General features: G+C 53.3%; 3 protein-coding genes across 18 annotated transcripts; 1 reads left to right on the forward strand and 2 right to left on the reverse strand.

The window, feature by feature from the left end:
• The first annotated feature begins 17069 nt into the window (after nt 1-17069).
• COMP (cartilage oligomeric matrix protein) lies at nt 17070-25130 on the forward strand. 2 transcript variants are annotated; one of them, XM_037142136.2, is made up of 19 exons: nt 17070-17991; nt 18231-18334; nt 18673-18724; nt 19147-19316; nt 19955-20092; nt 20359-20433; nt 20531-20689; nt 20775-20879; nt 20991-21098; nt 21300-21459; nt 21892-22010; nt 22181-22233; nt 22324-22505; nt 22670-22848; nt 22969-23017; nt 23269-23465; nt 24089-24261; nt 24732-24871; nt 24983-25130. In XM_037142136.2, exons 1-19 carry the CDS (start codon nt 17913-17915, stop codon nt 25027-25029), a joined length of 2289 nt encoding a protein of 762 aa, XP_036998031.2. In that variant the 5' UTR covers nt 17070-17912; the 3' UTR covers nt 25030-25130. The 2 variants fall into 2 exon arrangements, with proteins under 2 accessions (XP_036998031.2, XP_036998032.2); XM_037142137.2 differs by having other exon boundaries at nt 18255-18334.
• A 371-nt stretch (nt 25131-25501) lies between these two features.
• On the reverse strand, nt 25502-84819 carry CRTC1 (CREB regulated transcription coactivator 1). 9 transcript variants are annotated; one of them, XM_037142087.2, is made up of 18 exons: nt 84675-84762; nt 62639-62769; nt 61686-61861; nt 55300-55416; nt 54084-54131; nt 52521-52658; nt 51465-51526; nt 49474-49568; nt 47414-47499; nt 45655-45695; nt 44978-45198; nt 40161-40294; nt 37886-38038; nt 37727-37777; nt 35647-35751; nt 32351-32437; nt 31656-31836; nt 25502-30449 (listed from the first exon to the last, which is right to left on the reverse strand). In XM_037142087.2, the coding sequence occupies exons 3-18, from the start codon at nt 61833-61835 to the stop codon at nt 30238-30240; spliced, it is 1881 nt and encodes a 626-aa protein (XP_036997982.1). In that variant the 5' UTR covers nt 61836-61861; nt 62639-62769; nt 84675-84762; the 3' UTR covers nt 25502-30237. The 9 variants fall into 9 exon arrangements, with proteins under 9 accessions (XP_036997982.1, XP_036997983.1, XP_036997976.1 ...); XM_037142088.2 differs by lacking the exon at nt 37727-37777; XM_037142081.2 differs by having other exon boundaries at nt 37727-38038.
• Nucleotides 84820-90418: 5599 nt separating this feature from the next.
• Nucleotides 90419-119050, reverse strand: KLHL26 (kelch like family member 26). 7 transcript variants are annotated; one of them, XM_037142095.2, is made up of 4 exons: nt 111548-111648; nt 109375-109461; nt 98419-98601; nt 90419-96453 (listed from the first exon to the last, which is right to left on the reverse strand). In XM_037142095.2, the coding sequence occupies exons 3-4, from the start codon at nt 98598-98600 to the stop codon at nt 94872-94874; spliced, it is 1764 nt and encodes a 587-aa protein (XP_036997990.1). In that variant the 5' UTR covers nt 98601; nt 109375-109461; nt 111548-111648; the 3' UTR covers nt 90419-94871. The 7 variants fall into 7 exon arrangements, with proteins under 7 accessions (XP_036997990.1, XP_036997991.2, XP_036997986.2 ...); XM_037142096.2 differs by lacking the exons at nt 109375-109461; nt 111548-111648 and adding an exon at nt 118866-119050 and having other exon boundaries at nt 90419-96351; XM_037142091.2 differs by lacking the exons at nt 109375-109461; nt 111548-111648 and adding an exon at nt 118866-119050.
• Between the last annotated feature and the right edge of the window lie 2022 nt (nt 119051-121072).

Here is a 121072-nt window from a genome sequence, read left to right on the forward strand (position 1 = left end):
TGTACATCACTGATTCTCTCCCTCTCTCTCTTCCTCCCTTCCCCTCTCTCTAATAATAAATAAATAAAATATTTTTTAAAGGAAAAAAAGTGATAAAGGATCAAATAGAAAGTGGACCACATGACACCCACTAGGATGGCTATAATCCAAAATGGAAAATAACAAGTGTTGTCAAGGATGTGGGGGAATCAAAACCTCAGGCCTTGCCAGTGGGAATGTAAAGTGGTGCAGCCGCTGTGGAAAAAATCTAGCAGTTCCTCAAAAAGTTAAATATAGAGTGACCATGTGACCCAGAAATTCCACTTCTGAGTATATACCCCAAGTAATTGAAAGCAGGGATTCAAAGAGATACTGTACAGGCTTGTTCACAGCAGCGTCATTCATGATCGCTAAAAGATGGAGACAGCCCAAAGTGCCCATCAGCAGATGAATAGATAAACAGAAAGTGGTTAGGTTCTAGTTTCTTATTTTGAGAAACCTCCAGTTTTCTGTAGCGGCTGCACCATTTTACATTCCCACTGACAGCACCCAAGGGTTCTGACGGCATCCTCGCCAGCATTTGTTGTTTTCTGCAGGGTTTTTGATAGGAACCATCTTGATGGGTGTGAGGTGGTATTTCATTGTGGTTTAAAATATATATATATATTTTATTTATTTATTTATTTATTTTGAGAGAGAGGGAGAAGGGAGGGAGAAAGAGAGGGAGAGAAACATCAGTGTGTGGTTGCCTCTCATGTGGCTGCCACTGGGGACCTGGCCTACAACCCAGGCATGTGCCCTGACTGGGAATTGAACTGGCGACCCTTTAGTTTGCAGCCCATGCTCAATCCACTGAGCCACACCAGCCAGGGCTCATTGTGGTTTTGATTTGCATTTTCCTGATGACTAGTCAAGTGGAGCAGCAAAAAACTTTTAGCATAAGCATATCCGAAGTAATATTTGGGATATACTTATTCTAAAAAATTATTTGTTTATCTGAATTCAAATTCAGCTGGGCATCCTGTATTTTTTTATTTGTTTTTTGTTGTGGTGAAATATACATAACAAAATTACCATTTGAACCATTTTTAAGTGTACAAATTTATTGGCATGTAGTATAGTCACAGTGTGGTGCTACCGCATCTCTATCTAGTTCTAGAACTTTTCCATCATCCCCCCCAAACAGAAAGGACATCTGTATTTTGTCTGGCTATCCTAGCCCTGTGGAAAACAGTGAATGCATGTGCATCTCATGGGTACATGAATTGTTTCTGATCCTTCTTTCCAATCAAAATAGAAAAGGATTCAGTAGCCAAACCAATGGCAACACGCAACATACCTGAAGATTTGGGAGTACGCTCTGGTCTGACCTCCCTGTCCACCCAGTAGCTGGACGGGGTGTCCACTCCGTCAGGCCTGTGGCAGTCCATGACCATTCTCCAATGCTCATCTGGTGCCTGCATGGCCCACCAGAGGATTAAACAGAGAAGTCAGGGACCCCTCCCTGCAACTGGAGGCCTTTGACCGTGGCCTGATCTTCATGGATGGGATATTGTTTCCGTTCTACTGCTTGGGCTGGGGGTGGGGGCAGCGTCCAAGGATTCCTATTGCCCCTTCCACTCTTATATTCCCTAGGACGGTGACTCAAAGGTGGAAGTTTCTCTCACTTGTAAGCATATTCATTCTCATCACCTCTAATCACACAGTTGGGGATGGACGAGCTGGTTCACTGTGAGCTGGATTTTGCCCAGGACTCCATTCACTACCTGACTCCCCGCCTCTGTACTGTCAGCCTGCAGGCTGCTGCAGCGATTCCTTGCTCTGCAGGTATCCATGTCAGCTCATTCCACGTCTCTTAGTCCTTGAACTATCTGGGCACCCCCTTCTGCAGTAGACAGTCACTCAAGCAGAAGACCACAGGTCACTGTGGGGAGGGACAGAGTAGGGGGTTGTCATAGTAAAAACTCACCACTGAGTACTCCCTCCTGGCAGCTGACCAGCTCTTCAGTGGGGTTCAAGCCTGTTAACCAGCAAAAGGGTCACAGCTCTTTACGCCCACCCTCAGCGTCCCACTTTTCTGCTCTTGCCCTTTCAGATTGTGGGTGTTAATTAAGTGGCCATTCATCCATCCCACCTTGGCCTATACAGACTTGAAAAACACACTGAAAAGGTATTTTCACAGGCCACATCTCTAGGAAGGCTCCAACCCCTCTTAAAGGGCCTGCCTGAAGAAACTCAGGGATGCCCAAAGAACTGCCTGTTTGTTGCAGCTACACCTGAAGATGGGCCCCCACTCCCCGCCTCTGTGGAAGAGGAGCTGCTGAACTTCCCTAAGTGCCCCTTAGCAAGGCCAGATGGGTTCCATGTGGACCTGTCCCTCTTCCTGCTTTCTGTAATTTCTTACCTCCCTGATGCTGCAGAGTGCCCCTCTCAATCTCCACTCTGTTCCCCCATTCTCTCCTTAAAGTTGAGTTCACTCCGCACTGTACCCTTTTCCTATTGTTGCAGTATGTTACTGATTTAAATCTATCCTGACCACTTTAGTGTCCAGCATTGTTTCTCTCTGACAAGGTGGAGTTTCTTCTACCTTAGGAAAACCTAAATTTTATTCTTTTAATGCTTTTTAAAATAAAGATTTTATTTATTTCTTTTTAGAGAGGGGAAGGGAGGGAGAGAGGGAGAGAAACACTGATTTGTAGTTGACTCTCGAGCACCCCCTACTGGGGACCTGGCCTGCAAACCAGGTATGTGCCCTGACTGGGAATCAAAATGGCAACCCTTTGGTTCGCAGTCTGGCACTCAATCCACTGATGCACACCAGCCACAGCTCAGTTTTATTCTTAAGACCTTTCAGCTTACTGGTGAAGTCCACCCTGATTACTTAGGATCACCTGGTTGTGAATGTTACCATGGCAACACCTAAAACTCACCATCATGCTGTTTCAGGATAATTGAGGGCTCTGGTTCTTGGCCTACCCAGTACATCAGGACATGGACGAGCCCAGCTCTGTGACAGCCTGCAGAGGAGGCCACTGCCCGCCTTCTTTCTGCTGCCGGCACCACTCTCTGAATACCTTGGGAGATGGTGTGTCCTGTGGGCCCTCCCACAGAGCATGACCCCAGGGGTGTTTCCACATCCACTTTAGCACATTCACCGCCCTCTGTTTCTGCGAGGACAGCTTGCCTGGGTATTTTTCACTCTGTCCAGCCTGGGCTGGTGCTTTCTCCAGGCTTCTAACCAGAGGCACTAGCATTCCCTGGGGGCCCAGCCCAGATGTTAAATCCCATGTTCCAAGAAAGTAACCCCTACCCTGATGTGTTCTAGCTCACCTGGCCCACAGATAAAACACCTTCGGAAAGAATTGAAAGCAGAGACTCAAACAGATGGTCGCACACACGTGTTCACAGCAGCATCAATCACAATAGCTAAAACATGGAAGCAGTGTGGTAAGTGTCCATCGACAGATGAAATAGCACAGTCATACAATAGAATATTTTATTATTCAGCCATAAAGAGGAAGGGAATTCTGACCCATGCTACAGCGTGGATGAACCTTGAGACCATTATCCTGAGTGAACTGAGCCAGATACAAAAGGACAAATGCTGTGTGATTCTGCTTACGTGAGTCACAAAATCATTAAGTTCATGGAGACGGAATTATGGCTGTCAGGAGCTGGGGGAGGGGAGCGGGGATTAGTGTTCAGTGGGGACAGTTTCAGTTTTGCAAGATGAGAGAGTTCTATAGACAGAGGGTGGAGGCTGCACGACAATGCGAAGGTGCTTAATGCCACTGAACTGGACCCTTAGAAATGTTTAGGATGGTCAATTTTATGTTATTTTACCACAATTTTTTAAAAAGAGAGGGGGTCAAGAGAAACTTAAGGGACATGACTACCAAATGGGGACTTCAATTGGAACCCGATTCTAACACCAATGGTAAAGAGTCAACTTTTGAGACAGCTGAGGAAATTGGAATATAAATAACACATCATTACATATTAAATCCCCGTGGTTTTGGAGCTGTGTAAGTAGCAAAGAAATGGAGAAATGACTTCGGGCCTTGGGTTGCTTTAAAATGTCTCAGTAAATAAAATAAATAATAAATTAAAAATAGAATAACCTTGAAAACATGATGTTCAGTGAAAGTGGCTAGACAAAAAAGGCTACATATGTGATCCTTTTATTTCCATTTTATTGATTGATTGATTTGAGAGAGATATAAAGGGAGAGAGAAACATCAATTTGTTGTTCCATTTATTTATGCATTCATTTGATTCTTGTATGTGCCTTGACCAGGGATAGAACTCACAACCTTGATGTGTTGGGCTGATGCTCTAACCAATTGAGCACCTGGCCAGGGCTGTCTGATCTTTTTTTTTTAAGATCTTATTTATTTATTTTTAGAGAGAGGGAAAGGGTGGGAGAAAGAGAGTGAGAGAAACATCAATTGGTTTCCTCTAGCACCTGCCCCAGCCAGGACAGTGATGGAGCCCACTACCCAGGCATGTGCCCTAGCCCGGAATCAAACCAGAGACCTTTTGGTTTGCAGAACAACGCCCAACCAACCGAGCCACACCAGTCTGGGCTGTATGATCCTTTTTACATGAAATGTCTGGAACAGGCAAATCCATACGGACAAAAAGCAGATCAGTGGTTGTCAGGGGCTGGGGGAAGTGGGAAGGGGAGTGACTGCTGATGGAGACAGGGTCCCCTTGTGGGGTTTAGAAATGTTCTGGAACTAGATAGAGGTGCTGGTTGTACAACACGGTAAATGTGCTAAATGCCACTAAATTGTTCACTTCAAAATGGTGCATTTCACCACTTTGGAACTGCTCTGCTTGTCCTGGCACTATCTTGGGCAAGCTGCTGCCCTCCCTGGCCTCCGTTTTCAGCCCTGTGACTTGAGGGTAATGCAGAGCCCCCACCCACCCAATCTGGACCCTCACCTGAGGGCAGGACTGGTCCCAGTTATTCCTGCTGTGTCCCTAGCACCTGATGCACAGACCAGCTCATGGTGGGAGTGCAGCAAGTGTTTGTTGAGTGAATAAACAATGAAAAATGCATCATCTCTGGCCTGTAGCCCAACTCTCTGTGTTTCCAGGGGATTTCTCCCCAGTCAGGGCATAGGGGGATGGGGGACTTTGTCTAGCTAGAAAATCCCTGCAGAACCTGGGCATCTGAGGAGGGCAGGCCGGATCCTAGTGACTCTGCAGGAGGAACAGAGGCGTGGCAAGGCCTTTCCACTCTGCAGTTAGACTCCTGGCCCCAAATGCCATAAAACAGCCTGCTTGGACTGGAAACATTTTCCTTTATATGTTCCTGGAGATTTTTGGCAGGGCCTACAAGGAAAATTCCAGGGGAATAAGGAGAGAGGTCTTTGGCATTCACTGAGGGACAGCAGGAATTGGCCAGATACAGTGTCTTGGGGGTACACAGCCGTTCTGGGGGAGGCTGAGGGGCCCTGGAAGACCCAGGTGGCTGTCAGTAAGTTATCTGGGATGGTGGATCCCCCTGAGCCCTGTGGTGGTAGGGATGGCAGATGGCCTCACCATTTACTCCACAGGAAAAAGAAAGCTATTTTGACACGTTCCCAGCCAGCGTGAGCATGTTGAACCCACAGGCTGCTAAGGTCTGGGGAGGAAACCTTCCGGGGCCCAGTACAGGGTGATGGGGAACCGGTCTGATGTGCCCTCTGCTCACACACCTGTCATGGTTTCCCATCACCCTGGGACAGAGCCCAGGCTCTGTCACCCTGTCTCCCACCACACCCAGTTCCAGGAACGCTGCCTGGTTCTCCACCACCTCCCGGCCTTTACACGTGCTGTTCCCCTACCCTGAGCAACCTCTGTGGCCTCTGACCTGGCAGGTTCCTATTTCTCCTTCAGTTGGAACTTACAGGCCCCTCATCCTGGCCCCCTAGAGCAGCCTCTGAGACTCCCATCACAGCTCCAACCACCTTGGCATGTATTAAGAGCAAAGTTCTTGGTTATAAATCCCAGCATATTGCTGCGGGTGCTCAAGGGACCTTGGAGGGGTAGATGTTTTTTGAAATTTGGCATTGGGACTTGTATGTCCCCTTGTTCCCAAGAAGACACAACCCCACCAAATAAATACATGCTGGGCCAGGATGGTATGCACAATTTGTATTTGTATGAAAACACAAAGAAGACCATTTCAAAGCATGAATAGTATTTGGAAGAAAGTCAAGTGAAAGTATTTTTTGCTTAGGAGTTGGGGGAGGCCTCCTGAGTAGGTGATCCTTAAGCGGAGATCCAGGAAAGTATGTAAACATGGAGGATGTGCATTTCATAGAGATGGGACAGTTTGTGCAAAGGCCCTGGGGTAGGGAAAAGGGTTGGCTGTTGGAGGAGTAGCAAGGAGGCCAGTGTGGCTGGACAGAGTGGGTGAAGGAGGAAGAGATGGGCTGGGGCACAGGCTGAGGTCAGATCACATGGGGCTTTTCAGGCCATGGGGAGATGAGGTTTATTCTGAAAGTAATGGGAAGCTATGGAGGATTTGTGACCTGGAGAGTAAAGCAATCTGATTGATAATTTTGAGACATCCCCTATGGCTCCCCTGGGGATAGGCCAGGGCAGGGTCCAGGCAGGAGCCAGTAGGGTTAAGACCAGAGCAGGAAGGTGTTTGTACTTGTATGTTTTGAACCTGGAGGGAACAAGAGCCGCTGGTGTACTGGATGTGGAGGGTAGGGAGGGGTCTCAGTCACTGCCCAGCACTCAGGCCCAGCCCTGAGTGGATGGTAGGGCCATTGCCTAAGACCGGAAGCCTTGGAGAGGTGAGGTCGTGGACCAACAGCCCCACCTTGGCCATGTGCTATAGTGTCTGGTTGGACCCACATGTCTGGGTCAGAATCTTCCCACTCCATGGGCCTTGGGGACAAGGAGCAGCCTTTGACAGCCAAGCCTGGATGGGATCCACTTGGGAGAGGCAGGCGGGGGGCATGGGCCAAGCCTTTGACCCCCAACCTTTGGACAAGCAGGTGGGGCCCCTATTTTCCCCAACCCAGGTCCTTTTGCTCCAGCTGGAAACTAGTACCAAGTCGAAAGGTCCAGATGTGCAGTTGGACATAGTCCTGTGACCGTGCGGTTTGGGAAGGCTTAGCATCCAGAGAGTCAGGCCTCTGGGTGGCCTTGCTGGCCAGGCCTGGTGGGGGGTTGTGGGGGAGGATGGCTTCAGCTTTGAGTCTCTGGCTGCATAGGTTAAAATAATAATCACCAGCACTGACACCTTGCCCCTTCCAGGATCAACCCCAGCTCTGGGTAAAAAAACAGGCCCTGGGACCCCTGCCAGCCCACAGGCCTGAGACCCACTCCGGGGCCTGTCCAGGAAGAGGGGCAGGGGTCAGAAGTGGGATTTCAACATCTCTGACTCAGTTTCCCGTGTGGAACATGTGGCATTGATCTGAAACCACACACCTCAGCTTAGAGCACCAGGGACAAGACCCCAATGGTCCCAAATATGCCAGGCTGGGTTGCAGTTCAGCTGTTTGAACTCGGGTAGGTTAAATCACTTTCAGGTCTTCTGATCCCCGTTGTGAAGAGGAAGTAGTTGAAGTGTGAGTTGAGAAGATGGAGACTGGGGCCAGGGACTGGGGGCAGGGAAAGGGAGTTGTGTGATGGGGGCAGTTTCAGTTTTTCGGGGTGAAGAGTTGTGGAACGAGATGATGGTGGTGGGTGCACACTGAGTGCACTTAATGCACTGCAACTGCACACTTAAAATTAATAAGAGTAGATTTTATGTCATGTTTCTTCACAATAAAACATTTAAAAATATTTTATTTATCTTTAGAGGGGAAGGGAAGGAGAGAGGGAGAGAAATATCAATGTACGGTTGCCTCTCATGGGTCCCCTCCTGGGAACTGGCCTGCAACCCAGGCATGTGCCCTGACTGGGAATTGAACCAAGATCGACTGGTTTGCAGACCCATGTTCAATCCACTGAGCTACACCAGCCAGGGCTAAAACATTTTTTTTTTTTAAGGTGGAAATTGGAATCAGATCTGACTCATTTATTGTGTGGCCCTGAGCAAATGTCTTGCCCTCTCTGGATATGTTTGTTCCCTGATTCCCTCCCAGCCTCCTTCCAAGCTCTGGATCATGGTCACTGCCTTGATCATGATGATCCATACCATTCCACATCTCCCTATTTCAACCTTCAGGACCAGAAAAAGGGCTGAGAACAGCTTTGAAATCAGTGATAGGTTGAGGAGTCCCCTCCCACTGGCTCCTCCTCTGCTACCAGCCAGTCTTTTGGAAATGACAGACTGGCAGCTGTTCTGGGCCAACCCTGTTTCCTTGGGATGTTCAAGGTTGCCTGGTACCCAAGGGAGGTCCAGAGGCCAGCAGAGGAGGGAAGGGCCTCGGCTGGGCCTGGAATTGCCCTCAGCAGCAGCCTCCCAGGGAGGCCTGGGCTGGAGCTGGGACTGCCACCCTTTCCGAGGACAGAGGGCACAGCAAGAGGGGTCTCAAATGTAGCACATGAAGATGGAGGCAGAGGATAGAGGCTTGGCACACTACCAGGGCACTCCCATTAAAGAGGTAAGACTCAACAGCCTGTGATGCAGAAAGCTACCGAGGGAGGAATTGGAGTAAGGGACCCAAGCTTCACATGTTTAGCATCTGGTACTGTCCAGGACAGGCTGACCCTTCCTCTATCTGGAGAGGCTGACTCAGACTCTTGACCCGACCAATCAAAGTCTTCCATTCCTCTACCCCCTACAGTGACTGGTTCTGGGAGGGTGGTCCCCTGAGCTGGGCAAATGAGAGTCAGCCCTGAGATCTCTGCTGGGCCTATCAGGGGAAAGGTGCTCTGAGTCCTTTGGACCATGGGGCTGGAGAAATGTAAACCTCACCAACTTTTGCACACCAAGGGGCAGGAAGAGAGCTGACCAGCAGATGCAAATCAGAACTATCACTAGATACCACTTCACACTCACTAGGATGGCCATCATTAAAAACCTAAGAACAAGTGTTGGCAAGGATGTGGAGAAACTAGAACCTTTGTGCACTGCTAGTTGGAGTGTCCAGTGGTGCAGTTGCCATAAAAAAGTGTGGCGTTCCTCAGAAAGTTAAACATATAATTCATATGATCATAGTTATCATATGATCCAGCAACGTCACTCAGGTATATACAAAGAGCAACCAACCAAACTAAAAACAGGTGTTCAAAGAAAAACTTGCACACATGTGTTCATACATTCATTATACATAATAGCTAAAAGGTGGAACCAACTCAAGTGACACTCAACTGGTGAATGGGTAAACAAGATGTGGTCTGTGCATATATTGAAACACTACTCAGGCATAAAAAGGAATGAAGCAGCCCCGGCTGGTGTGGCTCAGTGGACTGAGCGCCAGCCTGCAAACCAAAGGGTTGCTGATTTGATTCTGATTCCCAGTCAGGGCACATGCCTGGGTTGCAGGCTAGTTCCCAGCAGGGGATGCACAAGAGGCAACCATACATTGATATTTCTTTCCCTCTCTCCTTCCCTTCCTCTCTAAAGATAAATAAAATCTTTAAAAAAAGAAGAACCAGGACTGATACACACTGCAACGTGGATGAAACTTGACATACTCAGTGAGAGAAGCCAGACACAAAAAGATGCATGTTTATAATTCAGTTTATATGAAATGCCCAGAAGAGGCAAATCTGTAGAAAGAGGAAGTAGATTAGTGGGTGTGACTTGGGGGGGCTGGGAAATGGAGAGTGACTACTAATGGGGATGAGGTTTCCTCTTGGAAGATGAAAATATTCTGGAAGTAGATAGAGGTGATGGTTGCATGACTGCGTGAATGTACCATTTCACTGCATTGTACACTTTAAAACACTGAAATGATGAATTGTATGTCATGTGTATTTTATCACCCCTTTTTTAAAGGCATCATTTAAAAAATGATCCAGAAGGCATCATTTGGGCTTCTGAGTCCAGCTATGCCTAAAAGCAGCCCAGCTGCTGGGGTAAGGCAGTGAGGGATGGGCTTTCTGTCCCTGCAACCTGGTTTCAGAGATCAGCTGCCTTTGTTCACTCCCATGTCCCCATCAGGATGAGAACAGTCCTTACTGAAGGTTCCGGGGCCTGAGAAGGGGGAGAACCCCACTCCCTGGCCCTCTGCTTTCCCATGTGTAAGGTGGGAGGGGGACAAGGTCCTCGCATGCCAGCAATACCAGGTCCCAGTGTGCACTCGTTATGATCGCATTTTGTCCCAACCTCAACCCTCGTGAGCAAGATGCTCTGAGTTCAGTGGAAGGGAAACTTCACTGGGCCTCATGCCCTGGCTTCCTTGCTGTGCCATGTCTGGAAGCAAATGACTAGGGCTCCCGGAGGAGGCAGGCTGGGGTCCCAAGAGGCAGTCTGGATGGGTGCCGATGAGCTCAAGCATAGCATCCGACAGTGCAGAGTTTGAGTCCTGCCTCCAGCCCTCTGTGATCCTGGGCCAGCAGTCTTCTCCTCCGGACCTCAGTTTCCCCTTTCCAAAACAGACTGATTGCTTAGGACATCAGAGGTGGGGTCTGCTGGGAAAAGTTGCTGTCCCAGGAGAGCTTATTAATACATGGATGTGTCTGGTGGAATATAGGCGGGGATGTGACTCCTGGCGTGGGCAGAAGTGAGAGCTGAGCTGGGGGTGGGGGAGGCGCGACTCAGCAGTCTACCACCGCCCAGAGCGGGCGTGCCAGAGTACAGTTTCCCCTCTATGCTATGTTGCTGTTGGCTTTTAAAGGGATGTGGATGTAGAAGTAACTTGTTGATTCTTTTTCCACTTGCTACTGAGCACTCAGTGTCCCGGTGTGCCTGGCTGGAGGTTGGCACTGTCTCCCGGCACCTGGGCAGCCTCTCTTGGCGCCGGGACTCACTGAGTGGTGGTTGGCTGGCTGCAGGAGTCAGTGATGGCGTGATCCTCCTCTCCTGTGGTCTCCCCAGACATGGGGGAGGAAGCACTTGGTAGCTCCCGTGGCCCCTGGGAGCTTCCTGGGACTGGAGACAAGTGAGGGTGTGGCTGAGAGAGTGGTTCTGTTGGGGTCAATTCTGAGATTCCGTCCTGTGGCACCTAAGGCTGAGGGATGCCCCAGTGTGGCGTCTCAGCCCTCCTGGGTCCTGTGGCTACCATCCTATAGCTCTGAGCTTCTGGTGGACATATCACCCTGATGCCTGGCTCTCTAACACGGGGGTCCCGGGGCTCTCAGATCCCAGTTTTGTGGCTTTGGCACTCTGTGGTCCTGTGGCTCCATCAACCCATGATGTTATGCATCTGTGATTTCTCAGTTCTGTGGCTCCTTGTTCTGTGTTCTCATGGCTCTTGGATTTGGAACTCCTTGGCTCTAGTAATTCTTTAACCTACTGGGAAACAAGGCCAGCAAGGCTGAACAGGTGGGTGCCTACTATGTGCTTCACCTTCACTCTTTTATTGAATTCTCATAGTGACCTCTGAATGGGGTTGCCACATAGCCAGAGAAGTCCTGAAGAGGGTCCATCTATACATCTACCCACAGACCCACCTGTCCATTCACCCTTCCGATCATCGGCTCACCCATCCGTCTGTCCAACCATCCACCCCCCCCAGCCATCCCATTCATTCATCCACCCATCCATCCATCCATTTACCCATCTGTACATCCATCCATCATTCATTTATTCCACCATGTGTGCATGACGCTGCAGACACGGTGGGGAACAAGATGGTGGGGCTCAGGTGACATAGACACACACCCCATATAACCCAGCAGTGCCACACAGTGTGGCCAAGCTGTGATGGAGGACACTGAGGGCAATTTGGAGGCCAGGAGAGGCCACTAACCCAGCTGGAACAAGAAAAAGTGAGCCATGTTAAAGGGAGTGGTGCACCAGAGAGCAGTCACAGCCCAGGTAAAGGGGCTCGAGGGAAGAAAGAGATGGGGCTGGAGAGGCCTGTGAAGCCCAAGCATGGCTCCCAGCTCATAGCTTTGTCTCTGCACAGGCCACCATCCCCCCACTCCTCCCTGTGGTCCGGCCCTTCTCCTCCTCCAGGGCCCCTCTGCTTTAGCTGTACTTGCCTCGTGGTTGGATGCATCAGGCACTTCCCACCATAGCCTTTGGCTGTGCCCTCTGCCTGGGGGGCTCGAAGTTAGCCAGAACCATTCCCCTGTTCAAGTCTTGGCACCGACATCCCCCCCTGCAGAGAGGCCTCCCTGACTGCCCCCCTCATTCCTCCAGCCCAGCCCTCCTCCTGAGTGGTGAGTGCTCCATGCAGCGTGTGCACTTGCCAGCCTTCGAGGCCACCCACCACAGGGCTGAGAGGTACCTCCTCCACCCCGCTCGATGTGTGGGGAGGGGTCCACACCTGCCCACCCCACTGATCAGTACTCACTTATTTGGCATATATTGTGTGCCAGACTTCCCGCTTTGCGGCTGGGGCTCCTCCCCACTTGGTAGCTCTCTCCCCTCCTGGCCTATGCCCCAGCCAGGCCCCTGACAGGCAGGCAACTAATGGGTAAACACACTCCACCCTCAGCCTCCATCCATCCATCACTGTGCTGAACAAGGGCCTCCTGTTAATGAGCTGGGATGGGGGCTGGAGAGAGGCTGGAGGAGGAGCTTGAGGAGGTAAGCTCTGTTTACCCACCCACCATCCCCAGACAGAGGACCAGAAAGCTGGGTCGAGGAACTCTGTTCCCACGGCCAGGCTATGTGCCTCCATGAGGAGGGGAGGGAGTGTGTGACTTCCTTCTCTGAGCATCCAGTGCCCACATCGAGCCAATGGGACGAACCTGCTTGCTGAGCCTCAGTTTGTCCATCTGGAAAGTGGGGATGTTACCAACTGAGGGCTCATCGCTTTCCACGGATTAATTCATTCAGTTCTCACAATGGCCGTAAGAAGTAGGTTTCCTGCGATCTCCATGTTCACCTTGATTTTGACTGCTCCTGTTACCATGTGAAAATCTTTAGGCATTTCCATTTTTCACTTCATCAGACAGAGAAGAGAGAGGAAGAGAGGGAGAGAAAAACGGGCCTGTAGTTAGTCCCGCAGGCTGTCTCTCTGTAACACAGACACAGTTGTTTTATTAAAAGTCTTGGCCCCGGCTAGTTGCTCAGTTGGTTAGAGTGTCATTTGATGCCAAGGTTGTGGGTTCAATCCCCGGACGGGGCACACACAAGAATCAACCAAAGAAGGCGTAAATAAGTGGAACAGCAAAATCGATGTTTCTCTCTCTCTCTCTCCCTTCCTCTCTAAAGGGAGGAAGAATCCTCTCTCTCTTTCTAAATTCAATAAATTAAAAAAATAAAAAGAAAAGAAAATTCTCATTAAACGTGAGAGCAAAGGGGGGAAGAGCAGGACATCAGCGCCCACTGAAGCTGTGCCTTTAAACTCCAGTGGGCCTCCTGTTCCTGGAGAGCTTCTCTCTCTTCTGAAGCAACTTTCCTTGCTATAAGTATAAAATGAAGTATACTTCATGTAAAATGTACATTATAAAATGTACATTATAATAGATTAAAATTTTTTTAATATGTTTATTGATTTTAGAAAGAGAGAAATATCGATTGGTTGTCTCCCATATGTGCCCCAACCAGGGATCGAACCCACAGCCTAGGTTTGTGTACTGACGGGGGTCGAATCCCCAGCCTTTGGTGTACGGAATGATGCTCCAACCAACTGAGCCATGCTGGCCAGGGCATCATAAGTTTTGAAGGCGATCCTCTCTACTACCAGAAAGAGTGAGAGAGAGAGAGAACAAAAGGAAAATACTGAGGCACAGAGAAGTCAAACAACTCGCCTCAGGTTCCACAGCAGAGCTGGAACATGAAACTCAGAGCCTGAATGCCAGAGACCAAGGCCTTCACTGCCCTGCCCTGCTGCCTCCACGACGCCCGTTCCTGCCTCCTGGGGCCGTAGAGGGGGCAGGAGAGCAGGACAGAAAAAAACCACAGAAGTGGTTGGCAAAGTTTCGAGTGTTTGGGACTTAATAAATAGAATGGTAGCCACTACATTTACTGTCTTCTTTCTTTATCATCACTCTTCAGGAAGCCTGGGATGGAATGAACGGTGGGAGAAAAGGCAGGGCTTTACTGAAGGTCACAGAGCAAGTCAGGGTGGGTCTATCAGCCTCATAGCTGGGTCAAGTGCCCAAATGGCAGCCTGTCCCCTGCCACTTGGTCCTTCTGGAGAGACGGGCCCAGTGGGGCTGTCAGAGGCAGGCTGGGTTAGGCTCCTCGGCTGTGGCCTCCATCTCCACCCTGATGAATTCCCCAGACTCTGAGCCTGTGGCCAGGCCCGCCCAGGGCAGGGCAGCTGCCTTCCCGACATATTTTCCCTCTGGATTCACCAGAGGAGGCAGCTGGGCATGCTGGGGGCGCCCACATGTCTCCTGGCCCAACAGACCTCTGCCAGGAGGGGCCCCAAGGGCCCCATCATGCAGGCCCCAGCCCCTCAGCCCCCGCCTGGCCAGGCTCCTGGAACCACTGGGTCTGGTGTGGTGGGAAGGGGAGCTAGCTGGCTGGGGCACTGGCCAAAGCCTCAGCCCATGAGGTCCCAGGCAATAAAAGCTTCACAGCTAACGAGGGGCCTGGGCCAGCATTTCTCGTCTGGATTCTGTGGCCAAGGGCAGGGAGGAGGGGTGTGTGAAAGCCTTAGGGGTCCTGCCTTCACCAGTTCTAATCCTGGCTGTGTGACCTTGAGGTGTCTCATCTTCTCTCCCAGGAAAATGTGAATAAAACCCCTCTATGGTGTAAGTGACATAGTGTATAATTCCCTTATTGTATAAGGGGGCTGATACTGGGACCAGATGCTGCATACAGGTTTGCTCATTCAGTCCTCTCAACAAGGATCACGCTTGTTTTACAGGCAAGGAAACTGAGGCACAGACAAGTCAAGCAACTTAACTAGGTCACTTAGCAAAGCTGTGCCTAGCTGAAGTTCCAACCCAGGCCAAGTGGCTCCCAAGTGTGTCCTAAAGAACAGGGCTGGCAAGGGTTACTGTTATCAATAGCAGTGATGCTGCATTAATTATAGGGAATAATAACAATGTTACATAAATGGTAGCAGGTGTCACAGATTACCAAACCCTCTAGCCTTCCTTCTCTACACCGGCCCCCAGGCTCCTGAGGAACCCCCAGACTGGGAGGGACAGAACTAAACACAGTCGCCAGGGTCAACCCATCCCTTCTCTGCCAGGAATCCTCTGCTGCAGGTCACACAAGCAGAAGCCCCTGAGCCCTGCCCAAGCAAAGAGGGCTTCCTGAAGGAGGCATCAGATCCAGGACTAGAAGGACAGAGGAAGGTATTTAGAGTGGCAGGGAACAGCAGGTACAAAGGCTGGGAAAGACTCCCAGAATGAGGAGGAAGGGGACACTGCCTAGAAAATATATTTCAGGGCTGGTAGGATCCAGGAGGCAAGAACATGAAACCAGAATGCCCATCTCTGGTCATCTGTTGTCTGATATGCAAACCGGGACATCCTTAGTTTGCTGTTCCCTCTGCCTGGAGTGCCCTTCCCCGCTGCTCCCCACGGCCTGAACAAGGCCACGTGTGTCCAAGCCCCAGCCTCGTGCCAAGCCTGTGGCAGGGGCCTGGCTTCCATGTGCTCTTGTCCCAGCTGCATGAGGCACACGCATGCCTGCTAGTCCTCCTGGAACCATAGTTTTCCCAAGAATTCAGCACCAGCCGGGATCGGCCCCCAGGTGTGCCAGATGCCAAGGAAAACAGGAGGTGAGCTCATGGCCCGGCCGCAGGCAGCAGGCAAGGCGGGTGCTTCACTGGAAATGACCAGGCTGGGGCTAGCTGTTCCCACCCAGCCTCGCCTCCAGGTCCACCCCTCCTCAATTACCCTCTGTGACTGCACATTGCCTTCAGAAGACAGCCTGAGCCCCACGCTGCTTCTCCTGAGCCCCAAGATCTCCCCACCCTAAGATCAATTGGTACATGAGGTTCATTTCTGCCTTGGGGGCTTTGTGTGCGATGTTCCTCTATCTGAAATGCTTTTCCATCATCTCTTGGCCTGGCCTTGTCCTCTTCATATTCCTGACTCCCCCTACCCCAGGCTGGGGCAGGAACCTCTTTGGAGCTCCCCCCTCACAGTCATGGCCCCTTTGAATAATTATGTAGCTGCCTCTCACCAACCTGGGCTTCCCAAGCTGGAGAGGCTGGGTTGGGTTTGTTCACCTTGTGAACCCAGCATCTAGCACAGGGCATGACACACAGTAGGTGCTCAGTGCAAACTGGTGGGGTAAATGAATGTGCCTGAAATTTCCCCACCTGCAAACTCCACATGCTTCCCTCTGCCAGAACTGTCTTCACCTTTTCCCTCTGCTGAACTGAGTCCTCCCTTAAAAAAACAAAAAACAACTCTATTTATTTATTTTTAGAGAGAGGGGAAGGAGAAAGAGAGGGAGAGAAACATCAGTGTGTGGTTGCCTCTTATGCACCCGCTACTGGCAACCTGGCCCACAACCCAGGCATGTGCCCTGACTGGGAATCAAACCAGTGACCCTTTGGTTCACAGGCCCACTCTCAATCACTGAGCTACACCAGCCAGGGTTGAGTCCTCCCTTTTGTTTAGGTTTCCTTGCCATCTCCTTCAGGAAGCCCTCTTTGATTTCTCTGCAGCTTTTCAGAATAGATCAGGCTGTGACCCTACCCTAGCTTCACTACTCCTCTCACAGTGGCCTTAAGCTAATCATTTCCACCATTTAGGCCTCAGTTTCCCCATCTTTAAAATAAAGGCTGTAAGCCTCCAGAGGGTAGGGGTGGAGAGGGTTAACTCCAGAAAACTGATGTGTTTTGTAGCTCAAGAGTGTGGCTGGGCTGACAGAGATGATTTTCCTAATTAGCAGTAATTTTTATTTTCATTACAGGCTGTTCCCAGAGTAGGTGGAGCAGAGTTCCGAAGGTGTGGTGAAGTCTCAGCAAACAGAAGTCTGGGGCCCCTCTCAGACCTCCAGCTGGAGCCCTTTAATTTGTGCAACCCCCATGGCAACTGACACATGAGCAACCCATTGCACAGACTAGGAAACTGAGTGGGCTCCAGCCGGTGGGCAACCAGGCTGCCTCCACCAGCACTCACAGAAAGGGGAGATCACAAAGTGGTGAGGGGGGTCACCTGCAGCTTTCTGGGGTGAAGGGCCCAGAAGCATGCCTCTGTGGTCCTGGATAGGCAGACTGAGAGTCCCTGCTTAAATCTGACCCCTCATTTCCTACAGTAATCATCACCATTAGTAATACTTACCATCAAGGTGCAGGGGGAAACTGAGGCACAGAGAGGGAAAGGAGGGTCAGTCAGCCTGACCTAAAGCAGGGAGGGAGGCAGAGGTTGGTACTAACCTTTAGCCTCTCTTTTTAAAAATCTTCTCTCAAGGATTTTTCACTGGCTTTAGAGAGAGGGAAGGAGAGAGAGAGAAATATCAATGCTAGAAAGGAGCATTGACTTGTTACTTCATGTATGATCATACGTGCCTGGACCCAGGATTGAACCTGCAACCTAGATATGTGCCCTGACCGAGAATCGAACCCATAGGGTCGACACTCCAACCAACTGAGCCACACCAGCCAGGTCGACCTTTAGCCACTCTCGACTCTGTCTCCCCAAGTGAGAGTTGAGCGGGACTTCCATGGGGTTTGTCGTGTTCTCAGCAGTGCGCCAGACCTGGCATACAGCAGGCACTCAGGAATAAGTGAATGAGACAGCTGGAGGGTGGTCCCATCTGACTCCCCGCCCCACCGACCCTGCACTGGCTCCCATGACTCAGTTTCCTCACCAGACCCCGGTTCAGTCAAGCTGGGTGGGGCCTTGAACGAAGAGGCCAGCGCCGGCTGTTTACGTTGCGGCTGGACGCTGGGCAGGGCGGCGGTGGGCCGTCCCTGGGGCCGGCCGTACCGCCCGGATAAATAGGCCCCGCGGGCCTGGTGGGCGGCAGAGAGCAAGCCGCTGTTCAGCTCCCGGTCGCTGCCATGGTTCTCTCAGCTGCCTGCGTTCTCCTGCTCTCCCTGGGCGCCCTTGGTGTGTTGGGTCAAGGCCAGATCCGGTTAGGTGAGCTGCGCCTTCCCCCACACCGTGCCCCCAATGCCCAAACTGACAGGAGGACCCATGGGAGGCCTGGGGTCGCGGCTTTCTGGGGCTTGGGACAGTAAAAGCGGGGGTATGCAGGATGTAGAAAGCAGGCAGCTGGGCAGAGAGGCTCAAGGAAAGGGGTGAGAGTCGGAGTCCCTGCGGCGGTGGCAGCGTGAGGAGCAGCGTGGGCGAGTCCTCATGCCCCGACACCCCACCAGCGCCCCCTGTTGGCTCGGGTGCAGACCTGGGCCCGCAGATGCTGCGCGAACTGCAGGAGACCAACGCGGCGCTACGGGACGTGCGGGAGCTGCTGCGTCAGCAGGTGCGGGCGGCGGGTGAAGGGTACAGGAGCGCGGGGGATGGGAGAGAGACCTGGAGGTGGGGGTCTGGGAGGCAGGGTCTGCATGGGGGCGGGAGACAGGTAAAAGGGGTCCCGGTAGTGGTGGAGAGGGTACCTGGTAAGAGGGCCCCCAAGAATAAGGGGTTCTGTGGAAGAGGGTAGGGGTCCCCCAGGAGAAGAGGGAGTCCCGAGGAGGGAGAGGAGTTGGGAGGGTAGGCGGTCCGAGGGGAGTGAGTGGGGGAGAGTGGAGAGGGGAGTCCCAGGGGAGGAGGAGAAGGACGGAACCCCGCTGACCACACACCGTCTCCCTTGCACCACAGGTCAAGGAAATCACGTTCCTGAAAAACACGGTGATGGAATGTGACGCGTGCGGTAAGTGGAGCTAAGGAGGCAGAGAAGGGACGGCGGGACAGCAAGAAGCGGTGTAAGACAGTAACAGAAACCGAGAGCAAAGGAGAGACGGGGAGGAAGAGAAGAGGAAAAGGACGAGGCTGACGGAGACGGAGAGAGTGGAGGAGAGGCCGACAGGGAGGGGAGACCGAGACGGAGGGAAGGGGATAGACAGAGAGGCAGAAGCCATGGGGGACCCGGTGCAGGGAGGTAGAGACGCGGAGGGAAAAGCTGAAAAAGGCCGGAGCGCAGAGCGGGAGACTGGAGAGACCCGAGGGCAGCGGGAGCCGGCCGGGGTGGGGTCCAGAAGGGCTCAACCCCCGGTAGGGGCAGGATGTTGCTAGGCTCCGCCCCTGGGCTTGGTAGGTCCTGACTGCCTAGGTCCTCACCCCACGCCTCGCCAGGGATGCAGCAGGTGAAAAACCCCGGGGTGAGCGTGCGGCCCCTACCCCAGTGCACGCCTGGCTACTGCTTCCCGGGCGTGGCCTGCACGGAAACGGCGAGCGGCGCGAGCTGCGGACCCTGCCCGGCGGGCTTCACAGGCAACGGCACGCAATGCACCGACATCAACGAGGTACGCCGGCCCCCACCGGCCCGGTGATCCCCCAACTCCCTACTGCCCTCAAGATCTCCTCTTCAGCTGCGGGTGCTCACCCCGAGGATCCCCTCATCATCAAGGGCGCACTTCCAGAGGACTACCCCACCGCCGGAGGCCACCCACCCCCACCACCTCCCTCGCCACCAGGGCCAACCCCCTCCACTGCCAGTGACGCCCGTCCCAACGACTCCCGACTCCCGTATCGCCAGGAATGGTCCGCCCCAAGAACCCCCCCCCCCCCCACCTCCGAGGCTCGGCAGCCTCAACAACCCTTCCACCACAGCCCGGAGCCCGCCCCGACGACTTCCCCACCCACGGGCACGCACGCAGGGACAACTTTCCCCCTCTGCTGGGGACACTCGTCCTTACAGTTTCTTCCCCTGTCCATGACCACCCATCCCGCCGGGGCCCAGCAGCAGACCCCCTCAGGCGCGCCCCTCTCCCCGCCTGATCCCGCCTCTGCCCCACGTGTCTCCCCCTGTTCGAGTGCTGGCTGATGACACTTGGACTTTCTAACTCCAAGCCTAAGGAACCATAAGGCGTCACTGGAGGGGTGGGGGCAGCTGGGGAAGAGCTCTGAGTCCTCTGACCTTCCATGGCCCTTTTCCTCCCAGTGTAACGCCCATCCCTGCTTCCCCCGGGTCCGCTGCATCAACACTAGCCCCGGCTTCCGCTGCGAAGCCTGTCCGCCGGGGTTCAGCGGCTCCACCCACGAGGGCGTGGGGCTAGCCTTCGCCAAGACCAACAAGCAGGTGAGGGCCCTGGGAAGTGGAGCCAGGAGTTGGGGAACGGCGCGTTTTGCTTAGTAAACTGGTTCTCCAGCCTCGCGGCCTTACCCTGCTCGCTCCAGCAAGAGGTGATAGGAACTGGGGTCTAGACGGAGTCGGTGGGAAAGGGTCCGCGTCAGGGACGGCCGCGGTATGAGGCGGATGGAGGGGAGAGGTAGCAGAGGAGACAGCGGACTAGGTCTGAGGGTGTCTGCGTCGGGGCGGTAACCTCTGCGCTCCCTCCCACCCAGGTTTGCACGGACGTTAATGAGTGTGAGACCGGGCAGCATAACTGCGTCCCCAACTCCGTGTGCGTCAACACCCGGGTAAGGCCCAGGAGGAGAGGAGAAGGACGCGGAGACTGGGCAGGGGGTGGGGTGGTGCGCGCAGCGGCAGCGGCCCGGGCTCACCTCCCGCACGCAGGGCTCCTTCCAGTGCGGCCAGTGCCAGCCCGGCTTCGTGGGCGACCAAGCTTCCGGCTGCCGGCCGCGCGCCCAGCGCTTCTGCCCGGACGGCACGCCCAGCACGTGCCACGAGAAGGCCGACTGCATCCTGGAGCGCGACGGCTCGCGGTCGTGTGTGGTGAGCGCAGCCGCGCGGGGAGGGGTGTGGGATGGGGAAATGGCGGTCGGTGACGCCGGAGCATTCGCTCACCCCTCGCCCGCAGTGTGCCATCGGCTGGGCTGGCAACGGGCTTCTCTGCGGCCGAGACACGGACCTTGACGGCTTCCCCGACGAGAAGCTGCGCTGCTCGGAGCGCCACTGCCGCAAGGTGGGCGGGGTCGGGGCGGGGTCAGGGGCGGGGCCAGCGCGAGCGGACGGTCCTCGCGGGGTGGGCGGGGCCCCAGACCACGCCCTTCAGGCCTGCCCTTGTGCCCCCCAGGACAACTGCGTGACTGTGCCCAACTCAGGGCAGGAGGACGTAGATCGCGACGGCATCGGAGACGCCTGTGACTCAGATGCCGACGGTGACAAGATCCTCAACGAGGAGGTGGGGCAAGGGCGGGGCCTAGGAGAGCTGGGGGGCGGAGCTTTGTCTTGGGCCTTGGCCTCAGAGGCGGACTCGCAGATACTGGAGGGGTGAGGGGCTCTGTAGAGGAAGTGGGTCCTCGGAGGTGGGCTAATCTTGGAGGTGACATTTGCTCCACTTGGCTTGACTTCCCCTCCCACCTTAACCGTTCCTGTCCCCCAGGACAACTGCCCTCTGGTACGGAACCCAGACCAGCGCAATTCGGACAACGACAAGTGGGGAGATGCCTGCGACAACTGCAGAACCCAAAAGAACGAAGACCAGAAAGACACAGACCAGGATGGCCGAGGGGATGCCTGCGACGATGACATCGACGGTGACGGTGAGCACGGTGGGGGGTGGGGGCTGGTATGGTGGGGGTCCGGACTCAGCAGGGGACAGGGCTCAGAAGCTGAGGGTCTGAGCTTAACTTGGCCGCCTGTTTGAACCATGGACCTTGCTCAGGGGAGCAGAAAAATGCCCGCTATGTTGGATGCTGCAGGGAGGAAAAGCAGGACATGGTCTGGGGTTTAGGGTCAGGAGGTGTCCTTTTTACACCTTGAGCATAGAATCTCAGGTGAGTGCATTCACAGGGCAAGAGAAGGGACAGTCTCCTCCCTGGCCATCTATTCATGAAGTTGGTATGAGTACTTGGGTTTAACTTTGCAGTAATTGAGCGCCAGGGGAGGGTAGGACTCTGGCCCAGGCTTGCCCTTGAAGTCAGCCTGGCCTCACCTAATCATGGGGTCCTGTCCGGTTCCCCTGCTTCCTGAAGGAATCAAAAATGCAGCAGACAACTGCCCCAGGGTGCCCAACTCAGACCAGAAGGACAGGGATGGCGACGGTGTAGGAGATGTCTGTGATAACTGCCCCCAGAAGAACAACCCAGACCAGGTGAGGGCAGGTCAGTTGGGTCAGACTCCCCGCATGAGCCCCAGGCTGTGTTAACAAGACCACAGCCCATTCAAAGCAGCCTGAGGGGTGTTCCTTTGCTCTGGAACTGGGCATGGGTTGGAGGATTTTGAGATCCTCTGCCCTGATCGTGGACCCCTGCACCTTCCTAGGGGGATGTGGACCATGACTTTGTGGGAGATGCTTGTGACAGTGACCAAGACCAGTAAGGAGACCTTCTGGGACAGGGGGTGGGTGGCCCCTACAGGGCCCTCTGGGTATCTCATTGTCTCTCTGCCCCACCCACCCACTCTAGGGATGGGGATGGGCACCAGGACTCTCGGGACAACTGCCCCACAGTGCCCAACAGCTCCCAGCAGGACTCAGACCATGATGGACAGGGTGATGCCTGTGATGACGATGATGACAACGATGGGGTCCCTGACAGTCGGGACAACTGCCGCCTGGTGCCCAACCCAAACCAGGCAGACTCAGATCGTAAGGCAGGGTTTGGGGCCTGTGGTGGGCATGGGACATGCAGAGGCACTGGGGCAGGTTTTGGAGTGGGCACGGTGGGGACAGTGAAGGTGTGAGCGGGGCTAGGCATGGAGTGGGCACCTGGCACTGACCTCACCGCCCCAGGGTCTCCCACCACCTCTCAGGGGATGGTGTAGGTGATGCGTGCCAGGGCGACTTCGACGCCGACAAGGTGGTGGACAAGATTGATGTCTGTCCGGAGAATGCCGAGGTCACCCTCACCGATTTTCGAGCCTTCCAGACCGTAGTGCTGGACCCCGAGGGTGATGCGCAAATAGACCCCAACTGGGTGGTGCTCAACCAGGTGGGGGCAGGGACCAGCAGGTGGGAGGAGCTCAGGACCCTCTCAGGATCCTAGCCTAGGGGCTGGGAAGTCGAGGGCTCCATGCCCAACCTGATGCCTTTCTTCCTTTGACCCCATTAGGGGATGGAGATCGTGCAGACGATGAACAGTGACCCTGGCCTGGCTGTGGGTGAGACATGGAGAAGGGGAAGGCTCTGCAGGGAGCCGCTCCGGCAGGGCCAGAGGGAGGGTGGGGTGAGGCCATAGCGTCTGGGTTGGGGCAGGGTGGTTGAAGGGAGATTTGAAGGTCCAGAGTCATGGCTGTGTCTAAATTTAGGGGGTGGGTCTACTGAGGGGAAATCTGGGCTCAGGGGCCAAGCTGGACCCTGCAAGGGGCGGTTCTGTGGTGTCTAGGACCCCATTTGCCTCCTACCTCCCCAGGTTACACAGCTTTCAATGGAGTGGACTTTGAAGGCACGTTCCACGTGAACACTGCCACAGACGATGACTATGCTGGCTTCATTTTTGGCTATCAGGACAGTTCAAGCTTCTACGTGGTCATGTGGAAGCAGATGGAGCAGACGTACTGGCAGGCTAACCCCTTCCGCGCTGTGGCTGAACCTGGCATCCAGCTCAAGGTGTGGAGAGCGGTGTGGTATGGCAGTGGTGGGGATACCAGTGTCCTGACCTCTAGCTCCATGTCCTCTACACGCCTCCAAAGCCTTCACGGTCCTCCAGCATCATTCCACAGACTTTGAATTCTTCCTCCCTGTTTCCAGCTCTCCTCCAGACTCCACAGGCCCTCAAACTCTCGCTCAGCATCTGCCAATCATCTTTTGGGCCCTGAAACCCTTTCACAGAGCCCTAAACTTTTCCTCAGTTTCCAAAACCTTTTGCAGAATCGCTGGACTCTATCACACAAACTTCCCAGCAAATTTCCCAAATCCTCTACACCCCAGTGTATCCCACAGACACCCAAAACTTTCTACAGGTCACTAAATCCTGCAGCCCCGCAAAGCTTCCCAGATTCCCAACCTATTCAGACTCTCAAATCCTCTCATGAGATTCCGGAACACTGCTGTCCCCAGGACCCACCTAGAAATCTCCATGTGGTGCCCAAGGTGTCCTTGTGGGTTTCCCATCCAGGCCCCCCAAAGCCCCCATCATTCTTCCGTGACCTAAAGCAACCACGAGGGTTCGGGGGGGTGTCCAGGGGCCCATGCAGTCTCTGACCCTGTGCCTGTGTCTCTGGGCATGTCAGGCTGTGAAGTCCTCCACAGGCCCTGGGGAGCACCTCCGGAATGCACTGTGGCACACGGGGGACACAGCATCACAAGTGCGGCTGCTCTGGAAGGACCCCCGCAATGTGGGCTGGAAGGACAAGACATCCTACCGCTGGTTCCTGCAGCACCGGCCCCAAGTGGGCTACATCAGGTGGGGACCCTGCCCTGCCTAGGGACTGGAGTCCTTGCTCCACCCTGGCTCCAGGACAGGTTCTGAGGGCCTCTGACCCCTCATCTGTAAAGCAGGAACAATGTAATGTGGCAGCTAGAATTAAGTGTGACTGGCCCAGGGCACAACACCCCTCCTGGGGCCCAGCACATGGTGGGGCCTCAGCGAGAAGGTGAGGCTCCACCCACTCCCCATTTCTCAACCCCTGCTCTGCGCAGGGAAGTCCAGGCGCTCCACTTAGCACCTCTTGCGTGCAGGACCCTGGATAGCTACTCTCTCACACAGAGTAGCTGAGGCACAGGTCAAGGGCCCTGCCTGCCCTGAGTATGGGCCAGACAGGAGGGATCTGTGGCCCCCACTCAGAGAGAGGAGGGGGCTCATCTTTCAGGGCAGACACCGAAGGTTTGAGGGGCTTCACAGTCCCCTGCCTCACTGTCCCCTGCCCCCCACAGAGTACGGTTCTACGAGGGCCCTGAGCTGGTGGCTGACAGCAATGTGGTCTTGGACACGACCATGAGGGGTGGCCGCCTAGGTGTCTTCTGCTTCTCCCAGGAGAACATCATCTGGGCCAACCTGCGCTACCGCTGTAACGGTGAGAAGAGGGAGTGAGGAGAGGGGATGAGGGCAAGGCAAGCCAGGGAGCGTGGAGTCTGCCCTGCTGGCCTCACCCTTTCTCACCCTCCTGCCCTCTCTCCCTCCACAGACACCATCCCGGAGGACTATGAGATCCAGCAGCTGCTGCAGGCCTAGGGACAGACAGGGACCTGCAATGAGATGGTGGCCACCTTCAGGGCGGAAGCACGGAGGGGTGGCCAGCCTGGGGGAGGAAGATCAGGGAGGACAAAATAAAGTGTGTTTGGCAGGATGGCGGCTGGGGCCTCTGCTTTGGGGAGATGGTGGGGTCTGGCCTCGGGGAGTGGGGCCTGCAGCTGACTCCCTTCCCAACTGACTAACAGTGTCCAGCCCTGACTCAGGAGGCCCCAGGCCTGGGGCTGCAGCCCACCCCCCCCCCCAGAGTGTCTGCTCCAGGAACGTGAGAGGTGGCTTGCTCCCCTTTCAAAACACAGGTCCAAGTAGCTGGCTATTAGGGGGAGGTGGTGAGGGGAGCAGGTCTGCGTGTCTGTATTCACACGTGCTTTGGTGTGGCTCCGTCAGATGTCCCTGTGACACCCACGTTTCATCTCTAGGGTGGAGAAAGGGGGCAGGAAAAAAGGGGAGGAGGCAGAGACGAAAACATTGGGTTTTTATTAGGTTTCATTACAAAGGATGCAAAGGTACAAAGACAAAAGCGTCCACGCCAGAGGACAGGCAGGGGCCGGCTGAGTGCACCCTGAGCCGCCCGCCCCAGCCCGCCATGGGCACCCACACGCACGGCCCATGGGACATCCACAGCAGAGTGTACATGCTGGGGGGGCAGAGCCAGCCTGGCAACAGAGGGACACAAGTGGGGTAGGGCTCAGACTGATGGGTTTGCATATATTAGAGGTGCCACCCAGCCCCTTGGGGGCAGTTTTCTGGGGGGGCAGATAGGGGGCAATGGACCTTGGCTGCCAAAACCTTCCCCCTGGACCTTGTGGGGGAGGCTATGGCAGTGTCCCCTGTTCCACTGGGCAAGAGGTCAGAAGTGACAGGCTAGGATGGACTGGGCATCATTTGCCCCAAATCCCAGAACCCTGTGAGATGGAGGCAACACACCTCTCCTGCCCCGGCACATGCCACATGTCCCTGGCTCCTTGGGATGGGCTGTTGGGGACTGGCCAGGAGTGTGGAAGGCAGAGGGAGCCATCTGCAGCCATCATCACCCTGATATCCCACCCCTGCCTCTCACTCCGACTGGGAGGGGCCATGAGACTCATGGGTCTGAGCCAGTGACAGGAGGGAAACCTAGGCCCCAGTCACGAGGGTCGTGTTTCTCTCCATGCCCTCAGGGGGAGTTAGCCCAGTGTCCAGCCTGGGGGAGCAGGTTGTCCTGCCTCCCTCTTCTTGAGAGTGGCCAGTTGCCGGTGGCAAGAGAAGGGTAATGAGGGGCCTGAGCCCCACTCAGCCAGTACCCCCGAAGGAATGTCACCAGAGCCCCTAGTTACATCTGTACTGTGAGACTCCAGGAGGTGGGCACCCAGGGTCTGAAGAGAATTGGGGGTAGAAATAGACCCAGCTGCCTACTTATTCCAGGCAAGCCTCTCAGGGTAGGTGAGACACTGAGTCTTCTGCCAGCTCTGCAGACCACATGCGGAGGACTCAGGTAGCCGCAGACCTCCTCACCTGGAATGCCACCTGCGGGAGCAATGGGCCAGGACCAGGGTGCCCAGTACCCTTGGTCTTGTGGCCCCTGTACCTCAGTCCTACACTGGGCTTCGTCAGAACCCAGGGGCTCCTTTGTTAGCACCCCAGTGCCTCCAGACTTTACACACACAGCCCACATCAGAGTGGGGGTTGCCTCCTGTGGAAATGCAGAAAGCTGAGTTTGGCGGACAGGGAGTTTGGAAGGATGTTTGGTTATGAACCAGCTCAGGGTCCCGGAGGCCCCTTAGTGAAAGTCATTAATGGGCACTCATCAGACCCAGGACGCCCAACAGACTGGAGGGTCCCCATACTGGACATCTATCCCTGGCAGGATGCGTGAGTGGACATGGGGCCCCTTGCCCTCCATGCAGCATCTCATTTGACAGAGGTGACCTCACCCACCCCACTGTGACACACGGGCCTTCCAACGAACCACCCTTCTGGGCATCCTTCCAGGAGCTCAGCAGATGAAAATTGGGTCAAACACACTAATCACTCAAAACCCTCCTTCATCCTGAAAACCCAAGAGCAGATAACAGCACAGAGAGGCGTCACCTGGAAAAGGGTCCGAAGCACACATCCCAGCCCCCAAAGGCTGGTCCCAGCAAGCCCTGTGACCTACAGTGGCAGAGCTGGACCCAGCCCAGTTAGGGCCACTTCTGTTGTGGCTTTTCCCCAGAGGGGAGCCTCGCCAGCTCTCCAATAGGTTGGCTGTAGGTTCCCAAATTTTGCTGAGGGGCTGACCTATACCCCCTGAGCTTTCCATTGAGGGTCTCAGGTCCCCCTGCACCAAGTGGCTGGCACTCACCCTTCCTGCCCAGAAGTGTCAAGGGAAGGGGGCTGCAGGATGCTCCAAACAGCGCTGCCTGTCTTCCCCCGTAAGGGCATGGAGGGGGAGGTCAGCATGGGCACCTGTGATGGGGGTGTGACCCCAGCGAGAGGCCGCCTTCTCCTCCAGTCAGCCCTGGGCACAACCCTCTTCTCTGGAGGACACAGAAAGGCGCTGGCCCTGGGCTCCATCCTCAGCCCACAAGCCGCGTGGGGGAGCAAACTTACAGCCCTCGGTTTGAAGGGTAGAGGGTAAACTGAAGCAATGGGGATAGGAGGCTGGGCAGCTCAAGCTCCCGGGGAAAGGTTTTTGCACAAGCTGAGGTGGCTCGGCTAAAGCTGGGAGCACTCAGTGGGGGTGTGGCAGGGGGACAGCCCGGCTGGCCTCTGAGCCTGTCCATGGGAACCCAGTGTCCAGGTTTGAAGTCCAGGCTTGCCCTGAGCTTGTGAGTAGGACACGGGTGGCAGGTCTATATACAGGACACAGGCCCAGGCCTGCCCCTCATGGCGCAGCTTGCCTGAAATCACAGTATTTTTCACATCACAAGTCAAAGGACTGATTCCCTTAGGCTGTCTTGACTCAGAAAGTCTTGGCAACTCAAGAATGGTTAGTAGAGAAGTAATATTTAATAAAAAACCAAAATTCCCTGTGGCAGACCCCGGGAGGCCTCCAAGGCCCAGGAAGACATGGGGACACCTGGCCTCTAGCTCCTGGCGGCCTCCCGCCCCCGGCCCAGGAGAGCTCTGCACCTGTGCCTCTCACAGGCAGAGGCCGCCGGTCTTCCCTGCCCATCTGCCTCCAGAACTGGCACGGAACAGATGGGGAGCGTGGGCTGACAAGGGTCCCTCACTGGATCCCCAATGCCTTGCTTGAAAATTGCATCCAGGAAGGTTGCTTGTAATTTTATTAAGGCCATTTTTAAAAAGTTCTACATACAAGTCTAATGGTAACCAAACTCTTATGTACATGTAGATGTTCTTAAATAAAAAAGTCCCCATCTCTTCCCCCAGTCCCCACCATGGTAAGAGGACAGGCCTGGACCTGGAGGGACTGACGAGGCACCCCCCCAGCTGACAGCAGAGGCAGGGCCAAGTGATGGAAGAGGGAGGACTTCCCACCCAGCTGCTTGGATACGTGCTAACAGCCTGCCCAAGGAGCAAGAGGGAAGGACAACCACTAGGATCGAACCCAGCTCCCATACAGAGGCGAGGGCTCCCGCGGCCCAGGCAGGAAGGTGGCGAAACACCACGGGGAGGCACGCCAGGCAGAAGTGTCGGCCCAACCGCAGGCGGAGGAGCAAGTCAAGATGCAACTTGGGGACTGAACCGGAGGCTCCTGCTAAAGCAGCTGACAGAAAATAAAGCCAGCCCGCTGCCCCTCGAAAGGCCTGGAGGGCAGAGGGAGGGTCACCTCTGCCTACCAAGGCACTCTGAGAAGCAAGCATCCAGAAGCCTACTGCTAAAAGCACACTGTTCTTTGCCTCCAAACCTAGCCCTCCCAGGAGGAGCTACACAAGAAGCGGCCGGAGGGGATGAGTGTCGGTTTTCTCAGGGTGGGGCGAGAGACAACCTCATCTGTGGCATCTGGGGGCAGAGGGGCCACAGCTGGGTTGGGGACACACCTTCACTGAGTACTGGTGGGCACCTTCAGCAGAACCAGGCAGAGCCAGGGTCTTCTCGAGACCCTTACTAAGAGCAGTGGCTTCTTCCCAAGAGTCCAGTATGTAGCCACAGGCAGAGGCACCTCCAGCCACCCCACCTGCTGCCAGAGTCCCCTGCCTGACACAACCCGCCCTCACTGGGCCAGGCAGCCACTCAGCCCTTCAGTTTTAAAATGACTTGAGGTGAAACTAACGAGGCCAGGGTCGCAGCTCAGATAGCAGACTGCTTCTAGTCAGCTTTAAACAATGTATAACAGGATTTCTGGAATAAAAAGACGCTGGCAGGCAAGTGTTGGCTTGAAGTAGTTAGCTACTTTTCTACTGCCAAAACAGAAATAACAAACCAGAAGAAACAACAAAAAAAATGTAACAAAAATGCCCTGGCCACCCTCGCCGGTAAATAACAGTAACAGTGGCCACAGTGCAGAGAAAGAAAGAGGAAAGCAAGTCCTAACACCTCCCAGAAATGACCTGACCCCCGTTATGTTCCCTGGCAGGCCCTGTCATCCTGGCCAGGGGCTCCCTAGCAGAGGCAGCCCCAGAGGGACCTGGAGTGGAGGGCGGGCAAGGCAGGAGGGGGCTGGGAAGATCTAGCTGTTCAGTTTATACCTTTGTATCCACCCCCATGGGAAGGGCTCTAGCATCCTGTGTGCTCAGAAATATAAAAGAAAGCAATCAAAATAGTGTTTATTTTGAGCTGGGTCTGTCCTTCTCTCTGGTGCCCTCTCCCTTTGGCGGGTGGGGTGGGGCTGGCTCTCTACCTAACCATGACCTGGGGGTGGCAGGTGTCAGCAGAACCCGGGACAAAGGAAGGCAGTGAGAGCTGGACAACAGTCGGAAATGCACACCCGCCCACTACAGCGTGGACCAGACCCTGGCGCCTGCAGGCCTGTGGCCCTGCCCAACACGCTTTCTGCATCTTGTAGGAACTGATGACTCAGGGTCTGGGGTGGGAGGAGAGAGTGCGCGCAGGGAGAGTCCGAGGAGGCAGCTCACAGCCTCCCGTGGGAGAGATGGACAGCCGAGGGGGCAGGGGGTGCTTGGCGGCATTGCAAGCTCAGAATCACAAGCTCGGCCGTTTGCAGGGACAGTGTGTGCAGTCCCTGGGCTCAGGGAGACTCCGTTGGGACCACTGACCGACGGGGTGACAGAGCCGGGGTTGGGTGACGGAGTGCTGGGACTGCACTCACAGACGGTCCATCCGGAAGGTGTCCTCGGTGGCTGGGTCGGCCAGGACCATGTCGGGGTCGTTGAGCATGTGCAGTCCATCCAGGGTCAGGGGGTCAATCTTGAGTTCGTCCAGGGGAAACTGGCTGTCAGAGTCGAAGCTGACATCGCCGACCCCAGCCAGTGTGCTGGTAAGTTCTTTAGAGAGGCTGGGAGGGGACTCTCCTGTCACTGGAGGGAGGGGTGACACACACGTCAGTTCATTCTTGGTTCCCCACCCTCATGCTCAGGGAAGAGGGCTTGGGCCACCCCAGGGATGCTCACTGGGGATCTGCTTTACAGGGGACACTGGCAGTGCCTGGGGGTGTTTTTAATCATCATGACTGGAGAAGAGGGTGCTACTGATGTCATGCGGGTGGAAACCAGAGACGCTGCTGAACACTCCACAGTGCACAGGATGGCCGCACCCAGAGAAAGATCCATCCAGCTCCAGACACCATGTCAGAGATGCAGGCTGGACGTGTGCATCAAGGTACCTCCCTTAGGCTTGGAGGAAGTCTGGTTCCTCTATAGAGAACCAGGTTCAAACCGGGACTCCCTCTTCTACTTGTGGGGAGTCCCTGAGCCTCGGTTTCCCCCTCTAAAACCACTATGAAAGTCCCCATCTTTCCGGACTGTTGGCGTCATCAGGGGCACCTGGTCCTCCTCAGGCATCTGAGGCACCCTCAGGGAGAGGAGGAAGTACTAGGTCTACATATGGGGTTTAGGGCTCAAGGGGCTCTAGGCATAGATCCCCTCCATCCCGGAGATGTGAGTGGGGACCACCAGGCGGTGTCCCCCTCAATCCCACAAATAGCCCTGGCTTATAAGGAAATTGTTTCCTTCTTCAGTAAAACCCAGAACCTTTGGGAAGAAGCCAGGGGTGGGGGGGTGGATGGGAGGGCCTCAGAGGTCTGGGCTCTGTGTTGCATGGAGCAGGACTCCCTCACACATGCTGTGCACACCCCATGCCCCCCCCCACCTGGGCACTGTGCTCAGGCCACTTGAAGCACTCCAGCGTGTGCAAGCTGTACGTGTCTATTGGCTGCGCAACAGTACCCTGCTCACCTACATCCCCAATACACTCAGCTAACAGGGCTCAGGTATCTGGGTGGCAGGCATGGGACTGGGTGACTGGCTCTGTCTAGTTTTTGCTTTGAGCACAGAGCACTGTATCCCTGGTGTAGGGTCCAGGTGTGTGCCTGCCTGGCCTGTCTACAGCTCACCAGTGAGTCAAGGTTGGGGGGTGGTCTGGCCTCCTTGGGGCCACACCAAAGGCAGGAATACCTCAGCCATGTCATGACTCACCCTGCAGGGCCGAGGCCTATGGCAACTGCCAGCTCTGCAGGAAAACCAGGACTGAGACCCCTGCCCAGGACGCCATGCATTGGGCCTCACCTGTGAGAATGATGTTGGGGATGCTGCTGTGGCTGGGATAGCCCAGCTGCTGTGCGTCTGGCAGGCTCCCGTGGCTGCCTGTCAAGCCCATCATGGCTGCCTGCGAGTAGTTGAGTGTAGAGCCTGGGCTGTACAGACTGCTGGAGCTGATGGCAGTCTCCATCATGTTGAACTGTTCCAGCTGGGAGGGGATACAGGGTGTGAGGCTGGCCACCGAGCACTGGGTGCTGTGAGCTGCCCTGCGTGAGGCTGCCAGGACCACGTCCTCTGCAGGACGCCTGGTGCTGTATTCAGGCCCACCCTCAGGGGCTGCCCACGTGAGTCCCTCTGCTCTGAGGTATCACCTTCTCCTAACTCTCAGGGCTTGCTGGATGAATGAATAAGTGGATGGATGGATAAATGAATGGATGGGTGAGTGACCAGATCCAGGCAGTGGCCAAGCCCTCCTGTGCCTGTACGCCTGATCCTGGCCTCCACACAAAGCCAGCATGACCTCCCATAAACCCACGTGCATGGACCACGCTGAGCGCCAATCTCTGCTGGCGTTCACTGCCACGCAAGGTGCAGAAGCCAGGGGAGGCAAAGATGGCCCCATGCTCCACTGCCTGAAGACCGGGGGTGGAATTCACGCCTGAGGGCGGGCAGGGTCCAGGCAAACATTTGCTGGGGGCGCTGTGGCCCGTGCGCCCGCTCACCTGGTGGGACAGAGCATTGGCCTGCCTGGCTGCCATCTGCTGCTCATAGTATGAGTCCCCAAACACGCTGCCCAGGTTGGAAGAGTGCTGCAGATAGAAGAGAGGCCTGCTGTCATCACAGTCCCCAAGACTGGGGTGGGGGATGGGGGCTGCTGTAGGGGGTCTTCCACAGGCTGGTTGAGCCCGCAGGGAGGCCCTGAGACCTCCTGGAGGATGCTCAAGGGAGGGGAGGCCTATGACAGCTATTCCAGGGCTCCCAGGAGAACCCACTCTGAGTTGGTGCTCCCCCATCTCAGGATGACAGCTTCTTTCCACTGCCTGCTCCGGGGTGGGGGGGGGAGGTAGGGGACTCTACACTGTTGACATCTCCCAAAGCACCAACCCCATCTCCTCTCCTTGAGTACACATGAGGGTGACCTCCTTTCTGTCAGACAGAAGAGGAGGGGGTTGGGGATGTGGGTATCAGGAACCCTGCCTGACAGGCCCCAGAGGAAAGTGTGTAACGGGCAAAGGCACGAGGTCTTTTAAGTGTTCGGGATTTGATGAGCTCTTGGTGACCTTTGTCAGGCTCTCAGGGAGATATGGGACTGGTCAGTAGGCCATGCACATGTGGGTAGCATGGGCACAAACACAGGACAGGCGCTCGGAAAACCCCTCCCCTGTTGGCCTCTGGTTGCCTGCCACTGAGACCCCAGGGACCGTGGGCAGGCATATGGCTCCATTACTGCTCGTTCAAGGCTGGCCAGGACAGGAGAGTGGGGGCTACCGCTGGGAATGGAGTGGGAGGACAGGGCCTCAGATGTGGTGGGGACACCAGAAAGAGCTTGGAGTCCTTGCCCACTCTGGAGATATGGCCCCAGATGGTGGGATGGATGGAGCCTGACGGGATGTGGAAGGGATAAGGGGGGCAGCTGGTATGTGGCCAGGCTGCACCCGAAACACCAGGCCTGGAGAGAGACACCCCCAGCCTGGATCCCAAGTGTCTTTTCTGCAGGACAGGGTGTCTCATGGAAGCTGCTGCACTATGGCCATTCCCAGATGTCCCAAGTGATGTATTTAGCATGCATCCTCTCAAATGTCTCCACAGACCAAAGGCCCTGGAACCCTCCCTCTGAGCTCCCTGTTCTAGAAAGGTCCCCATGTGCTCTGATGATGACCAAGGATTGAGTCTCAGGCCTCCATCCCAGCCAGAGCTTGGCCACAAATCCACTGGCTGCTCCAGGTGGTTGGTGGGCTGAGAACAGAAAGGAACAAATAGCTACCTCAGTGGGCAGGGAGGGTCCTCAAAATGAATGTTCTATTTCCAGAGAAGACTTAAAAATCACCAGCTTCAGGCTGAAGGTTTTGGCTGCGTTTGCCCATAAAGGAAGTGGCAGGTTTGTTCCAGGGCACTTGTCCCTTTCCTCATGGCTTTGGCCTCAGAAAGGCCCAGCACGCACAGGGGACCCCAGGCCATGGTTTCTCTTGTGAGGAGGCCATAAAGGTGTGCCAAAAAGGTTTGCTCAGAATTAAACAGGGAGGCAGCACACACACCAGTACAACCCTAGCTGCCTGATACCCAGTGTGTCTGCTCGAGGCTGGGTGGCACTGCCCTCCCCAGGCCTCTGTGTCCAGGAGAGATGCTCTCTGGGCCATGGAGGCATGGGGGACCAATGCATCCTGGAGGACCAAACCTGCAGAGGGTAGTCAGGTCTGCCCTCTGCCCAGTACTTGTTGCCCCTCTAAGCTACGGTCTCTGGTTGGGGTCAGACAGCCTGATGGCTCCATCCTCACACCTGAGTGAGCAGCCTGCATCCCTCATGAGCACATGATGGATGGACAGAGGGACCAACACACAGACCGGGGCTTGACGTGACAGGAACACGCTCTCTGCCCAGGATGGACCACTTTGGTTCAGGCAAATCTCTCCTGAAAGAAATCCTCTTGACCCTTAAATTCCTGTCCTGCTTCAAATTAGAGGGATGTTATTCAGGGACTGGCCCTGGGAAGGACTGCCCATCTGGGACAGGCCCCAGCTGCTTGCCCTGCCAGGATCAGCTTCTCTAGCCTGCTGTGTCCCACAGCACCACACAACGAGACCACCTTCACGGAGCTACAAGAGCTTAGAGCTAGCATGGATGGACTGAGTGTGCAGGTACTAGGCTGGGCCCTGGTGTGTCCCAAGCTTACTGCCACCTTCCCTGCATGCCTATGGAGCAGGAGGCTGCACCCCAATGGGTCGAAGCAGGATCCCTAGCGGCTGTGGGTGGCAGAGGAAGCACCTGGGGAGGGCCTCTTCTGTAGCAGATGGAGCCTTGAGTCCTTTCTGAGCAGATGCTCACCGTCCCAACACAAAGAACCAGGCTTGGGGTGCATGTCTGAGAGTTGGGGAGGTGGGGACAAGGGAGCCCAATGTCTTTCCTGTCAGGTCCTATCTGGAGCTCTTCTCCATGCTCTATGTAGGAAGTAGAATCCTCTTTCCTCTTGGTCAAAAATGAGGCCTCAGAGCCTGGGGCACTGCAGGGGACCCTAGCGGTTTCTTAGCTTGGTGACCTTTTGGAGACTGAGAGCCTCTGCTGCTAGAATAAGATGTTTCAGGCCCAGATGTCAGTATTTTGGGCACCCCTTCTCCTCTGATGGAACTTTCCATCCTGAATGGAATGTGGCTATGACCAAGCTGGGTATGCAAAGTCAGAGACTGGGGCCCAGATGTGCTGGGTATGGGGAGGAAACCTGCATCTGATGGGCGCTGTCAAGCCCTGCCTGTGGCCTAGGGCCTGGGGTCAGCCTCAGTCTCATCTGTGGGAGGGGGACAAAGACCCAACAGGCTGCTGTGCTGTTCAGAGAAGCTTCCTAGGGGACACACCTTCCAATGGGATATAGGAGACTGAAGGAGGCTGAAGAGTCAGTGCCCCCACCACAGTGGGCTGCCACCTCAGCTGTGCCCCAAAGCAAGGGAAACACCCCCCACTTTCAAAACCCTTAAGGCACCAGGCCTCAGGGTGGGCAGATGCAGGCGGGGACATGTGCACAGGCTGTTGGATGCATATTTGGGGCACATTCAGGGCTGTTCCCAGCCACTGGATGAGGAGCGGGGGGATGGCTGACACTAAGATCATTAATAGGAGTAAGGTGCCCACCCCCCCAGCCGGGGCCTTGCACAGATCAGAGAAGCAGCGGGAACGAGGGGCAGCGCGTTATCCTCCCAGCCCTGTGGAGCGGACAAGATGAGATGAAGTGAGGCACATGGCACAAATGGTGGGCAGGGGCACAGGGGTGCAAGGCAAGGCTGGGGTATGGGTGGCAGCATCCCTTACTTGTGGGGAGCTCCCAGGGGAGAAGCCTTGATTGGAGACAGGTGAGGTGGGAGACTGGTTGACTGGGGTGCCGGCACTAGTGCGGTACTGCTGCAGAGCCGGGGCCTGCAATGACAGATGGGTCAGGATGCAGAGGACCCAGCCCAGGTCCCCACTGAACCCCCACAAGTTCCCACCCCTCAGTGAGCAGGGGACCTGGGCCCAGAGCCCGGGGCCCCATGGAGACCTGCCTCCACACCCAGCTCCCAGGTGTGGGGGCTGTAGCCAGAGAACCTGCAAATCGGCCTCATGGAGTTGTTCTAGAGGGCTGTGGAGGAGTAAGGGAGGGGTCTACTTCAACTCAGCAGGCTTCAAAGCACCCACGCCCCATACATATGCACACACCCACATACATGCATACCCATGCACTCACAGGCAGGGATGGCCCAGGGCTGGGCAGGCAGGCACTGCTTTTTGCTTCTGACTCCAGGTGGGCCCCAGGCATGTCCCGCACACCTCAAGGTGGTAGCACTGACAGCAGGGCTCTCAGCACCAAGGAGTCACTATCACTGGCCTGGCTCAGAACGAGCCAGATGAGGCCATGCTATTCAGAGACCTCAGAAAAGTAGCCACTTCCTTGTTCAAAGGCAGAGGGCCCTGGTTTCTCACCAGACCCTGGATTTAAACCCTGCCTGACCTCTCTAAGTCTGCTGTTCACTGAGGTCCAGGCAGCCAGCCCAGGGCCCCATAAGTGCTCAGTCTTCTCTGTTTCCTCAGGGGCCTGTTCTGAGCAGTGTGAGAAGGGTCCTGATCCTGGAAGGGGCATGGGAACTCAATGAACAGGGTGTGGGTGGCACCAGTGTGGTCACTTGCTGAAGATGCTCTCCCTGCCTGGGATAGTCTGCAGAAACTCTGGAGGCGGCTGCCTGTGCCCTAAGGGAGTCAGAGACAGCAGTCCCTGGATGGTGCTGGGCAATGTACTTCCTGCTCTGGGAGCCTGGGGAGGAGCTATGTGTATACCTGGCTCAGATACCTAGGCCCCCAGTGTCCACCCAGCTTCAAAGTTATGCCCTGTGACAGGAGCCTGTTAGGGAACTGGGTGCCCAGGCTAACCCTAGCATCAAAGCTGCCCCTACACCTGCTGTGTTAATGCTGAAGGAAAGGCTTGGGCACTTTCCTGTGTGTGGGTGTGCCTGCCCACCCAGGGGCTGGAACAGCTTGGAAACGTGGGTCTCTACTGTTAGGACACTGCCTGCCCCATCAGCTCAGGGGGTCTATTCTTTGCATAGCACATGCTATTCTGAAAGCATTTGTCCTGTGGCTGGTAGCTGAGGTTGAGTGGAGAGGGCACTGTGTTCCACACATGGGTCTCTGCTCCACTGGATGTGACTAAAGGTAGCAATGACCATGCCCTTCCCACCAGAGTCTGAACAGTCAGAAGGGTTTAGGATTGCAGGGGAAAAACCTAGCACTTGTTACCCTGAGACCAGCTCACGTAAGTCTGAGCTGCAGTCCCTGGCCTGGGTAGGGGGTCCCATGGTTTGAGCCACAGCACTCCCTGGCCCAGCCAGGAAAGTGGGTCCCACAGTCTGAGCCCTGGACCTCAGGTACAGGGTCCTGTTCTATAATGGAGCTACAGCCACCAGCCCAGGCAGGGATCGGGGGTGGGTCTCAGGGACCAAGGTCAGGCACTGTGCTGTATCTCTTTCTCCCCTCCAAATTCACCTCTATCTCCTCTGGCTCCCAGATGTCCTTTCCCCAGGCCCTGACTTGGCAGCCACACATGACTAGCCCATCTTGGGTAAAGTTCAGGGCACTGACCCTTGCCTGTGCCTTAGTTCCCCCCATATGTACTTGGGGTGAAAACCTTGGCTTGAGAATTCCAGGCAGAAACTCCAATGGGCACCCAGTCCCCAGTAATGTCTGTCTGCTTCAGTCCCAAATCCTGCTAAACTGGCCTCCAAGTGGAGCCTTGAAACAGCTGCAGATATAGCTGGGTGCCTAACTATCCTTGGGCCCTGGGCACCCAACTCTCCCATAGTCCCAGGCTCCTCCTGCATGACCCCAGAGCCAGGCCCCTAGGACCCTGTCCCAGGCTTACCGAGGCAATGTCGATCCCCATTGGCGGCTGGCCTGGGTTGTCTGGGGGGGGCTGGGGGAGAGAGGACGGTACCGTGACCGTGAGCGGAGGCAGCTGGGGCCCCCGTGTCAGGCTGGCGCTTGGCATCAGAGGACTGCCTGGGGGGAGGCCAACAGGCACCTGGGGAGGCGGTGGAGGTGGCTGCTGCTGAGATGCAGGTGGTGGGGGTGGCGGGGGCTGGGGCTGCGGTGGAGTCGACTGCTGGGAGCCTGCCTGGGTGAAGAAGGCGTAGGGCAGCTGCTGCTCCAGAGACAGGGCGTCCATGGCCATGGCCTGTGGAAAGAGTAGGGCATCAGGCTCAGGGGTCAGCAGTGGGCCCCAGGGGGCTCCCACAGCCTGGCAAGCTCAGCGATATGATGGATGAACAAAGGGATGTCCATATACTGGATCTGGGATGCACAAGCCTAGAGAGGGCCTGGCCCAGGGTCATGAAGGTCAGGCTACAGCGGGAGAGGACTTGGGCATCCAATGCAGCTGGCTACACCCTGCGCCTAACCAGCCTTTCTTTCACCCTCACCAACCCAAGAAGTGACACAACCTTCTGCACTCACTCAGTCTCAGAAAGTGCTGGCCTCTTTGAGCTGAAGTTTCCCCACTGCAGCCAGGCACAAGGTATGACACTCCAATAGCTTTGTGCGTGGCTAGTACTAGCTCCCTGGTGGGGGAAGGGACCCCCCCCCACCACCACCCTGCAGCCTGGCCCACCTGGGGAGGTCAGACAGGGTACTGGTGAGGAAGGCACTGGTGTAGCCACTTGGTGATGACCAGCTCAAACCTCCTCAGAGTTGGAAAAAGGAAAACAAGCAGAAGAAGTTTCCAACCATTATGAGTCTGTGAGGAGAGTCCCTGGAACAAGCGGGACTTCTGACCTGTGTTGGAGGCAGTACAGGTCTCAGAGCTTAGCAGATGCCTAACCTCTAACAAGCAGTTAATTAATAATCACAAAGTACTTTCCAGAAAGGGAAAGCAAGCCTAAGAGATTGGGGGTGGGGAGAAGAGGCAGGGGTCACAGATAGAGTGATGACACAGCTGCCAGAAACCACCATGGCTCTGTCTGCATCCTGATCTGAATGAGACCACTGTGCAAGCAGACACGGAGGGGAACCTGGCCCAGAACGGGCATTGAAACATGTGAAGGAATGACCTGATTTCATTATAAGTCAATGATTCCATCAAGGTTATGTTAAAAAAAAGAGGTAAAATATTATCTATCAGGGATTTAAAAAAAAAAGATAAAATGGACAAATTCCTAGAAACACCAATTACCAAAACTCACCCAAGAAAAAACAGAAAATCTGAGTAGACCTATATCAAGTAAGGATGTTGAATTAGTAATCACAAACCTCCCAGTAAATATGAAAGCCTGGACCTGGGTGGCTTCACTCACGAATTCTACCAAACATTAGAAGAATTAATACCACCCTGACTGGGGTAGCTCAGTGGGCTGTGTGTCTCCCCACAACCTGAAAGGTCGATGGTTTAATTCCCTGTCAGGGCACATGTCTGGGTTGTGAGCCAGGTCTCTGGCTGCAAGCGTGCAAACTGATTGATGTTTCTCTCACACGTCGATGTTTTTCTCCCTCTCCCTTCCCTCTCTCTAAAAGCAAATAAATAAAATCTTTAACAACAAAAAGAATGAACACCAATACTTCTCAAACTCTTCCAAAAAACAGAGGAGAGAAGGCTTCCTAACTCATTCTTTGAGCCTCAGTTGACTAAGTGGACAAGAGAAGAATCAAATTACTGAAATCAAAATTGAAAGTGGGGACATTACTACCACCTTTACAGAAATAAAGGATTATGAGAGAGCGCTATTACTATGAACAGTTGTATACCAGCTCACTGCATGACCTAGGTGAAACAGACCAATTCCCAGGCACACACAACCACAAAAAAAAGCAGACGAAGCAAAATTACAGTCAATTGAAAAAGAAAACTGGCTAAAATTTATCTTGGCCCTGACCAGGTAGTTCAGTTAGCTAGAGCGTCATCCCCATACGCCAAGGCTAAGGATTCAATCCCAGGTCAGGGCACATGAAAGAATCAACCAATGAATGCATAAATAGAACACCAAGTCGGTGTTTCTCTCTCTCTCAAAATCAATCAATAATTTTTTTAAAGTAAAAATAAATAAAATTTTGTTTTGGAAAATTTCTATTAGACCCTAAAGAACAGAATAACAAAGCATGCTCACTCATACCGAAAGAGCTAACGTTGGAACAGCCCATGATGGCAGAGGGGGTTCCAAACCACTGATCAATGCATTTCCCATGTGTTTGAAAAGCTGACAAAAAGCCAAAAATGCTGGACTGTTTCTACGGTCCCTCTGGAAGGAACAGGAGGCCACCTAGAGAGGCAGAGCCGAGATACCCCCCACCCCACTGTGCCCTCGAACCTGAGTGATGGGTGACAGGGGGGAGAGGGTGGGCGACACCTGCTGGGCCTGTTGCCGCCGTGCTTCTGAGCTCAGGGACAGTGGGCTGACACCAGCCGGACGGTGCTGTGGTGAGGAGCCTGGAGTACTCATCCCTGGAAGAAAGGAAGGGTGAGCATGACTCCAGCCTCCAAAAGGCCACTCACACACTCACAAGTCACTGCTGGGGACAGTGCAATCGCTAAGATAGAAGCCAGTGGGCATGTCCTGATTGTCAAACTCAGGGTACCTTCCTCCTTCAAGGTCCTGCTACCCTGACCTTTGGGCCCCCAGCTCTGTGTGGTCTCTATTCTCCTTCTAGAATCCCATGAGGACCAACACTGTCCATGCTGATCCTGTCATCCCTTCAGGAGGGGTGTGCACTGCAGGCCCTGCCAGGGAGAACTCTGCCTCTAGGCTGCCACATGATTGGCCCCTGGATGGATATGTCACCAGGCTGGTCTAATGAGACCCTGCCCTGGGACTTTTGATGGAACTTCAAGAAGAGAACCCAGAGCTGTATGTGTGTGTACACGTGTGTGTATAAGAGGGGATCCTTTGGCTGGAACAGGATCAGTAGAAGAATGAGGTGGGAGAGGCAGCACCTAAGCCCTGGATGTAGCTACATGGGCATTTCTTCTCTTCTGGAGACAACTGGTCTTTTTCTCCTAAACTGGCTTGGGTTTTGGTTAACTTCAAGCAAGTCAGTCCTGCCTGACATTGTTTCCCCTTGACCTTCATTCAATGCACATGTCCCTTTCTATAACTGCTCCTTTGGCCAGATCTCCTCTCAGCCCTGGACCTGTGTAGCCGGAAGCTGCTCTATCCCCCATCTCACTTCCATGTCCTTTTCCCCCCACCTGTGTATTCTCCATGCTAAAGTATCAACCTTGCTGGGATGCCTAACCTAGAAACTCAGTTATTTTTTTATCTTCTTCCCAAACCCTCACTTGTGATGAAGCTCCTGCCAGGGACTCTACATTGTCCCTTCCCTCCCCTTGGGCTCCTCCCCCAGCAATCTGATCCCTGGATACATCTGCTGTGAAGGAGCTGAATGAGGTCAGGTTCAGTGTGGCAGCAGTTGGGGCCTGTTGGGTTATCCTGGGGCACTGTGCCAGGGAGGCAACAGGCCTCCTGATGCCAGGAAGAGCCCTGAGGGCCTGGCTAATCCCCCAGACTCTGTTTCCTTGTCTTTGAGGTGGAGATGATATCAGCCACCCTTGCCAGTTAACTGTGAGGCCCTAATGAGGTTGTGAGCCAGCTCTGGAGAGTCTGGCCCATAAGTAAGACCACTGAAGGTGCCTAACTCACCCAGGAGAGCTGGCCTATCCTGCTAAGGGCACCAGATCAACCTTGTTCCAGCAGGTACAATGACAGGTTCATAGGCTAGGGGGGCTACACCCAGCATGCACTGAGGGGGATGACGGGCAGCCTTCTCTCTGCCCAGGGCAGCTGCTCGCTGCGTCATCCATGTGAGGCAAGCCCGGTCACGCCTGCACTTCCCCTTGGATGCCCTGGTGGCTCATCTTGGCAGAGCACTGCAGGGCGGGGGGGCCTGTTGCTGTTGACTGCTCCCAAGGCACAGCCCAGGGATCCAATTTCCGCACAGACTGTGGGCCCCAGAATCAGGCTGCTTTTGACAGAGCGATGCCAAGGGAGGCATAGTCAAGAGGCCTGGACAGGAGTCCAGGAGACACCTGGACACTTGGAGTGGGTGCCCTGGGCTGTTCCCTCTTCTTCTCTAAGCATTCAATACTTTATAGGTCCAGCAGACTGAGGAACATGTGACATCCAGAGAGCCGATGTCAGGGTTGAGTAAGTAGCACAGCCAAATGCCAGGAGTGAGAGGAACAGTGGGGCGACAGGGACAGGTGGGACTGTGGCAAATAGGAGTGCTCTGGCCCACCTTGAGCATAGGACCTTGACCCACTGCTGTTAGGCTTCCTGATTCAAGAGAAGCCAGTAATCCAGATTTTTACATGCACTCTCCTGATGTTTAAGTGTCTATTCAAAGCATCACGCACACAGTTGTGGGCCAGACAAAATACACCATTGGGCTGAATTTGGCACTTGGGCTGCCAGCTTCTAACATCTGCCCTGAATACAAAGGCGTTTTTGAATCCCCTGCTGGATTGCAGAGTGAGCTCCCGGCCTCACATGGGGGCTGGGAGGGTGGACAAATGCCTTGCTGTTGAATTCCTTTTGGCAACCTGGATCACCTTTGGGAAGAGGAGCGGGGCCAGCTGGAAGAGAAGTCTGGGCAGGCAGGGAGAGCTGCCAGGGGAGGACGGGCCAGGTGGCAGGGGCCTGGCCCAAGGCACGTAAGCCCAGAGTGTGGGGGCAGCCAGGTGCAGAACAGTGCCAGGAAAGAGGACCCAGGCCTGTTGTCCTCCCAGGTCCCAGTGGACCATCAGGGAAACCACTCCAGCAAATGTGGAAGGGGACAAGAGGAGCTGCTTTCTCCCTGGTGGGAAGGCCTCTTCCTCCTCTAAGGCTTATGTTCTGACTGGTGGGGGAGGGCTGGATGGGGGAGCAATTTCCACGTGTGCCAGAGGCTGAGGCTCAGCTTGATTTAAAATGCGTCTGGAAAGTGAAGCCCCTGCCAAGTGAGCTGCTGGTACGGCAGGTTAGGAAACAACCCAACACATGTCAGATATCACTGGCAGATACTGGAGATGGGTGGTTGGGGCCCATCCCCCCACACCTCAGAGTCCCCTCCCACCTGCCTCCCAACAAGGGGTCTGCAACTTTTATACATGCTTGTTTTCCTGTGCTTGTTTAGACTCTGTTCAGGTTAGAAGTACACAGCTCCTGGTGGGTGCTGGGGGGCTGCCAAGGACCCTTGGGTGCAGGGGGTGATGATCTGGAGGCTGTAGTCAGAAGTGGGGAAAAAATGGGGCCAGGAAACTGCAATGTCAGCACCAGCCAGGGAAAGGTGGGAGGCACCAGCCCCAGAACTGACCTTCCAATTTCTCCCTTTGCACAGGCCAATGCCTGCACTGCCGCCCACTGGTCTCTAGGGGTCATGGGTCTCAGGCTTCTCTGAATCTGCCCATTTGTATTTGGGTCTTCCCTGAGGGGCACAGCCAGGCTGGTGAGACTTAACCCTCTGCTCCGTTGTTAAGTCTGGATGGGCACAGGGCCAGGAGTGTTGTAGAAAGAACACAACCACAACATCGTCAGGCTGGAGTCCCAGCCCTCTCTTCACTGTCTGTCTTCCATCGACTTGTGTAACCTGGGAACATGACACTGTCCTCAACACACCTCACCTTCCCAGGCCATGTGAGCACCAGAGCCAGGACTGACTCTCCTCCACTGCCCAAATCAACCTGGCTCCCAAGCCAGCCAGTTTCCCCTGGAAATCTCTCTGTAGAGTGTTTGATAGGGCCCTGCCCTGGTCCAGGTGCTACCTGCCCCGACAGCCTGTTCTCCCAGGACGGCAGCAAATGTGACTTTAAGCATGTGATTCTCTCAGAAAACACTGTGTGGCACTGCCCGCTACACTCAAAGTGATAAACGGGGGGAGCACTGGCTATTCTGTGGCCCTGGGCAGGATGGAGAGTACATGATGTAGCGCTCTCACTAACCAGGTCTGGTACCTGTGGGCTCACAGAGGGGCCCCCGGCCCCTCCTGTCCGTCCCAGCACCAGGACTGCTGGGGAACACCCGATCTCCTCACTGAATGCAAAGCACACACCCCACAGTTAACTTGGTGCAGAGGCCACAGTAGGGTTGCAGGAGAGGCCCAGCCCAGGGGACAGGTGAGAGCAAAGTAGTAACTCAAGGTGAATACAGAAAAGCAAGTTTGTGTGAGAGTCCAGGTGGAAGGTGTGGGCAGAAGCCACGAGGCCTCACTGAGGAGAGGAGGTGTGAACAGAGATGGGACAGGTGAGGGGCCCCCTGCTGCCTAAAGGAGAGGACCACGGGGGAGGAAGAGCATGTGCGAAGGCCCCAAGGTGAGCTAATCAGCTGGAGAGGAGAGGTGTAGGGGGTGGGTAATAAGGGGCTATGCAAGGTCCCAAGCAGAGGGCCATGGGCTGACAGCTGTTCTAGGTGGAGAAGAGATGGGGACTAGGAAGAGAGGGGTGACGGCAGGTGGGGGCTGTGAAGGCCCAAGGGGCTGCTAGGAGGGCCCAAGTTGGGCTGGGTCCTAATGGTGGGGCTAATGAGACATGCCAATGGGGCAGGGTCAGCAAGGGGACAGACAAATTGAGGAGGACACCTCCAGGTTCCTGTCCCCTGTGCTGCAGGGGACAGTGCTATTGACCTCTAGGAGGAACAGGGTGGGTGGGGGTGGTGCCAGGAAATACTGAGCTGGGTGAGGGCCACAAGGGTCATCCCTGAAGACATGACCAGGGAGAAATGAGTGTGGAGCCTGGGGGAGTGTGGAGTCAGGCTAAAAAGTCCCAAGCATGTACCCACACTCAGCTAAGGGAAGGGAGAGCCTGGCTCACCCCACTCTCTGAAGCCCTAGCACCCCTTGGAGCCACTGTCCCATCCCTGGGGGCACCATGAACCTTCCCACCAGCATGAATTTTCCCAGGCTGTGCCCTCTGCCTAAACACCGCCCCCCCTAGGGCAGCCTGGTAACACCAAGCCCTCATGCTGGGCTCTGCTCCCACCCTATGACCAGAATTTTGGAAGTGACCCTGCTCAGTCACTTTGTGTACGTACGTACGTATGTACACACACACACACACACACACACACACACACACACTAACACACACACACACACTTGTCCTTGCTAGACAGTGAGCTCTGTCAGGGAAGAAGGTGTGCTCACCGCCCGGCCTTACCCTGGCCAGTACCACCGATGCCCAGGTGCGTCAGGTTGGCAGTGAGGTTGCCGGTGCTACTGGAACTGCTGAGAGCAGGGAAGGTGGGCTCCTCAGGGTCCAGCGGGGTTGGGAGCGGGGAAGGGAAGTGGATGTTGGTCAGGTCGGGCAGGGAACCCCCAGTGTTGTGAGCGGCAGGGATCAGGGCTGTAGTGTTTTCCTGGTCAGCAGATGGAAAGATGCTAGGAAAAGGCCAGACACAAGGGAATGAGCTCTTGAATTGTAGCTGCCAGTTCCCCAGAAGCTATAACAGAAGTGGAAAGGGGCTTGCAAAAACAGTAACAAAAAAACTCCCTAGCAGGCGCAAAATAACATCCTGTGATTAGATGCTGCTATGCTGCAGAAACAACCATTAGCCGGAACCTCTACTTCCTAAATGGGATCTTAGGAAGCAGCCTACCCCTGTAGGGACAGGAGATGGGTAAGGGTCATCCTGTTGCCTGGGGACAGGGTGTGTCTAAGAGACGGGAACATCTTTGAAAGCAAGCCTTGCTGGATGGATGGCTGCCAGCAGCTTGGCATCCCTCTTGTCTGGACTTGTAGTAAGCAGCTGGGAATTTGTGGTGGGGAAGATGGGGTTTTGTCCGAGCAGACCCTGGTGGCCACAGGCATGCAGGGCAGGTCCCATTGTGACTTACTTGATTCCAGGGACCTCGCAGGACTTGGGCCTGGACCCTGTCTGAAAGAAAAGACAGCAGAGGCTGGCAGCTTCCTCACAGAATAGCTGACCTCCCCAAGAGGCCCTTGTGATGCTCAAGGAGAAGCAAGTTCATGGGGTCCCAGGGAGTCTTACAGATGAAGAATGGCCTTGTGAGATGGTGGAGGTGGGGGGTTGTCCCAGACATGCCCGGGGCAAAACCAAGAGTTAAGTAGAGAGGGTCTCCCTGTGGCCCCTCTGACTTCACTCTGCCTGGTAAGGTGGCATGGTCCAGGGCTGATGTGGTGCCTTGTCAGAGCTGGCATCCGGAGGGGATCACGCTGCCTGCTCTCTACATCTCAACCCCTCAGGGCTATGCCCAGGCTGTCAGCTACTAGCTCTGAAGCTGGCCCACTGGAAACCTGGGTGGCAAGGGCTAACCCCTCATATATTCCTGGAGCAGGGCAGGGAGGAGAGGTGTTTCCAGGGTCAGGGACTGTCTCTGCTCAGCATTTGTCTGTCCACCCCTAGAAAGGACATCATACGAGGAGGCCTAAGGGAGCTTAACTGGTTGCCCTAAACACAAAGAGGCTGCCACTCTGCCCCTAGCTGCCCCTCCTTCCTGTGGCGCCCAGAACTGTGACTCCCATGGGGACCCAGTACTCCACTACTTGAGAGCGAGAACTCTGACTGCCCTGCAGGCTGGCCTGGGAACAAGCGGTCCCAGGGGAACCCTGTCTGCAATGAGACTGGTTTTTCCTCTAAACTAGAGATGTTATCACCACTGGAGATCTATAGGCTCCAGGCCAAGCTCCTAGACTCTCCTTCAAAGACAAAGCAGGGAACTCTTCCTATGGCAGCAGACATGACAGGACAAAGCCTGGGTGCTGACAGAGGCTCCGCTGTGTCACGTTCCCTAATTCCTGTCTGCCTCTGGGGCCCTCAGGTAGACATTCCTGCTGATGTGTTCTTTAGGGATTAGCAGACAAGAACGTGGGCTTACTGGGGAGGGCTGGGCCAGCCCGCACACACACCCAGTGAGGGGGAGCGCCTGACTGGCAGTGGCTGAGGTGCCTGAGGGGGGCATGTGAACAGCAGGTCTTGACGAACTGGGGTGGAAGGAGTTTCTACCTGGCCGCCAGCTGCTTAATTCTGGGAGTAAACACTCGCTTCATTACCAGCTTTTTACAAAGCACCTTGACAATGACTTTCCAAAGAATCTTTTCAAAAGCATTCCATACAAACAGTATTAAGTATTCACCCATCATGCCCAAGCTGCCCCAAACAAATCCAATGAAATCCCTATACTGACATCCTCCCAGAGGTATGCATCATTTTGCACAGTAGTTAAAAGGGGTCTTGCCAGGATGCTGGGCTCTCCCACGCTCCCACCCAGGAGGTCAGGCTGTTTCCCCAACACTCGCCACCTTCTTCTTTATGGCAGCCCCACATTCGGGTGCGGGCAGGGCCAGTGATGTCCTTGTCTCACCCCTGTGCAGGGCCCATGCCAATCACTGTACTGTCCAATGTTCGTGTATGTGCTGTAGAAGCAAGCACGGGTTTCATTTAATCCTTTATATGCTTTACAAGCGTAAGAGGCCTGTGTTCATGTTAAACTGGCTGACACAGTGGTCAAATCTGAGTTAGGGTTTTACTTCAGGGAGAATGAGGCTCCCTCAATATGTTCATCATCTTTGCCCAGCTGTACTTACAAAAAGATCAACAATGAAACCACTTCTGGAAAGCCCACAGGCTCTTACCTTCTTGGTGTCCCATGCTTGCTTGGAAAGGTTCTTGTCTGTGTCCGACGTGGTTTCCTCCATTCCTGGCACTGTTAGCAGTAAGACTGGAGGAAGGTACAGGGAGGAGAGTCAGAAAAGGCATCTCCCTGCAGCTCTCTGGTGGTACCAGGAGGGCATTTCCCTGACACACAGTGACTTCTGAGGATTGTACTCAAGTACAAAAAGCGTTTCATTTAAAAAAAAAAAAAAACCCTAAAAAAAATAAGTCAGGGGCCCTGTGACTTAAGCTCTGGAACTAGAGACATACATTGACTCAGCCTCCTAATTGGGCCAACTTGGGCCTTGGAGGCCTAGGGCTACAAAGAATAGCTGAGAAATTCTCCCCCCGTGAGCAGCCACTGCCCTGTGGACACCTGCCTCTCCCTCCTGGGCCATCAGCACAGTGTCACACCACTCAGTGTCAGCTGGGTTGGCTGGATCCATCATGGTAGCTGTGGGCCCATGAGTTAGTTGCAATGCCAGCCAGCCTTAGGGGAGGGAGGGAAGGGAGGAGGGGAGGAGGGGAGGAGGGGAGAGGGGAGGAAGGGGAGGGAAGGCCTGAGAGACTGGATGGCCATCATTTGAGGCCACGAGACCAGCTGCACCTGAAGGCCCTTTTGCTTGGACCTTTTGGTAACAGTGACATTAAACATTTTCCTGATGGGACCCAATTTCTTCATGCCTGTTGGAGGTCCAGTTTTTCACTGGCAACAGGACCATAATGAACAGGGCCAGATGGGTTAACTGATCCTTCCTGAAACCTGGAGGGGCCACGCTGGAGGGTGGGGGGGCAGCCACACTTACCCCCAACCCTATCACTATCTGAGCCCCTCCTAGAGGAATAGGGACATGTGACATATCTCGTCTACCCCCACCCCAGGGCCAAGTAGACTCTGAACTGTCAGGGATTCAAGGCTTGCAGCTCCCTTCCCCAGTCACAGAGTCCTGCTTATCCCAAAAGCCCACATTCTTAGGAAATGGCCACCTCAGAGCTGCCTCCCATCCCTGGATAGGGAACAGAAGGGAAATGCCAGGCACTGTGTTCTTGTCACCTCTGAACATTTAGAATCCTGTTATTCTAAAGACAGTTCCTTCTGTAATCTCACCCTCACTGCCTGATAAGCTAGGGTCCCAGGAAGCTGCAGTGCAAAGAGGGCACCACCCCGCCAAAAGAGGTAAAGTTCTGGTGGACAATCCTTCTACCAGTAGAATCTCCCTGGTGCTTACAGGTTTGCCCTGTGAGCTGCTAATAAAAAGTGAGCATTTGGGCCTTCACTGTACATGATTAATTCTCTGGTTTCAGTGTCTTGGGGCAGGTAAGGCCCCTAAGGGGTTTTCTGGGGCTGGCCTCATAGTATCACTCTCCCCTCTCTGGATAACGCTGTCCCAGTTTTAAGATGGCATGTGCTCTCCTGGGAGGTCCCTGAGACGCTGCCTGTGCTCAGCTCTGAGGAGAAACTGGGGGCCTGGGCACAGACCTGCCAAGCTGCAGGGCTATGTACATGGCCATATTGGAGAGGAGGATCTAGGCAAGAGCTGGGAGAAAACCAGCCCCTTTCTCACCCACCAAGGCCAGGAAGGGCCCAGGGGCTGTGGCAGGAGGGTTCTGAGCAGCAGAACCAGGATGTGGTCCAGTGTGAAGCCCTGGATCAAGCTGCATCTGAAGTTGAACATTTAGCTCTGGTCTGCTCAATAGTGAACTGATAACTGCCCCTTTTGCTTGATCTTGCAGCTGCCTGCATTTAAAAGAAAGGCCCCCAGACTGTGTGGCCACGACAAATCCATGAACAGAAGGCAATGGGTATTTGCAGGTGCTGTTTTCTCTGCCTAGAAAAACTCCTACACTCTCTTCAAAATCCAATACAAATAGTGCCATCTCTAAAGATTCCCTGGGCCCCTCCCCTTCTTCCACAGCACCCACTGAGTCTTCCTTTGCAGGTGTGACCTCCCATGAGCCACAGCTATGACCTCCGGGAGCACAGGGGCTACCACTGGACTTGCCTGACCTGAGGAAAGACACCCATGTGTCCGGTCCATACCTCTTTTCTGGTGTGCATCTTGGGACCCGCCCATAAAGGGCTCTGGCTGGGTGGGTGTCATTGTGCTCTGGTGCAGGGCAGAGTCAGAATTGGTCCTGGGAGAGGAAAAAGACAGTAAGCCCAGGCCCCAGGGGTGATAAAGGGTAGTCCTGGCCCCCTGTGATCCACGACATGCCCAATGGGACAAGGCAGAAGTTGTAGGTCATTTCTGTGAGCTGCTGCATCTCAGCATTGTTCTCAAAAGAACCAGAAGAGTGACTGTGACCATGGTTTTCATGTACAAAGCCTATCTGCAGCAGAGCTGTCGCTCTGTAGTAACTTGTCCCTACCTGTCCCTGTCCCCTCCTGCCCCACGTACTCTCAGTCTTAGGGAAAGGACAGAACCTTCCTGCTGAAACCCCCTGGAGAAGACGGCCCAACGGTCCCACAGTGGCCAAGCCTTATGGGTACTACAAGGCCCTAGCCCATCACTGGGTCCCCTTTGGTGACATACACCAATGAGCAACCCCACCCTCTGGGACACTCATTTACAAACCAGGTGTGACAGACAGGAAAAGGAGGCAGTGACTTAGGGCTCCTGAGAGAAGGCAGCCCCTGGGAGTGCAGGGAAGTATGAGGGAAGGGCCTGGGGGAAGACCTTGCTGTAAGCAGCCCAAATGCTACTGGGAACTCCACCCTCTGCCCCGGGGCCAGGGTCACCCGATCTGCTCCCAGCAACAAGTGCTTGGAGGGAAGAGTTCCAAACAGCCCTCAGCTGCCCAGCATACTATGGGTGACCAAGGGGAGCTGGGTGGGCAGGCAAAAGGCAGGTCCATCAGCACAGCTGACAATTTGGGGGTGAGAATAAGAGCCGCGCACAGCCAATGGGGATGCCCCAGACACTGAGAATGATGTGAAGGAAACTTAGTTAAGAGAGAAGAGCAAATTATAAAGGACCAGGCTAGGGCCAGCTGAGCAGTGAGGAACCAGTCGGGGTCCTAGCCCCCCACCAGTTGTGTGTCTTTGAGCAAGTGTCCTGACCTGTCTGTGCTCAATTTCCTCTCTATATAATGGGGAGAATGACGGCACATATTCCATGAAGTTGTGTTTTCTATCAGTTAGTGTATGTGACAATTGAATAGGGCCTGATATATGATAAGTGCTGGGGGGAAATTTAATTATGTTATTGAATTAATTACATATTGTAGTGTATATGTATATATATATATATATTTAAGTTTGCTTACTTTTGGACTTCTTTTTAACTGAAATTACATACACACATATACATTTTCTGTGTATGATAAAGTATATGTAATATAAAATTTACTACTTTAATCATTTTAAAAGATTTTATTTATTTACTTTTAGAGAGAGAGGAAGGGAAAGAGAAGGAAAAAGAGAGAGAAACAGCAAGGTGGGAGAGATACATGAATCAGTTGCTTCTTGCATACTCCCAACCAGGGACCTGGCTTATAACCCAGGCATGTACTCTGACTGGGAATCAAACCAGCGACCTTTTGATTTGTATGCCAGTGCTCAATCCACTGAACCACACCAGCCAGGGCCATCTTAGTTGTTTTGAAGTGTGTACTTCCGTGGCATTACGTGTATTTGTATTGGTGTACAACTTGTATTTTTGTAGGTATTTATATTTGTTATTAGCTTAGACTTTTATAAATGATAGCATTATGGGTGTTTTTTCCCTCTTATAGGTACATTTATTTATTTTCCTAGTCTTCTAGCAATAAATGTATAATACTTTTATAACCACATTTTCATGACCATTTAGCAATGTGGGAAACCACAGCATTAAATGAAAAAAAGCAAGCTACAACACTGACTATCCAATGTAATCTCAACTTCACTTAAAAAAGAAAAGAGCTTAAACTCCTGGATAATTAGTTTTGTCATTTCAAAGTGACTACACGTTAGTCTTCCAAGCACAACCAGGATGAAAGTTTGGTTTTGTTTTCAACGAGAGGGCTGGGGGCTGGCTCTGGGTCACTGACCTTCTCCAGCTGGTATCCGAGGGTGGTGAGAGGTACACAGTACCATAAGGGCAGCTGTCCGCTTGAGTGTGAGTTAAGGGGTTGGTGCTGTTGACTCAGGCCCCACCCTAGTCCCAGAAACCTGGTGGCCAGGCTACTGGGAGCCTGCAAACAGCTGGGGCCGCAGGGTGGGAAGGGGGGGGCCCTTTCCTTCCTGGCTGTGAGTGGCCCCAGGGGCAGCCCTATTCACCTAGCACTCAGCACTCACCCCCTGCAAGCACACGTGCGGGCTGCACCCCTTCCAAGAGGGGCCTCAGCCGTGAAACCGGGGCCCACAGGGGCGACGGGGAGTCTAATTCAGATGACCCAGGTCATGACTCTTAATTCTCGGCTGATGGGCGGATCCTGGGGCCTGAGGGCTCCGTCTGGGGCCCAGCTGGTCGGACTCCCCCAGCCACGGAAATGAGAACCAGAAAAGAACAGGCTTCTCTGTTCTAGAAAGCAGGGGGTCCCAGAGCAGCACTTAGACTCTGGGGGGTGGGGCTGGCTGGCTGAGCACCAAGAGGTGGCTGAGTTGGGAGGGACTCCTGACCAACTCTCTGTTTGGCTGAGGTGCAGACGGGAGTTTTGTGTGTTCAGATGGAGTCTCCCTTGGATCTGTCTGGGTCTGGCTCAGACCCCTCAGCCCCACTGCCTTGGCTGGTCTGTCTTCCACGTGGCCTTGGGAGAGGTCCACCAACATGGCCTTGATGTGTGGTCACCCTGCTCACAGCCTTCCTGGGCCCCACTGTCCAGCCGGGAGTCCAAGTGCAATGTAATTCAGTGTCACCTTTCCCAACTCTCACCACAGGCTGCATGCTTCAGTAGCCACCTCTGCATCCTCATTCCCTGTGTCCCTCAGTCCCCATCTAGCCACAGGCTCTTCACAGCCTCCTCTGAGAAGTCCACTGGGAAGTCCACTGGGGAGGTCCCGATCCATCCTCAGAACTGGTAGCTTCATTAGTTAGATAAACTCAGGGTCCTGCCGTCACCAACAGGGCCCAGCCCCCTGACCCAAGTCCTCTGTGAAAAGGATATCTGCCGTCCATGTTTGTCCACCGACAGGGGCCGGCGGTGTGGGGAGCCGAGCCGGCTGCGTTCTCGGTACACTCTGTCTACCAGCCCATGGTGCCGGGTAGTCCGGCTGGTGTCCAGGCCTGAGGACTGAAAGGGTGTCTGGGGGAGGAGTAGGAGCCAGCATAGGGAGAAAGAGATGGAAAAAAAATGAGAGAAACCCAAAATGGTTATCAGCTGTGGCCTACTCCCAGGATCTGACCTCAGGGACCCCCACTGCCAAGACCCTCTCAGCCACCATGGGGCAACCTGGACAGGTTTCCTCCTGTGAACAGCACCCGGCCTCCGAGCACTGTGGCCATGGAGGTGAGTTGCGGACCCCAGGCGCCACGGTGGCAGGCGTGCAGTGAGGCCAACATGCACGGGCCAGGCAGAGCGGCACAAGCTCAGGGCCGATGCCAGCCAGGGTGCCAGGGGTGCAGATGGCCTGAGCAGCACCCTCCCCCACTCAGCCTCACCAGGTGCAGACAGGCCTCCGCCTTCTCTCTCGGGCCTGGCTGGCCTTCTCTTCCCACCTACGTCATCCCCGGAGGGGCTGCCAAGAGACAGCCCGGGGCTTCTAGCCGAGGATGTTGAGGGGCCCACTGGCCAAGTGCTGGCTCCCTAGAGGCTCCTTGTTGAGCCTGGGGCTGTTCTCAACCTAGAGCCTCCAGAGCCCTCCCTTACCATATTCCAACACCACTATAAGCCAAGCGCAGGTATTTTCCAGGGGCCCTGGCCAATGGTTGGCAGGATAGGGCTTCCTTCTAGCACCTGGGGCTGGCAAGAGGCACCTCCAGCCAAGCCCTAATCCTTCTCCCAGCTCTATACCCCTGGGACCCCCAGAAGCCTGCTCTCTGCCATCCCTGGCACCCTGGGGCTCCTTGCCATCTGACTGCAGTAAGACTGGCAGCCTCAGTCAGCTCTGGACACAGCCTGTCCCCCTGCATGGCCATCTGGTCCTCAGGTCCCCCTGTCTTCTCTGGGAAGTGGGGTAAAAAGTGATTTCCCTCTGCCATGGCTGGAAACTTGCTCTTCCCCATGTATCCAAACACCTCACCTGACATTCAGGGCTGGCTGCTCTTCCAGTGTCTAGGACCCCTGTCTCTCTCTGACCCACCAAGCAACCTGACACTTGGGAGATGGCTATGACTAAGAGAGGGAGGGAACCTTGCCATCCAGCAGGGATACCAGAGGATAGGGGCCACTCGCCTCCTCTTAGACATATGCTTAGAAAGCAGAGGGAAAATTGAGGCGGCTGAAGCAGAGCCAGAGTCAGAGGGATGCTCAGCGGGCTACAGCCCAGCTGCCCAGGCTGCATCTAAGATCTATGCACACACATGTACATGTGGTACAGGAACAACCTTGAAGCATTGGTGCGCATGCTTGAATTCTTGGGTTGGAGTCTCTCCACATGATCACACACACTTCTCCAGACATGGGGTACAGAGCAGATAGGTTTCTGTTTGTCAAACAGACACCTCCCACCAGGCCAGGAGGACAGCCACGCTGGGGACACCAAAAGCCTCAGCCCGGGGGCTCATTTACCAGAGAGACAGGAGCTGCTGCCAGGGCATCCCCCAGAAATCCGCTGGGCTGGAAATGCAAAGAACCGAGACTCTGAGATGCTCTGACCTCACCTGGTCCCCTGGAGCCCCAGCAGGCCCCTGCACCCTCAGCCCTAGGGGCTCCATGCTGGCCCACACAGGCAAGCTCAGGGTGTCCAGAGAGATGCCTTCCTCCAGAGAGGAGGGGACGAAGACAGAGGAAGGGGAGAGCAGGGGGAGGGGGAGAACCCCAACTCAGAAGTGCCCTGACGAAAGGTCAGCTTGACAGCCCCAGGCATCCATTCCAATGAGAAGGCTGTCCAAGGAGGGCCATGCCCCAGGGGCCCACAGCTGAGCTGAGCAGACCCTGAGCCAGCCTGGGGGATCCTGGCCAGTGGTCTGTTGCATCCCAGTGGCAGTATCATGGGAGGACTAGTGGATGGGGGGTTACTTGTGTGGGGGCTGAGCTCCTTGAGGGACCAGACCACCTGGCCTATCAGCATGTGGACAGATATGATTGTTTCTGGGGGCCTGTCTCAGCAATGGGACAGAAGTGTGGCAGACCATGAACCTGTCCCTATGGAGCAGACACCATGCTTGCTGGGGGTGACCTGGCTCTCAGTGCCAGCTCCCCAGCCCACCTTGCCTCTGCTTCCACCTGTAGACCAGGGAAAGAGGCTGGCACTGTGCCCAGGTGGTGAGCCTTATCTTCTGCTATTTATGATAAGGATGTGCAAGGCGGCTCTGTGGCCTGCGGGAGCCATGCTATGTGGGTCCCTGCCAAGAAACGTTTGCAGACAAGTGGGGTCAGGCCTCAGGGCCTCCTTCTGAGAACCGCTGGGCTTGCGGATTAGTGAGGCTGATGGAGCCAAGCCCCAGAGGCCCTAAGCAGTTCCCGCTGCCGCACAGCCGGCCAACAGGTGTAGTGGCTGCTGAAATGCTTGAGGCCAGACTAAGGCCTCGCTGCAGGGTCTGCTGATGCTGACAGGGGACTGGCTGGGGTGATCCGGGTGAGGCCTGGCCAGGCCATCCCAGGGACAGGAAAGGAATAGGTGGGTGTGGGGAGAGAGGGCTGTGGCAATTGTCTGCTGACCCCAGCTGTCTGCAGCAGCCATCATGCACACACACTTACCCAGAGTGGATGTGTCCCAGGTGGGAAGCCAGGGAAAGCTCCGCTAGGGAGGGAGTCTGGGAAGGGGGCGGAGGGTGTTGCTCACCTGGAAGGGCAGATCCACAGTGCCGCTCCCAATCTGGTTCACATTGGGCAGGGACCCGCCATAGTACTGGCCGCGGCTTGGGCCCAGCTGCAGATACTGTGACTTCTGGAGCTGGAGCTACAAGAGAGAAATCATCAGCTGCAGAGGGGGCCAGGGAGCCCTCTCCAGCACACCCCACAGAGTGCCACCCCCAAGAACCTGGAAGGGACTCAAGTGGTGGGATCAGTGGCACCAGTCACAGGGGGTATGAGACCCCACGACTCAGATTCTCAAAGGAGCCAGGTGTCCCTCCACCCAAAATGGCAGAATCAGAAACTCAAGGTGCCCTGGGAGGCCCTTCCCAGGACTTTGTGAACTTAGGGGAGCCCTCTTTGCTGGCTGACACAGCAGATTTGTGAATGAGTGAGAGTATAGAACAGGCCTGGAGACTGCAGCATAAGGAGGAGGCCCCTCACCCACCCAGGGGAGCCATTTCTCATCGTGGCCAAAGGCTTTGTTACTGGGGAGCAGGCCAGAGGCTGCAAATTGACACCCGGACACAGGAGAAATCTTCTTTCCAATAGCCTGAATCAGAGGGGCCGGCTCAGAAGCGTAGCGCTGGCTTTCAAAGTGCAGGATGTGGACCCCGCCGGCAACACATACAGGGCTAGCAAGTCTGCCAGACCCTGCCTGAGTTCAAGGGTCCTGCCCAAGCCTCCAGGCTCTTTCTGCCTGTCCCTCTGCCTCACCAGGGTTGAGCCCAGCTCTCATCTGGGCTGACCGAATTCCTGCAAAGTCCTCTGCCCATCATTCAACTGGGGACTCATCCCCCCTCCGAACCAGGAGCTCAGGGCTCCCTGACCGGCAACAGCTGCCTCTGACCTGGCATCTGCCTCTTTTCTCTCAAGCAGCTGATTCCACTTTTTGGGAACAACAGCATATGCCTTGATCCAGGCAGCACAGCCTGCAGCCCACCACACCGCAGTGGGAGGCAGGCATCATGAACAAGGGGTGGTAGCTGGGCATGCAGGAAGGGGTGGTGTTGCTCTCCTGGCTGGGGCGGTTGCTAGGGTCGACTCTGTATACACAACAAGGCCACTTGCGGTCCCTCACAAATAGCTCCTGGCAGCCTCCATCAGCTGGCCGCCCACACCGCCCACTCCCCAATGACAGCCCAGCTTCCTGGGGGGCCTTGGACACTGGAGGGAAAGTGAAGCCCGGGAACTGGCCACCCGCCCAGCAGAGCACCTCACCCAGGTAAACAGCTGTTTCCTGTAAGCTGTGTGGAGCCAGGAGAGAGGCTGACCTTGCTCAGTTCCTGCCCAGGTGGTTCTCAGCATCTGAGGGGCCCAGCCCAGGTCCGTCTCCGACAGGAACAACCCACTGTGTCCCTCCCCACTGTCATGAGATGAACAGGCCAGAGCCCCCACCCCTTCCTGATCACAGGTCAGCTCTGACTCAAGACGCACCTCACACCCTCTTTGTGTCTGAGCCACGTGTCAGGAGCCTGCCCTGCTTCCATCTCTCAAGAACCGTGTGCCCCTACAGGGTCGCAGCGCCCTTCTGGCCCAGTTTCCCCCTCAGTTTCCTCACCTCAGCCCTGGGCCCCTTTGTTTCCATGCAGGGCCCCTTACCACCACCACCCCCAGACATCCTGTGCCCAAGTCCCACACCATGTCCTTCTCCTGTGTCCCCACCCAACACCCACTCCCCTGCAGAGAGCCTTGTGTAATGGCAGCTTTTCTAGCCACAGGGGTGGGATCACCCAGCAAAGTGCCCTTTCCCAACTTCTGTTAGTGCCCACACTCCTGCTGGGCACATTCCCCTCCCCCTATCCTGACAGCATGCACAGGGCTGAGCAAAGTGGGGACATGGGCAGGGAACAGGTGCCAATGGCCCTGGGCAGATGTGGTGTGACAGGCAGCCACTCCTCCAGGGCAGTACTCAGTTCTCAGTCCCTTCCCCCCACAACCCAGTGCCAACAGGATGCAGTGACACCCCCGCTGCCAGCCCCTCCCATCAGCGATCTCCATGGCAAATGGCAGACCTTCTAATGAACTTAAGGAGAGCCAGTGCGCTGAAGGCTGAGCTCTGTCCTGCAAAGCTAGGATGGACCAGGGAGAAGTCATGTGCTCTGAGCAGGACTCAGCTTCCCACTCTCACCACAAAGGCTTCAGTTTGGACCTTTGCTCTTCCTGACCGCCAGGCTCCACCAACTGAGATGGCTGCTGCCTTGAGGCCATTGCACTGATGCTGCCTCCGCCAAGAGGTCTGTCCACTAGGCTAGCCCAACACTGAGCACCTTGCCCCCACAGGGTCCCCTCCCCTATAGCTTACTGTCCAAAATCACCCAACCAAGGTCTGTCTTCTCCCATCGGACTATCATCCCCATAAGGACCCTGGCATAATGAAAGAGCTCAGCACACTCGGGGAATAAATGACAAGTGACATTGAGCACAAGAGGAGGAGGCTCCCCAGGCAGGAACCATGTTTAACTTCCGCCCAAATGGGACCCTTAACCTCAACCTTGGGGAAACTGAGGCACAAGGAAGAACAGATGGCTGTCCTAGTGCAGAGGCAGCAACGTGCCATAGTCTGGACCCCAACCTGAAAACTGGCCATGACAGGGAAGCAGAGACCACACACAACCCCTCAGCCAGCTCAAGCACATGATGCTTCTGGACCGAGAGCTACCTACCCAGGACTTGGGGTGTGGGGATTTGCACACCTGGCCCGAGCCACCTTCGGAGGTGTCTGTGGGAGGAAGAGACTTGGGCTTCATCAGGTTCTCCAAGTGTTCCAGCAGCCGCTGGGGTCCAGGCAGGGAGCCCCAAAAGCCCTTGAAAAAATCTAACTCTGAGTCTTGCGGCACCACCAGTGGGTGTTCCAGGACCACACTCTCTGGCAGGCACATGCGTCCAGTCTATCTGGCTGTGCCCCTCCAGGTCCCTTCCCAGGCTTGCTCTAGTTCCAGCCTGGGCAGCAGGTGGTGAGTGCGAGGAGGGCAGACAGCCCCTCCCAGGCTCCATCCCCCAGCGTGGGCCTTTCCCCGACACTGCTCAGTGGAAGTGACGTGCACAGCTGTGGACATCTCTCTGAAGCCACAGAAGACAGCACCAAACATTCTGGGCAGAGTCATTCCAAGGAGAAGAGGGCCAAGGGCCACCAGTTCTGACTTAAGACTCCTCAAGACTCTATCCTGTGGCTGTGACAGACAGCAGTGACCGCTCATGTCACATGTCCCTGGGCTACGCTGTCTCTTCCCATGCCTCCCCTTACGCACTCTGGGAAGGACTGGAAACCTGGACTCGGGGAGGTGGCTGTGCTTGCAAGTGCCCAACTAGGGAGGCCCGAGACAGCTTTTCTTGTTTTAAACTTTTTTATCGAAGCAAAATTCCTGTAACACAAAACAAACCATTTTAACACATACCATGTTCACAATGTTCTGTAACCATCACCTCTACCTAGTTCCAGAACATTCTGTCACCCCAAAGGGAGACCCCATCCCCATTAGCAGTCACTCCCCACCTCCCCTCACCCCTGACAACCACTAAGCTTCTTTCTGTCTCTGTGGCTTTACCTATTCTGCACCTTTCACATAGATGGAATCACACATTACATGGCCTTTTGTGTCTGGCTTCTATCACTTAGTGTGACGTTTCCAGTTCGTCTCCTTGTTGTAACCTGTGTCAGGGCTTCACTCCTTTTCATGGCTGCACAATGTTCCCCTGTGTGGCTGGACCACACACATTGTTTACCCCTCACCTACTGATGGACCCTTCAGCTGTTTCCACCTTTTGGCAATTGTGAACAGTGCTGCTGTGGACACTGGTGTACAAGTATCTGTGTGAGTCCCTGTTCAAGTCTCTAGGTATATCCCTCAGAGTGAAGTGACTAGGTCATATGGTAACTCTGTAATTGATCTTGAGGAACAGCCATACTGTTTTCCACAGAAGCTGCACAATTTTACATTCCTACCAGCAATGCACGAGGGCTCAAATACTTGTTGGGTTCTGTTGCTTTGACAGTAGCCATCCCGATGGGTGTGACGCGATATCTCATTGTGGATTTGACTGGCGTGTCCCTGGTAACTAGTGACCGAACCCCTTTTTGTGGCTTGTTGACCATCTGTGTATCACCTTTGGAGAAATGTCTGTCAAGCCCTTAACCCATTTTTAAACTGGCTTTGTCTTTTGCTTTCCTTTTTTTAATTTAATCTTTACTGTATTTTTTCCCATTCCATTTAGTCACCCTCTGCCCCCTTCCCTGTCTTTCTCATGCTGAGTCATAAGAGTTCTTTACATACTCTGCATATTAATCCCTTATCAGCTATATGGTTCGCAAATATTTTCTCCCATTCTATGAGTTCTTTTTATTTTAAGATTTTGTTTCTTTGTTTTTAGAGAGGGAAAGGGGAGAAGAAAAAGAAAGAGAAATATCAATATGGTTGCCTCTCATGTGGCCCCCATTGGGGACCTGGCCCGCAACCCAGGCATGTGCCCCGACTGGGAATCGAACCAGTAACCCTTTGCTTCACAGGCCCATGCTCAGTCCACTCAGCTATGCCAGCCAGGGCCCATATTATGAGTTCTTTTTATTTTCTTGATAGTCTTTTAATGCACATATTTTTAATATCAATAGGTCCGGTTAATCTATTTTTCTTTTGTTGCTTATGCTTTTAGTGTCATATCTAAAAATCCATCGCCTAATCTAAGGCCAGAAAGAGTTACAGCTCTGCTTCCTTCTAGGAGTTTTATGGATTCAGCTCCTACATTTAGGTCTTTGGTCCATTTTGTGTTAATTCTTATTAATGTTGTTGCTGCCCTGCTCCCACCTCACAGCAGCCAGCCCCCATGCCAACCATGGGGGCTCCACAGTGAGGAGAGCCCAGCCAACCCCCTGAAGCATGCTGTGGACACTGGAGTTTCGCATCACACATCTGCTTAGCAAGAAAGGGAGTAATGAATGAATGAGGGAATGAATGAAAGCATCACAGGCTTGTGGCCAGCAGGATTCCAGGCTGAGTCACCCAGCCCCCCGGCTGAGTGAGACACTCCCCAGCTGCCTCCTCATTCGTTCCCAAAGTGTAAATACAGAACCAGATACACAAACACCGAGTGCGCCTCGGAATGCCTTTAATCAGGCTCTGTGCTCACTGCCAAGTTCCCAGCCCCGGCTGAATCAGAGGGTCCGCTGGGAGCACGTTTGTTTCCCTGTTGGTGTGGTTGTTGAGCACAGACCTTCCGGCTGGGATGTGTGAAGGATCCCTCGGGGTCTGAGCTCAGCACAGCTGGCTCATAGGGGCCTCTCTCCCAGAAAATGAGACCCCAGCCCCACCAGCCACCTGGGCGCCCATGCTGAGTGGGGCCTTGCAACAGCGCTCAGGGGGAAGACCTGGCTTCTCTCTTTTAACATGCAGGGAAACTGAGACACTGAGGGACAACAGACTTGCCCTGAGGTTGCCCAGTGACAGGAGAGGCCTCAGTCACGATCCAGGTTCTTTTCCTAGCAAATCCAACTTCCCACAAAGCCCTTCCTTCTGCCTTCAGATCCTAACATTCACCCCATGTTTCCAGAAATTTCCACGGAGTTCCTTCTCATCATCTGGGTTTTAGCTCATACACCTCCTCAGGAAGCCTTCCCTGACCACTACTTCCAAAACAACTATCTTAGCTTAGGCTGCTGTAACAAAGAACCACAGAGTGGGCAGCTTAACAACAGACACATCTCTCATGGCTCTGGAGGACAGGAGCCTGAGACCAAGATGCCAGCAGGGTGGGATTCTGGGGAGGGTCCTCTTACTGAGTTGCTAATGTCCACCTTCTCACAGTGTCCTCGCATGGTCTTTCCTTGGATATGTGTGAAGAAGACTCTCTCCTCTTCCTCTTCTCATTAGGGTACCAGTCATACCCAACAGGAGCCCAAACTTCTGACCTCATTTCACCTTAATCACCTTCTCAAAGGCCCCACCTCCACATGTAACCATGTTGGGGATTAGGGCTTCCAGATGTGAACTTGTCCATGGGGACACAATTCAGACCACAGCACCTGCTCTGGGATATGCTGCCTGCCAGGGGGCCAGTGAGCCCTGATGGCTGGGGACCTGCTGGCAGGGCCTTCCTGGGTGCCTCTAGGACCAGCACCCCCCCAGGAAGTGACCATCCATAGCTGAGAAACCCAGAGTTGCCCCACAGCCAGCCAGGACCAGGGGTCCCAGGACTCTCCCAGCTGGAGTCCCCAGGGTGCAGAGTGGCCTGTGGGGAGGGGCCTTCTTGTACCTGGTCTTGGAGAGCCCAAGAGTCAGTGAGGTAAGGGAGTACACTCCCCCGGGGCTACTGGGTGGCAGAGGGGAAGGAAATTATGGGCAGCGTTTCTAGCACCAGTTCCCCAAATGTAAAGTGACATACCAGCTCACTGGGATCACGGGCTGGGAAATGGGTGGGAGCACCTGAAGAACACCGCAGGTGACTGACGGCAAGGCTGTGGGATGGAGCTGGAACAGCAGATGAAGCAATTTGGCCCCTGTGCGGACCTGACCAGTCTCCTCCAAAATTCATGCTGACTTGAAATCTCAGACTGTGACCTTGTTTGAAAATGGAGAGTTTGCAGATGTAATTAGTTAAAGGTCATCCCAGATTTAGGGAGGTCCCTAAATCCAATGACTAGTACCCTTATAAGAACAGACAGACAGACAGGGATGGAAGCAGAAATTGAGGTGATACAGATACAAGTGAGGCTTGGAACAGACTCTACTTCAGGGCCCCCGAAAAGACCCAACCCTGCCCACACCCTGACCTTGGACTTCTAGTCTCTGGAACTGTAAGGGAGTAAATGTGTTGTTTTAAGCACCTGAGACTAGACAGCTGGGGAGAGCTGACAACAGGGACCATCAAACTGACACTCCAGGATAAAGAATGAGCTAGTCAGGGTCTAGGCAGAAGTGGAGGCCCAGGAAGAAGGGGGGAGACTGAGGCCAGGCCAGCTCCGATGGACAGTCACTGCAAAGCAGGAGGGAGGACAATGCTGAAGCCCAGATCAGGACAGCACAGGGCCTGACCACAGACCCAGGAGCTGATGACCCTAGAATGGACTTGCCAGAAAGGGGGTCTCAGCACACTGGGAGCTGCCAAGGGCCTGTCCTACAACATACCTGCCTGAAAGCTCATGGGGAGCAACCTGCCTAACCCTAAGCCAACTGCACCCCAACATCCTGGGTGCACTGGGTGGAGCAGCAACAGAGATGTGGGGTCTCAGTGGGTAGGTAGCTCAGCCTGGCTGCACACCTCCCTCTGGCCTGCATCTGGGCACCACATCCACAGGGTCAGGGTGGGATGTTGTGAGCAGTGTGATTTCCCCTTACCCGCTCATCCACATGTTGACTGTGGGGCCACAGCACATCACCATCAGGTCCAAAGGGGGCTACGCAGCAGAGGTTCCCACCCCTGCCCTGTACAAGCCTTGGCTGGTCTGGGAGACGGTGAAGGGCCCTGACTGAGAAGCAGAGGGTAGTGTTTAGCAAGGTCCACACTCAGCCCAAAGGCAAAGCTCAGAGACACCAGCAAGGCCAACTGGAAGAGTGGACTCCCGTTTGTTGTCATCTGGTGGTAGCTGTACTGCTGCGGCTTTTTTACTCTGGTTCCATGTCATCATGTCCTCAGGAGAGGAAACTGACTGCCCTGCATGACACAAGATGACCAGTGTTTGAGCGCTAACCTCATCCCATCTGCCTGAGCACCTGCTTCCCACAGCATGACTGAGTGTGCTCACTGCTGGCCAGCATCCCCTGAAGCAGGTGGCTGACCTCGGCACACAGCGTGACCCCATCTGAATAGCCAAGGGCACTTGGTTTCCCCTGAGACCTCCAGAAGCTCTCCAGGCCTTCCAGGGGCCGGCTGGCCTGGCACAGCAGGAGGCCATGGAGGGATCTCATAGCTGGGGCACTTATGGTGAGAAGAGTGTCCAAGAATGAGACAAAAAGAATCAAGTCAACTTCTAAAGATCATCAGGCTTGAAAAAGGGATTTGGAGGTGCTCATTTATACCATGAGTGCATTCTCATGTTACTTGGCTTCTGGAGCTAATAAGATCAGATCTCTGATATCAAATCCCTTGGACAGTACAGCTCACAATTCATTCTGTGCAGCTAATTAAGCTGAGGAAGCTCGGGAATAAAGTTTGGAACAAGGTTAATCAAGTCCCTTGCCTAGCAAAAAAAAAAAAAAAAAAGAAAGAAAGAGAGACAGGTGTCAGGACGGTGCACACTCTGGCTACACAACCCCTGGGTGCGCACTCCCAACCCTCAGGCAGCCTCTCGGGTGGCAGGTCACTGGAGGAGAGGCGTTTCCCCAGGAGCCAGAGGGACTCTGACCCTGCAGCCCCTCTCCGCCCATCCTCCACTCTTCAGCACTGTGTAAGTGCCCTGGAATTGCCAGAACAAATGACCACAAACCAGGGAACTGGAACCAACAGAAATTTATTCTGTCACAGGCCTGGAGGGTGGAAGTCTGAGACAGAGTGTGGGCACGGCTGGCTCCTTCTGGAAGCGATGACAGAGTCTGTCCCAGGCCTATCTCGTGGCTTCTGGTGACTGCTGGCAGTCCATGATGCTCCAGGGCTTATAGACACATCACGCCCACCTCCGAGGGTCTTCACTTGGCCTTCTCCCAGTGTGTCTGTATCGTCTTCTTGTAAGGGTACCAGTCACTGGATTTAGGACCCACCCTCCTGCAGGATGACCTCATGATGACTTGATGACATCCGCAAAAACCTTATTTCCAAAGATCCTGTTCATAGGTACTGAGTGGACATGAATTGGGGGGGGGGGCACTCTTCAATCACAGTCACCCAATCCTATGTCACCTTGAATCCCATGCTAAGAACCATCCCATGGTGGCAAAGCCCAAGACTTTTCCTGAAGCCCTGGGCCCCCTCGGCCACGCTCCCCCTTTCCGAGCCTGTTTCCTCCACTGTAACCAGGGGTGGAGGGGGAGCCCCTGGTGAAGCCCTACCAGCACATGGACCTGCTCAGCACACGTCAGCCTCAGCAGAAATGACCAGGACCCTGAGAGGCAGGTGGCTCAAAGTGTCCTCAGAGCCATCTGGCAGCGTCCATTAAGAGCCTGAATGTGTTCCTGCCCTCCAGCCTGGTAATCCCACATCTGGGAAGCTCTCCTGAGGGAGCTGTCTAAAATGCAGATTTATGCAAAAAGATGTCCATGCAAGAGTAAGGAGCTAGAACCAATGCAGGATCAGCCCAGGGCAGGGCCTCCACTCCAGGAAGAGTGAGGACACTGCCTGAGGAGCAGGAGGTGGATGAAGGGAAGCAGCCCCCACTGCGACTTCTGGACCATCTCCAAGATGAGTCTGTGTGGAAAAAGGTGGACCCAGGATAAGACCAGCCTGCCTCCTTTCTAGGGATGTCCCCAAGTGGGGGCTGGGCACTGGAGTGTGCAGGGGACAAGGTGGCTGGCAGGAGAGAAATTCTTTGGAACACAGGAAAGGCCTTGGCAAACCACATTACTGGGCTGAGCAAGCCTCCTGAGCTCAGAGTTGGGACCCAACACCTGGGTTGTCTCCTCCAGGACAGAGACCAATATGAACCCCAAAAGGAGACAATGCAATGATCCAGATAGCTAGGGGTTCTGTGAGGATGGGAGTGGCTCCCTAGAGGCCATGGAGAGGGACTTCAAGCTGGAGAGAGCTGAGGAAAGAGAGGGAGTACTTGAAGTGCAGAGGCCCCACAAATATCAGAGGTCAAAGAGGAGGAGCCAGGGAGTGGGATCCCACATAAGGACCATGAATCACAGACATCGTCCCAGCATATTCAGGGGTGTGGATGGGGTACCCCCAGCTCTAGGTGGGCCTCCAGGGAAGGGGAGCAGGAGGAACAGGGTGTGTGTATCCATGTGTGTTGTATATTGGGAGAGAGAGAAAAAACTCTAACACTTGTCACTTCTCTGCCTTGACACCCTATGGTGGTGCATGCAGGCACATATCTCTCTCTGCCTGTGTCCAAGGGAAAGGACCCTTTGAGTTAAACTTTCTATCTCATTTCTGTTGCATAACAGAAGTCACCAGCCAGGATGCCATTCATGGGAAATGGAGGGAATACCTCCCAGTAAGAGACCCCTCAGCCCGGGCAGGGAGCCATGCACAGACGCTGCTGCCATGATGTGTCCTGGCCTGGCCACCTTGAAATTGGCAGGCCAAATTTCTGACAGGTGCCTGAACCACCTGGGGACGTGGTATCCCAGATGTGGCAAGGAGGCTGACCTTTCTTATGCCAAGGGGTCAGCACTCACCAGCCTCCGGGACCCAAAGAGCTGCAGGATGATTTGCAAGCAACTGCCAAACAAATTATTTTGACCACAGCATCCAAAGGCTGACACCTGCCTTGCACGGGTCCTGTATTGAAACCATCTCCCACCAACAGTTCCTTCAGTGCTGCCCCCACCCCATGATGGCAGGGGCCCTAGGGAAGATAATACAAAAGTGAGATGCCCTCATTACCATGGACCCAAAATAGCTTTTACGCTCCATTTTTTAGACATAGTTACATAATAATCCTAAAAGCCGTTTCATGGTCGGGGAAGCAGGTTCCCAGGCCTGCCCAACCCACCTTATACTCTTCAGGAACCTCACAGCCCTGCTTTGAGCCCCCAAGACCCCACTGGGGCCCTGGGTGGCACATGCTACGAGCCTGGAGATGGGGCAGGAGGGCCCTCAGGCTGCCTTGCTGCCCTTAGACCACATTCTTGGCCCAGTGAGGTGAACCACACACAAACTGTGTATGTTCCCACAGACACTCCCCTAGACAAGCCTCACTGTGAAGGAACTGTCCCCAGCCCGGGGAACAGAAAGTAAGGACAAGAGCCCAGGAAGGTGAATACTACAGGCTTGTGGAGACAAGACCAATGGTGGCACGGGTGGCTGGACAGGTAGACACTACGGGGAGACCAGGTCAGGTCAGAGAGCTGCCCGGGGTGGGCTGGAGGAGGACCTGACTGCAGCACCAAGGAGGTGGGGACAGGCAGCGGAACATCACTGGCCCTCTGCAGATCCTCCTTTTCCCTAAACTGCTCGTCGCTTCTGCGAGCAAGTCCAGCAGCTCAACCTGTAGGACCCTGGTCCCAGCCTGTGTCATCTCACACTAAGATGCCTTTATAACCTCCTCACCAACCTCCTGTTGGAAGCCTTCTCTGCATACTGCTGCCTGAAGCTCCTTCCTTGCCTTTTCTTTATTAAGTTCAACTCATGTCACGCTCCTGTTTGAAACACCAAGAGGTTAACAGTTCCTAAACAATTTAAACACGGAGCTACCACAGGATGCAGTAAGTCTACTCCCCAGTACAAAGCCCATGAAACGAAGACCTCTGTCCACACCAGTATTTGCACATGTGTGTTCACAGCCACCAAAAAGATGGAAATAACCCAAACATCCATCGATGGGTAAAGGATAAACAATGTGGTCCATCCACACAATGGAATATTACTCGGCCATAAAAAAAAGAGTGAGGCTCTGACAAGCTACAATGTGGATGAACCTCAAAAATATCATGCTCATGAAAGAAGCTGACACAAAACCCACATTAATATGATGTGCCCGGAACCAGCCAATCCACAGAGACAGGAAGCAAATTAGTGGTTGCCAGGTGCTGGGGGAGGAGAGACAGGGAGTGACTAATCATGGGGACAGGGTCTCCTCTGGGGTTGAAGGGAATGTTCCGGAACTATATAGAGGTGATAGTTCACAACACTATAAATGTGCAAAATGCCACTGAAAAGTATACTTTAAAATGATAAATTTCATGTGTTGTGACTTTTACCACAATAAAAAAAAAAAAAAAAAACCCTGAAGAAATGAAAAGCAGCCTCCAGGTCCTGGCCAAGGGCCAAGTACATGTCAGCGTGGAGGGGAGTGGCGATCAGGACCCACAGCATCCCTTTCTGAGCCCCCACATGTGGGACAATAGTGTGGGTGAAGGACAGTCACCAAGGACAATGTCCCTGTCCTTAGAGTTGTGTCCTCTAACTGGGAAGCTACCATGGCCCCACAGGTATACGCCAAAGAACATGAACTGCTAACCAGAGACCCTTGGCCACATGGCTTCTTCTTGGCTACTGCACATTCCTTCTAGAGGTAGCCTGGGATGGACAGACCTGCCTGGCACCCATGCCAGGAGTGGCACAGGCACTCATCCTGTGGGGTGGGTCCCTCAAGTCTAGGTCAGAGCCCGCAACCTGGCAGGCAGCAGGGTGGCAGCTGCAGCTGTGGCCCTCCTGAGGACTGAGAGCATTTCAAAAATGTAAACTGGTGGCCAACTTAAAAAAATTTTTTTGGTTAACTTAAACATCAGAATTGCTGGCTTCTCCTGAAACATTACAAGTGCCAACAACTTGGGGCCTGGACTCCTGGCTGGTGATTTTTAATTAGCCAGAGCAAGGCCACAGCTTCCCTGCCCCCAGGCACTGGGGCAACATGGGTGCCCTCACACCCCAAGCCTGAGCCTGGGCTCTAAGAGGGTTGACACATCCTGAGGCTACCCAGCTGGCTGCAGACCCAGGGCCACCAAGTCCAGCTCGTCCCTGCTGCCCCTTATTCCAGCTCAGCAGCTGTGTGGCTTGACCCAAAGCCCAAAGGGAGGAAGCCCCAACCCCACCCCCAGAAGCAAGCCAACTGGGATGCAAAGGTGCAGAGCTAGCAGGCTGCATGCGGGCCAAGCGAGGCCCAGAATGCAGGTCTCATCCTGAGCCAAAACCCCAAAAATTCACCGCTGTATGTTCAGCATTTAACCATTAGAGGCCTCCACCAGAGTAGACTCCCTAATGTCCAGAGGCCTGCAAAGCCCTGGGGAGGAGACAGTGGCAAAGGCAGAGGGGTCAGCAGCCAGGCTCAGTGGGTGCAGGCTTGCTTAAGAGTTAGGGGTTCCTGAGGGAAGGGTGGGCACAGCATATACTACACCCATACCTAGTCCGCATACAAGGGAATAGCTCAAGACAGCCCCGGAGCCCGGCCACTTAGTCCCAGAAAATCCTGTGTGTCTGGCCCAGCTTGCCAATCTAGAGACGGTCCACTGGGGCACTGCAGCAGGACAGGAGGCCTGGGTGGGTACCTAGAAATACAGGGAGCCAGTTGACTGAGGGTGCTAGAGAAGAGGCAGCAGGAGGAGCTGGCAGGTTCATGCTGTCTGGGATGAGCTCTGCCAGCTCATGTGCTTGCCCGAAGCATAAACAGGTCATGATGCTCCAGGCACTGAGTCAGGCAGTAGATGCAGAAAGAAGGCAGAGGATTCCTGAGAGGCCATGCAGGAAATGGGGGGAAGGGAGGGGGAGGCCAGGTGGCCAAGGAGGTGACACTGGAGCTGGGAAGAGCACTCCAGGTGGAAGGCCCAGAAAGTACAAACGTCCTGGGGTTGGAGTGAGGTGCTGAGTGGAGAGGACCAGCACGGAGGAGAATAAGGGTATTAGGCTAGGCCGCCCACCAGTAAGTGATGCTGGGAAAGGAGGGTTCAGAGTCTCTCAGGACCTTCCTCTTAGTGTGATGAGAAGCCAGTGAAAGGAAGGATTTAAGCCAGAGTGATCTGGGCCACCTTCCCTTTCAGGGTCCCCCATGGTGGGAGGAGCTGGGAGAAGGGCCAGTGGGGAACAGGCAATAGGAGAGCGAAAAGCCCATTCACAGCACGTGTGGAAGGGACCCTGAACCCAGTGTATTCCAGGATGAGACCTGAGGTGACATCTGGAGGGATAAGTTGTCATCCAGGCACAAGGAAGACACCCAGGGCAGATGTGACCTGGACACTCACCTGTCCAAGGGATTGTGTGCTCTCAGATCACATGTACCCATGGGTGCACTCAAAACTTCCCACCGGGTCCCAGGAGGATGTCAACAAACTCACCAGTTCACCCCAATTCCCTCCCACAGCCTCTCATGGACATGGTCCCTGGCTGGCCCCCAAACCCTGCTGGCTGACCCTCTCTCACCCCTATGCAGGCCCCGGACATCCTTCCTCCCAGTGTGTCCCTCCTTCCCTACCGGTTCCCCCCTAGATGATTGTGAAAGGAGCAGCAGCTATCCTCTGCTTCTCATTGCCCTGGAGCTGGGACACCCTGCACCCTTCCCATTACTACCTTCAGGAAGAAGTCCAATGTACCTGCAGGAACACAAGGCCAAGACAGAGCCTCCCACAATCCTGTCCCCTTGGGCACCACCTACTCATGTGCATCACCCCCATGCCAAGCCTCTACAGATGCTCTCCTCCATCAGCTGCACCTTTTCCTGCCCCCTCACTCAAGGCACCACTGGGCTCAATGTGCCCCCAACCCATGCCCCACCACCAGCACCTGCTGCTCCAGAAGCAGCTGCAGCCCTTGTACCTCCAAGCACCATGAAGGCTCAGAGCTGGCGCCAATCAGATATCTGTCAACAAAGGCACCTCTCCAGCCTGGAGCCCATGGCTGCCCTTGCAAGGGGCCCCCCTCCTCTCTGTCCCCCTACTCCTCCCCTGGACCTGAGCTTCCTCAAACACAGCTCTCTCTGCTTCTCATGGTCACTCCTCTAGGGAGGCCCTGGATGCCAAGTCAGCCATCAACCCGAGTGCCACTGGATACACCTGGGCGCCTCTGTGATTCACACAGGACCATCCTCTATCCAGCAGTCCCCACCAAGCTCTCATTCTCCTGAACCCTACACCCTGCACCCCTGCTCCTCCTGGCCCTGGCAGATGGCAGATACCAGATCTTCCCCAGGTCGCAGCCGGAAACCTGTGGTGGGGGGTGCCCACTTCTCCCTCAGGCCTCCCCACCACAGCAGGCGTGGCAGCCACCTTTCCATCACAGGTCCTGAGCCCCCTGAGGTCCCATGACTCCAGCACCTAGGCTCCCTGCTCCCCTGAACAATCTTTTTTTAAAGATATTTCATTTAACTTTTTAAAAGATTGGTTCATAGGCTGGCACTCAATCCACTGAGCCACGCCAGCCAGAGCCCCTGACCAATCTTTTCTCAAGATCTCCCTAAACTCAAAGCCATCCCAGGGTCTCCTCTTCCCTATCCCTACAGCCAGCTTCAGGATCACATCTAAGCTCGCACCTTGCCTCTCTGGGGCCTATGGGAATCCGGCTTCCACCCTCGTTCTCTCCTCGCTTGCCACCTGTCCCCTACCCAGATTCACCTTGTAGCATAATTATGCCTCAGACGATCCCCCTAGGCCTTTGTGTCTTCATGCCCACCATTTCTCTCCTCCCACAGACCATTCCCCTCCCTACCTCCCTCCTGTTCCACCACAGAGCTCTCTTCCAGGCAACCTTCTGGAATTGGCCCCAGCTTCTGGCAGCCTCCTTTCTCCTCTAAGTCAGCAGCTCCCCAGGGCACAACTTCCTCTGCAGACCACCAAGTGTGTGCAGGTCCAGTCCTCACTCCTGGACCTGGCCAGGCCCAAACTGACCAGGCCCGTTACGTGCTTGCCCAGGGTCACACAGCTGGGAGGAGGAGAGCAGGAATTCATACTGTGAAGATGGCAACATGACCCAAAGCTCTCTACAGTCAATGCAATCCCTATCAAAACCCCTACAGTGTTTTTTACAGAAACAGAAAAACCCACCATAAAATTTATATGGGATCTCAAAGGACCCTGAATAGCCAGGACAATCTTTTTTTTTTAAGACTATTTATTTTTAGAGAGAGGGGAAGGGAGGGAGAAAGAGAGAGAGAGAAATATCAGTGTGCAAGAGAAACATCAATAGGTTGCTTCTTGCACACCCCCAACCAGGGACTAAACCCACAACCCATGCATGTACCCTGACCAGGAATCGAACTGGCAATCTTTCACTTTGTGGAATGACATCCAACCCACTAAGCCTCACCAGTCAGGGCACTAAGCCAATCTTTTTTTGTTCTTTTTAGAAAAAAAAAGTTGGAGGACTCACACTTCCTGATTTCTAAACTTACTACAAAGCTACAGGAATCAAGACACTGTGGCAGTGGCATAAAAGACAGGCACACAGACCAGCGGAACAGGACAGAGGGCCCAGAAATAAACCCTTGTGTATATGGTGAAGTGATTTTTGACAAGGGCGCCAAAATCATTCAATAGGGAAAAGTCAGTTGTTTCAAACAAATGGTGCTGGGAAAACTGGATATCCACAAGAAAAAACTAAAGTTGGACCAATACCTTATACCATATATAAAAATTAACTCATCATGGATCAAAGACCTAAAGCTAAAACTGTAACTAAAACTCTAAAAGTTAAACTATAAAACTCAGAAGAAAACAGAGAAAAAGCTTCATAATATGAGATTTGGCAATGACTTCTTGGCTATGACACCAAAAGCACAGTCAACAAAAGAAAAAATATGTAAGCTGGACTTCGTCGAAATTAAAAACATTTGTGTATCAAAGGGTACAATCAACGAAGTGAAAAGGCCCCATTCCCATGGAACGTGAGAAAATATTTGCAAATCATGTATCTGATAAGGGATTAATATCCAGAATATATACAAAACTACTAAAACTCAACAACAAAAATAAACGACATGATTCAAATATGAGCAAAAAACTTGAATGAACATCTCTCCAAAGAAAATTTACAAACAGCCAATAAGCACATGAAAAGATGCTCAACATCACTCATCACCAGGGAAAAGCAAATCAAAACCATGAGATAATACCTCTAGGATGGTTATAATTTAAAAAAATAGAAACATAAAATAACAATTGTTGACAAAAATGTGGAGAGATTGGAACCCTTGTACACTATTGGTGAGACTGCAGCTATAACACTATGTAAAACAATACAGATTCCTTGAAAAATTAAACACAGAATTACCACATGACCCAGCAATCCCATTCCTGGGTATACACCAAGAAAAAATGGAAGCAGGGATTCAAAAAGATATTTGTACAGATGGTCCCCAACTTATGAATTTTTTACTTTATATGATGGTATGAATGTAATACAAATAATAAATCACATGAGATATTTAATACTTTATTATAAAATAGGCTTTGTGTTAGATGATGATTTTGCCCAGCTGTGGACTAATGTAAGTATTCTGAGCACATTTTAGGCTAGGTTAAGCTATGCTCAGTAGGTGAGGTGTATTAAGTGCATTTTGACTCAGCATTATTTTCAACTTACAATGGGTTTATCAAAACTTAACCCCAACATTACGTCAGGAGCATCTTCGTCTATCTGCACACCCATGTTCGCAGCAACATTATTCACAATAATCAAAAGGTGGAAGTAACTCAAGTGTCCACTGAAGGATGAGAGAATAAACAAAATGTGGTACGTATATGCATACACAGAATATTATGCAGCCTTAAAAAGGAAGGAAATTCTGACACCTGCTACAGTATGGATGAACCTTGAGAACATTATGCTCCATGAAGTAAGACAGACATACAAGGAAAAAAACGATATGGTTCCACTTATCTGAAGTCCCTAGAGGAGTTAGGTCCACAGAAACAGAAAGAAGAATAATGGGTACCATAGGCTGGGGGAGGGGAAATAGGGAGTTAGTGTTTAATGGGGTCTGAGTTTCAGTTTTACAAGATGAAAAGTTCTGAAGGTGACAGTGTGATGGCTGCACAACAATGTGAAAGTAATTAATGCCACTGAACTATACACTTAAAAATGGTTAAGATGTTGTGTATATTTTACCACAGTTTTAAAAAGAAAAAATATTAAAAGAAAACTTGCACGTCACTTGTGTAGGATTCCTACCAAAAAAACCACCTTGGCCCAATTGTAAGAAACTGCCACACGAGCCACACCCTGAAGGACAGTCTACAAAAAGACTGGGCAGTTCTCAACGGGCTGAGGGTCATGGACAACCAGAAACCCTGGGCAATGATCATGGATCTGGGACTGTGACAGGACGACTATTGCAATATGGGAGCCTGGAGATGATCCTAGGCCACAGACAGATCACCAGGGGACACCTGGGGAAATCCAAATGCAGTCTGCAGTCTACTTATTAGAACTGCGATGATGCTGCTGTTCTGGTTGGACTGGCCCACCCTGGTCATGTGAGATATTCACACTCAGGGGCTATGGGAAGTGTCTGTGCTGTCTTTGCATCTTTTCACTAAATCTAAAATTATCTCAAAAGAAAAAGTGATAAGAAACAAACACAACACTTTCTCAAAAAGGATACTGAACAGACATTCATAGTGTCTTGGCAATCGTCACATGTCAAGCCATGGCACTGTGTGTGCTGGGTGGGACCCTGCTCTCATGCTGCCCCATAGGGACCCTGAAGCTGGCCAGGGACAAGGCTAAGAAGTGCTTCAGGAGGGCACACTGTCTAATCTGAACAACTCTACAGAGGGAAACTGAGGCAAAGAAAGGAGTCATTTGGGGGAAGCTGGCAGAGGCAGGGCCTGAACTGCAATGACAATCCACTTGGCCAGGCATTGAAGGGGCCACAGGGCAGGCTCTTGGACACAAGTGGCCCCAGCAGGCCCCCTGTAATAGATGCTCAAGGCCCCTCCCTGCATGTGCTGAGCCAGTAGCAGGAATTAGTGGCTGCTTGCCACTTTGGGCATAAAGGAGGCTGCTGGGCCCATCAATCACTCCTGAGGCTGTGCATTGATTCTGTGACAATTTAATGAGCCACTCCTGCCCTAATTATAGCTATCAAACCCCATCTCACTGGAAGGACAGAGGGATAGAGACAGTGCAATGCTCACAGGTGCGAAAGGGCCCATGGAAGAGGGCTGCAGGGATCTGTCTCTTCAGTTACCTGAGAAACACTGAAATTGATTTCAACACAAGAGAGGCTTTAGCCAGGAGGGCACGGGACACAGTGGCTACGCCAAGTCTCTGGCAGGGTAGACAGCTCTTGTGTCTTTGTGGGGTGCACTCTGCCTCCCCGTGTCCCCAGCCCGAGGGCTGGCAGCCCTGTAGAACCAGCCCTGGGCACTCTGCCTCCCAGAGACTTCCAGGTGAGTGACCAGGTGGCATGCACCCACCCCCTCCAAGAGGGGGAAGCACTTTCAGTTTTCTGTTTTCAATTTTCACCAAAGTTTTAAGACATTAATGGTTTCTTTTATATTTTAAAAAAATGGCAAGGCAGAGCCCTTCTCTGCAACCCCAGCTGGCAGGGAAGGATAACCAGCTAGCACTCTCAGTATCTTCTTCGCCTGACAGGGAGCCCCAGGCACTGGGCACTCAGGAGACAGTTCAAGGATTGTATCTGGAAACAGGGAGCTCAGACACTTGGCAGCCGACGAGGAAAAAAGTCTGTCCTTTGCTGTAGACTCAACCCTCTGGACAGAAGACCATGCTCCGGATTTAGGGTGAAACCTCCATGACCAGAGAAGCGGCAGGATGGGACCTTGGAGAAGGAGGAATTTCACATATGGAATTAGCACCCAAGGCCTCTCTGTTTCAGAGATGCCCTTCCTTGTACCAGAACATGAAGTTGAAGCCATTTAATATAAACCTCCCTGTTCACAACCCTGGGAATCAGATTCTTGATTTCAGGTGAAATATCACTGCCAAGTCAGCAACCTAGTCTGTACCAAGTCCGAATTCATTCCCCTGGTGATACCCTCCCTCGGGGGACACCTGCCCCAACACCCTCTCAAGTCCCTGAAGCCCCCTCCTTGGTTTCCCCAGGCCTGTCCCTATATGGTAGCTAGAGCAATCTGCATCTCATGCCAGGCCCTGCTCCTAACCTTACCAAGCACCCCTGCCCCAGAACGGGGCCCATGAGGCATAACCCACTGAGCTCAACCAGCCTTTGCCCCCACAACTGGCCTCACACTCCTCACACCCATGGCTCACCCTCATCACCAGCGGCTCAGCCCTAATGTCACCTCCCCTAAAAAGCTCCCACCCCATTCCTCTCTCAGAGCTATGACCTCAAGGCCATGGCAAGGGACCAACTGGCCACCAATATGGTTTCCCCTAAGGACAGGGCCCCATCTGACTGCAGGGAGTCTCCAGGGCCCCACACAACATGGCTGCTCAATAAATACCAATTGAAAGAGGGGCTTTTCTATTCAAACCCCAGCCTCTGCAGGGCACCTCATGGGGGACCTGACTGGAAGATCCAATGCTTCTCATGTTCTCTCCAGGGCACTTGAGGGGCCCACCCAACCCACCCCATCCTGTCACACACTGCACATGATCAGTATAAACTCCAAGTTTCTCCCTGAAGTTCGGCAAACTTGAGCTCCACAAAGACCATCATGCTCTCCACCTGCCTCTGTGCCCTCAGCAGCTGCCTGATTTACTCTCCCAGATGGAGAACAGGACCCTATGCCATACTCCTGATGCTTATGTGGGAAACCTGACAGTGTAGTGGGAAACCAAAGAGATTCTAGAGTGAATGGGAGGCCGGACTGCCCCCAGGGAAGTCACTGTCCACTGTCTGCTTAGTGTCTGCTAAATGCCCACTATGAACCTGCTCAGTGTCTGTTGACTATACCCTTGTGCCTGCTGTATACCTACTGGATGCTTGCTGACTACACGTGTGCCTGCTGCATGCCCACCAAGTACCTGCTGAATACATGTGTACCTGCTGAGCATCTGCAAAGCACCTGCTGAATGCCTGCTATATGCCCACCCAGTGCCCACGAAGTGCCACCTGCCTTGTGCTGGCAGTGCACATGCCTCCAAAATTTCAGCAGCAAGCACACAATGAACATCTGTGCGCTGGGCCCCATTTTGGACATGCTACATGGGCTAACCCATCTAAGTATCACCACAGTCCAATGAGTGAGGTAGAGACCACTGTGACTCCCAAACATAGAGGGAGCAAAGCCCAGAGGAGACCTCTGGGTTTAAACTCACCCAGGAGGAAGCAAGGAGAAGCCTGCCACATGGCCCTGCCGGGCACCAGGTGCTGCACAATCCTCCATGCCTATCTAAGCTCCCTAAGGAAGAGGCCCTGACCACAGTTCATTTCCATCTGACAAATAATAAAATATTGATTCTCCAGGTCCTTGGACCACGAGGCATTTGGTGGCTTCCTTGTTTGTGAACATGAACTCCCACCCTGCTGGTGGCACCACAGCCCTGCCCCACCAGAGCAAGGTACCCACCTCTGCCCAGGGGCCTGGCTGGACATGGTGACAGAGCGAGGGGAAAAGAGGGAATCAGAGACACCCTGGCCAGAAACAAAGGGCTGTGCCACCCTACAAGCTCCAAAGTGAGGTGGGTCTCTTTTATCCTTGCTCCTTTATCTACAGGTCCCCCGTCGAAGCCAGGGGCCCCCACCTGGCCTCCCTTCCTCACCTCCCAATAAATGCTGTTATTATTAACCCCTAAATGCCCCAAATCAGCTTCCCTCTGTCCTCACTGTTGGCCACCCCAAGCTGCTATGCCCACCCTGTACCTGGCTACTTGCATGCACGGAATGAACACAATACATATCTGGTTTGTAAAACACCAGAGACAAACTCCAAGGTCCTCGACCAACAGCTACAAACAAATTCAGTGTAAGGCATGCTCATCTATGGTCACATTAAGAATTACACAAGCCCCAGATTCAGACACAGTACCTCCACACACCATGAACCATGGGACTTCTCATGCCTCAACTTCTCATCTGGGCAACAGGGGAAGCAACAGGCTCCTCCTCCAGGTCACTGCAACAACCCACAGGGTACACCCACGTGGGCTCTAGCACCTCTAGTCACTCACGTTGCTATTCTATTGGAACCCTCCATGGCTCCCCATCACCCACATGCAGGGCCTGTCCCAGGGCCCTCTACCACACAACCACTTCCCTCCTAGATCTCTGCCCACACAGCCTGCTCCTTGAACAGTTCCTCAGTGTACAGGGTTCCAGCAGCCTAAGCCCCACCCTAACCAGCTGGCAAACTCCCCAAACCAAATGGACTGGAGAATACCAACAACCACTGGGTTAGTCCAGCCCAGGTACAACCCCGGCTCCCCCTCCAATGCTCTCTGAGCCTTGGTCTCCCCCTCTGTAAACCAGGGAGGATGCCATCAGCTTCTAGGGTTGTTAACACAAGTCTCATGGCAACAGGGACCTCCACCCACCCATCTGTACCTGCATAATTCCAGCATACAGAGGGACACAGTGCAGGGCTAGTGCTGCCAGCTTGTTCTCTGGGGTAGGGCCATCCTGGGCACTGCAGGGTGTTGAGCTGTATCCCTTGTCACCACTCCACCCAAGTCATGACAACCAAAAATGTCCCCAGGTGCTTACAAGTGTCCCCAGAGGTCAGAATCAGCAGGAAACACACATTTATGATGCTCCCCCAGGACTGCACTCAGGCCAGTACCCCGCAAGCCAGACCCCACACCTGACCTCTGAATGGCATTTCCCAGTCCCATTTAAGAAGAAATCCTCAGCACCAAAAACAATCCCAGGCTCTGAGGGTGTCACCTCCCCTCACTGGAGCCGCACTGAAGGAAGCCACAGGCCCTGAGCCCAAACCAGGAACCCTCCAGTGCAGAGAACAACAGAGAAAGGCCAATGGAGCCTTCCATAATGCCTAGAACAGCCTGGCAGTGTAACACAATTAACCGGACCAGGGCCAGAAGGCTCACTGCATGAACAAGAGTCACCAGAGGCTGTACCCCGAGCCAGCTTGGGGACAGTGATAGCAAACACCCGCTCTGGCTGTATGAACCAACAATGACCACCACTGTGCCACCAACCGAGGGCCAAACAGCCTGCTCACCCCCTGACTGAGGCGGACCTTCACCTTGCACAGCCATGGTGACTCCAGTGTCCAGGCCTCCCAGCAAGGCCTGCGTGGCAGGGCCCTGGACCCCCACTCAGAATTCAGGCCCCCCACATTGAACCTACAGAAGCAAAATCTTGGCGGAGCCTGCATCCTTCAGCTACCAGATGGTTCAGAGGCCCCCGAAAGCAGACCCAATCTTCCATGATGCTCTAGGTCAGTGGATCTCAAACTGCAGGTGAGACCCATTGACCAAGGGAAACACCTTCTGTAAAGGGCTAGATAACAGGCGGCAAACACAAGACCCGTGGGCCAAATCTGGCCCTCCACCTTGTTTCATCCAGCCTGGCACCTTATTTCTACCCAGTGGCAGTGCTGGGCTCTCGCTTAACTATTAAGGAGTAGTTACATTTATACAGTCCTAAAATTACATTTAGCCCTTTGAAGGCAACTCTGAAGCTGATGTGGCCCCCCAGTGAAAATGAGTTTGACACCCCTGGGCTAGATGGTAAATACTTGCATTTTTGCCTCTCCAGGCTACATGGTCCCTGTCACAATGGTTGAACTCTGCCATACACCAGGTGTAAGCAACTGGACATGGCTGTGTTCTAATAAAACGTTACTTAAAAGAACAGGCCCAAGTGGTCCAAGATGGCTCTGCAAGCAACAGAAGGTTCAAGTTCATGCTTTTAACTCCTCATTCTGGACAGAACACGTGTGCTCATCCTGGGCCTGAACATCAGCTTTGCCTCTTCCCAGCTGGGGCCTCAGTTTCCCCATATGTACAGAGAAGAGGGAACCCCTCCTCTCTGAGGGTGAGTGAGCAAAAACAATAGGGGTTTGGTGAAAGCTACGTGGTGCCAGGCAGAAACTGAGAGTGCAGAGGGCAAACCTGACCTCTCACCACAGGGTTACAACCTCAAACCTTCACCCCATGCCCCCACCGCATCATGCCACATTCCTGGTCAGTTCCTGATGGGCCCCAGGGCCCTGGCTCCTGCTCTTGTCTTTCTGGCATGTTCACCATCACTGTTGGACCCAGTGTGGCGTGAGGTACCTAGTTCCTGGTGGTGGCTGAATGAAGGGTCCACCTAAGCCTCGAAAGGCAACATGGTACAACCTGTCAGCCAGCCAGAGAAGGACAGATGTGCACTCCTACAGATGGCCCCTAGGCCCACCACGTAAAGATTGTTTCCGCAAGGAACCTGCATTCTGCAGGCTCTGTCTCAGCCTGAGGAAGAGTATCCCAGGCTTGTCATTACAGATGACCTGGATCAGGCAAAACAATAGCAGTCTATTCTCTCACAGCTCTGGAGACCAGATGTCCAAAGTACAGGTGTTGGCAGGGCCATACTCCTTCTGAAGGCTCTAGGGAAGAGTTTTTCCTTGTCTCTTCCGGCTTCTGGGGCTCTAGGTATCCTTGGATTGTGGCTGCATCACCCCAGTTTCTGCCATCATCACTACATGACCTTTTCCCTGTGTCTGTGTCCTTTCCTCTTTTCGTAGGGTTGTCAGTCATTGGATTTAGGGCCACCTTAAATCCAGGATGATCACATCTTGAGATCATTACCCTAATTACACCTGCAGAGACTTTTTTCAAAAAAAGCACAGTCACAGGTTCTGGGGGTCAGGACATGGGCAAATATTTTTAGGGGGTCAGGGTGTGCAGCTTACGACAAGGAAAATGCGGGGGCCTTCTAGGGGCAGGGGAGAGCTCCCCAACCTCTCAGCAGAGCAGCTCACAGAGTCCTGCATGCATGGAGGCTACAGATGGTACCAGACATTTGGAACACCCGGCACAGAGGCAAATGGTGCCAAAGGCAGGACTGGGGCCAGGACTAGGGCCAGGACTGGGGGCAGCCTCCAGGCTTAGCTCACCTGAGCCACCACTGCACTTTCCCCCAGCCTGTGCAGAGATATGCCTATCACACAGTACGACCAGAACACCCCTGTTCTTTCAATGCAGCCAGAGCTGCAGCCAGGCTGAGCCATATGGACTGTTTTGTTCATAGGATTTTTCTGGCCTGGGTCTGTTCCCTGAGATGCTCATAGCTTCCTGTGTCCTAAGCCCCGGGCAAGAGAGCAACACACCCCACATGCAATCTATCCATATATCCTGGCAGCTCTGATGCTGAAATACCACCAAAATCCACTGATTCTGCTCAAGCCATACCCCCCCCCACTCTCCAAACTAGACACTGCAGTGGCCTCTCACTGTCTGCTGCCTTCCCCCTTACCAGTTCAACTCACATCCATCTTTGCAGGATAGAAAGCACCCTCAAATAGTTAAACAGAGTTACCATATGACCCAGCAACTCCACTCGTAGGTGTACACCTAAGGGAAAGGAAGGCCTGCATCTACACAAGCACTTGGACATGAATTATCATGGCAGCACTATTCACAACAGCCAAAAGGTGGAAACAACACACGTCCGTTGACTGACAAAGGATAAGCAAAATGTGGTCCATCTACACAGTGGAATATTACTCAGCCACAAAAAGGACTAAAGAACTGAAACATACCACAATATGGATGAACCTTGAAACATCATACCAGGTAAAAGTCGTCCGACACAGAAGCCCACATGGTGTATAATTCCATTCTTATGAAATGTTCAGAAGAGGCAAATCCATAGAGACAGGAAGAAGATTAATGGTTGCCAGAGGCTAGGGTAGTGAGGAGTGAGTGACTGCTAATGGGGATGTGGTTTCCTTTTGGAGTGACGGAAATGTTCTGGAACTAGGTAGAGCTAATGGTTGCACAACATGGTAAATGTTCTAAAACACCATAGCATTGTACACTTTAATGGGTGGGTTGAATGTGTTGGGAATTATATCTCAATACAGCTGTTACAAAAATAAGAAGCAGCTCAGGCTTCTCACCATCACAAACACCCCTCTCCCAGGCAGAATCCAGGGTTCGCAAAACCACTGCAGCTTCGCCTCTCCCACCCTCTCTCCACAAGCCAGCCTCTCCAGCCTCTGACTTGTCTTCAACTTTGCCACGCCCTCCCCACCTCGGGGCCCTGCACCTGCTTGTCCCACACACAGAGTACTCTTGCCTTGAAAGGAGGGCTCTGTCTCATTCTCCAGGTGTTGCCCCCCCCAGCCAGTCAGGCCACATCACCTTGCCTCTTCTGAGAGCCTGTGTTTCATTCATTTGCAGCAATTCTCTCCTGTTAAAACCACGCCAACTTCCCAAAAGCACAGCCCTTGTATGCTCTGTATGCTGCATTATTGCACCCATCATAATCCCTGGAACATGCTGGACAATCAAAAATGTTATTAACCCTCACTGGTATGACTCAGTGGGTTGAGCGTGGGCCTGCAAACCAAAAGGTTGCCAATTCGATTTTCTGTCAGGGCACATGCCTAAGTTTGCAGGCCAGGTCCCCATTTGGGGGCAAACAACAGGAAAACAACTAATGTTTCTCTCCCTCTCTTTCTCCCTCCCTTCTCTCTCTAACAATAAATAAAACCTTTTAAAAAAATGTTATTATGTGGAATGAACAAGTTACATCAACTTTAGAGGTGAGGACTCAACGAGTTAAAAACCTGCTCAAAGTCACACAGCAAAGCGCCACAGCCCCTCCCTGCACATCACACTACCCAAGTCTGAGAACGGTAGAGAAACACTCATACACCCTCAACATGAAAGTGATCTCCCTGACATCACACCCTGTCCCCTCACCCAACCTGGCCCTCATGCCCCTGCTTCACAGGAAGGTGGCAGAGTTGATTCACTCATCATGCTGAATGGCCTTTCACAGAAGAAAGCACTGCGGGCATGTCCATCACCACTGAGGACCGTGAGCAGACAGACAGAAACACGAGTGGCCCTGCCCACTCCAGCAGTGGGCAAGCTGTCCTTCAGAATTCATGGGAGAGGAGCAGCTACCAACAGGGCCATGCCCCATCTGTTAGTATGTGCAGGCGAAACCCTAGTGTGTACTGCAGAGAGAGGCAGTGAGGGAAGGCTGCAGCCACAGAGTGAGGACAAGACAGGAGCCTGAATTAAGTGCGTTTACTCACCTGCAGCAGGCACTACAGATAAGCCACTTGCCACAGGCAATGGCCAAACGGATTGGGAGCAAGGTTGTTACTCCTGGTCCCAGGTAAGAAAAAAGTCATCAGCCTGTCCAGGTGGCCCAGTCATGAAAGTAGGGGCAGAGCTTTGAATTCTATCTGCCCAGGCACAAGGGCTGTACCCTGCCCACTCTGTTCTCTCCAAACTGAAGGTTTTTGGTCCTCTGCACTGCTGACACTGGGGCCAGATCACTCATTCTCCGTGGTGAGGTCTGTCCATGGGGTGGTGAACAGCATCCTTGTCCTCTACCCACCAGGCACCAGTAGCACCCCCACCCCCCAGTCACGATAACCAAAGCCAAAAATGTCTCTGGTCATTGCCATATGCCCCTTGAGGGCTAGAAATGCCCCCAGCAGAGAACACTGCTCCATCTCTAAAATCCAGTATAAACTCATCTCTGCTCAGAGACCACGCCCACCCCACCTCCCCAAATCCTGAAGTAAAGGAAGGCAAAAGAGAGAGAGGGAGAGAGGAGATGTGAAATGGTTACCAGGGCTGAGAGAACTGCTGTCTCTGTGTCTGAAAAATCTTTTTTAAATCTATTAATGGATGAACAGAAAAACAAAATGCGGTCCATCATACAGTGGAATATTATTCAGCCATAAAAAAGAATAAAGTCTGATTCATGCTTCAACATGGATGAACCTTGAAAACATCACGCTGAGTGAAAGAAGGCAATCCCAACATGTCACATAGTTTATGATCCCGAATATTAGGTAAATCCATAGAGACAGAAAGCAGATTGGTGGTTGCCAGGAGCTGGGGGAGATGAAAATGTTTTGGGATTAGACAGTGGTGATGGTTGTACAACTCTGTAAATACACTAAAAACCAATGAATTGTACACTTTAAACAAGCATACAAGTGTATAAACAGGCTGTTAAAGAACCTTTTCAACAACAATAATCCATGCCCAACCCCAAGGCAGAAACAGGATCTCCAATCACGAAGACAGCCATGAACTTCACACATCCCCCTTCTTCCTGTCATACTGCATATATTTGACACCAATTGTGTGCTGGCATACAGTACATGCTAGAGACAAGATGACATAGACATTCTTGCCCTCTGAAGCCCTGACTTACAGTGTCACTCCAGTTGCTCACTTTCATTCATTCATTCACCAACTTCTCTCCCTCTATTTCCTGGGCTAGAACATGAGCTGCTGGAGCAGGGACAAGCAGCACCTGACTGACAGTGAGCACCTGATCAATATGTGCCAAATAAATGAACAGAAATGAAGACACTCATTCTAGTCTATAATGTCATGATCTCACAGAGAAACAGGCAACTATTTAAAAAATAACGTGATCTGAAAATTCCACCTGAAAAATCAGACTGAAGCTGAAGTCACAGAGGTAGGTCTGCTTGGGATGGTCAAATCAGTAGCCAAACCCAGAGAGCAACAATGTGGATGTGAAACCCTCTCTGAGGCCCCAACGTGCAGGGTGGGTGTTGCACTGCTCTGCAGGAGCACAGAAGACATTACCAATACCTGTGCAAAGCATGCTTGCCTCCTGGTCCACAAGGAAGGGCTTGCTAGACACACTTCACAAAGAAAGACAAGGCCTGGGGAGCTCCGTACTTTGTTGTGATCACAGAGCCAGAGAGCCGAGGTCCAGGGAAAAAGCCAGGCCACCAACATCAGCCCCAACCCAGCTCATGCTCCAGGGCCATAGCAGATTCCCAGATCAGGTTAGCACATAACCAAGCCTGTCTCTCCACACCAGACCCAGCCAACCGCCTGAGGAAATCTGTTTCTCCACCCTGTTCCTTTGTCCCAGTGGAAGGAACATCACCTGGTGCCCACCATATAAGCTGCATGGGGAAGAGGCAGCGCTCTCCACTTGAAGCTCCAGGACTGAGCACATCTGCCTTCCTGACCCCTTAAGGGCTTCACAGGGGAGGGCATCTGACCTTACCCTCAGGTTTTCTAAAGGTCTATTCCACCTCAGATCTGCAGGTGGAGGCACATGTCCTCCTGCCAACACCCAGAAAATGAGGCACAGACACCAATGATGTAGACACTTGTCCCTTCAGGTAGCAACATGTGGAGTTACTTGTCCCCTCAAGTAGCAATGATGTGGGAGCACCTGTCACTCATCCCCAGGTACCAGTGATGCTTTCAAGAGACATCCAGTTCATATACCTCAGTGTCATCCTGTCTCCCCTAGGTAGCAGTAACATGGGGCCACCTGTCCCCCTCAGGTAACAATGATGTGAAAACACCTGTCACTGTCAGGTTACAATCTAGTGGCACCTGCTACCTCCAGGTGGTAATGATAGCGGTCCCTGACCCTCCAGGTAGCAGTGATGCGGGGGCACCTGTCTTCAGCAGGTAGCAATGATGTTGGGACTACTGTCCCCCATTAGGTAACAATGATGTACTAATAACATGGAGGCCCCTGGCCCTCCAGGTAGTAACGATGTGAAGGCACCTGTCCGCCACCAGGTACCGATGATGTGGGGCACCAATTCCGCCCACGATGCTGAGAGAGTGGGGACACCTGTCCCCTCCGGCCGGGCCAAGCCCCGCCCCGCCGCGCGCCCCGCCCCCGCCGCGCGCCCCCGCCCCGTGCACGCGCTGGACACGCGCCTTCTCCTCCTCCCTCTTGGCCCTGAGGGGTGGGCGCGGCAGCCCCCTCACCCGCGCAGCCCGCGTCAGGCTCAGGTCCTTCATGACCTCCTCGAAAGCCGCCGTCTCTTCTGCCTGCTTCTGGTTGTGCAGCGCGATCTTCTCGCTAAATTTCCGCGGATTGTTCGAAGTCGCCATCTTCTCGCCGCCACCTCCTCCTCCTCCTCCTCCTCCACCTCCTCACCCCCGCCCCCCCGCCGCCACTTGCCAGTGCCACCACGCAGGCGCCAGCCAGGCCCGCGGGCGGCGGGATGTGCGCAAGCGCGGTAGCAGTCTGAGAGAGACGCAGGCGCACGGGAGGGGCGCACAGCGCGGGGATGATAGCGCATGCGCGCGCCCCGCCAGCGCAGTCCGGCCCACAGGGAAAGCAAAAGGAAATTTCGGCGCAGACGCAGTGTGCTTCCTCCTGGCTCGCTGGACAGCGGCTGCTGGCTGTTGGGCAGGGTCCAAAGACAGGCCCGGCGCTGCATTTTCCAGGAGGGAGCCAGGCATACTCAAACCCCTCCAATTTACAGGGATGGGGTCAGATCCTCCAAGGACAGGGAGCATCCTGAATCTGAGCCTTGGTTCAGGCCAGTTCAGCTTTGCGATTAGTCCAGGACGTTGCTCATCCCCGCATTCATTGACTGAACAACTATTTATTGAGAGTCAATGTGCCAGGCAGACGTGGTCCCTGCCCTCAGGGGGTGCACAGTGTGGGAGGGGTCAGACATAATCCATGAACAGACTGACCCAAGAACGTTTCAGGAGGAGATAAATGTAATGGGGAAAATAATTCAGTGATGGGAGAAGGGTTGGGGGGTGCTGGGTCGGAACTTACCAGGATGAACACTTCATAAGGTATATAAATGTCTAATCACTACGTTGTACACCTGAAATTAGTATGATGTATATCCACCGAAATTGGAAAATAAATTATTTTTTTTTATTTTAAAAAAGAATTCAGTGATGGGCTGGCAGGAAAGTGGTGATGTTAGGGAGGAAGCTTCCCACCATCAGCACCATCAAGGAAGGGGGAGCATTTGAACTGAAGCCTGAGGTTTGTGAGCAGCCCCAGTCCAAAAACCTGTGCATCCTTAATACCTTTCTTTCCCTACCACCTCACATTGTACCAGTTCCTATTCTCTGGATCCTCAAGCCCAAAGAACCAGAACTATAGAGCTTCAGCCTCCTCTCTGTGAATTTCTCCAGCCCAGCCTTGCTCAAGGATCCTATTTTTTGCCATGAGATGCTAAAGGAAAGGTCCAGAAATCCCACTCAGACCCATCAGTGAATGGGATAGTAGAATCTCCCAGGCGACAAAGGGATGACCCAGGGAAGCAAAAGGAGTACTGTCTGATACCCAGCAGTTCCTCCCTAAGCAAGGGGATCCCAACCACCAATATCAAAAGTTTATATTCGGGATACCCTAGGGATTCTAGGGCATGGACAGGGAGAAGCCAGGAAGGGCAGCCAGGGGAGTGCGAGGCAGCTGTAATTTTACAAAACAATATTTGTTTTACTAGGGCCAGGGATGGCTGAGGGGGAACACAAGTGGAGACCGTAAGAGGACAACATCTTTTTCCAGATAGACTTTTAGTCCCACTTTCCAACTGTTTAAGGAAATTTTTATATTAAATGTATATACATACATAGATTTTAAGTTGGAGTGTCCTGGGCACTTCCACTGCTCCATTTATTCTTTTTGTTCATGTGGTTTTGGGAACTTTCATGGACTCTAGCATTTTCGCCTAACAAGCATCTGCCCCCCATTTGGGTGGCAAGAAACAACTGCCCTACAGGAAACACTCATTCTGACTTTCAGTCCAAGAAATGTGGACAGGCCTGGTCTCACCAACTCCTTTTCCCTACAAACACCTCTTCCCAAGTAGAAAGACTTGGACAATCAGCAGAGCCCACTGCTGTGACCTTCACCGTTGGTTCAGGGAAGGCATGTGACCCAATCTGCTCAATGAAATGCAATTCTGGAATTTTTGCTTGAATACACTTTCAATTTTTGATCTCAGCTCAGGGGAGCAAACAGAACCCTGGAAGCTGCTGCCTTCAGAGAGTGGGATGTTCCTGGTCATGGGACACACACAGTGGCACACTTCAGGTAGGGCCCTCAGGGAAGGTCTCTCAGAGGGGCCTGAAAGACGAGAAGGTGCCAGCCATGGAAGGATCTGGGGGAAGAGCGGTCTGGGAAGAATCAACAGTATGTTGGAAAGAGAAGCACCCTCTTTGCTTGGGTGGCTGATTTGAAGGATAACACAAGCCTCCAGTGTCAGAGGTCACTACTTGAAGAGAGATAGGCCAAGAGAGTGAACAGAGGCAAAGGCAGAGAGAGAGAGAGATACTATCTGAGCTCCTGGATCCAGCCATGCCCAAAGATAGACAGCCCTGCCTTTTCAGTTATGTCAGCCAATAATTTATTCTCTTTTTTTGGTGAAGTTGATTTGAAGTTCCTTTTCTGTCCCTGGCATTAACTCAGACTGCAGCTTCTAGGAGTCAAGTGTAGGGCTGGGCATCCTACAGAGTGGAGAAATAGAGACAGAGCACACAGATGTCAACTGCAGTAGCAAGTGAAGTGCCAGACCCAGAACTAGAATTCAGGACTGAGAGCAGAGCTCAGCTTCCTTCTCTGTACTGGGTTTTGTAAGGTTTGAATGAGATTAACATGAGGCAAGTCCTGGCTCATCGGCGCTCAAAAAATGCTGGTTACCTTGATCACTTCCAAACACCTGCACATAGCTGGTTTCTGGGGAACAGAAAGTGGAGACAAGATTTGGGGGATGGCAGGGTTATCAGGTCACAAAAAGGGGCTGTGCTCCCAGGGCAGAGGTGAGATACCAGTGCTGGCTCTGTTCACCCTCATTCATTCCTCACCCCAGCAGTGACAAGATCCATCCTAAATCCTAATGATGAGTCAGAGGAAGCCATCAGCCCTACTCATTGCACAATGGCTGGACCTTGACCCAAGCCTTCCTCCTACTCCACCGAGGAGGGCAAGCCTGAGGCATCTGGTGACTCAGGAAGAGTCAACCCTGACATTTTCACTTTCTTAGTTTATCAGAGAAAGCTGCTGCCACCCAGTTGACCTGGGAGGGACTTCTTGGAGCAGCCCATGGTCTTTGTAAACTGGGGTGGATCTCACGATGCCCACTGCACTTAGGAAAAAATCTGCCCTCCTCCTAGTTGCTCACATGGTTCTTGCCCCTCTCCCTGGCCCCTCACCGCAGCTGCTCCTGCTTCCTTACTCTTCTACCTCCAGATCTTTGCACGTACTGCTGATTCTTCCCGGACTGCTCTTCCCCCAGATCCTTCCATGGCTGGCACCTTCTCATCTTTCAGGCCCCTCCTCTGAGAGACCTTCCCTGAGGGCCCTATCTGAAGTGTGCCACTGTGTGTGTCCCATGACCAGGGAACATCCCACTCTCTGAAGGCAGCAGCTTCCAGGGTTCTGTTTGCTCCCCTGAGCCGAGATCAAAAACTGAAAGTGTATTCACCCTCCCCAAACACTGCAGGGCTAGAGTTCCCTAAGCGATGCAGACAGGACACAGACATACCCAGTTCCCTACTTTTAAGGCTTATTCTCTATCCATTAAAGATTCTGAGCACTTTAGGCTTCATATTATATTCGTTCATTCTGTTTTCCTGGGTCCTCAGAGCTAACACAAGACTGGACACAGAGAGGTAATTAAGAAGTGCCTGTTAAATGAATCATTCTCTGCCTGGGAACTCCTATTCATGCCTCCTCCAGAAAACCCATACTGACCCCTGAGGAGAACTATGTTCCTCGGCCTAGGCTCACCAAGACCTGGGTCCTTCTCCAGCCAGTCCTGACCCAAAGAGGATGGGAGTGTCTAATTGTTGAATAGCTCTGCTTTAGTTGCAGAGTGCATCCAAGTGTAAGCCAAGAGATGAGGCCTTATAAGCCATTTCCTGTTGCCTCCAGGATTTAGTTTTCTCTCATCTACTCCATAGATCTGCCTGGCTCCCTTTGTTCCGTGCCAGTTACCCCAGCATTATCTTCCATCCTTCCCTTTCTCAGGTCCTCCACTCCAGCCTTGCTGCATCCTGCCTCAGGGCCTTTGCTCAGGCTTTCTGTCTAGAATGCCCTTTCCCCTGCATCCAGACAGAAAGCCTCTAAATACAAGCTAAATAAAAACCTAAACTGTTGAGTGTTCTACATGGCCCAGACCCTGCTGATTGTACAGCTGTGTGACAACAGAAAAGTGACTTCACCTCTCTGAACTTCGTTGCCCTCCCATGTTAAATGGGAACAGTGGTGATCCTCATGGCTGATTCTTAGGAAGATTAAAAAGATAATGCTAGTAAAGCACTTAGCTTAGCGCCTGCTTCCTTGCCAGCACTCCATAACTGTTTGGGGAAGCAAACACTACCCCGGGACATGTTTTCATGCCTTGCTTTTCTGTGCAGCCTTATAAGGAATCTTAGTCGATCTGGGGTACCCCAATTGCATGGAGGTAAATTTGGACCATCGTTCTGAGAAGGCAAAGAATAAACCACCTAGGGCCTGTCTTTGACTTCCAAACCAGACCTTCATCAGACAGAGTTTTGAAAGCAAAGCCAGAGCCAGGTTTGATTATAATGCGAAAAGGAGAACCAGTTAACAGAGGCCAGAAATGGCAGACATAGTGCTCACTCCTTACAACTGAACAGGAAGGTGTTAGATGAGGATGTGAGTACCTGGGCCCCCCACCCAGGGCTGAGTGTGGGGTTGAGGGTGTGACAGGGCAGGACTGGCAAGGAGAGTAGCAAGAGGCTGGTAGCTGAGGGAGACAGGGACTTGGGGGATGGCTCTAGGGCAGGGGTCCCCAACCTCTGGATCAGGGACCAGTAGCGGTCTGGGCCTGTTAGGCACTGGGCCACATAGTGGGAGGTGAGCTTGAATGTAATGTGCTTGAATCATCCCAAAACCATCACCCCACCCCATCCATAGAAAAATCATCTTCCATGAAATGGTCCTTTGGCGCCAAAAGGGTTGGGGGCTGCTGCTCTAGAGACAGCAGGACCAGGGCAGGACAAGCAGTCCATTTCCTCCCATTGCGACCACCAGAGGGAACATCCAATGACAACACAATGCCCATGCATGGCTGAGCTGCAACTGAACTCCCCCACGCAGACCCCCTGCCCACTGTCCTAAAGCCCAGGGCATTTACAATCCCAACCTATGTGACAAAAGAGGATTCCCAACCTTCAGGGGGTACTCACCAGCTTTTCTCCTGGTGGCCCAATGGGCTTTTCTTTCTGGTGGCTCAACATCTGAGTCCCCATTCAAGCCTGGGGAATCCCCATCATGGGAAGTCAGCCCCCCACTAACAAAAGCCCCAGAGCCAACAGTGTGATGGATCTAACCATGGGCCTCAGTTCCCCCTCCGTCCTGTTTCCTACCCCTTACCTCACCATTGTGCATCTTTCCTTTGTAAGAAGAATTATTTCCCAGCCCTGATTTTGGGCTTGGCCATGTGATTAGCTTTGGCCAACGGCACACAGGCAGAAGTGTCAGCATACAAGTTCCAAACCGGGTCCTCAGGAGGCCTCGTGTGACTCCACTTCTCCTCTGGCTTCATTGTGGAAGAACATTATTTTGGCTCCCTGCTGGTCTGAGGATGAAGACCGGTAGGGCTGAGCACCCCCTTCACCTCACCCAGCCTTGTTTCTGGAAGAGAGCTGCCCGCCTGAGGGCAGCATAGAATAGGCACCCACAACTGAGTCACAGATACATGAAAAACACCCATTTATTTCTGTATGCCACTGAGATTTGGGTTGTTACAAGGTGGCAGCGGCTGACTAGCACACTCGTGTACTCACTTTTCTGGGGACGCAGGCAGCTAGGTTGGCACAGGACATGGGGTAGGCCAATAGGATGTTTCCACTGAGGAGCAAGTGACACAAAGAAATACAATCAGGGCAGGAGCATCCAGTTTCCAGGGGTGGCTATGGCTGAGTGCCAGGGACAGATGGCATTGCCAGTTGAGATATCTGGATTCTGTGGTGATGGTACAAGCATCCTCAGCAATCAGTCGCCTTCAGCTGATCACCCCAGCTGCCCAGCCACCTTGATTCTTACTATTTTCTGAGCCTGGTTTTCCCACCTTCTTGCCACTTCTATGAGCAATCCAGCAGCCCTCCAATGCATATTTTTGCTATTGGTTGGCCAGATCAGTTTCTGCGGTTTGCAAAAACAATACAACAACAACAAAAAACCCAACCCTGACTTATGGTAAGATTGGGAACCCCAGCATCTGTTACCTTTGTATTATAATTTTGTAAGTGTCTGGGTTGAAAATATCAGAATAGCTGACCACTAGTATCTTAAGATACTAAGTATAACAAGTACCACAGACATTGTGATTTCTCATAAAAAGGAAGCTGGAGATCAGAGTTTCCAGGGTGGGACTGGTGGCCTCATGATTTCAGGGTTCTGGGAGGTGGCATCTCTGTGCCTCTCTTAATGCTCCTCATGGCCACAAGATGGCTGCAAAAGTTCCTGGCATCCTATGTCCTTATAGGAAGCATTAAGGGTTGGAAGAGGGCAATAAAGCTTCTCCCGTGACCAGAAACTCCCACCCCAGACCTTCCCTTAAAGCTTACTGCCCAAAGCTGGGAAGTTCGCCCAGATTGAAAACAACCCCTGCAAAAGGCATTACCAAGAAAATCTGGGCCAAATCCTAAATTAACCCCCACCCGAGGCTGGGCACACTGCTGCTGGCACCAAATCAGGGCTCTGTGGGTGAGGAAGGAGAAATGGCTGCCAGGCTGACCACAGCAGAGTCAGCCACAAGAATTGGGCTGGGGTCTAGTTGTGGAGGAGCATGGACTCATGGACCACCTGCCCTTGGGGGTCCACAGATAGCACCCACAAATGCTTAGAGTGGATGAGGCTCTGCTCCCACCTTCCCACCCAACCTCTCATTTGTGCAATAAACATTTCTGGCAGTGCCCCGGGACACACAGCCAGGTGCCCCTAATAAAACCCATGCTCGGAGACTCCACCATGAGAAGTGAAATCTCCAGGGCCCGTGAGAACAGAGGAGCTGTAGCTGCATTCCAGGATACAAAGCCAGAGGCAGATTTCCAAACTGGTCAGGTCCAGGGCAGATTCCCACCTCACACAGCTCCCCCAAGGCCCCTTTGGCCCTTACTTGCTGCGAGGCCCCAGAAGTCACACTTGGCCTCCCTCTCACGAGCCTGCATCCCACTGTCCCCAGAGACAGAGTTTTCCCACAGCCCCGGCCCAGGTGCAGAGGGAGGCTCCAGCAGCGGAGTCCGGGGCCTCAGTGGGGAAGAAGGCCATCTGGAAGGAGACGGGCTTTCCTCAAGCTCGGTCCCCATGCACAGTGGATGCTGTCCTGGGTGAAAGGTGAAGGGAAGTGATAAGGTGATGAGCTGCAGACCCCTTCAGGGTACCACACAGAAATGGCCAGACTGGGCCAGGGAAGCGTGTGTGAGCTATTTGTTCAGCTGTGGATGAACAAGCACATGTGTGCAGGTATGCCTGAGTGTGAGCATGTGTGTTTGTGTGTGCAAGCCTCTATGTGTATGTGTACACATGTTTTGCCTTTCTCTGAAGGACACAAATGTTCACAAAGTAAAGTTTCAAGCCAGTTTCTGCTAAATTAAAAACAGCTTTTTCGTGTTTAAAGTTTACAATACAAAAAATAATTTTCCTTTCTTCCAGGGGGGTGGGTGGAGAAGGAGGGATAGGGGGCCCCTGAGAACATTCCATGGACCAGCCCAGACGGTTACGCACAATCAACCAGTTAGATACAGCAGCGCCCCCTCCACTCTGTGCCGGCACCCCTGCCAGCTCATTGGGGACAAGATGTTCTGAGGTGTGAGCTGATCTGGGGGAACTTGCAGCTGGCAAAGGCTTCTCACTGCCCCCCTGAAGGGGCTGTGCCTCCAGCAAAAAAGGGGTCTCTTGGGGGAGCTCAGGTTAGGGCAGTGAGAAGGGGTTGAGATGTTCTGGTGAGACCCCAAGGGCCACTGCTTTCCTTTCAATGCCCCTGGCAGTGTGGGCTCCTTCCTCATTCCCAACCAAATTCTTATTTCAACACTGCCTCCCCACTCAGCCTCACCCCAGGGGCCCTATGGCTGCTGGACAGGAGCACGAGGCCTATGGTATCTTTTCAGGGTGACCTAGAAGCCTCCCCTCTCAGAAGGCTATACATGAACAGCAGGCATTGTCCACTAATGTGAAGCCTGGTTGACAGTGAGGCTACCACAAAAGCAGGGACTGAGGGCAACTCATGGAGTTCTTAGGCCCTATGGAAGCATGATAACTTCATGCTTTCTTTCTTAAAAAATATTTATTTATTTATTTATTTATTTATTTATTTATTTATTTATTTATTTATTTTTAGAGAGAGGGGCAGGGAGGGAGAAACAGAGGGAGAGAAACATCGACCAGTTGCTTCTCATACAGGCCCCAACCCAACTGGAGACCAAACCCACAGGCCAGGCATGTGCCTCGACTGGGAATCCAATTGGCAGCCTTTCACTTTGTGGGACAACATCCACCCAACTGAGCCACAGTGGTCAGTGACTTCATGCTTCGTTCAGGCCTGCCCTTTCTTTTCTGCATTGTAGTCTCTGGGTAGATGGGCTCCACAGCCACATGATCTTGCACCCCGGGCCTGAGTATATGGAGACAGAACCTGCTAAGGCTGGGAGTTGGCTGGTGGCAGGGGGGCTGAACCACCAGGCACATGGAATAGCCTTGAGAGTTGCTGGGAGCCACTGGGTTTGCTACCTGTCTTACCAGTGCTGAATAATAGTGCCAGCTCCACTTCCCATTGCCCTCATTCACACCCCCGAGCTAAAGACTGGCCCCCCCCCTTCCAGCTCTTCTGCAAGGATGGGAAACGGTGAACTGGGAGAGGGGCCCCCACATGCCCAGAGGACAGGAGGAATCTGTGACCTATCAGGCTCCACAAGCTCAGCGCTGGGCCTGCTCCAGCTTTCACCATAACATTTTTATTAAATACAAGGAAAATATTAGGAGACGACGTCTGCTAAGGTATGAGGTTAATTCTTTACACAGCGAGTGGGTCACAGAGACATGACATCAATCGTCTGTTAGCAGCAGAGAGACACTTTAAGTTGCCCCAAGGGTACAAACCCCATTTATAAGACAGCGGTGCTGGCCTCTTTAAAAAAAAAAAAAGCAAAAAAACCCCCAGCAAAATGGAGCAACAGAAAAAAAGGTTTAGAGACCAAAACAAATGTAGCCAGAAATGCTGTGTTCCCATCTGCCTGACTTCCTGTACTGGTAGCCTTGGGCCAGGTGGCACTTGGACCTGAACACAGGACTGGGGGGGGAGTACCAGGCTGGAGAGTGAATGAAATAAAAATCCTTGAACAGACCTGTGGAATACAGACGTACTGAGATTCTAAAGCAACATCCTCCTTCATCTGTGGGGCAGGGACATTAGCCCAATTCTCCTTAGGGCCCTCCATATGGCTCAGAGCCCAGTGGGAGGCCTGAACCTATAAAAACCATCTCCAAGAGCTGGCTGTGGTTTTTCCTTCTGAAAGCAAATGAACAAACACCCTGAGGGTCTCAGACCAAGGACAGGAGTAGGGGCAATTGCCGAACCCTCCCTATGGCCCCCCCTCACACTCAACAGCTCGGGCTCATTCGGAAGACAGAACGACCCTTGGTCATCACTCAGAGCTGGGTGCTTCCAAGCCCCTCCTGCTCCAAAGGGTCCAAATGACAGAGATGTGGGGTGCAGTTATTTTAAAACACAGAAGCGAGAGAAACTTGGGAGGAGGAGAGTGGCGTACCATGAATTTGGAATGACACTAATGAGCCCTCATCTGAATGTATGAGACTGCTGGGCTGAGGGATGGGAGAGAAGCGGGGCACAGCAACACGCCTGACTCCCGATTCCCGCCCCTGAATGAGGACCCTGTGCAGATGAGAAAACTGCCTCAGGCTCAAGTTTTCTGCCATAACATGTCAACCTCCTCATTGGCAGGCTCCCTGGGCAGGCGCAGAGCCAAGATCTGCTTTGGAAAGGAAGAACCCTAGGAAGAAGGCTTATCAACACAGAGGGCCTATACGGCCAGCTAGGGCTGGGGCGGGCAGTCAAAGGTTTGGGGTGAGGGTGATGAGGTTCTCCACAGGACATGTGCTCACCAAGCCTCTGGCAAGAACAGCATGCAGCCAGGTCATGGCAGGAGGGGGCGTCCTAGGAGCTACCTCCTGCTCCCAGCACGAGGCAGTAGGACCGAGGCACAGGCGATGCCTGCAAAGGACTCAGGGAAGTGCAGGTCACGCTCCCACTCGTCCGTCTCGGTGTTATACACCTGCACAATGCCTGTCACATTGTTGAGGCGCCAATTATAGCCCCCAACAACATAGATTTTCCTGTCCAACAGGCAGCAGCCGGCCTCCGACTGGCCAGCCCTCATTGGGCTCACACTGGTCCACTGGTCGGTCTCGGGCACATAGTACTCCACAGCCAGCACATCAAAGCAGCGGTCCACATGGTCCATGCGGCCACCCAGGGCATAGATGCGGCCACCAGCACCAACCATAGCATGCAGCACTCGGGGCTCACTCATGGGTGCCTTGAACTCCCACTGGTCAGCTGCAGGATCATAGCAGTGCAGTGCCTTTTTGTCCTCTACCGAGATGCCATAGCCACCTGAGATGTACAGGCGGCCCCCAGATGAGGCACCTGCATGGCCCCAGGTGCGGCGCTTCAGTGAGCAGGCATAGCCCCATTCATTGCGCCTAGGGCAGTATCTTTCAACTGAGGCCAGGCTGCCAGTTCGGTTGCGGCCACCTGTGGCATAGACCATGCCACACAGTGCGTTCAGCTGGAACTGGATGCGGCTCTCCTGCATGGCTTGCAGACGCAGCCACTGGTTCAGGTGCGGGTCATAGCGGTAGCAGGTATCCACTGCACCCTCACCGCTGCGGTACTGTAGTTGCTGACCCCCAGCCACATACACAAAGTTGTCCAGCACAGCCACGCATGTGTGGCTGCATCCCACCTCCATTTCTGTAAGCTCGCAGAAGTGGCGGGCTCCTGGCTCAGGCAGCTGGTATACTTTGCTGCTGACAGCATGGTCACTGTCAGTGTAGGGTGTGCCACCAAAAGCCACCAGAGAGGGCACATCGGAGCGCACAACTGTGCGTGGGGACTGCATCTCATGCTGCCGAAAGGGCAGCACCTGGTAGTTGAAGGCTTCTAGCAGGTACTGACGGCACAGCACGTCCTCCACCATGAGGTCCAGTGTCTGCACACTGTCCACGAGGTCAGATGAGTGCATGAGTGGGAAACGGATATGGCAGAGCACGTGGCTGGCACGGGGCCGCCGGGCAGGATCGTGCTGCAGCCAGCGGACAGCAGCACGGAACAGGTCAATCTCAGCGCAGCTCTGTAGCCGGTTGCTCTGCAGGAAGAAGACAAGGCGCTCCAGAGGCAGCTGCAGGAAGTCCTCCTCAGCAGCAATCTGCAAGAAGTGCTGGAAGGTGAAGGCATCCACAGACTCTTTGAGTGAGGCCAGGCTGAAGGTGGTGGCCATGTGGCCGATGTGCAGGCAGGTCTCCACACTCATGGCGGCCTTGAGGAACTCCTCGCACAGCTCCACCACTGGCAGCATCTGCAGGAACACAGCTGCACCCAGCACGTCCTGCACACAGTCCAGGTCCAGTGTCACCTCGGCGCTGTAGGCAAAGTCAATGATATGCCGCAGGCCACGTGCTGACAAGCCCTTCAGCTCAATGACATCCTGGCTCGCCTCCCTCATGCCACCTGTGAACATGGCCCTGAGGGTCGGAAACATAGCATGTGGGTTCAGAGCACCGAGGGACATTGTGGTCACTGGGATAGCCTGGTCCTAAGACACAGGCTTGGCCCACCAGGGGAAAGCAGGCCAGGTGTGCATTAAAGACACGCAAAAAGAAAAGAAAAAAAGTTTAATCCACTCTAAGGCACGCACCTTCCTACCAACAGGAGCTCTGTACTCTGCCCCTCTGGTGGGGCCCAACCCTACCCAGATGTGTGCAGCACTGGGGTGGGCTGGTTTGGAGAGTGGGGGCCAGGTCCCCCTCTGCCCCCCACTCATGGCAGGGTAGTATGGGAGGAGGCCAAACCTTAGGTTTGGCTCTAGGGAGAAGTCTCCAACTCCACTTTAGTGCCCAGCTATGAGGACCAGTCCCTCAGTAAGGTCAGGAAATACAACGGGGGGACATCAGGGAAATGCACACCATAGTTCATAGAGTCCACTCCCTCCCCAGCACACTCACCTGAATAGGTGGCTCCACCTTCCCCTGCCTGAGTCTCAGCTGCTACCACATAGGAATAGGAAGAGAGTAAAGGTCCCAGGTTGGGACACCTATTAAAGGACCCCAACCGGGGTCACTGATATGTCCAGAGAAAGGCCCAAGTAGTCAGGGAAGCCCCTGAGAATGGCCCAGAGGAGTCCCGGACCACTGTGAGATCTCCTAGTGAGTGACCCCAGGTCTGTCAGCTGTGCTTTCCTGCTCTGGGACATAGAACCTGGGTCACAGCCCCCCACAGCCTTTTTTTAGGGGCTCTCCACCAGGAAGAAGGCTGAGAATCCCAGTGCCTGCTAGGAGTTCATAGGACGTTCTAGAAGATGGCACGGGGAAGGTTCTTTCACAGGCAGACTGGCCTTTCATCATAACTCTGACGGCCACAACAGCTGACTGTAGGGAGGGAACTTCCCTGGGCCATTTACCTAACAGATACCTGTCACCCAGTCACCCCTAGTATGGGCCAGGCTCAGGTGCTGTCTTGGGGCCACCAACTAACAACTGCCCAGTACTCCACGAGGCAGTGCCACAGCCCTTCCAAGAGCAGTGCTTTGCCAGCCTCAGGGCCCTGCCCCTTCTTGTCCCTGTGAGTCCCATCAGCCTGTTGAAGGCAGAAGCAGTCATGGCGACGAGAGGGAGCTTTGCCTTTTAAGGCCTCGCCAGCTGCAGCATCAGCGCAAAGGAGCCTTTAAAGGGCATTTCTGGCTGGGGCGGCTCGCCCGTCCCCAAATCCAGAATAAAAATAGAAGCGGCGCCCCAGATGGCTTGGCTTCTCTAGCTCCCCAGAAGGGCCTCATTGAGCCCACAGGGCGGGCAGTTGGAGGGCAACTGGGCAGGGGAGAGATGCAGCCTGTTGTGCGCACCAGGGGTGGGGCTCTGTGAGATGGTGGCAGAGATGCCTTGGCTATCACCCGCAAAGCAGGGCCAGAGAACCACCCCCAGAAGGGCACCTCCAGGAAAAGGCCTTCACAGCAGACTGATCCATGCACCCAGCAAGGCCTCGCCTGTCATGTGGGGACTAGAACAGAACCTGGCACCCTCTGGGGCCACCGTCGGGGAGTCCCTCCTTTCTCTTGTCCTGAGCACAGGTACCACTAGGGCAGGGACTTGTGGCAGTCTTCTCCCTGCTGGATCCGAGGCCAGTACAGCATCTGATACACACAGGTGTCAAATAAAGACAGAGTGGAAATCTGGCCAAGCTCTGCCATCCCTCGGGGCAGAAACTGCTAAATGGATGCCCATGGGCCACCTCTGACCCCCAGGTATGTTCTTGCCTGTGCAGTGTCCCCAAAAAGTTTTAAGTAAGTTGCAAATCTGGGAAAAACAGTAGGTCTACTGGCCATTGGGCCAACACCAGCCACCTTCCCTCATAGCCATCCTTCGCTGGATGGTGCTGAACTTGCCCCTCTCAGAAGGGCCTGCACTCTCCAGCCCACACCCTGAGCCTGTGCTAACCTGAAGTAGTCACTGCAGGCAGCCAGGACCACCTTGTGCGCATGGAAGGTCTCTCTGTTGACTGTGAGCACGACGTCCAGGAGCTGGCCCTGTGAGCGAAGTGTGGCCAGGCCCTGTAGGAGGCTGGTGCTATGGCTGGGCGCTGAGAAGGTGCACTTGAGGGCTCCGTTCTTATCGGCCATGCTGTGGGAGAGCAGGGTGGAGTTCGAGGCTCAGAGGTCTCGGGGCAGGCTGGTCTTAGCCCAGGGACCCTGGGCAGCTCGCCCAGACTCTGAAGCTGCCTCAGGCACAGGCAAAATCACCAGAACCAGCCCCAGGGAAGGAGAAACAAAACTTGGGTCTCAACCATGTATGCCACCTGCCCACTGACTAGCCTTGGCAGTGGATGTCATTTGCTGCCTGTGATAATGGCAGGATTTCACATAGGACCCGAGGGGACCACAGGTCCCTTTTTTAAAAAATTGAGGTGAGATTCACATAACACAAAGTTCACTACTTAACATGTACAACTCAGTGGCATTTAGTACATTCACAATGTTGTGCAACCACCACCTCGATCTAATTCCAGTCCATTTCCATCAGCCCAGAAAGAAACCCCATCTCGATTAGCAGTCACTGCCCATGCCCCCCATTCCCTGGTCCCCCGTCCCATCCTCTGGCAACCCTTAATCCGCTTTCTGGCTCTACGGATTTACCTTTCTGGACATTTCATATAAATGGAATCAGACAATAAGTGGTTTTTTATGACTTTTCTCACTTAGTATCACATTTTCAAGGTTCATCTACATTGTAGTGTTTATCAGTGCTTCACTCCTTTTTATGGCTGAATAATATTCTACTACGGAAGTGTGTGAGTACACAATTTCTTTATCCCTTCAACTATCTATAGACATGCTAGGTTGCTTCCAACCCTCTCCTTTTAAAAACTCTATCTCATTATTTTTCATTCTAGATATGCCTCCTGAGTGCTGCACTCTCCATATCACCAATGTCCCTATGCTCCAGCAAGCCCCATGGGTAAACCCATCTCTCTTCTACAGAGGCTGGGTGGGATTAAGGTGCCGGCACAGATTCCCAGTGTGAGTGTGGAGGAGGAACTAGACCTGCAGCTTCCCAGGAGCAATGGGCTCTAGGGACAGGGGTGCATCTCACTGTGGAGGGGGGTGTGCCACCTCCAGGAAGGCCCAGCCACTCCGACACCCGCCAGCACACTTCTAGTTCCCAGTACCCTGGGGGAGGGCAGCCACATGACCACAAAGTCTTAGGGCAATTTTCAGAAGAATTTGGCTTTGGGCTATGCTCTGTGGCTGCCTAGTCAAGGGGAAAGGTCCACCAGTTCCACCTTCCAAGGACAGGAATAGGCTTAGGAGCTTGCCCGTAACCCCGGAGCTATTGAGAGGACACAGCAGAATCTGAATCTATCCCAAGAAGCAGCAGACTGCATGGGACCCCCTGGCCAACGTGGGGGAAACAGCAAATTGTGGGGAAGCCCCCAAACCAAGACTATCTCTGTAAGAAGATAGGTTTACCAATGGAAGCAGCTTGCTGAGGGGGTGGGGACAAGAGAAGCAGAGATTCCTCCTGTACCTCCAAATGAGGAATCAGGAGAGAAAAGAAAAATTGTTTTAGATTTTTTAAAGATTTACTTATTTATATTTAGAGATAGGGGAAGAGAAGAAGAAAGAGAGGGAGAGAAACATGAATGTGCGAGAGATACATCTATTGGTTGCCTCCAGTATGCCCCCAACTGGGGACGTGGCCTGCAACCCAGGCATGTGCCTTGACTGGGAATCAAACTGGTGACCTTTCGGTTGGTAGGCCAGCACTCAATCCACTGAGCCACACCAGCCAGGGCTAGAATTTTGTTTTTAGGTTTTAAAAAGGAGCGGTGGAAACAATCCAAATGCCAATCAATGGATGAGTAGATAAACAAAATGTGGTATGTGTACACAATAGAATATTACTCAGCCTTAAGAAGGAATGAAGCCGATTCACACAGCAACATTGGTGAACATGAAAAACGTGAATGCTCAGTGAATGAAGCCAGACACAAAAGGCCACATGTTGTATGATCACATTTATATAAAATGTCCAGAACGGGCAACTCCATAGAGACAGAAACCATATTAGGAGTTGTCAGGGGCTGGGGAGGGGAAATGGGGAGTGACTGCTAATAGGGCAGGGTGGCCTTCGGGATGATGAAGTGTGCTGGAACGAGATGGAGGAGGTGGTTGCGCAACACTGTAATTGTGCTAAATGCCACTGAATTGTTCGCTTTAAAATGGTGGTTTTATATTATATGAACTTCATTCCCCCCCAAAAATACTAGAGTGAAAAGACATCTGAGCCTCCTCGCGTCCTGCATAAACCCTTCATGACCCCCAGCACCTCAGAGAATATGAGGAGGCCCTCCATTGCTCCCCAAGTCTCCTTTGCTGCTTCATCTCAGGAAACTTTAGCAGAGTGAATGCATCACTGAATAAATGGTTTGGAGGGCCCAATACATCACTTCATCCTCCAGGCACAACAGGAGCAAACAATGTCGTCACCTCCAGAGTCAGGCCCTCGTGGTTTGAGAAACCACCAGGACTTCCCAGCCCATGCCTGCCCCACTGTCCCAGCACTCTGCTCTCTCTCCAGCCTCAGGCTCTCTGGAACTTGCTTTCCCACTCCTGGGACCAACACCTGCCTACAAGTGAGGGCCAGGAAGGTGAGCACCAGTCTTCCCAAGAAAGCAGGAAGAACAAGAAGTCCCCTCAGCCCCACTGCCCACCAGCTCCCAAAGCACTAAAGGGAGTACAAGGGCTGATGCCAAGCCCAGGGCATGTAGCTGGTACCGGATCCATGCAGTTGCAGGCAACCTGGGGACCCCAACCTTGCACCTCAGTGTCCTTCAGAGATCCTTGGGAATGGGAGAGGGCCAACCAGGGGTAGAGGGATTGCGAGGTACTCAGAGTCCCAAGATGTGGAATGTGGCTGGGGGACACAGGATATGCATGATAGGAGGAACACAGCTTATGCTTGATGGAAAGATTTCCCACCATGAGAAAAAGGAACATACAGGATTTGGAGTCCAGTGCCGTTGGCGTCTGGGCTATGAGTGCCACGGGGCCTGGTGTGCCTGGAAAACTGGGTATGCAGCCCTCCTGCAGGCCACAGAGGAAAGGAGGAACAGGGGCTCGGGAGCACCCTGAGTCTCCAGTTTGGCTCAGTTGCCTCTCCCCACCAGGTAGAGGGGATGCCCACTTCGCAGGTCTCCTCCTCTCCCCAGCTCAGAGCAGCCAGAGCTGCTGTGTCCAGCCCATCCTCCCTGACTGCTGAGTCTCTGCTGACAGTTTCCTAAGACTTCACGATGGACCCAAGTCCTGAAGATACGCACAGAATGTCACTGGTTCATGGACCCTTGAGAGTCAAAGTACCTCAAAGAGTACCAACCCCCCCACACCACTTCTCCTCTGCCCCCAGCCAGGGCTACTCTCCATTGGACAGTCACTTCCAGGACACCCCCAGGAATGGGGCCTTGCTGATACCCTCTGATGGGCCTCTGGGCTACCTTAGCAAAGGCCATGCCCCACAAAAGCCTCCAAGGACCCATCAGGTGCTCAAGTCCATCCTACCCCTCACCGGCTTTGCCAGCCCCTAGACCCTTACCTGTGGGTGGAAGGACATAGCATGAACAAGGAGTGACCTTGCCCTCACCTGGTACACACACTAGGCCCTGGGGAACAAAGAGGTCAAATCATCCTGAATCAGCTTCACACTGTAGCTGTGGGCATCCCAGGGAGAGGGAGCAGGCACAGGGCAGAAAGCTGCAGAGGCCAGAAAGTAGGGGTACCCTGGCTTCTCTTGCCAGCCCTGCCACCCCTAAGCTTAGACAGTGTTGCCCATGGGGCCTCTCTCTAGGGGGAAAAGGGCTTGGCTGCCTGCTGGGTGCTAGGCCTCACTCCCTGCTTCCACAGAGGGCAGCCTTGCCTGGGGCCCTGCCTGCAGCGAAGGCATGCTGAAATGCCTTCCCCTACCTTCACAGTCCCTCTGGCCCCTCTGGCTCCTCCAGTCTGGGCAGGTGAGCCACCTTCTCTGTGCAGCACACGGACCTTGGGGTCAGAACAACTGCTGTGACCCCTTGGAGCCTCCCTTGCTAGAACAGATTTGGACTCAGCAGTAAGTCACCTTCATCACTAGGATCCCCTAAAGCCCAAACCAGAACCCAAAGGTTGGGAGATGCAGATCAGTGAGACCTACTCCTCAGGAAACCTGCCTGGGCTTCACCACGGACCTCACCTTGCCAGGCTCTGACATCTGGTATGAGAAGCAAAGGGAAGATTCCGACCCCTGCCCTACTATCAGCCAACTGTGTGACTCAGGGTCTTTATTTGCTTGGCTGTCAAATGGGGCAGGCAGAGGCACAGATGTCACAGGGCTGTGCTGAAGCTCCTCTGCCCTCATCACCTCCTGTGAAGTAATGGCCCACAGACCACCTACTTCCACCAGCTTCCCTTTGGGCTGGGGAGGTGGCAAGGCCCAGTGGGGGACTGTATCCTGCCACTACCTATACAAGCCACACACAGGCCACTGAATAAGCCCAGGCACTTGGGAATTTGAAGCCTGGAATGAGCACAGAACGTTGGCGCATGGAAGGTGTCCAGCAAGCCAGGCTTGCCTTTCCGTGGACACCTTGCCTCACAGATTTTGTGCATTTTTCCATTTTGCTTTCACATGGTCTCATTTTTCTCACAAGTCCCTTGGAGACTTCAGGGCAGGGTGGGAGGACTTCTTATGTTTCTCCCTAAGTCCAGAGGACTGGCACGCATATTCACATTTTCATGAGAAGATATCATACCAGGGGCAACCTTATCATGGAGCTGCTCTGTCCCTGAACATCTATTTACCATGGTCCTCCATATAAAAAGAGCCCCAAGAAATCAATGCAAAGCTAACAACCTCACAGAAAAATATACAAATGATGTGGGCTGATGGTTCAGAGGAAAGGAAGCACAGCTGGGCAGGCCTCTTCCAAATATGAAAGTATGCTCACTAAGGGACCAGCTTTACCCCTCAGGTGGGCAGAGTCATCAGGTTATCCAGCAGCAGATGCTCATATTAGTTCCCAGGGGGATTGTGAAGTGGGACAATCTCCAAGAAGGCAGTGCAACAGACCAAGCAAAATTCTAAGGGCTTACATCCTTGAACCAGCAAGGCCACTGCTGGGATTTATCTCAGGGATCTATCTCTCACATGTGTAAGAGAGATGAGTGAGGACATTTCCCAAATATCATATCTGGGGTCTGAAGATAGGAAACAAACTAAATGCTCTTCAAGGAAGTACAGAGAATTATGGTGCCTTCTGATAGGGGCTGCCCCTCAGCTGAGCACACAGGAAGTTAGAATGTCCATGAGCGGGAGTTAACACACCTGGGCTGCTGTCTACAGGGTGTGGGATAAGCCAAGCTACAAGTGAGGGGGAAGCCACCCTTTCTATGTACACATCTTCCTCGTGCCAGGCAAGACTCCCAGCACCCCATAGGCTGTTTCCTTCCTCCAGTCTAACAGATGGGACAACTGTCCCCAAAGACCCTGTACTACCCTTCGCACACCTCACAGCCTCTGGGGAGCTCTGGGAGGGAGGGAGGAAGCTGGCAGGGGCCAGAGTCCCACCCTGGATAGAGAGGCAGGCATGGCTGGGCGGAGGTGGTCATGAGGAGGAGGAGTACTGGGCCTGAGACCAATGACTAAGGCTGCTCAGACAGGGGGTGGCCGCCACGGCGGGGCCATGGGCCTCCAGGAAGGCGGTGGCGGCAGTCCTGGGCCAGTCCAAGTCTCCAGACGGCCACCCGAGCCATGGTCACCAGGACTGAGTCATTGGAGCCAGTGCGTCAGCAGCTGGTCAGGGTGTCTCTGGGGGCCTCTCACTGCTGCCCCAGCCGACCCTCTGCCTGGATCTGGGCTCCAAGGGATGCATGTGCCCCCACAGATATGGTCCGGGCTCAGGACCGTCATGATCCCCTACCCCCACAGTGTGCCCCCTAGCACTGTCATTGGGAACCTCTGGCCAGGCCCAGGCCCATGCTAGACATGGGAACACAGCCCCTGACTCCCTCGAGGTTTCCCTTGCACAGGGGCTGATGGGACTGGGCAAAGTAAATGCCCCCAGAGAGACCACCAGTGGCAGGATTCCCACAATCTTCCAGGGGACCCTAGTCACTGAGCCCATTGCTCCTTGCTGGTGCCCCTACATGGGCTCCTTTCATCCAGTCCTTCATAGGGTCACCCCCCCCCCCAATATATCACAGACTGGAGGCTTTGCCTCTGGTTCCACTGTGCTGAGACCCAGCCTGAGGCAGGACTGCATAATGGGGAGAGACCACAGGAAGTGCAGAGCCGCAGGGCCGAAAGAGCCCCATGGTGGAGGTGAAGACTCCCCTCCTCCTGCCCTCACCCACTGCTGGCCCTGGTCTCCATGGTCAGTTTCCCAACCCTACAGGAGATCTCCAAAGCCCCGGAACAATTCTTTTCATTGGAATGTCAAAAAAAAAAAGGAAAAGGCAAGAACAAGAATTTCATGGAAACATTTCTTTGGGGTTTTGTAAAATCCTTTCCCACCCCCACATGGAGCCCAAAGCTCAGGCCAGAACAGAGTCTGCCGGTATTGCCCCTTTAACATACTGTTCTGACATGCAAATTCCCTCACTTCCCCTCAAAACGGAGAGTACTTCCACTTCCAAAGCCAATTTTGGTTTTATTGTCCATGTGGCTCCAAGGAGCACAGCAGCACAGCGCAGCTGGTTGGCTCGTACCCCAGCTGACGTTGTACCAGGGAGTTCAGCCACTCCACCCAAGGTCCCAAGGGCATCAGTAGGGAAGATGCTATGCTTCAGGGGGCAGAAACCCAAAGAGGGGGACAGAGACAGGGGGAGAGAGACCCAGAGAGAAAGAGAGACAGAGATCCAGAGAGAGGGACAGAGACTTGGGTGAGGGGTGGGGGGAGACCCACAGAGAAAGTGGAACAGAGACCCAGAGAAAAAGAGGGGACAGAGACTCAGAAAGGGGAGATCAGGCTCCAGAGCTCTGATGAAACTCTGGCAGCCTGCGGGACCACCTCTCCACCTATTTCACACACCTCCCTCCCCCACCTTCTGTCCAGCCACATTAGAAACTCTGTGCCCTCCCCCTCGCACCCCCTCTGACCCTTCACAAGGCAGGCCCACTAACTAACCAGCCCCTACAAGTGGTTCTTCATAGACAACCTCGTGAATCCCCTACCAGCCCAGGAGGACGGGACAAGTGTCCCCCTCAAAACAGAAGACCAGGGCCCAGCATGGCCCCTAATCTGGCTCACTACACTGCAGCCTGCTGGCTTTGCCAAGGCCATGGCTGGCTCCTGGGTGCACAGATCCATGGGTAAGAGGTGCACCAAAGCCGGGGTCTCACACACCCCACAGAGGCAGAGAGCCCAGCCACTGTTGCCATGGTTGCAATATTTCGCAGCTCCGAGTACTATGCTTGCAGCCCAAGGATAGAGTCTCCATGATTTGGCACCTTGCACTGGCTTACAGCCTGTACACTCACGTCAGCGCCTCTCTCCTGGGACTGCTGTGCAAGGGTGGCTCTGCCTCCTTCATCCCCAGGAGGCAGCAAGCCCATTCTGGGGCCATCTCTACAGACAAAGGGCAGCTCCTTCTGAGAGGCCTACAGTTCTCTGTCAGGGCTTGATCCCTGGGCTTGCAGGAGTAACAGAGGAAAGCTCAGGGCTTCTGGGTGGACAAGCATGGAGCCCAGGAGCAGATGAAGGTTCCCACAACACTGTCACAACAGGCCAAGACACCAATCCACTGACAGAGACCCAGAGAGAAGGAGACAAGAGACCAGGGGAGTGGGAGGGATGGAAACTCAGAGAGAGAGGGGGATAGAGACAGGGAGATGGGGACAGAGATCCAGAGAGAGAGACAGAAGAACCCAGCCAGGGCCCCAGATTCTGTGTCCTCCAAGCCTGGAATCTCTCCACAGCATCAGCAGTTAAGTTGCCTATTTCTCCCTCCTGGTCATCATGCTGGTTATTCTCAGACATACGCAAAATTTACAATAGGCTGCCCAGCTCCATGCCAGTCTGTGCACCCTATCAGTGGATCTTTGTGAGTCCAGAGAGGGCAGGTGTGCCAGGCTGACAGGTGGGGGCAGAGCCTAGTGCATTCCCTGCAACTTGCCTTGCCTCCTTCAAGAGCCAAAGCACCTCATATCCCCCCAGTCTTCCTCATGGCATCACCATCTGGAGCCATCACTCACATGTACAGCCTTCATTTCTGCCTGTCTGTGCCTGGTGGGCAGTGACAGGGTGATGAAAGAGAGGGGATGTAGGGGAGTGCCCAGCAGGAAGTACTATGCAACCTGCTGGTTCCTGGGGCTGGCACCTCCTGAGAGCCCCATACAACAGCTCTGTGTTGGGGACTCCCAAGTCCCCAATTCTTTCATGTTGCTCAAAGCCTTCACCTCCAAGCCTTCTCAAAGCGGGTTGCCCCACAGTCCCCCTTGCCCTTACAGCCCAGCCAAGTTGCCCCACAGCCTCTCTCACTCCTCAAAGTCTAACTGGGGCCCCCATGCCACAAGTAGCAGGGGCAGACTAGTGAGCAGGTCTCAAGCCAAGGCTTTGCTTGTCCCGGGCCCACCCACTGACTCAAGGCTGATCCCAGTAACAGGCCATCCCCCCACATTATCCTTACTGCACTGGGCTTGGAAATGGAGCCACCTGAATGAGCAAAACCGCTTCACTCTACAAATCAGGCAAGTATGTGCATGACTTTGCAGCCCCAGAGCACCGTTCGGAAACCCAGTGACATTCCAGTGCTGCCAAATTCCAGTGTCTCAGGGCCCAGCCTAGCTGCCTCCCCTGGCAAGACAGGTATTGAGGCCCTGAAAGGGATGGTTCTGCCAAATGGTATGGCATGAATTCATGCCCAGCAGTGCCAGGCCTGACACAGGCAGATAGCCATGCGGACAGCTCAGCCAGGCCCTTCCAATAGCAGCAGAAATTTAGGCATCAGAAGGGGTCTGTCATGAATTTCTTCATTTTAGGGGGTGCCAACATCCCTCCCCTCTTCTGATAAGGACCTCCTGTTTTCTTCAAAGAATCTCCTATTATCCACTCTTAGCCCCAGTGGTAGGGATCAGGACACCCCATCCCTGGACTGAAATGGGAGACTCGTGACTCAGCCTGACCAACCAAGAACCTCCCAGCCCCACTGATTAGTCCTGGGATGGGGGTGTGACCCATCCAATTCACTCAGAGCCTTTCCTGGGAATGGAGATTTGCCTTTCCCCTGATTCTGGGATGGTGGGGAGCAAGGTGGGTTCACCTTGCCCAATCAAGAGGAAAGACAGTGCCCTGGCTGGTGTGGATCAGTGGATTGAGAACTGGCCTGTAAACCAAAGGGTTACTGGTTCAATTCCCAGTCAGGGCACATGCCTGGGTTGTAGGCAGATCCCCAGTTGGGGATGTACCAGGCCAGATTGTACATGGGAGGCAACCACACATTTATGTTCCTTTCCCTGTCTTTCTCCTTCCCTTCCCCTGTCTAAAAATAAGTAAAATCTTGCCCTGGCTGGTGTAGCTCAGTGGATTGAGTACGAGCCTGTGAACCAAAGGATTAAGGTTTGATTCCCAGTCAGGGCACATGCCTGGGTTGTGGGCCAGTTCCCAGGAGGGGATGCACAAGAAGCAACCATACATCGATATTTCTCCCCCTCTCTCTTTCCCTTCTCCTCTAAAGATAAATAAAATCTTTAAAAAAAATAAGTAAAATCTTAAAAAAGAAAGAGGGAAGACAGAGATAAGAAATGGGAATCATGACCCCTGAATCTCAATGGACCTAACTGAAACACTCCCTAAACTTTTCTTTTTAATGAGAACAATGAACTCTTATTTTTTAACTGAAAGCAGTGAGTTGAGTTTCTGGTGCTTATAACCAAAGTGGGCCTTCAATGTCAGAAGTCTTGAATCCTGGCCTCCTTTCAACCACATTCCAGATGAGCCTCTGGAAAAACTGCCGTGGAGTTAACAATGCTCCAGCTGCCACCTCTCCCTGCACTGACTGCACAGTCTTCCTACCCCGGGATTGCAGGCCAGGGAGGTGGGAGGGTGCAGGGAGGCAGGGAAGCCACACTGGGCAATCTCTGGATGAGTAGGTGGTGGCCATATTCAATGTGAGCCCCGCCTACCTGCAATGAGACATCGGGCTCCCCAGTAAAGGTCAGCAGGCTACCCACACCCCCCACTGCAAAAGTTCAGCAACTCTAAATGCTCAAATGCTGGAAGCATGCCTAAGGCTGGAGCTGCAGGGCAGCCCATGCCTTCAGCCTTGACAAGGAAAACACTACCCATTGCTTCTGCAAGTGACTCACATACAGCATAAACATTTGTGTACTCCCAACAGCCCTACCTTAGAAGCAGGCAGGCTCCAATTATCTCTTCTTGTGACAGGGAGAGGAGGGAGATGGAAAAGGCAGAGAGAGCAAGAGACAACCACTAAGGCAAGCACTTGGTTACAACTTTAGTCCTGGAAGTTTTCCACATGAAAACTGCCTATGGGTCTTCAGGGGGGCTCCCTTATATGCCTGTAAGCCTATGGGCACCTTGCCACCCCCTGAACCCTGCCATGAGAGAATGCCCCACTCTCAGCTCCAATTACAGAAGATCCTGAGTGATCATGTCTCTGTTTCTGCTTCCTTTGGCAGACTGCTTCCACTCCTAACACCCCGTTGAGAAGAGAGCTCTCCGGATATCCAGCTCAGCCCACTCCTGGTGCAGTCCGTCTTTGAGCCCTGTGGAATTTCACAGTTGTCATGTCAGGAAACATCTAGGGCCTCATTAGGTAACTGCCCTTGTGGCCTTAAAAGCCCCAAGGTCCACCCCTCAAGATTTCCTCTACGCTGAGCATGTTCAATTCCGGAAGCTGATGCACTCACAGGAAAGCTCTGAGATTCCCCAAAGGTGCTGGTAACTTCCTCTGGAATCACAATATTTTCTTGTGTGGCAAACTGGCACACCAAAACCTGTTTTCAGAGGAGAAATGCGAGGGAGGATTTGTCCTGTGCATCCCGAGCAGCCCTCTCTGGAGAGACCAGGTCAGGCCAGGGAGGAGAGGAAGAAGGGACTGGAGACCAAGAGTTAACATGTGTTAAGAGCTCATCTGCACAGCTGCTAGAGACTACCACAAGAAAAGGGGGATCTTCCAGTAGAAACCTGGAGGGTGGCCCCCACTTCCCACTGCAGGCAGCTGCACAGGGAGAGCAGCCAGCTGTTTCCGTATTCAACACGCAGCATTAAGATCCTATACAAAGCACACCTGCCAAAAGTGGGTGCAATGGCTCATATGGAGTAAATCCCAACCTCTGACTAACCAAGGGCTCCTTGAGTGTCTACTGCTCCTTTCAAATCATTAGTTACAAATTAACGACTCATGACCTAGATTCAGCTTTCAAATGGGTATTGTTTAGCCTGCAAATGTAAGCTTGGGTGTAATTTAAAATAAGTTGATCATTGTCTACCTTTCAAAATTGAGAAATTGTATACTAAATCTGGATTTCTGTCTGTCCAGAAAGCAGGAAAGATGTAGCAGCCATGGGCCCCTACTACTGCATAGAAGTGATCATCTGAAGGTGAGTGGTGGTTGTAGGTAGCAGTTTGAGGGGCCCCTGATACAGGAAGTGCCTTCCATACAGGAAGTGGCTTCTCTCAAATAGGGCTGATTCACTGACAAGATGCCTGGGAATGTGTTTCTCTACCCAGATCCTGACATGAAATAAAGGGAGGGAGAGGAAAGTGACCCTCACCTGGCCGGGCCATGAAGCACTCTTTCAGAAGCCTCAGTCAGGCCAGCAACCCTGGCAAACTCCATCATAGACTGTTCGTGAAGTACTCACTGGATGGAATCAGAGGCTCCATGATGAAGCCCTGCCTTTGGGGAGTGCACATTCTTGGGGGCATAGGTCCTTAGCACAGAGAATGTTCCATGAACATAGGGCAGAGGGTGGACTGGGGGCTGTGGTGGGCAGTGGGCTATGGTAGATAGATCGATCAGGCCCCGAAGAGGCAACACTGGAGTTACGCAAAGCTCTGGGACAGGACACTCCAGGGGGAGTTGGGTTAAACGCCCAGGAGGGGTGCTGGCTCAAGAGGAGGGCAAGGTGGCGGAAGCTGGGAGGCAAGGGGGGTCACATGGAGATATGGATTTTGTTCTGAGAGTGAAAAAGCCCCTGGCAGGTGTCAGATGGGAGAAACGAGAGAACAATGTGGGCTGATGCCTGCCTTGGGAGATGCCGCCAGAATGGGGAGATAGTAGCACAGAGCCCAGAGGAGGAGGAGAGGTGGAAGAAGGGGCCGGACCAGGATGTGGCTAACAAAGAGAAGGAAAGAGCACGTAAGAGTGCGTATGGTGCGTACGGACTCTCTGAGGAGGAGCTCAGAGTCCGCGAGTGGGTGGAATCAAATTAGGGAGACCGCCTTGAGTGGCTATGACTAGTCCAAGCCCTTTTCCTGGGAGGGGGGACATTCCTGGGACCAAGAACTGCTGGCTGGAAGACTGAGGCCCTTGAGCAAAGAGAGGCATGGGGGCTTTCTGGAACAGACGTGGACAGTGACCCTTGGAGGTGGGATGTCCACCCCTGCCCCTCCCAGCTCTCTAGCAGGCAGTGCAGCCTCTCAGGCCAAGTGAGGCCTGGTCCTCCCCTGCCCGCCCACCTACCCACAGGTCCTCACCCAGTATGCACTCCTAGACCCATGGCAGAAACCTGAGAGCAGGTGACTCCCTGTCCAGCTGCCAACACTGGTCAGCACATAGCACAAGTTCAACCTTGAATCTTTCCCAAACCTGTGCCCTCCTGACAGCCCCAAGGTTGGTCCAGGCCCCATCCTCTCCTGCCAGAAGGATCCTTCCAAAACACAAATCTGACCTAGGTGTCCCTCTCACCCAAATTCTAGCCTCCCAGTCTCCCACCTCATCCCTCCTACCCACTCCTCTCTGACTCCCAACCCTGAAGAGGCTGTCTCCTCCACCTTCAGAACCTACACACACCACTTGCCAGCACCCAGAGAACAGTCCACCTCACTCGACCCCTTTCCCGAGCCGATGACACTAACCTTCGGATAACACAAACCTTCGATCTTGGCTCAACCTCGCTCCTGCGGAGGCTCTCAGACCCTTTCCGAGAAGGCAGGAACTTCCCATTTGGCCTCAGGATAATTTATGGCATCCATGGGGTAATGACTGCACCAGTGTTTCACTAACTCCCTGCTGGCACTTAGAACCCCCAAGGGCAGGACTCAGCTGTCCCCTGCACCCCTCCTAGCAAGCCCAGCACCAGACAGTGGCAGGTACACAGGAAGCATGTGACAACCACCAGGGGAAGAGCAAGATGTGAGTTCCATCCACATGCAGATGAATTGTTTCTGTCTGGGCCCTTCCCCCTCCCCATCTCTCTCCTTCTCCCACTTCCTTCCTCCTTCTCTAGAGCCATCAACCCCAAGTCTGAAACATGCCCAAGACCAAAGGGAGGGAGTGCAGAGAAAGCTCCATCTTTAAAGGGTCTGGGAGGGTGGAGGGATGAGGCATAAAACCTGCACCCTGGCCTCACTGAGCTCTCCCCTGCGGATAGGCGATCAAAAATAACTGCTGTTAAGGAAAGTGAATAATACACAGGTGGGCTCCCTGGAGATGGCACAATGATAGCAGAAGCTACTAAAACCTCCCTACCCTAGTAGCTGTTTCCAAAGACAAGAAGGAGTCCCCGGGGGGTCACAGCCACCAGGTGGAAGCAGTACAGCAATAAGACAATCGCAGTGCTCAATTTGGGGAGAAGTGTGTAGTCTGCAGAGCGATTTCACTGCTTGAGCTTGAGGGACCCTGCTGGGATCCTGAGGAACAGGGGATCCCTGAGAAGGGATGAGCTGCGTGACCCAGTCCTCTAGCACTACCAGCCCAGCGCTTCCTCCAGCTTACCCCAGGCTCAACTGCTCATCCCAACACTCTGGCAAGACCCACCCAGCTTGTGCTCACACTCTGTTCCTAGGTGCCATCTACTCTCATGTTGCGGAAGCAGTTCAGACTTGACATGTTCCATTCTCCCACTGCCCCACAGCTGTCCCTCTCGTGGCCATCAATTAATAATGCCATCATCCTCCCAAATGCTCAAGCCTATTGCCACAGACTGAATGTTTGTATACTCCCCAAAACGTATATGTTGAAACCTAACCCCTAATGTGATGGTGTTAGGCAGTACAGCCTTTGAGGAGTAATTAGGTTATAAGGGTGGAGCCCTCATGAATGGGATTAGTGACCTCATAAAAGGGACCCCAGTCCTAGCCAGGTGGCTCAGGTTGATTGGAGTGTGTCATCCCATACACCAAAAGGTTGTGGGTTCCATCCCCTGTTGGGGCACATACCTAGGTTTCAGGTTCAATCCCTGGTTGGGGCACATAAAGGAGGCAACCGATGGATGTTTCCCTTTCACATTCATGTTTCTCTCCCCCCACCTTTCCTCTCTCTCTAAAATTAATAAGCATATCCTTGGCTGATATTTTTTTAAAGGGACTCCAGAGAGCTCCCTAGAAGCTTCTACCATGTGAGGAAACAGTGAGAATACACCATTTGTGAATCAGGAAGTGGCCTCACCAGGCATCTTGATCTTGAACTTTAGGCCTCCAGACTTCAAGAAATGAATCTCTGTTGCTTATAAGCGACCCAATCTACAATATTCTGTTTCAGCAGCCCAAATTGATGGAGACACCAACTTTTATCTTTTCTCCATCTGTCACACTCCATGATCCCCTCACAGCCCGCACAGCACAGTGACAGAATGTTGACAGCATCAGGACCACAAGGCAACGTCGCTACCTCTGCACTAACACCTACACATGCAAGGTGCTGGGCACCCTCTAAACATACCCTCACCTTACCTCATTTCTTCCAAGCTACCCTGCCTTATGGGTCTGGGGTCCTACTTTTCAGATGAGGAGTCTAACACACACTGGAGTGCAGATGTGCCCAAGGTGCACAATGAGTATGCAGGGTCGTCCTGCTCATGGAAGGAGGGACCACAGACACGTGAGTGTGATGAGGCCCCTGATGCTACAGATCTCCAAGAATTCCCAAGAGGAGGAATGGAGTTTCCATGTCTAAAGGGTCAAATTCCTGCCTCTCCCAACCAGCTGAAAGGACAAAGCCAAAGCAATAAGAACCTTCTCAGAAAGAAAGTCATCCCCTTTCCCCCATCTTTTGCACACACATTGGGGAACTAGACTCTTCCAGAGCCTCGAAGCTTAGTGGACACAATTGAGGACGCAGTCAGAAAGGACTTGTTAGAAAATCTCAAACAAGCAAAGGCCACCAAGCCAGGAGCAGACACTTCAGCTGAACTGGGCCAAAACCACTCACACTGTGTCCTGACCAGAACTTCCCATGGAAACACCTGTCAGTAACGTGTCCCTCACCCACCAGGAGCAGTGTGAGTCAGCAAACCTGGTCAACCCCATCCAGACACCTTTAGGGACAATGGGCCAAGGAGTAAGGATGCTAGAGGCCCACCATCTGAAGAGCCTCCATAGACAGCAGGCTCTTCCAGAACTCAGCCAGGTAGGTAGCTCATAGCAATGGAATTTTAGCTGGGGAAGTTCAACTCCATGGAGGGTACCTCCTCCCCCTCAAAACACCAAAACCTCCTCGTCCTCCAGGAACCAGGACCTTGTGGAGGGCCCAAGGTGGAGCTAGGAGGGGACCTGATGGAGAACAAATGTCTTTTGTATGACTGAGCCTGCAGCCAGGCCCCACCCCCCTCCTCAGGCTGAGGCTGCCATCTTCATCTATCCCAGAGGTTCTGCTCAGTCATTAATGACCAACTCTAGTAGGCAATGGGTTTTTTGTTGATCCCTCGAGATAGGAAGGAAAGAGAATAAGCTTTTCTTTTTCACTTTTCCCCCTTGGTTGCAGAAGACAGAAACTGAAACAAACAAGTTATATAATACTGGGGGTGGTTGGGATGGGGGAGCACAGTCCCTCGAGAACAGTTTCTCGCATTGTAGACTGCTGGAAGGGCCAAGAGGAAGATAGAAACTGGCCCCACACCAGGCCAAATGGCAAAACCCTTCATGGGACAAAAAAGGCAGATGCGGACACCTCCTGGCAGGCTGGAAAACCCACCTCTCAGACAAGGTCAGCTGACCCCAGTACGCAGCACTCCCACAAGTGTCCCCGAGAAGGCAAAGGACCACCCCATCCATAGATGGGACTTTCTCCTTGCCAGACTGCAAGCCCTAGAGAGCTTTTCTACACCCTATCCATCCCTTCTTCCCTCCTGGCTATATTTCTGGAACGCTTACTTCCTCTGTGCGGCTTCTGCTCCAGGTACACAAGACAGGCTCTCTACCCTCAAGGCATTTCCAGCCATAAACACACCAAATAGTGTTGGGTGTTGATAGCATGGTCAAGGACAAAACAACAGTTTTATGATATAGCAATTCTGGCCCTGGAATAGAGCCCAAAGAACTGAACACAGGGGTTCAGGCAAAAACTTGTACATACATAGTCACAGCAGTATTATCTAAAATAGCCAAAAGGTAGAACCAGCCCCACTGTCATCAGCAAGTGAATGGATTAACAAAATGAGGTCTGACAGAATATTATGCAACCATAAAAAGAAATGAAGCACTGATACATGCTACAGAGTAGATGAACTTTGAAAACATTACATGGAGTGAAAGAAGCCAGTCACAAAAAAATCTCATATTGTATGATTCTATTCATAAAACACATAACTTTATGGAAACAGAAAATAGAGGAGTAGTTGTTAGGGGCTGGGCTAGCAGGGGAATGGAGAGTAACTGCTAATGGAGACAGGATTTCCTCTTAGGGGTATAGAAATCTGAAATTATACAGAGGTGATGGACACAAACAACATTGTGAATGTGCTACACACCACTGAATTGCACATTTCATTCTCTTCTCTTTATTTCTGAATTGTACACTTTACATGAATGAGTTTTATGTCATGTAAATTTTACACACACACACACAAAGAAAACACCCCTACCACACACACACACAAGGTGACTAAGAAAAGTGTTCCTGGGGCTCACTGAATGCAGGTAATCAGTCAGGTGGCTCTGAAAGGCCATGATCTTGGAGTGTAGAAGGACAAAGAGGGCATGGGCAGGTCATTCAACAGGCCAGTCTAGCCCGTTTGGAAGAAATGAAGGAAAGGATAAATGAACAATGCTACCAAAACCTCTACATTTCAAAAGGTCCTTGGGAGGCTATTGTGTGCCACAATTTCCTTCCAAACCTGGTCCTCTTTTCTGTATGCTCCATCTCACCATATTAGGGTTTCTTGCCCTCCTCCCCACACTAACACCACAACAAGACACACACAACACACACACATACACACACACTCACATACACCCACCATCATTTGCTCCAGGCAACAGTGATATTTCACTGGGATGGATGGAAGGGGGTACATGGGCAGCTCAGGGATGGTGGAGATGTCTTTTAAGAAAGTCCCTCCAACAGGAACTAGTATAAAGGACACATGGACAACAACTAAGGGGGGTAAAAATGGGAGGGAGGTGGGGAGCACTGGGGGGGGTGGGCTGGGATGGGAGTAAAAGACAGAAAACTGTACCTGAATTAAATAAATTTGGAAAAAAAAGAACGTCCCTCCACTTAGAAAAGATTTCTTAGATATGACATTAAAAGCATAATTTATAAAAGAACACTGATAAGCTACAATTTCATCAAAATAATAATTTATCTGTAAAAGATAAATTAAGAAAATGAAAAGACAAGTAACAGACTAGGAAAAATATTTGCAAATCATATATCTGATTAAGAACTTGTAACCAGAATACATAAAATCTTTTAAGAGACTTTACTGAATTCTCAAAAGTCAATAAGAAGGCAACTCAACTAAAAATTAGTCCAAAAACTTGAAAAGACACTTTACCAAAAATATGAATGGATAACAAAACCATAAAAAACTGTCCAACATCATTAGTTATTAGGGAGATGCAAATTAAAAGCAAAATAAAATACCAGCATACACCTAGAAGCTCTAAAATTAAAGATTGGCTGCCCTAGCTGGGTAGCTCAGTTGGTTAGAGTATCATCTCAATCCGCCAGGTTGTATTCCCAGTCAGGGCACATACAAGAACCAACCAATGAATGCATAAATAACTGAAATAACAAATTAATGTCTGTCTCTCCCTCTCTACCTACTCCTTACTCCCTCTCTCTACAAATCAATAAATTTTAAAAAAAGAACCCTGGACAGGTGGCTATGTTGGTTGGAGCATTGTCCATACACCAAAAGGTCACAGGTTCGATTCCCAGTCAGGGCACATACCTAGGTTATGAGTTTGATTCCTGGTCAGGAAGCCTATGAGAGGCAATCAATTGATGTTTCTCTCTCGCGCTCTCTCTCCCCACCCCACTTCTCTCTCTCTCTCTAAAATCGACAAACATATCCTCAGGTAGGGATCAAAAAAAGAATAAATGATGGAAAACTGGATTGGGTTAATGGGTGCATGCTCATATTCTATAAATTTACTTTTATTGAATTTATTGGGGTGACACTGGCTAATAAAATCCTATCAGTTTCAGGTATACAATTCTTTTTTTAAAAAAAAGATTTTATTTATTTATTTTTAGAGAGAGGGGAAGGGAGGGAGAAAAAGAGGGAGAGAAACATCAATGTGTGGTTGCCTCTCACACACCTCCACTGGGGACATGGCCCACAACCCAGGCATGTGCCCTGACTGGGTATCAAACTGGCGACCATTTGGTTCACAGGCTGGCCCTCAAGCCACACCAGCCAGGGCTCAGGTGTACAGTTCTATAATATATCACCTCTATATTGTATTGTGTGTTCACCACCCCAAATCAAGTCTCCTTCTACCACCATTTATTACCCCCTTACAAATTTATTAAAACTCAATGAACAGTATGGTACGCAATTAATTATACCTTACCCTTGCCCCAGGTTATCCCACCCCAAGGCTCAAGGCAGACACCTAGGGTTCACTCTCCCCTCTTGTCTGTTTCTGACATGCCACCTCATTCCTGGTCACCAAGCCCTGCCCAGGCTACCTCCTGAATCTCTTCCCAAATCTTCTGTATCTCTAATGTTGTCCAGGGGAGGCCTCCAAAGCCCACGTCATGCACCTGGGTCATCAGGCCTTTCCAACCCGCACCAGCCTAGGTCCCCACAATGATAAACGACACCACAGCACTTGAGTACTAACTTCATCATTCACCACTTTAACTGAAATGATTTGTTCCCTTAAGCTCACCAGTGAGAAAAAGCCTGAATTTCATCCTTGGTAAGCCAAGTGTGGCCAGCTGTCCTGGGGAACAGGGACGGGGAGGTCTGGGCCACCCTGACCCTGTGCAATGTAAAGAGGAAAATTGTGCTCCCTAAGGTCCGCGTTCTTACCCTCTGAGAACCCAGAACAACGCATGTAAACATCAAGTTTCACAACAAATCTGGGGTTCAAGCACCCAGTCTCAGGATTTGGCTAAAGGGAAAAGGGACCTCTCTCTAACTGGAGAAAATGAATTCTGCCCCCTTGGTCTGAGAACAAGACATTGTTTCAAGTCCTTTGACCTGGGGAAGGGGGAGATTTAAACCCCATGGGGATGAGAAAGAGGCACTCCAAGAGCGGACACTCTTTGTGTGCATGTGTGTGTGTGTGTGTGTGTTGGATCTTCAGGATTCTTTCACCATCCTCAGGCTCCCCAAGACCCACTCCAGTCCCTCAGAACCCCTGGGGCTCCAGGCCCTTTCTTGCCCACCAGGACTCACTAAGACCCTCAGGGCCCCTCAGTCTCCCCTCTCAGGTTTTCCCAGGCCCCTTAGCCTCTTTCATGTCCTTAGGTTCACTTGTGCCCCCAACCACCCCCCCCACCTCCGGCTTCTACAGTCCTCACCAATTCCAGGTCCCTTCAGCATACACTCAGGACCACCTTTAGAATCCCCAGGGTCCTTTAGCACCCTCTAGGAAAGCTTTGGGCCTCAGTCCCAGCAAGCTCCCTTCAGTGCCCCTTCAGAGTCCCACTGAAAACAGCCTTAACACCCTCAAGACTCCCCATGGTCTCTGTTCAGGCCCTTTCTGCTTCCCAGACCCTTTGTCATTCCCAGTTCGCAGTCAGGAGACCCTGGGTTTCCCTACAGACCTCCAAGCCCTCCCACGCCCCCTCAGGCCCCTAGAGCCACATGTAGACACCTCGAGGTTCTGGGGCGCCCAGCCCTCCTCCAGCTGTCCGTTCAGCAGCACCTACCTTCAGTCCCCGGAAAAACCCTTGGGCAGGCCCTTGGGCGCTTCCCAGCCCCTCAGACCCCCAGCACTCCCCACAGGTCACCGGGGTCCTGAGACAGGTGCAAACCCTCTGCAGGCCGGGTCTCACCTGCTAGGGCGCTCCAGGCCGGGGCCCGCGCTGAAGCCAACACCGCTGCCGCCGCCGCCGGACTCCGCCATCTTCTCACTGCCGCCGCTGCCGCCAGGCGTTCGAGTGACGGGAGCCTTGCGCCTGTCCTGGGGACCGAGAGTTGGGGAACAGGGGCGGGGCGTGCTTCGCGACTGAAGGGCCTGGGCAATACTAGGGGCCAGGAGTGAGGGGGCGTGGTCTCTCAGGGAGAGGGCGGAGTCTGGTGATGGGCGGGGCGGACGAGGATGGTGGGGCCCAGCTCTCCCTAGTAGAGGAGAGGCGGGGCTTCTGGCGTGGAGTGTGATCTGGTTGAAGACCGGGCAGCGGACAGCGTCTGAGGAAGGTGGAAGATGACAGGATTGGAACTTGGGGCAAGGCTCTGTCTATAGAGGGGCGGGGCCTAGACTGGGATGGGGCGAGACCAAAGAAGGAGGTTGCAGGGTGGGGTACAAAGGCGTGGCCATTGGAGAGGCGAGAGGCAAGGGTGGGACTAGAGAGCTGTGGATGGAGGGGTAAGGGAAGGGGGCTAGGAGTGGGGGTTGGTGGGAAGGTGAGGTGCAGCAAGTCTGGGGCGGGTTTTGCTCTGGAAGAGGGAAGGGACGGAGACTTGATGGAAGGTAAGGCTTGGGGAAATGGTCCTCTGAGCTCTGAGAACCATCCCTCCCTTCCCAGAGTCACTCCCTCTTCAAGACCTCCCTCAGATGGGGGAACTTTCACCCTGTGCCCAGGCCTCAAACTTCCAGTCCGTGCTTGAGCCAACAGGGCCTCTGTAAGCTCCCAGAGCTTTCAAGTGCACCCCCACCCCGACTCCTCAGAAAGCCTAGAACCTCAGTCCTGGGTGGGTTCAGGCTCCCAGGACTTCTCTCCAGCCCTGAGCCCATTTAGTTTTTCACCCTCTGAATTGAAAACCTTCCTTTGTGGGGCCTCAAGAAAGGCCCAGGGGGTCCAGATGGGGCTCAGAGACCTCCGTGCAATCAGCTCTCCTAGAAGGAGGTGAGCATGAGCTGGAGACTCCAGAGAAAGAAGCAAAGGACCTCCTGAGCGTGCTTCTGCAGGTAGAATCAGACCCACTGATCCATGTCCAGTAGAGGGTCAGGCTTATAATAGGTTCTCATTCGTTTGTGTAAAAACACTCAGGAGTTGACACTGCAAGTTGACAGATACCAGGTGCTGAAGGTACCTACTGACCTCTCCAGCACACAATAAGCACTCAATAAATGCCGAATGCATACACGCATGGAATACATACATTCCCAACAAGCTCTGCACACTCACTCTCTGCTGCCTGTAATCAGCCACCACTCAAGCCTTTGTTCCAGATGAACCACATGCAGGCATCAAACCCTGCTCGGCTGAGACCTACAGCTCACACACCCGCCAAACACGCTGCTGCAGTCAATGGCATCCATATGCACACACACTTAATAAACACCCAGATTCAACCCACATGTCAGACACACAGGCACACAGCTCAAGATCACTGGGCCCCTGGCTGTATGCATATGCATAGCATGCTGCAGGCGCAGGGTGCTGTGGACACACTAGGTACTCACTTCAAGATCATACATCACAGGACAGCCAGTGCAAAGAACCTGATGCAAGAGGGCACCTGGAGTGTTGCCTGGCAGAGAAAAGTGAGGGACAGGATAGGCACCAATGAGGGGTGCTTTAGGTAATGGACGGCCCCCTGAATCACTGTGGAGGGAGAGGGAATTTGTTGGCAGAGGGATGTAACCCACATGACAGGGGAAATATCTTGAATAAGGGACAGTATTTAAGATTATTCTAGGACAAATTATGAAGCTCATTTGAGGGTGGTGGTATAGCAGAGGAAGGGCAGAAAGTACTCCTAGCCAGGAGATACTTTGTAGGTAGTGCCAACAGGAGATGCAACGGATGGGTGTTGGAGTGAGGCAGAGGGAGGCCAGGTTCTTGGCTGAGCTCCATTGCCTGCTATACCTGGGATGGGGTACCAGCAGATGGGGGACCAGGAGGGCCAAGGAAGATTACTGCAGACCTTCACCCAATAACAATGACCTATGGTCTGGCAGACCCCACAAGCAGAGACATGGCAGGCAAAGTCCTGAGGCCTAGCCACCATCTGGACAACAGCTGGTATGGCTCTCCCAGAGGCAGGGGCCTTGCCACCTGCTCCCCTGTTCTGAACCAGCTGTTTGACTCATGGC

Source organism: Artibeus jamaicensis, unplaced genomic scaffold (genome assembly GCF_021234435.1).
Source record: "Artibeus jamaicensis isolate MK-2021 breed Jamaican fruit bat unplaced genomic scaffold, CSHL_Jam_final contig_477, whole genome shotgun sequence".
NCBI lineage: Eukaryota > Metazoa > Chordata > Mammalia > Chiroptera > Phyllostomidae > Artibeus > Artibeus jamaicensis.

Coding starts and splice junctions, on each gene's coding strand:
- CRTC1 (XM_037142081.2), bottom strand. CDS start 61,835: ATGAATTTTGGAGGAGACTGGTCAGGTCCGCACAGGGGCCAAATTGCT. Junction 47,500..49,473: donor AGATGCACACCAGAAAAGAG/GTATGGACCGGA, acceptor ACCTTCCTCCAG/TCTTACTGCTAACAGTGCCA. Junction 38,039..40,160: donor CCCTGTCACCCATCACTCAG/GTTCGAGGGCAC, acceptor CTCTTTCCACAG/GCCATGGCCATGGACGCCCT.
- COMP (XM_037142136.2), top strand. CDS start 17,913: ATGGTTCTCTCAGCTGCCTGCGTTCTCCTGCTCTCCCTGGGCGCCCTT. Junction 19,317..19,954: donor AATGCACCGACATCAACGAG/GTACGCCGGCCC, acceptor TTTTCCTCCCAG/TGTAACGCCCATCCCTGCTT. Junction 22,849..22,968: donor ACTGGGTGGTGCTCAACCAG/GTGGGGGCAGGG, acceptor TGACCCCATTAG/GGGATGGAGATCGTGCAGAC.
- KLHL26 (XM_037142091.2), bottom strand. CDS start 118,936: ATGGCGGAGTCCGGCGGCGGCGGCAGCGGTGTTGGCTTCAGCGCGGGC. Junction 98,602..118,865: donor GGCCTGGAGCGCCCTAGCAG/GTGAGACCCGGC, acceptor GCTCTCCCACAG/CATGGCCGATAAGAACGGAG. Junction 96,454..98,418: donor GCCTGCAGTGACTACTTCAG/GTTAGCACAGGC, acceptor TCCGACCCTCAG/GGCCATGTTCACAGGTGGCA.